Source organism: Thamnophis sirtalis, unplaced genomic scaffold (assembly GCF_051295495.1).
Source record: "Thamnophis sirtalis isolate CommonGarterSnake01/CBP01778 unplaced genomic scaffold, rThaSir2_p1.2 scaffold_13, whole genome shotgun sequence".
NCBI lineage: Eukaryota > Metazoa > Chordata > Lepidosauria > Squamata > Natricidae > Thamnophis > Thamnophis sirtalis.
The window spans coordinates 11,112,935-11,257,113 of record NW_028261393.1 but is presented as its reverse complement, the minus strand read 5'-3'; the positions used below and the strand labels follow the sequence as shown (position 1 = coordinate 11,257,113).

General features: G+C 43.7%; 4 protein-coding genes across 4 annotated transcripts; 1 reads left to right on the top strand and 3 right to left on the bottom strand.

Annotated features, from left to right (window-relative positions):
* The first annotated feature begins 1,386 nt into the window (after positions 1 to 1,386).
* LOC106541036 (IgGFc-binding protein) lies at positions 1,387 to 59,871 on the top strand. The gene is made up of 21 exons (XM_087727797.1): positions 1,387 to 1,434; positions 5,365 to 5,418; positions 8,124 to 9,350; positions 11,153 to 11,496; positions 16,181 to 16,751; positions 18,842 to 19,443; positions 20,698 to 21,265; positions 23,612 to 24,210; positions 25,483 to 26,062; positions 27,355 to 27,545; positions 29,574 to 29,715; positions 31,811 to 32,139; positions 33,232 to 33,805; positions 37,558 to 38,153; positions 40,069 to 40,624; positions 45,035 to 45,627; positions 50,006 to 50,576; positions 52,653 to 52,852; positions 53,806 to 54,183; positions 56,001 to 56,287; positions 59,607 to 59,871. The coding sequence occupies exons 2-21, from the start codon at positions 5,367 to 5,369 to the stop codon at positions 59,614 to 59,616; spliced, it is 8,970 nt and encodes a 2,989-aa protein (XP_087583923.1). The 5' UTR covers positions 1,387 to 1,434; positions 5,365 to 5,366; the 3' UTR covers positions 59,617 to 59,871.
* A 3,673-nt stretch (positions 59,872 to 63,544) lies between these two features.
* LOC106556624 (IgGFc-binding protein) lies at positions 63,545 to 90,473 on the bottom strand. The gene is made up of 11 exons (XM_087728025.1): positions 90,404 to 90,473; positions 87,986 to 88,051; positions 84,938 to 86,209; positions 80,490 to 81,088; positions 78,173 to 78,737; positions 75,011 to 75,603; positions 73,236 to 73,806; positions 70,180 to 70,379; positions 67,116 to 67,496; positions 65,804 to 66,090; positions 63,545 to 64,123 (listed from the first exon to the last, which is right to left on the bottom strand). The coding sequence occupies exons 2-11, from the start codon at positions 88,026 to 88,028 to the stop codon at positions 64,117 to 64,119; spliced, it is 4,518 nt and encodes a 1,505-aa protein (XP_087584151.1). The 5' UTR covers positions 88,029 to 88,051; positions 90,404 to 90,473; the 3' UTR covers positions 63,545 to 64,116.
* Positions 90,474 to 94,198: 3,725 nt separating this feature from the next.
* LOC148043062 (IgGFc-binding protein-like) lies at positions 94,199 to 134,105 on the bottom strand. Its single transcript, XM_087728024.1, has 18 exons — positions 134,102 to 134,105; positions 131,535 to 131,588; positions 127,374 to 128,576; positions 125,361 to 126,563; positions 124,469 to 124,668; positions 123,315 to 123,453; positions 121,531 to 122,733; positions 120,645 to 120,844; positions 119,491 to 119,629; positions 113,174 to 114,376; positions 110,615 to 111,216; positions 109,092 to 109,656; positions 108,042 to 108,637; positions 106,895 to 107,465; positions 105,627 to 105,826; positions 104,646 to 105,026; positions 103,407 to 103,652; positions 94,199 to 94,333 (listed from the first exon to the last, which is right to left on the bottom strand). The coding sequence occupies exons 1-18, from the start codon at positions 134,103 to 134,105 to the stop codon at positions 94,199 to 94,201; spliced, it is 8,844 nt and encodes a 2,947-aa protein (XP_087584150.1).
* Positions 114,847 to 119,171, bottom strand: LOC148043063 (IgGFc-binding protein-like). The gene is made up of 5 exons (XM_087727919.1): positions 119,156 to 119,171; positions 117,716 to 118,918; positions 116,309 to 116,508; positions 115,211 to 115,349; positions 114,847 to 114,896 (listed from the first exon to the last, which is right to left on the bottom strand). Exons 1-5 carry the CDS (start codon positions 119,169 to 119,171, stop codon positions 114,847 to 114,849), a joined length of 1,608 nt encoding a protein of 535 aa, XP_087584045.1.
* Positions 134,106 to 144,179: the final 10,074 nt, after the last annotated feature.

The window sequence follows — 144,179 nt, the reverse complement described above, 5'->3', positions numbered from 1 at the left end:
CCCTGATGCAGCCCTCAATGAAATTGAGTTTGACACCCCTGTGGTAATCCCTTGCATCGGAGTGCAATTGGGGCGACTAAATGGAGTTGAGCATTTACTAGCTGGAGGCCCTTCCTGATGCCTATGCAGAGTCACAGCGGGTATTTCTTCATCCAGAGAAACACCCGCTGCTTTCTAGGATTGAGCTCAGAGCCTCCTGATTGTGAGGTGAGAGCGCCACCTCTAGGCCATCAGAACATAGCAATGTGTTTCCAAAAGTGTAAGACTCCACTTCCTTCAGAAAAACTTTCTTCCAAGTCAGTGTGCTTGAAGCTGCTTCAAATAAATTGCAGGTTGTCATGCAAACTGCAACTCAAATTACGAAAACTGCAAATAGACGCTGTGTTTGGAATCCAGCTGCAATGTGAAGGAATTGCATTTAGATTTTTTTTTAAAAAAAAGACAAATAAAATAAATATGTTCCAGAATGCTAATTGAATAAGTCATATGATGTGGATTTTTGAAATTTTAAAATTTAAAGATTAAGGCAATCCAAAAAGAGTTTTGAATGGAAATTTACACACCAGGTAAGAAATAATATTATCTGTCCATTTTGGATGTTTTTCAGAGGTGGTATTCAGCAGGTTCTGATCAGTTCTGCAGAACCGGTAGTGGAAATTTTGAGTAGTTCGGAGAACCGGTAAATACCACCTCTGACTGGCCAAACCCCATCTATTCTCTTCCTCCCGAGTACCAGTTGATTGGGAGGCAATGGGGATTTTACAATATCCTTCTGCTGCCACGTCCACTGAGACACGCCAACCGAACCATGCCCACTGAGCCATACCATGCCCCCCACACCATGCCATGCCCACTGTGCCACGCCCACAGAACTGGTGAATAATTTTGAATCCCATCACCGTTGTTTATGTAAACTCCAGCCCTATAACTTCTTATGTGGGACTGTACTTCCTTGATCTCAGAGTTACATCAATGAAAAACATCCATCCAATTATACTATGAAAGACCTCCGCAGGGAAATTTTCCAAAAAGGTTAACTTTCTGTAAACATATCAGAGAACGCAATTTATGAAAGAGCATGGGAAATTCCACCAAATAAGGTGATGTAGGCTGGAGATTTTTTTTTAAAAAAGAGAGAGGATGCTCAAATTCCTTTAATTCTACTGAGTGGGGTGGGGGACTATAGAAAACGTAGCTTGCATCCCAACCTCAATACTTGGGCTACACCTTGATGAGGTGAATTAAATACCATTTTAAACAATCCAAACCCTTTTGTGTTACGGAGAGCTTGTATTGACCCAAAAACCACTGGTAGCCTCCCTCCAGAAACAATAATGACTCAACTGGTCACTCCCATATTTGATTGAGTTTTAGATTCCCACCTATATATTAAGCCTGCAAAGGTGGCACTGGGATAGAGGCTCTCATCCACAGGTAAGTGGGGTACTCTAACGTTTTGCGAAATAAATATGGGAAGGTGGAGTCCTTGTAGGTATTGCCTAAATAGCAATAGCGCTCGGACTTATATGCCGCTTCGCAGTGCTTTACAGCCCCCTCTAAGCAGTTTATAGAGTCAGCCTATTGCCCCCAACAATTTGGGTCCTCGTTTTACCGACTTCGGAAGGATGGAATTTCCTGACGGTTAGAAAAAAATTAATCCGTGGGATTGCTTGCCTTCAGAAGTTGTGGGGGCTTCAACACTTTTAAGAAAAGACTGGCTTGTCTGGAATGGTATAGGGCAGGGCTGGCTAACCTTTTTGTTAATGCAGTGTGACCTCCCCCCCCATGCTCCACCACCCCCGCATGACCCCCTGTGCTCCCTTGCCCATTTTTGGCTTCCAGGTTGGTGCAGGAGTCCTTCCAGGGCCAAAATGGGGCACAGGGGGCCACGCAAGGCCCCCAAAATGCAATGCCAGTGCCCCCAGCGTATGCACCCCAGAGACCCAAAGTTATGCGTGGTGGAGTGGACTGGGGTGACCGCTGGAGTTCCTGCAGAGGATTCTGCATGCCACCTGTGGCACACGTGCAATAGGTTCGCCAGCATAGCAATAGCAATAGCACTTAGACTTATATACCGCTTCATAGGGTTTACAGAGTCAGCCTCTTGCCCCCAACAATCTGGGTCCTCATTTTACCCACCTCGGAAGGATGGAAGGCTGAGTCAACCTTGAGCCGGTGAGATTTGATCTGCCGAACTGCAACTAACAGTCAGCTGAAGTAGCCTGCAGTACTGCACTCTAACCACTGCGCCACCTCGGCTCTTCATGGGGATAGGGTCTCCTGCTCGAGCAGGGGGTTGGACTAGAAGACCTCCAAGGTCCCTTCCAACTCTGTCATCCTGTTATCTCCTGAAGATTATGTAATACAGGCTCTTCTTCTGGGAGCACCTCTTCCAAAATTCCCCTAATGGATGGGATTTCTATCCCATGATAGATTGCAGGTGCCAAGCTGTGGAAAACTCTGTAGCAGATAAATTCCCTGGAAATCTGACAATAATCTGAGATATTTTTTTTTCCCCAAAAGAATGTGCACATTGTGAAAGATTTTCTATCTCTCTGTTCATGCAGCCTAGGACTGTGTTGGCTTTTTTATTTTTTAAATTTGTTGAACATGACTAGATAACAGGTATAAGTATAAACATGGGCACGAAGAAGGAATGAGTGCAAGTAAATGAGGACGGTAGGACAGGGACGGTAGGCGCAATGATGTGCTTATGTACGCCTCCTTTTACTGACCTCTTAGGAATGGGGTGAGGTCCACACTAGACAGTTTAAGGTTGAAGCTGTGGGGGTTAGATAATGTAACAATGGAGTCAGGTAGAGAATTCCAGGTGTTGACTAAAGTCATGTTGGCATTTTTGGTAACTGCAGCACACTGTGTGCTCATATTTAAGTGATTGTCTGCTACAACTCCAATATCCCTCTCACAATTATTGCTAATATCATAATTGCTTATACTGTCACTTTAAAAATGACCATTTGAGAGACATGTTTCTGGGATCTCTAAGGGCTTCATCCAAAGATTTCTGGCACCAGGTGTAAATCTAGGTCCCTAAATAGATATAATCCCTTCAAATGTTAACATGCGCTTTAATCAATTACAGCTTGAGCAATTTGCCTCTGAATAAAATAGTGAATTTGAATAAAAAGAGGAAACATCCTTCAAAAAAAAATAAAAAAGATAATTGAAAGCTCTTATCATGGCAGGCATTTTTTTTAAAAAGCATTTTGAGTTGTGCATGGAGGAAAATGGTTTTGATTGATTTTGGAGCAGCTCCATGAACCAATGAATTGAAGAAAATGTTGCCACCCTAATAGAAAGAAGAAATATTTTTTTAAATTAGCCACAGCTGGTGTGAAACAATAATGAGCATTTTGAAGCCGTTCCACTCATGTTAAAATGGGTTGCTTCATTTAATCAATCTTTTCATCAAAATAAATGAGAAAAAACAAAGATCCTCTTCCCCCCTGTAAACCCCCATCTCACCCTAAAAAAAACAAACACCATATCAAGCGATTCAGAGCAGCAGAAAAAGAATTGGAGATTTAAGATCCAAACCAAATCTGGTTTTTGCTAACTCTAATCAGAAATACATCCCATTGAATTGAATGGGATTTATTTGCAAGAAAATATGTTTGTTAAAGCTGCAAAAATCAACCAGCAATGTAGTGTGTGCCTGTGTGTTTGTGTGTGTGTTTGTGTGTGTGTTTGTGTGTGTGTTTGTGTGTGTGTGTGTTTGTGTGTGTGTGTAAAATTGAAATTTGAAATTTAATAAATTTGTATGCCGCCCAATCCCGTAGGACTCTGGGCGCCTTACAGAGACATGATAAAAACTTAAAAATTAGGAATAAAAAGATACAGTTTTTAAAAATAACACACCATCCATTCTGTCTAGATGGGGCTGGACATTGTTCAGCAGCCCCAGGCCTGCCGGAACAGCCAGGTTTTGGTAGCTTTTCGGAAGGCTGAGAGAGTGGAAAGGGTCCGAATCTCTACGAGATCGTTATAAAGCCCTTCATGGTATTGGACCTGGGTACTTGAGAGACCGCCTGCTGCCAATTACCTCCAATAGACCGATCAGATCCCACAGATTAGGCCTCCTCCGAATTCCATCCGCCGGCCAATGCCGACTGGCGACTACCCGGAGGAGAGCCTTCTCTGTGGCTGCTCCGACCCTCTGGAACGAACTCCCCGTGGAGATTCGAACCCTCACCACCCTCCAGGCCTTCCGCAAAGCCCTTAAAACCTGGCTATTCTGGCAGGCCTGGGGCTAAAGAGCTTCTGCCCCCCTCCTCGAATGGTATGGTTGTTGTGTGTTTTAAATTGTGTACTGTTATGTTCGTCTTTTTATCCCCTGTCTGTACCCCTTTCCCTGACTGAATTTGAGCCGCCCTGAGTCCCCTTCGGGGAAAAGGGCGGCATATAAATGAAATAAATCCAATCCAATCCAATCCACAAGGAACGATCCTTGTGTGTGTGTGTGTGTGTGCGTATGTGTGAAGGAGAGAGAGAGAAAAAACAATTTTTCAAATCGCTTCTTGAATACCATATCGATTTTACATTGCTTTGTATCCCTGTTTCTTACGGCTTCTAAATTTATCGTGCCTTTTTACAATTTCAGGATTTCAGACTAGCAGGCACGGAGAGGTGGGCCGTTCCTGTTTATGGGCATTGCAGTACAAATGGCTTTCTTTTTTCTTTCTTTCTGAGGTTTAGATTTGTTTGCTTTTGTTTAAATCCCCCTTTTATTATTTTTATAAATAGCACAAGGAGCCGAACATGCCAAATACTTTCTGCCGCCTGGGTGACTCGGGGCTAGTCATTCTCTTTCAGCCCAAGCCACCTCATAGGATTGTTGTTCTGGGGGAAAATAGGAGGAGGGAGGGAAAAGTATTAGGTATGTTCGACACATTTGGGTATTTTAAAATATATAAAGGTGGGATAAGAATAAAGTAAGTAAAGTAAAGGTTCCCCTCTCATATATGTGCTAGCTGTTCTGAACTCTAGGGGGCAGTGCTTATCTCTGTTTCAAAGCCAAAGAGCCAGCGCTGTCCGAAGACGTCTCCGTGGTCATGTGGCCGGCATGACTAAACACCGAAGGCGCACGGAATGCTGTTACCTTCCCACCAAAGGTGGTTCCTATTTTTCTACTTGTATTTTTACGTGCTTTCAAATTGATAGGTTGGCAGAAGCTGGGACAAGCTCACTCCGTTACGCAGCACTAGGGATTTGAACTGCCGAACTGCCGACCTTCCTGATCGACAAGCTCAGCGTCTTAGCCACTGAGCTGCCGTGTCCCTTGAATGTTTATCCTCACCCATTTCCTTGTCCTTAATTATCATTTTCCATTCTCTTTTTTCATAGCCATGGGGAGATGGAGGCTGTTGCCACTAGCCATAGGACTGGCCATGCTCACAGGTGAGCAGGAAATAATCTCAAAACAAAAGTCTACACACACACACACACACACACACACACACACACACACACACACACACACACACACCTGGATTCATGAATCAGCTGAATAAATTGCAAATTGAATTTAGATAAAACTCCAGGGCAGATTCACATCACAGAGTCAGGAAAGAAAAGAGCTCTGGGATTTGAGTTGCAGTAAGTGCATAAGTCTGTCAGACATTAAACTATCCTGGTTGATATGCTTTGAAGATATATGAACTCTCAGAAACCAGAAATTCTGTGAAAGACTTTAATCTATAGATAAATTATTATGCATTGAAAACAGCGAACAGGTGAACCTTCTCCTCGGCATGTTTGCTAAATATTTTAAGGAGATAATTAGTTTTAATTGTTCCAATTGTGGAATGCTCATAATTATGTCAAGTTGGAGAAATAAAGAGTGCGGTCAACCAGTCAACGCTGCTTTGTGCAAAAAAAATTAGAATTAAAGCACCCGAAACAGATGGCTGTTTGGCCTCGGCACAAATGCATCTGGTAGAGAGAAGCCCATCAAATCCTCTTAGTAATTAATTCCTCTGTACAACCACTCAGGAATTTTACTTCAGACATTCTACAGAAATCTGTCTTTCAGGAGCTTAGACATATTATTCCGTATCCAATTTCCTGAGCTGATAGAAAACACACCTTAAACGGCTTCCTCTGTCATGTTTCATGTGAAAAGATCACCGTCGAACAGAAATGATTACCGGCACTCCTTCCCCGGAATTACTTAGTTAAGTGAGATTTACAAATGGATATGTGTCCTTTTTGCACACCAAATCCTCCAGGCTGCTCATCCCAAACGTGTCAGTTATAAGAAAAGGCTAAAAGATGAGGCATGACAACATTTACGAAATGTGTAAGCTTCCCAGAGTCGGTGACATATCAATTTATTATTATTATTATTAATATTATTATTATTATTAACCCATGAGTTAAGGCGGAGGTGATATTCAGCCAGTTCTGACAGGTTCTGGAGAAGTGGTAGCGGAAATTTTGAGTACTTCAGAGAGCCGGCAAACAGGCTGGCCATGCCCCGACTGCCTCTCAGCTGATCTTCTTTTGTTGCCCTGAACAGGAGAAGGGAGCTGGAAAGCAGGTTAATGTGGTGGGGGAGGAAATGGGGATTTTGCAATATCCTTCCTCTGCCATGCCCACAAAGCCGCACCACACCCACAAAGCCACTCCCACAGAACCAGTAGTAAAAAAAAAATTGAATCCCACCACTGAGTTAAGAACCAGTTAAAACAGCAGTCTGAGGACTATTTATGCCGTTTTGAAACTACTGGCCATGTAACATCTTGAAAACACCAATCTTAAGCCAGGAATGTCAAAACTGTTTTGACTGAGGATGTCAAATAGCACACCTGGAACTGCATTTCAGAACAGTATACACGTCTTGACTGATGAAATGGATGAAAACAGGTCAAAATCTCGCTTGATTAAATTTGAGTTAAATGCAATTGCTGTAATTGTTCCTCGTGTATTTAATATTTTCTCCTTTCTTTCATATCAATATTACAAATCTGTGACAGCTTTGGGAGTAATGGGGCTAATTTATACCCCAGATACTGAGAGGTTTACAGTAGGCCAGTTGGCATCCAACCTTGGCAAATTTAAGATTTGTGGATTTTGATTCCCAGAATTCCCCAGCCAGCATAGAATTCTGGGAGTTGAAGTCCGCATGTTGGTTGAGGAATTCTGGGAGTTGAAGTCTCCATGCTGGCTGAGGAATTCTGGGAGTTGAAGCCCAAATGCTAGTTGGGGAATTCTGGGAGTTGAAGCCCACATGTTGGCTGAGGAATTCTGGGAGTTGAAGCCCAAATGCTGGTTGGGGAATTCTGGGAGTTGAAGCCCTCATGTTGGCTGAGGAATTCTGGGAGTTGAAGCCCTCATGTTGGCTGAGGAATTCTGGGAGTTGAAGTCCCCATGCTGGCTGAGGAATTCTGGGAGTTGAAGTCCCCATGCTGGCTGAGGAATTCTGGGAGTTGAAGTCCCCATGCTGGCTGAGGAATTCTGGGAGTTGAAGCCCAAATGCTAGTTGGGGAATTCTGGGAGTTGAAGCCCACATGTTGGCTGAGGAATTCTGGGAGTTGAAGTCCCCATGCTGGCTGAGGAATTCTGGGAGTTGAAGTCCCCATGCTGGCTGAGGAATTCTGGGAGTTGAAGCCCAAATGCTAGTTGGGGAATTCTGGGAGTTGAAGCCCACATGTTGGCTGAGGAATTCTGGGAGTTGAAGCCCAAATGCTAGTTGGGGAATTCTGGGAGTTGAAGTCCACAAGTCTTAAAGTTGCCAAAATTGGACACCTCTATGCTAGGCCATTTTGTCATTCTCTAGGATTTTGTAAAATCTGCATTCAGAGACTAAACTCAACCGGATTACTGAATTAACTCATGTTGGAGGTTTGCATGATACCTTGAACCATCGACAAACTAAATGGGATGGGTTCACAAAGTCTGCTCCTCCCTGAAGCAACAATGGTTAACGTTAAGCAAACTTAGCTCTTGTATAGAAGGAGGAACTAGATTTTCACCTGATACGGTTAAGCATGTTGTATGAGCCCATTCAATGAAAGGACATTTCAGGTTATGCAAACCTTCACATGTGCTGCACTGTTTTCCTTCCTGGCTCTCATTTTTCTTGTATTTCCTCTTCCTTGTAGGTCTCCATGCTGTAGCACCTATCGGCCAGGAGTTCATCACTAGTTTCATGCAAAATTACCAGTCAAACTATCCAGGGACTGAATTGCAGCTTATCATCTCGGGCGACGTCCCCCTCACTACAGTCAATGTCTTGGTCTATAAATCCACCTTCCAGAAAAAGTTCTCTCTTTCCCCAGGACACACGGTGATAGTGAAGATCCCTTCTTTTGTCAAGATGGTTGGTACCATAAAATCCTGCCACACCGTCTTGGTGCTGGCCAGTCAAAATATCTCTGTGGTGGCCTTGAGCTCAAAGAGAACTTCATTTGACACCACAGTTGTCTATCCTATCCAGAGTCTAGGAATGGCGTATTATGTTCTCACACCTTTGGGAGACCTCTCCAAAACGTACAAAGAGTTCTCTGTCATTGCATGGCATAAGAGCACTGGCGTAGAGATCCACCTCAAGGGATCGGTGAGATTCCAAAGCCGCATTTATCCTGCAGGCAGCAAGCTGCACCTTACCCTTCGACCCTACGAAGCCATCCAGCTTCAGAGCCACCACGATCTCTCTGGCACACTTGTCAGAGCAACACACCCGGTAGCAGTGTTGAGTGGGCACAGCTGTGCCCAAATGAACACCGAATGTAGCCATGTGGTAGAGCAGTTGCTACCGGTGGAAAGCTGGGGCCGTTCCTTCTTTATCCTTCCTCTTTCCTTCCAAAGTCAGTACAATATTGTGTATGTAACCACCTCCCAAATGACCACAGTCACCTCTGTCTCTGGTAGCACCCATAAAAGTTATGACCTCGAGCCTGGACAGCTGCTTCAGCTGAAAGTCACACAATCGAGCCCCATCCACATCACAGCCAACGTTGGCATCCAGGTCTTCTTTTTCTGCCCTGGCGGTACCCATTCAGGTCACACATTTCTCCCCTTCTTTCTGACCATCCCTGATGTTCTCAGCTACTGCACATCCTACTCTTTTGAGACCCAGGTGAGCTTTGAGAATTATGCTCTCATCATTGCTAAGACAGCAGCTGCTGGTGGGCTCACCCTGGATGGGGACGCCTTGGGAGGTGTCTCTTGGAAAGAGATTGCGGGAACTGAATATTCATGGAGTGAGTACAGACTTGGGAAGGAAGAATGTATCCATTCCCTAGAACATCCGGACAGCCCCTTTAGCCTGCTAAATGTGGGCGTTGGTGACAAGAGGAGCTACGGAGCAATAGGAATCTGCCAAAAGGGTGAGTACGGGGAACTCTATAGATCTGGATGTTTGATGGTGTTACAGATATCATCGCAGGATGGACAATAGTGATGATGGTGATGATGATGAAATTTATTTGCCACCCATCTCGCCATGGCGCTACTCTAGGTGGCTCATGACCATTTTTAAAAAAATTATATATAGATATAGATATAGATATAGATAGATAGATAGATAGATAGATAGATAGATAGAGATAGAGATAGAGATAGAGATAGAGATAGAGATAGAGATAGAGATAGAGATAGAGATAGAGATAGAGATAGAGATAGAGATAGAGATAGAGATAGAGAGAGAGAGAGAGAGAGAGAGAGAGAGAGAGAGTGTTACAACCCCCGGTATGCCCAATTATGGGAGGAAGTTCACTACTTCCATTCTCTGTCCATCGGCTCGTCAGAAGAGACCATCCAGACAGAAACCCAATATTTTTACTGTTGCCTTTGTTACATTTTGTGTTGTATTTGTGCTGTATTTGTGTTGTATTTATTTATCAGCATAAATACAACAATATATACATATACATACATACATACACACACACACACACACACACACACACACACACACACACACACACACACACACACACACACACACACATATATATATATATATATATATATATATATATATATATATATATATATATATTGGCTATGTGTTTGTATGTGTGTCTGTGTGTGTGTGTTTCTGTGTGTGTGTGTGTGTGTGTCTGTGTCTGTGTCTGTGTCTGTGTCTGTGTGTTCCAGTATAAGTCTGGAATGCCTGGAGCAATTTCAACCAAACTTGGTACACAAATTACTTACTCTCTGCAGAAAAATACTGTGGGAGTAAGACAGTCCTAACACCCCTCGGGGTGTGTGTTCTGTTAAGATACAGCCTGTTGTGCCTTAAAATGGCTTCTACCGTACTGCCATAAAATTGCTTCTACTGAACAGTGCAGTGGGGTTGCCATGATAACAGCTTCACAGTACACCACAAGGGGGCTCCATCTGCTAAGGGGGAAAACATTAGAAATTACGTTTGGTGTGGGATTATTTTTGAGGACAAATGTGTAGATTAGGATAAATAAATACCCGTGCAACTCTGGGTTATCAACTAGTAGAACAATAACATGACCAAGGGAGGAAAAAAAGAAAAATAAAACAAAAAAATCAATATGATTAGTAAAAAATAAGGATGGACGAGTGGGAAGCTGAGAAAGGAGGAGGCAGATGGTGTCTGCTATCAATCTAGGAACCACCTTTGGAGTTGATCTCCTCTATTTGATTCCCTGGCCAACCTATAGAGCTCAGTCTTTAGCTCTGATGGGATGACAAGAGGTTGAGGGTGGATCTTATCCTGGAGGGCATGGTGTTCCAAAGGGTGGGTGCTGCAGTAGAGAAGGCTCTTTTGGATCCCGACAATTGGACTTCTTTGACCAACAGGATCCACACTAGACCCTTTCTGCCATCCCAAATTCAAAAAATGTTACTACCCATTCTATAAGCGTGGCTTGGTAGATGTGGCAGGGGAAAGACACTGTGAAATCTACATTCCCTCCTGATCAGCTGGGACTCGGGAGGCAGAGAATAGATGGGGCGGGGCCAGCCAGAGATGATATTTACTGGTTCTTCGAACTACTCAAAACGTCCGCTACCGGTTCTCCAGAACTGGTCAGAACCTGCTGAATACCACCTCTGGTCCCAAGTAGAATGGGATAGACTTAGCAGGCCAATGCAGTTCATCAGGTAGCCTGGATCTATGCCATTAAGTAACATGCTGCCTTTTGTTACCCAGAAGCTCAGCCTGTTCCCATGAGTACTCCCATACAGTGCCGGAAGAAGGAGACTTACAAAATGCAAAATGGCCAGAAGGTGTGTGTGCCTCAATCTTCTGCCATTTGCTTGGCTCAGGGTGACCCCCATTACTGGACATTTGACAGGCGGAAATATGACTTCATGGGCACCTGCACATACACTATTGCCAAGACCTGCGGACCAGACACAACTCTCCCGGCCTTCCATATCACCATCAAAAATGAGAATCGGGGCATGAAACATGTGTCCTACGTTGGATTGGTGACAGTCCAGGTCTATGGATACGACATAGCGGTAGCCAGGAAGGAACATGGATTTGTGCGGGTAAGAACGACATTTCTTCCTCTTCATTGGACATGCAAGTGTCCAGATCATACTGTAAGGCCTTCTGTGTTATCCATCTCTATCTATCTATCTATCTATCTATCTATCTATCTATCTATCTATCTATCTATCTATCTATCTATCTATCTATCTATCTATCTATCTATCTATCTTCTATCATCTATCATCTATCATCTATCATCTATCATCTATCATCTATCATCTATCATCTATCATCTATCATCTATCATCTATCATCTATCATCTATCATCTATCATCTATCATCTATCATCTATCATCTATCATCTATCATCTATCATCTATCAATCATCTATCAATGGCTCTGTGTATTTGTGTGTGTGTTCCAGCATAACTCTGGAATGCCTGGAGCAATTTCAACCAAACTTGGTACACAAATTACTTACCCTCTGCAAAAAAATACTGTGGGAGTAAGACACTCCTAACACCCTTTGGTGTGTGTGTGTGAGAGAGAGTGTCCTGTCACAGAGGTGGCACACAAAGCCCAGCTCAGCTCCAATGCGCATGTGCGCATGGCTTCTGTCAGCCAGCTGATTTTCAGATCTCTGCTATGCATAGAGCCGAGGTGGCGCAGTGGTTAGGGTGCAGTATTGCAGGCCACTTCAGCTGACTGTTATCTGCAGTTCAGCGGTTCTAATCTCACCGGCTCAAGGTTGACTCAGCCTTCCATCCTTCCGAGGTGGGTAAAATGAGGACCCAGACTGTGGGTGCAATATGCTGACTCTGTAAACCGTTTAGAGAGGGCTGAAAGCCCTATGAAGCAGTATATAAGTCTAACTGCTATTGCTATTGCTATTGCTATTGCATGCTCCCAGGAGGCTGCAGGGAGGCGTACTAGGCCCAAAATTGGATGCGGGGGCTGGGTGTCCTATGTACATGCATGGGGGGGGTAGTGGTGGTGGTGTCACGCGACACTATAGATATAATTTATTCCTTTTCCTGTCTAATACAGGATAAGGATAAATAAATACCCAGGCAACGTCAGGTTATCAGCTTGTCAAGGAATAAATATCATTGTAATGTCTTTGAATATGAGTAGGTTAGATTAGGTTGGTAGTTATGTTGTTGGTTTGAGCTCCGAGCTTGGCGATTTGGTTGCAAACGTTTCGTCCCCATTTGAGGAGACCTGTTCAGTGCCCTTTGGATTCTGTTTGTCTGGGGGAGCTCTGGCCTTTAAGTACCTTTAAGTACCGAGGTGGCGCAGTGGGTAGAGTGCAGTACTGCAGGCCACTTCAGCTGACTGCTATCTGCAGTTCAGCGGTTCAAATCTCACCGGCTCAGGGTTGACTCAGCCTTCTATCCTTCCGAGGTGGGTGAAATGAGGACCCAGACTGTGGGGGTGATATGCTGACTCTGTAAACCGCTTAGAGAGGGCTGAAAGCCCTATGAAGCGGTATATAAGTCTAACTGCTATTGCTATTCTGATTCCTGGTCTGATTTCAGGTTGTGTGATTTGCTGGCTGTAGTTGCTGAGTCATAGTCCTTGGTTTTGAGGGCCATCTGTGTGATGTAAATTAGTGCTGATGTTGTCCAGATGTCCTCTGATGATGTCCTGGTCATCAGGATTGCAGCGTGGCTGTTCATTGGTTTTTAAACAACTTTGGCCACAATCCCGAAGGCAGCATTTAAAAACAAATGGACTTACAACACAACAGTTCATTTAGCGATTGTGCAAAGCGACAACAGCGCTGAAAAAAAAATACGACTTAGGACCTAAAACTGTTGTAGCATCTCCATGGTCACATGATCAAAATTCAAATGCTTGGCAACTGATTCCTATTTATGACTTTATAAATTTATAAAAACTGTGTGATCCCCTTTTGTGTCATTCTGACAAGCAAAGTCAATGGGGAAGCCAGATTCACTTAACAACTAACTATGTTAGTAACGTAACAACTGCAGTGATTCACTTAACAACTGTGGCAAAAAAGGTCGTAAAATGGGGCGAAATTGACTTCTGTCTCACTTAACAATTGAAATGTTGAGCTCAATTGTGGTCACAAGATGAATTCTACCTGTATTTCTACTACATTTAACTTTGAATATTCAACCTTTTTCCAAGAGACTTCAGTTCATACCAAAGTCAAGTCTAATTTTTCAAGGAAGTAGCTAGTTGTTTCCCAAGACTCCACCCTTTTTTGATTTTGGCACCTACAGCAAGATTTTTTTTTCTCTTGAGCAAATGTTTTAGAGCCTAAAATAAAGTTGATTATAATACAATATCATATATAATGTAGGCACATGATTCCATTCTCTCCCAAACATGGGGACTGGGTTGAGCATGTAAATACTGTACATAATATCTCAAATGTTACTGACTCTTGGTCAATAGATTCCGCCCAATATAATGTATGTGGATTTACAGAGGGCTGTGACGTATAAGATGGGTTGACCAAGTAAAAGATTAGGAGGTGATAAGCCTGGGAAAGCCAAGGGAAATCATCAGAACCATTAAAAAGCGAAAGTTAGAATATTTGGACATGTGATGCGACACCCAGAAAAATAGGGCATCCTTCACTTAATCCCCCAGGGAAAGATTGAAGGCAAATGAGGTCCAGGCAGAAGAAGAACATCATGGCTTCAAAACCTAAGGGACCGTTTTGGACAAAACCCGGCAGCACTTTTTTGTGCTGCTGTTGATAAAAATTGGATCGCCAACATGATCGCCAACATCCGATGACAGATATGGCACAAGAATAGCAATAGCAATAGCAATAGCAGTTAGACATATACTGCTTCATAGGGCTTTCAGCCCTCTCTAAGCGGTTTACAGAGTCAGCATATCGCCCCCACAGTCTGGGTCCTCCTTTCACCCACCTCGGAAGGATGGAAGGCTGAGTCAACCTTGAGCCGGTGAGATGAGAACCGCTGAACTGCAGATAACAGTCAGCTGAAGTGGCCTGCAGTACTGCACCCTAACCACTGCGTCACCTCGAAGAATATAAGAAGAAGAATATAATGTGATTATTCAATTTGCAATAGAGTAGAGTAGAGTAGAGTAGAGTAGAGTAGAGTAGAGTAGAGTAGAGTAGAGTAGAGTAGAGTAGAGTAGAGTAGAGTAGAGTAGAGTAGAGTAGGTTAAGGTAGCGTAGCGTAGCATAGCATAGTGTAGCACTGGAAGGGATCTTGGAGGTCTTCTAGTCCAGCCCCCTGAGTAGGAGGAGCTATACCAATTCAGATAAGTGACTGTATCTTCTTAAAAAAAAACAACCCAGTGATGGAGCATTCATGATTTCTGAAGGCAAGTTATTCCACTGGTTAATTGTCCTCACTGTTAGGAAGTTTCTCCTTAATTCCAGGTTGCTTCCTCTCTTTGATTAATTTCCAACCATTGTTTCTTGTCCAGCCCTCTGCCCTCTGCTTTGGAGAATAATTTGACATCCTCTTCTTTATGGCATTCAAATATTGGGATACTGCTGTTATGTCACCCCTAATTCTTCTTTTCTTTAGACTAGCCAAACCCAATGTCTTTCGTATTATAATAGTGATAGGGATGAAATCTCACAAGTAGAGCATAGGATTCCTTACCAAAGAGCCCAAGTGGAATTCTGAGAATTTCTAATTAGAAGAAGCACTTATGTTTGAAACTATGGTTGGTCACAGAAGGACAGCTAATATGATACAGCATTAAAGAGCTCGATTTTCCCCCTCTAATTTCTTTTCTGTATGAAATTCTGCCGGGAGAGATGAAATGACATGACTGAAAGCATCGCTTTTTCCAAAAGTACCTGCATGTAGAAAATTAACTGCTCTAAATGAAGTCTAGATTAGAACATTCATCCCTGAGGTGTTTTCTGTGGGTAAGAATTGGAGCCTTTAAAAAAGAAAAATCTGGTGAGATCAAAATTGCACTTTTTCTCATCTGCATTCTGGGGTGGCAAAGGGCTGTGTGAATTGAACATGCTTTCTTTCTGAGCATTCGGGCATGGTTCTAGTCCTGTCTTTAGTATGAGAGCTGGGTAGATGACTTTATTATTTCACTAGGAGAATGTGAGTTCTAATCCTGCCTTAGGCATGAAAGCTTTCAGCCTAACTCACCTCACAGGGTTATTGTGGGGAAAATAGGAGGAATATCAGATGTGTTTGCCACTTTGAGTTATTTATGAAAATAATAAAGTCAGGGAAGGAAGGAAGGAAGGAAGGAAGGAAGGAAGGAAGGAGGGAGGGAGGGAGGGAAGGGAAAAGGAAGGAAGGAAGAAAGGAAGGAGGGAGGAGAAAGAAAGGAAGGGAAAGGAAGGGAGGGAGGGTGGAAGGAAGGGAAGAAAGGAAGGAGGGGAAAAGAATGAATGAATGAAGGGATGAAGGAAGGAAGGAGGGGGAAGGAAGGATGGGAAAAGAAGAAAGGAAGGAGGGAAAAGGAAGGAAGGAGGGGGAAGGAAGGAGGGGGAAGGAAGGAAGGGAAAGGAAGGAAGGAAGGAAGGAAGGAAGGAAAAGGAAAGTAGGGAAGATGGAAGGAAGGAAAGAAGGAAGGAAGGAAAGAAGGAAGGAAGGAATTTCTTATGCATATTGCATAGGTGAATGGTTTTCTAAGTGTGGATGTTCTTCCTTTCAACAATGGTTCATCCTTTGAGTTGCATCCATACCGGAATGTATCCATATTCAAAGTATGTTTATGATGTCTCCTTAACACATTTATTCCACCAGGTCAACAACCAGCGCTTCCGGCTGCCCGTCACCCTGATCAAAGGTAAATTGTGGCTCTTCCAAAGCGGGACCTTTGCCACCATTGAAACGGACTTTGCGCTGAGGGTCTCCTACGACTGGAACAGCAACTTTGCAGTGAACATCTCCAGCAGTTTCTTTGAGAACGTCTGTGGTCTGTGCGGGGACTATAATGGAAAACCTGAGGATGACTTCAGGACCTCCACTGGATCCTTGGCTCCGGGCCCTGTGGCATTTGGACAGAGTTGGAAAGTGGAGGATGGAGACCCCTTGTGCTGGAGTGACTGCCATGGAGAATGCAAGAAGGCCCCTGAAAAAAACCTCATTCCGTACAGAGGTGAAACCTTTTGTGGCTGGATCAGTAAAAAAGGCGGCCCATTCAGCAGGTGCCATTCTTTGGTTGAGCCCGACATCTTTGTGGAAAATTGTGCCTACGACCTCTTTGTCTATGAAGGTCATAGAGAGGCGTTGTGCCAAGCGCTGAAGAGCTATGTGGATGCCTGCCAGCAAGAAGGTGGAGTGGTGTTAGATTGGAGGAGCCTCGTTGGATGCCGTGAGTAGAAATTCCTTGCTTATGGTAGCTTTCCTCTAGATCTGGGTTGGACAACTAGGGGAACTTGACAACCTATGGACTTCAACTCCCAGAGCATGGCTGGCTCAGGAATACTGGGAGCTGAAGTTCACCGCTCATAAAGTAGCCATATTGCTGAATCTCCCTCTAGATCAGGGGGTGTCAAACTCGATTTCATTGAGGGATGCATCAGGGTTGTATTTCACCTCAGGGGGTGGGGTGTGTGTGGCCAGAGGGGGCATGGCTAGCTTGACATCACTCATGTCAGGGGCACCTGTGGTGGTCGAGTGCTCTGCCAGTTAAAATGAGCCCCATTTTCGGCTGTGACGGCCTCCTGCAACCCTCTGCCAGCGAAAACGGAGGTCGAGCGCACTGCACATTACCCTTCCAAGCTCTGTTTTTTTCTGGCAGAGGCACCACGGGCTGGTCCTTCACTGTTTCTAGGGTGGCCCCATGGACCTGATCTAAGGACCATGTAGGCCGAATCCGGCCCGTGGGCCTTGAGTTTGACACCCCTGCTCTAAATCATGGATTGATGCAGGCATGAAATGCTCTAATCTTCGCTACGGGTTCAGAATCAGGAGCACTCACGTGCGGCACTTTTGTGCATGCGTAAAGCCTTCTGCACATGTGCAGAGCATCTGTGATGATGTCTGGGCATGTGGGTGGAGCCTCCCAGCGCCGCCGCTACCGGTTCACTCAAACTAGGGTGAACCGGCAGAATACCACCTCTGGATTGATGGGGATTGTAGTTGTAGTATAAGGTCTGGGGCGGAGTCAAGAAAAGAATCAGCCTAGAATCATGACGTTCCCACAAGCGGTGCATGTCCAAACCCTCATAAATCCCACTAACTCTTATTTAGCACCAATTTAGCACTGACCCGTTAGTTGACTAGATTCCTGAGTATAGATACGAGCAATAAATCAGCTTAACTGGAATTTGTCACTTGGTCCTGATTCTTTATGCCATGTCTACAATAACCTGACAGGAGCCCTGGTTGAGAAAAACAGACCTGAAACTTTGTCTTACGCTGAGATAAATATAATAATAAAATATATTCACAATGACTTAACACGCCCAGCCTTTCTCGCTCTTGTGGGACGGCTTACTGCAGGCCAACTTCAATTAATTTCTCCCTATACTAGCTCATCCATTTCCATATCTTTTTGAAAAGGCTACCCAAATTCACCGGAGGCAAATTTATCAGTAGGTATGAGAAATGAGGAATAATGGAACATTCATGGTCAATGACTCCCATCCCTTTGAGGCTTAGGGGGAGGGGGAAAGAGAGAGATTGCCCTTTTGCCTGATTTTTATCTTTTGAACTCAGCACTCATCCATCACTGCCACGCTGAGAACACCAGCAGTTATCTAGCGTAGCATGTGAATTCTTTAATGTCTGCCACACTTCTTTTTAAACTTACCCTTTGGTTTTGCAGTAAAGCTCATGGGAAACGAGAGTCAGGGAAATTATTACCCTGCTAAGAAGATTTGATCTGGGGAATGGGCAGACTCCCCATAAGTTAGTTTATGAAAGCACACAAGGGGCACTCTTAAAATTCGAGGTCTGCTTACAGCTCAGAAAAGTTATGTCCTAGAGTTTTGATCCCCAACCTTTCCAGCTTTGTGGACCAGAGAGAGAAGCAACGGTTAAGAGTGTGAGTAGTGTGTGTGCATGTGCTCATCCGGTGCTCGCACAAGCGCATGTTCACCGCCACTTCCGTTGCCCGGGTCCAAACGAGCCACTGCTTGGCATTGGAACATAGTCTTGGAGTTGGGGACTCCTCTCCTAGAGAATCTAGTTCAGTGTTTCCCAACCCTGGCAACTTGAAGATGTCTGGATTTCAACTCCCAGAATTCCCCAGCCAGCATTATTATTATTATTTTGGTCTTCACAAGCACCCATTCCAGAAGGGATATCCAAATGAGAAGACATTTTCCTCTTTAAATAAAGTAATCAAGTTAACGATTCCTGCTTTATCTTCCTTGCTATGGAAATAACTATTTGCACTGAGTCATCTTTATAAACGGTCACCGTTTTTACCATTTCCCCTCTCCTTCTTTTCTATAGCTTTACCCTGCCCCGAGAACAGCGTCTATAACATCTGTGGATCGGTCTGTCCCGCCACTTGCAGCAACGAAGCTCTTCCACCCCACTGTTCTTCTTCACAATGTGTCGAGTCTTGCCAGTGTAAGGAGGGTTTCGTGATGGATGCTGGGAAGTGCATCCCGCGAGCTGCCTGTGGCTGCCTCTTCGAGGGCCGCCTCTTGGCTCCCAATGAGGAGTTCTGGGGAGACAACACATGCACAAAACGCTGCACCTGCGACCCACAGAACAAGGAGGTGAAATGCCGGGACACCAAGTGCAGCCAGGAAGAGCAATGTCAGGTGAAGAATGGCATCCAGAACTGCTATGCTATCAGCTATGGGACCTGTTCTGTCATCGGCCACTCCCACTATCACGGCTTCGATGGTCACACTGTTAACTTCCAGGGCACCTGTCTCTACAGATTTGCTGGGCTGAGTCAGAAGAAGCCAGGGTTGGTTGCTTTCCAGATTTTGGTCCAGAATTCTCATCAGGGGGGCTGGTCTGGGACCCCTAAAAGGGTGGTCAAGATTGAAATCTACAACCTGGAGATCACTGTCAGCTGGGCGTATCTGGGCAGAATTACGGTGAGTTGAATCTAATGGAGATAGCTAGCTAGCTAGTTAGATGATTGATAGATAGATAGATAGATAGATAGATAGATAGATAGATAGATAGATAGATAGATAGATAGATAGATAGATAGATAGATAGATAGATAGATAGATAGATAATGATAGATAGATGATAGATAGATAGATAGATAGATAGATAGATAGATAGATAGATAGATAGATAGATAGATAGATAGATAGATAGATAGATGATAGATAATGATAGATAGATGAATAGATAGATAGATAGATAGATAGATAGATAGATAGATAGATAGATAGATAATGATAGATAGATGATAGATAGATAGATAGATGATAGATAATGATAGATAGATAGATAGATAGATAGATAGATAGATAGATAGATAATGATAGATAGATGATAGATAGATAGATAGATAGATAGATAGATAGATAGATAGATAGATAGATAGATAGATGATAGATAATGATAGATAGATAGATAGATAGATAGATAGATAGATAGATAGATAGATAGATAGATAGATAGATAGATAGACAGACAGACAGACAGACAGACAGACAGACAGACAGACAGACAGACAGAGTGTGTTTATTAAATTGGACAGTGGAAAAAATTATAAATTAGGAAAAATATAAAAGGAGAAATGAGAAAGGGCAGAAAAGAAAGATAAACGGAAAAAGGAAAAAAGAAATAGATAAAGATATAGGAAATAAGTAGGTAAGGTAAAGGTTCCCTTCCTACATATGTGCTAGTCGTTCCCGACTCTAGGGGGCAGTGCTGATCTCCATTTTAAAGCCGAAGAGCCAGCATTGTGCGAAGACGTCTCCGTGGTCATGTGGCTGGCATGACTAAATTCCGAAGGGGCACGGAACGCTGTTACCATCCCACCAAAGGTGGTCCCTATTTTTCTACTTGCATTTTTATGTGCTTTCGAACTGCTAGGTTGGCAGAAACTGGGACAAGTAACAGGAGCTCACTCCGTTATACAGTGCTAGGGATTCGAACCACCAAACTGTTGACTTTAGTCACTGAGCCACCATGTCCCTATAAGTACATACATAGACTACTCAAATTTTTTAAAAAGGAAGGGTTTCATTTAAAGATAAAACAAAATTAGGCACTTATTTTCTAAGTACCTGACAGAAAAAAAAAACTTTATCTATTTCAACAGAAGTGATTGACTTAGAGCCAAATTTCTGCCAGGTGGTTCTTCATTGTTGCTTCTCCTATGCTTCCAGGTCAATGGCCAGCTCACCAACCTGCCTTACAAGATGGGCCCAGATCAAATTATCGTCTACCAAAAGGGTTGGGACACTGTGATCCAAACAGATTTTGGCCTTGTGGTCACTTTCAACTGGCAGAGTCATCTCACGGTCACTGTGCCAACCACTTACCAAGGTGCCTTGAGCGGGCTCTGTGGCAACTTCAACGGAGATAAACAAGACGACATGGCATTGATTAGTGGTGGGCAAGTCACCAAACTGGCAGCTTTTGGGCAACTCTGGAAGGTGGCCGAGTTCCCTGGCTGTGGAGAAGTCAACCCAAAAGTATGTCCGAACTTGCAGAACATGGCCCAGAAGCAACGAAGCATTGGCACCGAATGTGGAATCCTGGTGGACAAGAATGGCCCGTTTAGGGAATGCCACAGGAAAATCAACCCAGAGGTGTTTTTCCTCGAGTGTGTGTCTGACTACTGCACATCCAACAGCCAAACATCTGCACTGGGCTACATCATCGCTGCTTATGCATCTGTCTGCCAAGTTGTGGGAATGACCATTTACACTTGGAGGATCCACATAGTCTGGAGTAAGTAAGATTGGGCACTATCCAGTGGTGGGATTCAGCCAGTTCGCACCTATTCGGGAGAACCGGTTGGTAACTTTCTAAGCAGTTCAGAGAACTGGTTGTTGGAAGAAATCTCCTTTTGGTTTTTTCCACCTTACAGGGCTAATCCTGTAAGGATTACATTCTGATGTTGTTTCTAGCCTGATCTAGAGCCGAAGTGGCACAGTGGTTAGAGTGCTGTACTGCAGGCCACTCCAGCTGACTGTTATCTGCAGTTCGGCGGTTCAAATCTCACCGGCTCAGGGTTGACTCAGCCTTCCATCCTTCCGAGGTGGGTAAAATGAGGACCCAGATTGTTGGGGGCAATATGCTGACTCTGTAAACCGCTTAGAGAGGGCTGAAAGCCGTATGAAGCGGTATATAAGTCTAACTGTTATTGCTATTGCTATCTTTATTGCCCTGCTTACAGAAACTGCCTCTCCAGTTAACCTTTATTACCATTGTAACAACTAAGCCCATCGACCTGAGTGACATCGACTTGGCCATGCCCACATGATCACATGACCACAGTGCCCCACCTACCCAGCTGGTCATTAGGACAGAGAACTGATTGGTAAACTATTTGAATCCCACCACTGGCACTATCTAACAAAACGAAACTCAATGGTGAAACAAACAAGGGTCTACGTTTAGGCAAGGAAAACAAAATGCACAGGTACACTATATGCCAGTGATGGCTAACCTTTTTGTTGTTGGGTGCCAAAAATGTGAGGGCACGTGCATGAAAGTGCATGCACGTGCCAACACCCATAATGCGAAGTACACCCCCACATGTGCATACATGCACAACAGGGGTGGGTTCCTGCCAGTTCTAACCTCTTCTATAGAAGAGGTTCCACAAATCTACAGTGCCGTTTAGAACCGGTTCCAGCTCCCTCCCCCCGCCTGTCGGCACATCATCAAGATGAAAAGCGAGAGGAGTAATTCTGGGAGTTGAAGTCCACAAGTCTTAAAGCTGTCAAGTTTGCACACCCCTGGGGATTTTTTTCTAAAGGGTTAGAGGTACAACAGTCTTGTAGCTTGACAGCTTTAAGACTTGCACACTTCAATGCCAGAGTTTCTGAACCAACATTCTGGTTGCTAAGCAAGAGAGTTGTTAAGTGAGTTTCATCACATTTTACAAGTTGGCCACTCCCACCTGGTCACATGGCTGACAAGCCACTCCCACCCAGTCACATGGCCGGCAAGCCACTCCCACAAAGCAGGCCACACCTACAGAAGAGGTTCTAAAAAATTTTGAAAGCCACCACTGATGCACAACCCTACCCCGCTCTCCCCCACAAGCGTGCCGCTCTACTCACCTCCAAGGTAAGCTTGGTATTTCCTCTGGGGAGTTGGGGGAGGCCATTTTCGCCCTCCCCAGGCTCCAGGAAAGCCTGGGGAGGGTGAAAAATATGCCCAACAGCCCATTGGGCCCATTTTTTTGCCCTCCCCAGGCTCCAGAGGCTTTCCTGAAGCCTGGGGAGGGCACAAACGGCCTCCCCCAGCCCTCCAGAAGGCCAAAAAACAGCTGGCCAGCACACGCATTGGAGCTGACAACTCATGTGCCGGCAGATATGGCTCCTCATGTCACCTGTGGCATGTGTGCCATAGATTCTTCATCATGGGTATATGTGGTACCTTGCTCAATAGTAGTAACTGTGAAAGGGATCTTGGAGTCCTAGAGGACAACCACTTAAATATGAGCCAGCCGTGTGCAGCAGCTGCCAAAAAAGCCAACACAGTTCTAGGCTACATAAACAGAGGGATAGAATCAAGAACACATGAAATGTTAATACCACTTTATAATGCCTTGGTAAGGCCACACTTGGAATACTCCATCCAGTTTTGGTTGCCACGATGTAGAAAAGATGTGGAGACTCTAGAAAGAGTGCAGAGAAGAGCAACCAAGATGATCAGGAGTTGAAGAATGGTTTCAGGAACTGGGTATGTCTAGTTTATAGGGATCTTGGAGTCCTAGTGGATAACCATTTCAATATGAGCCAGCCGTGTGCAGCAGCTGCCAAAAAAGCCAATACAGTTCTAGGCTGCATAAACAGAGGGATAGAATCAAGATTACGTGAAGTGTCAATACCACTTTATAATGCCTTGGTAAGGCCACACTTGGAATATTGCATCCAGTTTTGGTCACCACCATGTAGAAAAGATGTAGAGACTCTAGAAAGAGTGCAGAGAAGAGCAACAAAGATGATTAGGGGACTGAAGCCTAAAACATATGAAGAACAGTTGCTGGAACTGGGTTTGTCTAAGCACTGGAACCAAACTTATAAAAGATGGTCAATATATTTTCTCATTTTCCCATTTCAGAACTTTCATGTCCACCAAACAGCCATTATGAACTCTGTTCCAGAAGCTGTCAACAGACGTGCGATAGTCTCTATTCATCTCTGCCCTGCGCCACCTACTGCACAGAAGGGTGTGTCTGTGATGAAGGCTTTGTGCTCAGTGGTGACCGTTGTGTCCCTCTGCATCAGTGTGGTTGCACCTATCAGGACCAGTATTATATGAGTGGACAGACCTTCTACCCAACCAGTAACTGCGATATGAAGTGTACGTGCCAAGGTGGTGGAGCTGTCACCTGCCACAAAATCACCTGCGGGCCCAATGAAGAATGCAAAGTGGTGGGCGGAGTCCAAAAATGCCACCCAATGAGTTCAGCCACTTGCTCGGCTTCCGGAGATCCTCATTATCTCACTTTTGACGGAGTCCCCTTTGATTTCCAAGGCACCTGCTCTTACATCCTAGCTAAGACTACCGTTGAAAACACAAGTGGTCTGACTCCCTTTACCATCACGGCAATAAATGAGCCTTGGGGGAATGGAAAAGTCTCCGTAATTAAACAAGTATCTGTGGAGGTCTACGGATTCAAACTGACTCTGATCCATAAGAAAGAAGGACAAATCCAGGTCAGTGTTTTCTCTAGAATTATCTTCTAATCTATGTCTATAAAACATTGTCCTCTTAATCTGGGGGAAAAAACCCTTTACAACTGCAACCATAGATCTTCTGCAAACTCTCTAATTTATTTTCACAACGATGCTGCAGAATGCATTGATCAAAAAGATAGCAACTGGGGAAAGCTGAAAATGATCTAGTAAGCGTTTGGGTTTTAGAAGGAAACCTTCTAAAACCACCGAATGGTTTTGAAGGGAGGAAAATAGAAAAGGAAGGAGAATTTGAACCTGAAACATGAGGGATCTTCTCTATCTATAGACCATAAATGATGGATGGAGAGGTCCTTTGGCCACATTTTGACCAGATTTTGACTTCTTCGTCTCTTCTATCTGTTTCTAACCCAGGAAATCAAAAGTGTAATTTACTTGGATTAAGAGGGAAAAGGAGGGGGATTGAGGATTACCAAACTCAGTATTTCTCTAATTAAATAAGGAATATGTTGAATCTGCCTTGTCTTGTTAACTCGTCTAACTGGATTTGAGGATCTGTTTTGAAACAGTTTTCCAAATGTGTGGAATAGAGCACAGATAAGCTATGGAGACCTTTTGTTGAAAAGGTCAATGTGTATTGACTCCCACGTGCCAAGAATGATGGTAAGAACTGGAAATATTAATGTTCTGCCATTAGAGAAGAAAAATCCTTCGAGGTCTGTGTTGTGGCCCAGCAGGAGCCATTGGAGCTGCCAACAGACTCCGACAGCGAGGGGCCCTCTGAGTCAGCTCTGGAGGATGTGGAGAACCCTGGACAGGGTTCTGACTCTGAGCAGGGCGCAGAGAGGCTGGTTGGCCACCAGGAGGCACCTGAGCCTTGGACCAGTGGGGAGGAGACAAGGGAGAGTGAGCCAGAGGCCAGTAGTGAGTTGTTCCTGAATGCATGCCATCGAAGAGCTACTAGGCGTCAGGAACAATTACGCAATTACAGGAGGTAATTGCACTCAGCTGGTGGTCATTAGGCTCCTCTCCAGACTATATAAAGCTACTTGTGCACACTCCCCTCTTTGCAGAAGTCAACGCAGGCTTGAATGTCGGAGGACAATACTGTGAGCTTGGCAGGCTGGATTGCTGCCAAGCCTTATCTGTGTTTATTGCTGCCCGAGCTTGTCTGTTAATTAAATGCAGTAACTTATCTCTGGCTCGGAGTGTGCTTTAGGTGTGAAACAAGGGGGGGGTCAGAACAGATCTGTATGACTGTTGTATCAATTCCCTGTTTACTTCCTCTTCCAGTTGAATGGGGTATTACGGTCCCTCCCCATGGAACTTTCTGAAGGACATCTCAAAGCCTATCAACATGGCACTAAGATCCTAATAAAAACCAGCTTTGGCCTTGTGGTGAGCTATGACCTGATTTACGATGTGAGAATTACTGTCCCGAGCAGCTATCGGGAGCGGATGCAAGGTCTGTGTGGGAATTACAATGGGAAGAAGGACGATGAGTTCCTACTTCCCAGTGGGAAGAAAGTTACAGACGTGGCTGTGTTTGGGGCTTCCTGGAAGATTTCGGTCCTTGGGGCAGAAGGACCTTGTTCAGATGGATGCTCGGGGAGCAACTGCCCGACCTGTGATGAAGAAAAGAAGAAGGTCTTCCAACAGCGCAACTACTGTGGGATCCTCACTGCCTCGGATGGCCCCTTAAAGGGTTGCCACAGTCAGGTGGACCCCAGTGTGTTTTTCAATGACTGCATCTATGATTTGTGCCAAAGCAATGGAGACAGCCAGACCTTATGCCAAAGCATTCAGAGCTACGTGTCAGCTTGTCAAGAAGCCAAGGTCCTTATCCAGCCATGGAGAAGTCCATCTTTCTGCCGTGAGTAATGTTGATTTCCAGTTCTCAGAATCTTAGAATAAAAGGACTGGAAAGGACTTTGGGGGTCCTTTAGTCCAGAAGACTTCGGGGGTCTTCTAATCCTGTCAAACTCAAGGCCAGGGGGCCAGATGCAGGCCATGGGGTACTTAGATCTGGACCATGGGGCCACCCTGGAAACAATGAATGAACAGAGCCGAGGTGGCGCAGTGGTTAGGGTGCAGTACTGCAGGCCACTTCAGCTGACTGTTATCTGCAGTTCAGCGATTCTAATCTCACCGGCTCAAGGTTGACTCAGCCTTCCATCCTTCCGAGGTGGGTAAAATGAAGCCAGACTGTGGGGGCGATATGCTGACTCTGTAAACCGCTTAGAGAGGGCTGAAAGCCCTATGAAGCGGTATATAGGTCTAACTGCTATTGCTATTGCTATTGCAATAGCAATGAATGGCTGTGATGGTTCTGCCAGTGAAAACGTGGGGGGACACGCATGTCCTCCCACCCCCAGTTTTGGGCCTGGAACCAGTTTTGAGCCCAAAATGCAATGCGAGCATCCCCCCCACGCATGTGCCCTGCCCCTACACATGCACCCCACTCCCCGTGCATGCACGGCAGAGACCCAAAGACCAGTTGGCAGACAGGAGGCACAAACGCATGTGCAGTGGAGGTGGGCTGGGGTGATGGCTGGCGTGCTCGCAGAGAAGGCTCTGTGTGCCACCTGTGGCACGTATGCCACAGGTTCACCATCACGGGGCTAAGACATCAAAGAACCCTACATAAGCCTACATAAAAAGGAACAACAATTTTCTCCATTCAAACAGAAAGCATTGTTTTTCAGCCGCAGTTGCTCAGCACATGCCCCCTCCAAAAGTTATGGTCCAAAGGCAGAAATTTGCTATGAAGCATTAAATGCGAATCATTTTCTGTTAGAATATTCATAACTGGGAGAGACATGGTAACAAGGTCAGGCAATGAATAGGCATAGCAACTAAGTCAGCCAATGGGAGCTTAAACAGAACTGAGTCTGTGCTGAGAATCAAAACTGAAACAAGGCTGATCTCTGTCTTCTCTGAAATGAAACTGTTCTCTCCTGCTTGTGTTCTGCTTGTAACTTCTACCATGTTGAAAGAACCTACTATTGGTATTGTACATTTATCCATCTGTTATTATCTATATAACAAAATTAATGAATCCAGCTGAATCAGTTATCTGTGTGTGCTTTCTGCATTTGATTTTTCTGCAACAAACTCTGACATTTTCTCCCATGTCTCTCCTCTCCATCTCTTTCATTCTTTCAGCTTTGAGCTGCCCTCCCCACAGCCACTATGAAGAATGTGCTGATTTTTGTACTGCTGATTGTTCTGGGCTCCGAATATGTCCTGAAACCTGTGCCGAGGGGTGCCAGTGTGATCTTGGGTACTTCTTTGACGGGCTCGGCTGCGTCTCAATGGAAGGCTGTGGATGCTTTGGAAATGGAAGTTATTATAGGGTAAGGCTCCAGTCTTCACTGGAGTTGGATCTTTGCTCTACCCAGCCTCCTGTTAATGGAGATTCTCAGTCCTCCAGGTCATGGTTGTCCCAAAGTTACTTTTTCAAAAGGCAACTGGGCTTTGTTTTTCCCTGAAAACGTTTTCCTTCTCATCCAATAAGCGTCTTCAGTTCTGACTTCACTTCGGTCAGAACCCAAGAAGCTTCTTGGGAGGAGTAGGAGGAGCCAACGTCGCGATGTCAAAACGTGCGGTCTCGATACTCTGAGACCGCCGTTGATACTTTTGGACCAAATCAATTTTGGTCCACCCACCCAGCCTCATTTCTGACCATCCCAGTGCAGTTGTTGGTCAAGATTTGCTCCGGGGGCTCCTTCGTTCTTCTCTTCTGTAAGTAATCCTCAACATACGATCATAATTGAGCCCAGAATTACAGTCATTAAAGCAGATGGTCACGCGACCATGAACAATTTTGTGACCTGTTTTGCAGCAATCTTTAAGGGAATCACCGTGATCTTTAAGCAAATGCATCAGTCAAAACATGCATCCTTTGAGTGAAAAAACAGTTTCCCACAAAAAATGTCATAAATCATGTTCACATGATTGTGGGAGGCTGAACACAGCCATAAATTCTCACTGGTTGTGATCACGTGAGCCTGAAACCTTTGGAACTTGGGATCCAGGTTGTAAGTAGCTCTGGGGATGTCCATGGTAGGTTCAAATAGTCGCTAAGTGGCTGCTCGTAAGTCAAGGATTACCTTTAATAAGCTAACTAAGCCAATCGTGGGCAAAACATTTTCTTCCTTACGTCCCAAAAAAAGAATATAGGTCTGCTCGAAAAATAAATAAGAAAGAAAAAGGTTGGGGTGGGGTGGAATGAAGAATAAAGAAAACAGCAAAAGGATTTAGAGAGAGTACATATCCTGGAGCTGGGGTGTCAAACTTATTGCACGCGTACCAGAAGTGGCACACAGAGCCATCCCTCCGTGCATGCGAGCCGTTGCCCGTTGCTCTTCCAGGTTCTGGCGTGCCAGCCAGCTGGTCTTTACCATGTCAGGAAGATGACCTTCATCTGATGAAGGTCTGCATTCATGCGCTTGGAACATGATCTTCTGCTTTCTGGCGCATGAAGGCTCACCAACTACCTGGTCTTTGCATGCACATGCACACAGGAAACTGGAAGAGCAGCCACCCGGTGAGCATCCACCCACCGGGAAGATGATCTTCTGGTTTCCAGCACGTGAAGACCAAGTGGTCGGTGAGCATGTGCACTGGGAAGTGCCAGAAACTGGAAAGATCATCTTCCCAGCATGTGCATGGACACCAGGAGGCTGCTCTTCCAGTTTCCGGCATGCACGCACGCACTTCCGTTTCAGCCTTTGGTGCCGGAAAAGTTTGCCAACACTGTCTTAGAGATGAAACTACTTAAATTGTTATACAGATCGTCTTTGCTTAGCAACCAGCACTGGGACCAACAACTCAGTTGTTAAGTGAAGCAACTTAGCTGATCTTACTCCAGCTTTTCCTTTGCTTCACAGACCCGCCAAGGTCATAAATGCAAGGATTGGTTGCAAAATGATCACCGTCATCATCACTGTATGTGGTTGTTGCTGAAACGAAAACTATCAACGTAGCAAAAGGGCGGTAGGAAGTTTAAAAGCTTGGATGATTATACGGAGAGCTGTGAAGGATTCCTAAAGAACAATAGAGGAGGTATCAGATGGATCTCTTTGAGAACATCTTACACCGGAGAGCTGCTCCTGAGAAGGCCAGCTCTTAACTTGCTATTATCATAGCATAGGAGGCTTTCTTATTTTGAATGAGACACACAGAATTTCTATATCGCTGAGCCCAGATTCTTGGTTTCCCCCCCCCTCCTATTGGAACAATAAGAATTTTCAATATCATAGACAGAATGGAGAGCTTAGGAACTGTGCTACACAATCGCCTTCTGTTCCTTGATGGGAGCTTAAAAATACTCATTGGAGGCTAAGCGTGCTGAATGCTTCTTTTGTTCCATGCCTTCTCAGCCCAACGAGGAGGTCCTGCTGAACGAATGCCAGCAAATCTGCCGGTGTCTCCCTGGGCAGGGACTCCTTTGCAAATCTTACCACTGTTCTTCTGATGAAGACTGTCGAGTCCAAGATGGCATCATGAGCTGCATTAATAAAGGTAACGGAGTCAAGAGCTACGTTTTAGCACATGCTAACTCCCTAAATCCCAAATCACTGAAATACAGTGTATCTTGCATCGAGCTATATGCTTAGCAGGATGACCTGTATCCCACAACCTGCCAAAACAACATTTCATGGTTAACTGACTTAGCAGCCCTGCTCTCAACCAGATAACAGTAAGGAGAATGGGAAGGGAAGGCATTGGATTGTAAGAGAGGTTTTGGAAAGAACTCATGCTGCCCAGAAGCATGAGATGGACCCAAACTCCAAGGTCATCCATCAGTTTGGAACCTCCGAGTCAGACAGGCTGCTCCTAAAACTCATTTGCAGCTCATTGATGGACAATGGACAATGGGAGGCCCAGGGGGAAAAGGGAAAGTTTCACTATGCTGTTTCGCGCGCGAAATCATCAGAGCTGGCATTTCCACTTCTGTACCCATATGCAGAGGTGGGCTTCAAAAATTGCAGCAATGGGTTTGCTGCTCTGTGATTGGGTGGGCGTGACCATGGCTGGGAGGTGGGGGCATTTTCACTCTCCCCAGGCTCCAGAGGCTTTCCTTGAGCCACTGGGAGGATGAAAACTGCTCCCCCGGGCTATGGAGACTCTCTGGAGGCCAGAGAGAGGCCTATTTCTGGACTTCTGGAACCTATTCTGGCAGGCCCATTTTCCCCCCTCCCTGAGCCTCTTCGCAGGTCCTGCATGTACTTGGCATGATGAACGGGCCACATGGAGACTCCTGGGAGAGGTGGGAGGGGAGGGCCAGGGTGGGAGTGGCCAGCCAGGGGTGGAATTTGGGGGTTTGCCAAATTGGGCAGAATCCTAGCTAGAGGATCACTCGAACCCATGCAAACCCCCAGCATATGGCTTTTCAGTAAAGTTATGGGTTCTACCATAAAACCGCAAACGACAAAATCGCGGTCGACGAAAGCGCGTATGTGACGTCATCACAGCACGACGAAAAAGATCGAAAAAGATCGAAAAATGTAAAAATAAAGCTAAAACCTTCCCCTAACCCCCCCAAACCTAACCCTAAACCTAACCCTAAACCTAACCCTTAACCTAACCCTAAACCTAACCCTTAACGTAACGAAAAACCTAACGCTAACCCTTAACCTAACGCTAAACATAACGCTAACGCTCTAACCCTAACCCTAACCCTTAACCTAACCCTAACCCTAACCCTTAACCTAACCCTTACCTTTATGTGAATGGGCTTGCTGTAATTTAATTTTTATTTCAATTTTTCGATCTTTTTCGTCGCGTTGTGATGACGTCACATACGCGATTCCGTCGACCGCGCTTTTGTGGAACGCGCTTTTGACGGGTCACGAAGTTATGCCCTTGGGAAAAAAATATCCCAGGAGTGTCTTTTGCTGTTTAGCACAGTGGGATGGATGACCCAAAGGTTAGTTTCCAAGAACACCCTGACCTACCACCATCATCCCAGATTACCCAACACTATTTATCCTATCCTATCCTAGAAAACTCAGTGAAAATATTTCCCGAAGGATGTATTTAAGATACAGCTGACTCCGACTCCGACTTTCTATACAATGAGATTGCTGCATAGAGTGGAATTCATACAGTACCGGTAGTCCTCGACTTAACAACTATTTAACAATGGTTCAAAGTTACAGTGGCACTGAGAAAAGTGACTTACAACTCATCCTCAAAGTTATGACCATCACACAAAGTTATGCAAACATCTGATTGCAATTCTGGCACTTGCCAACCAGCTTATAAGTGTGAACAACTGCCATAGGAAACTTTTTTCAGTGCCATTGTAACATTGAATGGTTGTAAATTGAGGGCTCCCTCTACCCTGTTTCTCTGAAAATAAGACCTCCCTGGATAATAAGCCCAATCGGGCGTTTGAGTGCATGAGCTAAAATAAGACATCCTCGAAAATATTGCAACACAGCAGCAGCCATGAAGTGACCACGCTCACCCCCTCCTCCATCTCAACAATAATAAGACCTCCCCCAAAATAAGGCCAAGTGCTTATTTCTGGGGTCAAAAGAAAATAAGACACTGCTTTATTTTGGGGGGAAACACGGTACTATGTTTGATTTTACATCTTTCCTTCTATCAGATCCATGCAAAACCTTACAGTGTCAGGTCAAAGAAACATGTGAGATAAAGAATGGCAAAGCCTTCTGTGTCCCGACTTACAATGAGACCTGCTATGGCTGGGGAGAACCCCATTATCACACCTTCGATGGGTTGGAGGTGAACTTTCAAGGGACTTGCACTTACACGTTGGTCAAATATTGTGGCAATGATACCAGACTGGTTCCATTTGCGGTGGATCATAAGAATGAAAACCGGGGGAGGCAGGATGTTTCTTTCGTGCGGCTGATCAATATCTATGTGTACGGATACAACATCACTATCGGCAGGAGGCATTCAGGCAAAATCTCGGTGAGTTCGGGTTTTTTTCCTGCGCATAAGCAGAACAATTTCCATTGGACTGCGCATGCACACGCAGCGGGCATCCAGCACATGTGCATGAGCAAACCGGCAGTAACGCTGGCTGAAACCCAAACCTGCTTTCACATTGTTTTCTTGGCAGTGATAAAGAAGTAGCTTGCTAGCTTCTCTTGGGATGTTCTTTCCATCAAGCTCGTATAGTCCTGGAATTTTAGTGTAGTCTCACATCCTGATACGGCCCACGTCCAGCCCTGCTTAGCTTCTTCTTCTTCTTCTTCTTTTTTTTGAGATCAGCTAAGCTTGACCAGGTTCTGGCACCTGATATGCGAAGCCCATCCAAAAATGTGACTTGATCATCACATTCTGAATGCAAAGCAGGCCAGTGTAAGGTGACCTACATTCCCTCTGATGAATTCATGCGGCAGAGGCAACATAATTCACGGAAGCAAAAAAAAGGCAGGCAGCACCAAACTCTTTGCTTAAATGAGGCCTTTGTGGGGGTCCTGAAACTTCTCCACGATGGACTCCAGAGCCAGAAGAGGTTTTGGATAAACTAAATTGCATTCTAACCAGTGGTGGGATTCAAATTTTTTTACTACCGGTTCTGTGAGCGTGGCCTGGTGGGCGTGGCAAAATCCCCATTCCCTCCCCACCCCACTAACTGCTTTCCAGTTCCATTTTCCTGTTCAGGCTAACCAAAGAAGATCAGCTGGGAGGCAGCAGGGGCGTGGCCAGCCTATTTGCCAGTTCTCCAAACTACTCAAAATTTCCACTACCGGTTCTCCAGAACTGGTCAGAACTGGCTGAATACCACCTCTGCTTTGAGAGCTGTATGCAACAAAATTTCATTTTAATATATGCCAATTAGTGTACATTAAAAGTGACAATAAAGTTATTATTCTGTTCTGTTCTACTCTACTGTCTATTCTATTCTATTCTATTCTATTCTATTCAATTCACACTATTCTTATTCTATTCTATTCCATTCCATTCTATTCTATTCTATTCACTCCTCTTCTTTTCTCTTCTCTCCTACATCTGTGTCCATACATTATGTATGTATATTTGTGTTTGAAAACACAGCTTAACGGGGTCATCACCAACCTGCCTGTGACCCTGGAAGATGGGAAAATCCACCTTTTCCGAAGTGGCGTGAAGGCCATCCTGCAAACCGACTTTGGACTGGAGGTATCCTTCGACGGGGCGTACATCTTTTCCGTCATCCTCTCCAGCAGCTACTACGATTCCGTCTGTGGCCTTTGTGGGAATTTCAACCAAAACCCCAAGGACGACATGATGACAGCTGCAGGGGTCAAGGCGAATTCTGAGGTGGAGTGGGCCGCAAGTTGGAAAGTGAAGGACCGCGATCCATTCTGCTGGGATGAATGCAAGGGCCGATGTCCCACCTGTGAGGAGAGCAATCAGGAACTCTTTGGAAGTGAAAAATTCTGCGGGCTCCTCACCAAATTGGACAAGGGCCCCTTCCAGAAATGCCACCCCAAGTTAAACCCGGACAACTTTTTCGACAGCTGCATTTATGACGTCTGTCTCAGCGGAGGTGCCAAGGGCATCCTGTGCAAAGCTCTAGAGGCTTATGCAACTCAGTGCCTCAACGAGGGTGTGAGCATTACAGACTGGAGAACACAAAGCGGTTGTGGTGAGTACGGGTCTTGGGGTGGCATGAGAGAAAATCAAGCCCTTGTTCATTCATTCATACGTTAACTGAAATTTCTTAGTCCCATATTTATTTTGAATGTAGTCAATCCATCTTCTCCATTCCAGCTTGTATTTCTCATCTGAATGGTCCTTGAGGTATGCTGATATTTTAGCCATCTCTGCTAAGTTTGTTACTTTTAACGTCCATTCTTGAATGGTAGGCAATTCTTCCTTCTTCCAGTACTGCGCCACCAACAATCTCCTTAAATGTAGACTGGAGACATTGCAGTTACAAATAGAAACCCAGGTAAGACAAAGGTACCCAATTTTGGAGGCATCCTTAGTGCTGCGGAGATGTACTTCAAACAGTGGAGAGGACCTAATAAAGAAGTGATTTTACCACCACCAACACTGGAAAGCATGGGCTTATTTATTGGATGGGGAGCACATCACTTTGCTGCCAATTAATTGGTGACACACTTCTCCCAAAGGTGGTTTTTTTCCTTTTTTTCTTTTAAAGTTTTTATTAGATAACATTCCAAATATTGGACATAGTGTGACATTTCCGGCATAAATATTTTCATATAGTTTTTTTGGATCTTACAACAATTGCAGTTTATATCCATTACATAGATATGTGTAGTCAGTCCAATTACCTGCCCATTAGTCCCTTCTTTTATATAATTACTAACAATATAAATACATATCCCATTCCTACCTATCACACAATCTTAATAGCATATTTTCCAATTCTTAAGTTGTCTGTTTTTCTGTCCCAGCCTTTCCCCACATCATTTCTAACCATTGGTGCCATTTGTCCCAGTTTTCGTGATATTCCGTCTAACCCTTGTGTTTGAGCTCTGGTGTCAGTCTGCGCACAACAGTATCTTATTTATTATTTCTTGTTCCAAGGGAGTCTCTTTATTTTTCTATTTTTATGCAAAAACCAATCTTGCTGCCTTTAAAATATACAGCATTAAACATAGTCCACCTTTGCCATATTTTTCTTTTGTGATCCCTAATAAAAAATAGTTCTAGCCTCAACTCCATCCTTTGATTTAGCATCTCTTCTTTTTTTGGTGCCAACCCCCCCCCCCCAGATTTCGGACGCTTCCATCACATATGGTAAAGGGTTCCTAGTGCAACATTACATGTACAACATTATGGAGATAAGTTTTTTATTAATTTTAGCTAATCTTGTAGTGTGATGTGCTCCCAAAGGTGCTTTTTCAAGCGGCAACTGGATTTTCTGGATTTTCATTGAAGATGTTTTGCTTCTCATCCAAGAAGCTTCTTCAGAGCTGAAGAAGCTTCTTGGTTGAGAAGCAAAACATCTTCAATGGAAAAAAAACCCAGAAAGTCCAGTTGCCTCCAGTTGCCAAGACAACCATAACCTGGATGACTGAGAATCTCCATAGACATTTGCTGACACACTTGTGCAAGTATGGCACCATAAAGACAGTGTCAGCGTTCCCAGTATCATGTAGAATTAAATCAGAGTCCAAGGCAAAACGATCCTTAAAGTTCCAATTTAATAAAGCAGACATCCTAGCACATCTGTGTTAATCCCAATTCTGGAAATGACATCAGAATTCCACCCAGTTAAAAGTTCATGATCTTGTCCCCACACCCACAATCCATCACATGGTCCAATCTTCTTCTTCCATGCTGGCGTCCACACCCAGCTGCTTCCGGTCAGGTGTAAAAGTGCGGAGACAAAAGATGACCTTGGCTTCTAGAAAAGAATGAAAACAATACATTCCACAATCCTACTCCTGTCTATTCCCCCCTCCCATCAACTATACTAATGAAACAGCGTAATGAAATAAGAGAAAGTGTGGCAGGCCAAAATTCTAAAAGGAATATAATTACAGGCCTGACAGACAGGGCATCCCAAATTTACACACCAAGGCTAATTGTGAAACTCTTGTCAGCCCATTCTTTAGAAAGCAAGAGAAGTAACAGATTAACGGAAGGGGTCTTGCAAGTCATCTAGTCCAACTCCCTGCCCAAGCAGGAGACCCTACATCTGCCTTTACCTAGGATTGAGCTCACAACCTCCTGATAGTGAGGCAAGAACTAGAGTCTTTCTGGGTTTTTTGGTTTTTTTTAAAAAAACAAAAGTTACCGAAGAGAACAGAATAAAGTCATAGAATTCTCAGCAATTGGCAAGATTCTGTCTAGAATCCAGTTTATCATCCAACTAGTTAAGGAGATGCTTTCTTTAGTCAGATCTCTGGGGAAACAGGTAGGCTGGTTGTTCTCTGAACTGGTATAGATGAAATGTCCAGTTGGCCTTGATGCTATATTAATATGTGAGATAATATGTAATATAAGAAGCCGTTTCTTCTAACGCTTAAGGCATCTGGCTAGAAACCAGGCTTTGTGAGTTCTAGTCTCATCACAGGCTTGAAAGATGACTTTGGGCCAATCACCAGGAGTCTGTGAGTTCTAGTCCTGCCTTAGGCATACAAGTGGTTGGGTGAGTTTGGACCAGTCACCAGGAGTCTGTGAGTTCTAATCCTGCCTTAGGCATACAAGCAGTTGGGTGAGTTTGGACCAATCACCAGGAGTCTGTGAGTTCTAGTCCTGCCTTAGGCATGCAAGCAGTTGGGTGAGTTTGGACCAGTCACCAGGAGTCTGTGAGTTCTAGTCTTGCCTTAGGCATGCAAGCAGTTGGGTGAGTTTGGATCAGTCACCAGGAGTCTGTGAGTTCTAGTCCTGCCTTAGGCATGCAAGCAGTTGGGTGAGTTTGGACCAGTCACCAGGACTCTGTGAGTTCTAGTCCAGCCTTAGGCATGCAAGTGGTTGGGTGAGTTTGGACCAATCACCAGTGTTGCAGAAAATGAGACAAGACCAGCTCTTTGTCAAAGGGAAAGGTTTATTGCGCAACGTTCAGCAGCAAGCAAAATCTGAACCCCGAAGGGCAGTTGTTTACAGTCTTTTATACTCTTAGCCAACATATCAATCATCCCAAAGTACCTGGCCTTCCTGTGTCACGTAGACCCCCTTCCTGTGTCATGTAGGTCTTGCACACAATCTCCCAAAACAGAGACAGGACATTCATTACTCAATTACCTCCCCACAGGGGGTATTGGTACCAATATCCTGTTTCATTTGTTTTAGTTAGGTGAAGCAAACAGAACAACTAATCTTAAGGGTAATTAATCCTTTGTCCCGTTCCACATGGTCAAGAAACTTTAATACCCAAATAATCTGTCTCGTTGTCAAATTCTCTTTTATTCCCCCCTTTGAAACTCTTCCGTCTTTTCAGGAGGAGTTTCACCTGGAATCTGTGAGTTCTAGTCCTGCCTTAGGCGTAAAAGCTGATGGGATGACTTTGTCTCACTTTCCCTTAGCCCAACTTACAGGGTTGTTGTGGGGAAAATAGGAGGAGGGGGTATTAAATGTTCCCCACCTTGAGATACTTATGAAAATAAATGATTAAAATGTATAAAAATAATAAAGGCAGTTTAAAAAAGGAAAGAGGAAAGGAGAGGAGTGGAGTGGAATAGAGAGGAGTGGAGAGGAGAGGAATGGAGAGGAAAGGAAAGAAAAGCAAAGGAGAGAAAAGGAAAGGAGAGGAGAAGAGAGGAAAGGAAAGGAAAGGAAAGGAAAGGTAAACACATGATCTGGTTGATAGAGTTTACTGCTGTTGGATAGGTCTGCCTTGCTGTACAACTCCCACTGGTGGCATTGGCCTTCTGTCTGTCCAACTTACTGAGAAGTCCTTCCTCTGCTCCTTCTTTCCAGCTTTGACCTGTCCTGAGAACAGCCACTACGAGGCCTGTGGAAGCGCCTGCCCAAACACTTGCTCGGAGCCATTGGCTTCCGCATCTTGCAAGATGCCCTGTGTGGAAACCTGCCAATGCAACGAAGGCTACGTGCTCAGTGTCGATCGATGTGTCCACGTGGGGAGTTGCGGCTGTACCTACGATGGTGCCTACTACAAACCGGAGCAGGAATTCTGGGGGGATGAGAACTGCACCTCTCGCTGCAGGTGTGACCCCAAGATGGGCATGGTCGTGTGTGAGCCAGGCAGCTGCAAGGCTAGCGAAATATGCGGAATAGACGACGGCATCCGACAGTGCAACCCTATCAGCGTTGCCACCTGCACAGTCATGGGGAATCATCACTACACCACTTTTGATGGGCAGAAATATGACTTTACTGGCACTTGCCTCTACCAGCTGGTTGGCTTCTGTGCCAAGGATCCTTCTCTCACGCCCTTCGCCATCAAGATCCAGAACAGCCAAGGAAGGAAGATCTTGCCATTCTCTTCCGTTCTGACCTTGGAAGTCTATGATATGATCATTACCATCAGCCAGGATCATCCTGATACGATCCAGGTAAGAGCAATGGTGAAATTCATTTTTTTACTACTGGTTCTGTGGGCGTGGCAGGAGAAGGATACTGCAAAATCTCCATTCCCTCCCCACTCCTGGGAGAAGGATATTGCAAAATCTCCATTCCCTCCCCACTCCAGGGGAAGGATACTGCAAAATCTCAAATCCCTCTCCACTCCAAGGGAAGGATACTCCAAAATCTCCATTCCCTTCCCACTCCAGGGGAAGGATATTGCAAAATCTCCATTCTCACCCCACTCCTGGGAGAAGGATACTGCAAAATCTCCATTCCCTCCCCACTCCTGGGAGAAGGATACTGCAAAATCTCCATTCCCTTCCCACTCCAGGGGAAGGATACTGCAAAATCTCCATTCCCTCCCCACTCCAGGGGAAGGATACTGCAAAATCTCAAATCCCTCTCCACTCCAAGGGAAGGATACTGCAAAATCTCCATTCCCTTCCCACTCCAGGGGAAGGATATTGCAAAATCTCCATTCTCACCCCATTCCTGGGAGAAGGATACTGCAAAATCTCTATTCCCACCCCACTCTGGGGCCAGCCAGAGGTGGTATTTCCCAGTTCTCCAAACTACTCAAAATTTCCGCTATCGGTTCTCCAGAACCTATCAGAACCTGCTGAATTTCACCCCTGGGTAAGAGGCTAGGCTAATACAGGTTGTCCTCAACTTACAAACATTTGTTTAATGACCATTCAAAGTTACAACATCACTGAAAAAAGTTACCATGTGTATGACCCTTATAACAACATCCTGACAGTGATAAAATTCAAGCCCTTGGCAACGAGATCATCTTTACAACAGTTGCAGCATTCCAGGGTCACTGAGCCGTGGTAGCAGAGTGGTTAGAATGCAGCATTGCAGGCAAATTCTGCCCACTGCCTGGAGTTCGATCCTGACTGGCTCAAGGTTGACTCAATCTTCCATCCTTCTGAGGTCCACAGATTGTTGGGGGCAATAGGCTGACTCTGTAAATCACTTAGAGAGGACTGTAAAGCACTATGAAGCGGTATATAAGTCTAAATGATATTGCTGTGCCCTTCTTCTTCTTCTTCCTCCTCCTCCTCCTCCTCCTCTCCCTCTTTTGCCTCCTGTTTATCTTATAAACAGTTCTTGTGGTGCAGTGGTGAAAATGCAGCATTGCAGGCAAACTCTGCCCACTGCCAAGAGTTCGATCCTGACTGGCTCAAGGTTGACTCAGCTTTCCATCCTTCCGAGGTCTCCAGATTGTCAGGGGCAATATGCTGACTCTTTACATCACTTAGAGAGGGCTGTAAAGCACTGTGAAGCAGTATATAAATCTAAGTAGTATTGCTATATGATCACCATTTGCGACCTTCTCACCTGGCTTCTGACAAGCAATGGGGGAAGCCCTGTTCGCTTAATGACCACAGGATTCACTTAACAATTATACTTATTCATTTAGCAACCCTGCAAAAAGTTGTAAAATTGGGCATCACTTAACTATTGTCTTGCTTAATAATATAAATTCTGGTCTCCATTGTAGCTGTAAGTCAAGGATTATCTGTAATACTATTAGCTTGTCCTAAAGCAGCATTGGAGTGAGTGTTTAATGGCACATATTATCCTGTATAACAGTGGTTCTCAACCTGTGGGTCCGGATCCCTTTGGGGATCGAACAACCCTTTCACAGGGGTCGCCTAAGACCATTGGAAAACACATATTTTTTAAAAAATTACAGAAAACATAAAATGATTTTATGGTTGGCGGTCACCACAACATGAGGAACTGTATTAAAGGGTCACGGCATTAGGAAGGTTGAGACGCACTTCTGTATAAGGATGTCATGGACTGGAGCATCTCAAATATGGTCTCTGTTGTTTCCTCCTGGGTGATGGGCTTTGTTTTCCATTTTGACAATGTTCTCTCCTCTTCCTGTAGGTTGATGGAGTATTAGTGGACTTGCCCTTCTACTATGAAGACAAGATCCAGGCTTACCTTAGTGGAAATCATCTCCTTATCAAGACACAGTTCGACCTTTCCTTGATCTTCAGTTGGAATAGACTAGTCCACATCACGGTTCCTGGCAGCTATCTCAATGTGCTTTGTGGTCTCTGTGGTCAAAAACCTGGTAGGGAGTTGACCATGAAGAATGGAGCACCAGCAGCCGATTTTATCCAGTTTGCCAACAGCTGGAAAGAAGGAGAGAGCCCTGGTTGTGTGAATGGGTGTACCAGCAACTGTCCAGGCTGTAGTGAAAATGAGAAACAGATCTACAAGACGGATGACTACTGTGGGGTCCTCTCCAGAAAAGATGGACCATTCAGGCATTGTCACATAGCTATCAACCCAGCACCTTACCTTGATTCTTGTGTCTTGGATGCCTGTTTCTACAAGGGCCACCAGAGCATCTTGTGCAGTGCCATTGCAGCCTACGTAACGGTGTGCCAAGCACTGGGCATCCAGATAGACCAATGGCGGGAGGCCTCCTTTTGCAGTAAGTATTAGAGCTGTATTTTTCAGGAATGGTGCAGTGGCCTAGAGGTAGAGTTCTCGCCTTACAATTGGGAGGCTGTGAGTTCATTCCTAGGTAGGGGCAGATGTTTCTCTCTCCGGGCACAGTGTATCTGATGAACAAAACTCTGCATTGACGACAGGAAGGGCATCTGGCCAGTAAACACTCTACTAGCTCCATTCAGTTGCCCAGACCCCACATAATCTGCAAGGGATTATGGGGACATTAAAGGAAGAAGATGGTGATTAGAGCAGTGTTTTTTCAATCTTGGCAGCTTTAAGACCTATAGATTAAGTACATAGGTCTTAAGTTGGCCAAGGTTAAGAAATATTGTAAAAGAAAGATGTTTGCAAGGGAAGGTCGAAGAAAGAAGCTAACAAATAATCCTTCTTCTCTATGGAGATGCTCGGTCATCCAGGTGATGGTTGTCCCAAAGGTGCTTTTTCCAGAGGAAACTGGCCTTTCTGGTTTTTCTCTGAAGACATTTCGCTTCTCATCCAAGAAGCTTCTTCAGCTCTGACTTCCCGCCATCCAGTCAGTGCTGAAGAAGCTTCTTGGATGAGAAGCAAAACATCTTCAGAGAATGGCCAGAAAGTCCAGTTGCCTCTTGAAAAAAGCACTTTTGGAACAAACAACCCTTCTCCAAACCAAACTAGATCTGATATGTTTAAAGTGTAATGTGTGTGTGTGTGTGTGTGTGTGTGTGTGTGTTGCATTTGTGCAACAAGGCAACATAAAAGAATGGCTTTCTGCCTGGATGACTCCTAGAGTGATCCGATAGACAGAAAAGGGAAGCAGTATACTCCTTCCCATATTTGGGCACATCAGGGGTTGTGACACAATACATACATACATACATGCATGCATGCATGCATGCATGCGTATGTGCGTATGTGCGTATGTGCGTATGTGCGTATGTGCGTATGTGCGTATGTGCGTATGTGCGTATGTGCGTATGTGCGTATGTGCGTATGTATGTAGGTAGGTAGGTAGGTAGGTAGGTAGGTAGGTAGGAAGGAAGATAGAGATAGAGATAGAGATAGAGATAGAGATAGAGATAGAGATAGAGATAGAGATAGAGATAGAGATAGAGATAGAGATAGAGATAGAGAGAGTATGCATGTATGTGTGTGTGATATATATATATATATATTTTACTGTTGCCTTTTTGTTACATTTGTTATATTTGTGCTGATAAATAAATAAAGGGAGACTAGTATAGATCTATTTCAAGCTATTTAGCTCTCATCAGCTAGCCATACCCTTACTGGGAATCGAGCCTGTGCTGTATTGCCTCTTAGGCAGATGTGTTAACCACTGAGCTACAGAGCTCGACTCCTTATCAGCCAAGCCAGGGTGAAAGGTATATATTAAAGTCACAACCCCTGGTATGCCCAAATATGGGAGGAAGATCACTACTTCCATTCTCTGTCCTTCGGCTCGTCACAAGAGACCATCCAGACAGAAACCCAATTTTTATATATATATATATTTTATATATATTCAGCCAGAGAGGGAATTTACCATTCGGTGTAAGATGAGTTTATCCTTTCCTCCAATGCTCTGATACTTGTGAAGAAATTTACCTCTTTGAAGGTGTTATTTGAGAGGGAGAGAACATTATTTATTTAACCATTTTTGGCCGGCTTTTCACGGAAAGTAATCCCAAAGCAACGTGCAACGAATCAACCCAGCAAATCCTTCGGTTTAATGTTCTTTCTATTGCAAAGAAGTGAAGTATAAATATACATATAACATTAGCTGTATTTGGGGACGCCTGGCAAGATCTTTTTTCCCCCTGATCATAAATAAGGAAGTAATGATGATCGCCACTATCATCACAGCCATAATGCAGACAATTGCACTGTCTTCTGGCTGATAAGAAAGAAATTGTAGGACTGTCTAGATCAGGGGTGTCAAACTCAAGCCCCCCAGGCTGGATTCAGCTCATGGGGTACTTAGATCTGGCCCAAGGGGCCACCCTGGAAACAGCGAAGGACCCGCCCGCTGTGCCTCTACCAGTGAAAACGGAGTTTTCACACTCCATTTTCACTGGCAGAGGGTTGCAGGAGGCTGTCACAACCCATTTTGCCTGGCAGAGTGCTCGGGTTGCCACAGGCATGCCCAACATGAGTGATGTCAAGCTGGCCACACCCACCTTTGCCACACATACCCAGCCCCCGAGGTCAAACACAGCCCTGATGCGACCCTCAATGAAATCAAGTTTGACATCCCTCATCCAAATCTTCGAAGGAACATGTTCCTTTGATGGAGGTGGGGACATGCATGGGAAGGGGTCAGAATCTTCCAGAGCTGAGCCATGCATAAAAGGGGAGGAGCTTCAAATCTCAAGAGTATGCTTGCATCTTGCAGCTCTTGAGTCATAGGATCATAAAATTATAGGGCTGGAGAGGATCTTGGAGGTCTTCTAGTCCAACCTCCTGCCAAAAACCAATAACCAGGAGGTTATTAGGAATGCCACTAGCATTTAGCACTAGCATTTAGACTTATTTACCATTTCACAGTGCTTTGCAAGCTCTCTCTCAGTGGTTTATAGAGTCAGCATATTGCCCCCAAACAACCTGGCTCCTCATTTTACTCCCATCGGAAGGATAGAAGGCTGAGTTGACCTTGAGCCTGGTGAGATTTGAACTGCCAAACTGCTAGCAGTTGGCAGCCAGCAGAAGTATCCTGCAGTTCTGCACTTTAACCAATGCACCACCATGGCTCAGCACCCAGTTCCTCCCTACCCCCAGAAACTTCTTAGGGAGGTGCAAGCAAAGCATAAACCAAAACAGCTTTGCAAAGCAACATGGCCTTCTCACTTCTAAATACAGGTATGGTGAGTGTAGTCTTACCCACCATCAAGTAGTCAAAGTGCCCGCTGCAGTTCTGCGGTTTTCAGACAGCTGCCAACTTGAGGGAGAAGCGGTGGCTCAACTTTAACCCTGCTTAATTTAACCGGAGTGTGAGATGCTTTGCACATGGTCTGGCAAAAATCCCACAAACTGTCAGGCTCAGGAGTCCTTCCTGCAAAGTCAACACGGCTCCTCTTATATGAAGGGAGATTCTGATTTGGTTTCTGTTGCTATTTATAAGCTGATTTCATACGCTGCGCCAAACTGTGATGGAGGTGGCACACTTTGGGCTTCCTGCCTTATGTGAGTCCCTATACGGTTTGTGGATCGTGAATTGTGGCTTCATTTAGCACTGCATTGTTGGAGCTGGGAATGAAGGTTTGGGAGGTACATTAGCAATCAACTGGTCCACACTCCCCAATGCAGAATCCACTATTCTAGCATTTCAAGAGAAGATCTTCTGACCTCAAAAGGGAGGCTGACACCTCCATCAAAATAGTTTGTTCCATAGGTGAGGACAGTGGTGGGATTCAATTGGTGTAACAACCGGTTCGCTGAGCGCATGTTTCATGCAATCATGCTCGCTTTGCTCACCCGTGCAGTGCATTTGAAAACAGGTCTAAAATGTACCTTCTACTGCAACTTCTACTGAGTAAAACAGCTGAGGCACAGCAATCCAGTCTGCTGCGCTTCTCAGCTGGGCTTCAAATAAAGAAATATAGGGCACACTAGCGCAGCAGTGAGTGGGCGGGGCCAACTGATCACCAGAAATTCCGGTTTGAGCGAACTGGTCCGAACTGGCTGAATCCCACCCCTGGGTTAGGAGTTCTTAGTGTTAGGGAATGCTTCCTCATGTTTTACTGGAATTGAAGCTTCTTCAGCTCTGACAAGATAATGAGGAATGGAAGGATAAACTCAGAGGTAGAACCGCCACATGGGCGGCAAGCCACTCCCATCCGGTCACATGGGTGGTAAGCCACTCCCACAAAGGAGGCCACACCCACAGAGTAGGTTCGAACAATTTTTGAAACCCACCACTGGATAAACTTCCAAGTGTTTCAATGACCCCCCTAAAAGGATGCAAATGACCAGCTGTCTGCAAGGAATATAAATCCTTCCATTCCCCACCATCTGGTCAGAACTGAAGAAGCTTCTTCGATGAGAAGTGAAATGTCTTTCAAAGGAAAAAAGTCCAGTTGCCTCCTGAAAAAGCACTTTTGAGTTAGCAAATCATAGTTAAACAAATCATATGTGAAGAGCCGAGGTGGTTGAAGAGCCGAGGTGGCGCAGTGGTTAGAGTGCTGTACTGCAGGCCACTTCAGCTGACTGTTATCTGCAGTTCAGCGGTTCTAATCTCACCGGCTCAAGGTTGACTCAGCCTTCCATCCTTCCGAGGTGGGTGAAATGAGGACCCAGACTGTGGGGGCGATATGCTGACTCTGTAAACCGCTTAGAGAGGACTGAAAGCCCTATGAAGCGGTATATAAGTCTAACTGCTATTGCTATTGCTTTAACATTCAATTGTTTTTTTCAGGTCTTTCCTGCCCCCATAATTCTCACTACGAGCACTGTGGAGATGGCTGCCCTGTGACCTGCCATGGCTTCTCAGCCCCCGATGGATGTCAGACCTCCTGCAAAGAAGGCTGCTATTGCAATGCTGGGTTTGTCCTGAGTGGAGATGAGTGCGTCCCTATAGGAGAATGTGGTTGTCTGTACCAGGGCAGGTATTATAAAAGGGGTGATGAATTTTACCCCAGTGCTTCTTGCCAAGACAAATGTCGTTGTAGAGAAAACGGGGCCGTGGAATGTCGGAAGGTCTTCTGTGGGCCTCAGCAGCAATGCAAGATTGAGAACGGGAAGCAAGCTTGTCACCCTCGTGGCTGGGGCAAATGCAGCGTGACCAGTGGGAGCCACTACCTCACTTTGGATGGAGAGGCCTTCAACTTCCTGGGGTCTTGTTCTTACACTTTGGTCGAAGTCTGTGGCAGGGATGCTGAACTGGTCCATTTCTCCGTGGTGGTGGAGAACGAGAGCAACCGGAAAGGCAAAGCTGTGCCAAAGGCAGTTGTCATCACTCTTCGAGGTTATGCCATCAGACTTGAGAGAGGAATGACTTGGCAAGTTCAGGTAGGTCTGGTGTCCTACCCAGCAGTGTATTTCCTCCTGCTTATACCTGTTGTGGCTCGCCAGCGGCCAGCAGAGCTGGCAACAGATTCAGACAGGGAGGAGGTTGAGGTGGGAGGGGGAACATGGGCCAGTCCTGGAGTCTGGGGAAGGCTCTGACGAGGGCTCTGTGTTGGAGGCAGAGAAGGGGCCAGAGCCATATTAGCCAGTTATCAGCTGCCTTCAGAGTCAGGCATCAGTGAGGCAGACAAACATCTGGAGCCTGTTCCCGATGTGCGCATGCACAGAGTTGTCAGATGAATGGAACAGCTAAAGAACAGGAGCTGACTTGGGAGTAAGGCCACAGGTGGATGATGAATGGCCCCTCCCAGAGGAAATAAAAGAGGAGCGAAAGGGGAGTGGAGTTTGCAGGAGACAATTTGTTCACTTAATTTGTTCGTGACTCTCCGAGACTCCTTGCCAAGTTTTGCAGATATCAACCTTGGCAGCTCTCCAGGCCAGATAAGGTCTGTGACTGTAAATCCTCCCTTGAAAGACTTCGCTGGATGTGAATGAGCAGAATTCACAGTCAATTAATAAAAGGGGTTTTTGTCAGAACAAGGAGTTTGCTTCATGTTCTGGGGAAGCCTCGGTCAGAACAGTACCAAACACTTTCGGTATTTTTCTACCACATTTCCTATTTCTTTAAACAAACTAGCCCTCGTGGTGCAGTGGTTAGAATGCAGTTGCCAGCATTCCGAGTAATACACCCATTGAAAGCAGAACTGTAAGGCGGGAAGATTCCTCTAAGAATGATGTTTATTGTATACATCATGTCAGCACTGCCAGTGAAAGCCAACTCTGAAAGTTCCTGCGGTTTTCACTTAATTAAAAGATTAATCCTTCCCCCTTCCCCAGTGCCAGTGGTGGGTTTCAAAAATTGTTCGAACCTACTCTGTGGGTGTGGCCTCCTTTGTGGGAGTGGCTTGCTGCCGTTGTGACTGGATGGGAGTGGCTTGCCCCCCATGTGTCCGGATATGAAGATGCCGATGACACTTGTCAGAACCACCTTAAATTACCTCACACACAGCTCTGGCATGCATAAGAATATGATGTAAACTTGTTTTTTAAAAGGCATCTTTGGTTTGCGTTAAAACAACTTCAACACACGCAATGTTCTGATTGCACCACAAACGCAGTAGTCATCCTTACCTTTCACAGAGGCACTGAGTTTTATAAATGTGAGCATGATAGTGTAGAATAATCATATCCAAGGACCAGTGGTGGGTTTCAAAAATTTTTGGAACCTCTTCTGTAGGTGTGGCCTGCTTTCCGGGTCCACTGGTGGAACCTCTTCTAACCGGTTCGGTAGATTTGACGAACCGGTTCTACCGAATACGTGTGAACTGGTAGGAACCCACCTCTGCCCAGTGCCATCAGTCATGCTGTCCAATGAATATGGCTGGCAGTCTCCTCTCCTCCTTCACCAGCCACCTGTTATAATGACATATTTCTTATTTTGACTGCAAGCTGGGCTATCTACTCTACCCCCCCACTTCTATCTCAGGCTTTATGGCAACTGTAAGGCAGGACAAGATGGCTTCAGCCAGGTTCACTTCAGAGTTGACAGCAACATTGCAGGCCAACTCTGCCCATAGCCAGCAGTTCAATCCTCACCGGCTCAAGGTTGAGTCAGCCTTCCATCCTTCCGAGGTCAGTAAAATGTGGACCCAGATTGTTGGGGGCAAGAGTCTGACTCTGTAAACCACTTAGAGAGGGCTGTCAAGCGGTATATAAGTCTTAAGTGCTATTGCTATTGCTACCCTGTTTCCCTGAAAATAAGACCACCTGGAATAATAAGCCCAATTGGGCTTTTGAGTGCGTGCACTAAAATAAGCCATTTCCCCAAAATAAGCCCTCCCCGAAAATATTGCAATGCAGCAGCAGCCATGAGGTGACCACGCTCTCTGCCTCCTGCACCTCAAAAATAATAAGACCTCCCCGAAAATAAGGCCAAATGTTTATTTCGGGAGTCAAAAGGAAATAAGATCCTGTCTTATTTTCGGGAAAACATGTTATTGCTAAACTTTGAGGATGCTGTTGCACAGGTCCAGCAGGCCTAATCTCTTACACTTAGATGATGCTTAGCTTCTTTCCCTGGTGTAAAGAATTAGTAATGATTCCATGAAGTTTGAGTGAGAAACCTGGTAAGAAATATTCACTGCCGAGAAAGTGAGGCCCTCTCAAATTTGGAACCCTCTCCTAACTTCTGAAGATGTATTTATCCAGCATCGATAGCACCCACCTTGTGGTTCTAGCAATTGCAATTTCCCACAGTCCCACATAGTGATACCGGCACTAGGAGAGAATTCCCGTGCTATTTATCATCAATGGACCGCTGATTTTAGCTGCTCACGTAGCCCATTCATCAGATTTCCAGACTCGCAGATTGTTAGAGTCTGTCTCCCTCTAGTGTCGGTTTCTTTTTTCGACCTACTTGCTGTTTCACGGAGCTAGGATGTGCTTCTTGGAATCAGAGATTTCAAGGTCATTTCCATGCTGGAGATTTATAGCATCTTCTAAAGTCATCCAACCTTAGTTGTGTGCCCAAATAACAGTAATGCAGACAGGCTCTATATCACGTCCGTGATGGCTGAGTGAGAGCCTGCAAATGAGTAGTGCAGAAACAGGCTTAAATTGTATGAAGGAGTGTAAACCAGAGCTGAGTACAAATGCCCTTTCTAAATTCCGAGAAGCATCTCGAGGACAGCAATAGAAGGGAGACAGAGTCTTTAAATTCCTCCAGGGTGAGATTTCCCCCTTCGGGAAGAAAATTGCATTGCTAGTTTAAAAAAAAACAAAAAACTTCAACTCCCATCATGTCTTTCTTTGAAATTTAAACGTAGTCGGGATGCCGGAGAGAGGACTGTAAAGTGAATGGCTAAAGATTCACACATATGCCAGGGTTATCTCATAGCAAATTAAATGCAGGAATAGCATCCTTTGCCCACCACAGTTTCAGTAAAATGCTCTTCTTCTTTGGGGGGAAAAAATCTAAAATCAATTCTCCTTACTTGAACAAAATTAGAACTTTTTTGCGGGGGGGAATCAGGATATTTTTCTGTGGTTGACACTAATGAAAACATTATTTACTCTTTGGACATAATTCAGTTGTGTTTTTGTTCCCCCTGGGAACATGTGAAGGTGGGTTGTTTCTATCTATTCAAGAGAGCCAGTTTGGTGGTGTGGTTAAGGTGTCGGCCTAGAAATTGGGAGACAGTGAGTTCTAGTCCCGACTTAGGCATGAAACCTGGCTGGGTGACTTTAGGCCAGTCTCTCTGTCCCAATCCGATCCATTCCACAGGATTGTTATGGTGGAAACATAGGAGGAAGGTGTCAGGCCTGCAGCCTATATTTTCTTTTGGGTCTTTGGCCTGCCATATTTTCTATTATTCTGCTACGCATTTTCTATTGTGGGAAAATTGGAGGGGGGATTATAAGGAGTTGCATACTATGTAGCCACAACAACATTCTTTCTAGAAAGCCAAGGTCATCCTTTGTCTTTGCACCTCTGCACCTGACCGGATCTGGATGGGTGGAACTGCCAGCATGGCAGTGGGAGATTGGACCGTGTGATGGACTTGTGGGTGTGAGATCTTGAACTTTCAACTGGGTGGGGAAAACCAGGAAGCTTTAATAAATTGGAACTTTGAGCAATACTTTGCCTTGGACTCTGATTTACTTTTGGATGCTATTTGGAACCCTGGCAGGAGGTGTATTATGTATGTTCACCACTTTGAGTTACTTATGAAAGTCACAAAAGTGGAAGAAAGAAAATCTAATAAATGCTACCTGCGTTTTCCCGAAAATAAGACCTTGTCTTATATATTTTTTTCTGCCACCAAAAAAGGCACCAGGTCTTTTTTTTCTCAGGGCAGAGATGTTGTCCATTGACTAACCTCACTTGTGCAGGTCACCCCTGGCCTCCTTTTCACTGTCAGTGGCCTTCAGAAACTTCTTCTGCAGCTGGCAAGGCTGGCAAGGCTTTCCTGAGGACCTCTGCAGTCAATTACAGAGATCTGGATCAATTCGGACCTCTGTTATCAGCTGCAGAAGAAATGGGCTGGCAAGGCAGGTATTGGGGTGTGCAAGGCCTTGCTGCAACTGCCTGAAGGTAAGTAGTAGGGCAGGTCCACCCCCATCGCCCCCAGCTTAATTTTTACCCATGCACCCTGGAGTGGGTCTTAATTAGGGCTTATTTTAGGGGTAGGGCTTATATTGGGCACACATATTAAAATCAAGCTAGGACTTACTTTCAAGGTAGGTTGTATTTTTGGGGGAAACACAGTAAATCTTCCTGTCAATTAAATCTCACATGGATTTTTCTCTTCTTTTTGCATAGGTGAATGAAGAAGCCTACACCCTGCCACTGGTGATGAAGAGAGGATCCATTTTAATCCAACAGGAGGGGAAGAACGTTGTGATCCAGACCGACTTTGGTTTGAAAGTTCTCTACGATTCTTCCCAATTCATCCTTCTGACCATCCCTAGCATGTACCAAGGACAGGTATGTGGCTTGTGCGGCAACTTCAACGGGGAGAGGCGAGACGAATTCCAACTGCCTGACGGAACCAGCACCACCAATGTGACCATGTTTGGAGCCTCCTGGAAAGTGTCAGCGGGAAGCCTCGGTTGCTCAGATGGCTGCAGGCAGAACTGTCCCTCCTGCAATGCTGCTCAGATCAGTCCGTATCAGGCGGAGAGTTCTTGTGGGCTGATCAAGTCCTCCTCAGGCCCTTTTGAAGCCTGCCATCTCCTGGTGAAGCCTGAAGAGTATTTTAATCTCTGCCTGTATGAAATGTGCGCTGCTCACGGAGCCAAAGAAGCTCTTTGCCAAAGCCTGCAGGCCTACGCAGCTGTGTGCCAAGCAGCTGGTGCCACTATCAAGAGCTGGAGGACAGCCGTTCTTTGCCGTGAGTTGAGAAATGGATCTGCTTCTGCTATGCTCAACCACTGATCCAGAGCTGTTTAGGATCCTTTTACTCCTTTGCTTATGTCTCTCATTCCCCCATTTATCCTGAATATCTCTAAAACAGGGGTGTCAAACTCAAGGCCCGGGGGCTGGATCACGCCTGTGGGGTATTTAGATCTGGCCCACAGGGCTGCCCTGGAAACAGCAGAGGACTGCCCCATGGTACTTCTGCCAGCAAAAAAAAAAGGGCTCCTGGGCTCCGTTTTCAGCTGCCATGGTCTCCTGCAACCTTCTGCCAGTGGAAACGGAGCTCAGGAGAGCAATGCAGGGCCCTCCCAAGCTCCATTTTTACTGGCACAGGGTTGCAGGAGGCCATCCCAGCTGAAACAGAGATCAGGAGCCCAGTTTTGCTGGAAGAGAGCTTGGGCCACCACGACATGAGTGATGTCGAGCTGGCCACACCCATCCTGGTGAAGCCCATCCCGGCCCCCAGAGGCCAAACGCAACCCTGATGTGGCCCTCAATTAAATGGAGTTTTATACCCCTGCTCTAGAAGTTAGAGTGTTGCTCTCAACAGTGCTCTCAACAGCAACCCACCTCTGATTTAAATAAATCTTGTGCCAAATGCCAAACTCTGGGCAGCTCACAACCACATCTACGTACAATAAAAAAAATATCATGAAATCCAAAATATTAAAGCGAAAAGATTTGGCACCCTAGCTAAAGTTTCCCATGCAGCCTACAGGAGGTTCGTCTCACAAAACTCACCTTACCCCAGGTCTTGAGTGCTTTTCGAAAGGTTAAAAGAGTTTAACCTTACAATTATTTGATGACATATAAGTGTAGAAATCGGTGAACTCCTTTTTCTTATTTGTGGCTTTTCTTGTCTTCCCTGCCAGATTTATCTTATCTGTGATATGACCAGCTCAGCCAATGGCAGTCTAATTTATCTTTGCTTTTCACCTTTCTCTGATAGCGTAAAGATAGCTTAGCTAACCACCATTTTAATATGCCAAAGATCCTCCTTATCATCTCTTCATTTAGCACGCGGGAGGTAAATCTTTTTCTACTGAGGATCATATTTTCTGTGATCCATTGGCATCTCATGGTAGATGGAGATGTAGGAAGCCTGTGGTGTCATAGTCAGTAGCAACAGCATTTAGACTCATGTACCACTTTACAGTGCTCTACAGCCCTCTCTACGCCATTTTACAGAGTAGTATATTTTCCCCAACAATCTGGGTCCTCATTTTACCCACCTCGGAAGGACGGAAGGCTGAGTCCACCTTGAGCCTAGTGAGATTTGAACTGCCAAATTGGAGGCAGCCGGCAAGCGGCAGAAGTAGCCTGCAGTACTGCACTCTAACCACTGCACCAGGGAGGCGCCACCAAGCTCAACTTCTGGTGATTATATGGACAACAAGTATATCATTTTCTTCCAAGACATTCCAATATGGGCATCCTATGTTGAAGTTATTATTGACATCCTCTTCTTTGTTCTAAGAGCTGATTACATGAAAAGGAGAAAAGCGTCTCTTACTAAAGATAGAACCTGATATCCTGTGGAGAGTTTTGAAATTAGGCTTAGGATCTGATTAAGTTAGTCATTTTGGCCATGTAGATCATGACAATGCAGATGTTCATCCCCTATTAAGAAGGAGCCGAGGTGGCACAGTGGTTAAATGCAGCACTGCAGGCTACTTCAGCTGACTGCAGTTCAGCACTTCGGCTGTTCAAATCTCACCGGCTCAGGGTTGACTCAGCCTTCCATCCTTCCGAGCTGGGTAAAATGAGGACCCGGATTGTTGGGGGCAATATGCTGATTCTGTAAACCACTTAGAGAGGGCTGAAAGCCCTATGAAGCGGTATATAAGTCTAACTGCTATTGCTATTGCTATTGCTATTGCTATTGCTATTGCTATTGCTATTGCTATTGCTATTGCTATTGCTATTGCTATTGCTATTGCTATTGCTATTGCTATTACACCTGCAATTAAGCCATCTCTTTTCTCAAAGCATGACAATCATGGACACGTTACATTGAGGTTCTCTCACTCTGCTTTCCTTCTTTCCTCAGCCTTTACTTGCCCACAGAACAGCCACTATGAGCTTTGTACCAGATCCTGTGATTTTACTTGTGCTGGTCTATCTTCTCCTGTCCAATGTACCGAAAAATGCTTTGAAGGCTGCCAGTGCAATGATGGCTACGTTTCTGATGGGGAAAAGTGCATATCCCTGGACCACTGTGGCTGTGTACATGACGGACGCTACATGAAGGTTGGTGCCAGAACCAGTGGTGGGTTTCAAATCCTCATCCTCATCCAACACACGTGCACACATCTTAGCACCTCTGCAAATGCTCCGTGATGCTGCAGCTGTTCCGCAGAGCATCACGCAGGTGCTATATGTGCCATGCACATGTGCGGCAGCGCAGAAGCTTTGAAACACAGGTAAAGAGCTCAGGCGGACGGGCCCTCCAGAGCACTATACCAGAACGGTATCTGGTGCTCCAGGCTGGCTCCGGTACACCCATACCGGGGCGTACCGCCTGTAACCTACCACCGGCCAGAACTGAGCTGTTTCATGAATGTGCAGAGCTGAAGTGGTGCCAAGAAAAGAGGGCCTAGAAGCTCTTCTGGTCTGATGCACACATATATACCAGGGGTACAGTGGTGGGTTTCAATTTTTTTTAGAACCTCTTCTGTAGGTGTGGTCTGCTTTGTGGGAGTGGCTTGCCAGCCATGTGACCGGGTGGGAGTGGCTTGCTAGCCATGTGACTGGGTGGGAGTGGCTTGGCAGTCATGTGACTGGGTGGGCATGGCCAACTTGTAAAATATGGGGAAACTCACTTAACAACGCTCTTGCTTAGCAACCAAAATGTTGGCTCAGGAACTTTGGCATTTGAAGCACGCAAGTCTTAAAGCTGTAAAGTTACAAGACCTTTGCATCTCTAACCTTTTAGGAAAAAAAAACCCCAGGGGTGTTCAAACTTGACAGCTTTAAGACTTGTGGACTTCAACTCCCAGAATTCCTCCTCTCGCTCTTCATCTTGATGATGTCTGGACGGGCAGGGGGAGGGAGCTGGAATCGGTTCTGAACGGCAGAGGGTAGAAGATTAAAATGCCAGCTCTTTCGATGTAAAGTGAAATCTCTGAGGTTTTAAACAAATCATTTCCAGGACATTGATATTTATGAATTATTTTTTTGTTTGGCCCCACCTTCTGCCATAGGCTGAAGAAAGCATTCTCTCCAGAGGTTGTTCGGAAAAATGCACCTGCCATGCGCCAGGCCAGCTCGCCTGCAATAAAACCAGCTGCCCTCAAGGGGAGGTTTGCGCCCTTCAAAATGGCCGACATGGGTGCTTCAAGCAGGAAGCGGAATGCCACCTCAGCTTGGAAGGAAAACTGACCACCTTTGATGGTGTCTCTGGGACAATACTTTATGACGGTGCCTATGTGATGGCCTCTCTCTGTGACGAAGCAGTCCAAATATGGTTTCGGCTGGTGGTGGATTTCAGGCGCTGCAATAGTAAAATGAGCTCAGTCTCTACCATTTACGTCTTCTTCCGAGAGGCTCTTCTCGCTGTCAATCAAGACAAGGAAGTTTGGGTAAGAGAGGTTGAGTTGGCGATTCTTGGTGCTGTAACCAAAGGCAACTTGTGGGGGAGGCAAACACCTTAATACAGTGTTTCTCAACCATGGCAGCTTTAAGATAGGTGGACTTCAATTCCCAGAATTCCCCAGCCAGCTGAAGTCCACCTACCTTAAAGCTGCCACAGTTGAGAAACAATGCACAACTGAATTTGAATTTCATCCCGATGTGTACACGCTAGCTTACTACAGGTAGTGCTCAACTTACAACCACTTGTTTAGTGGCCATTCAACTACTCAATCTCTGTCCATAAATTTGATGGAAAATTCTGGAAGGTCTGATTGTGCCCAGTTCTAGTTTGCCCCTCCCCCCTTTTATTTTATTTTTTTGAGGGGAGGAATTTTGAAGCCATGCTTTGTTTAAAAACTGAATTGTGTTTATTTTAGGATTCACACATCATGTTTGCGTTGTTTTCTTTCACAAAACAGCATTCATGATAATCAGAGGGATTCTGAAGGGGACAGAAAGGGAATCTGTGGGATCGTAAGCATCCCTTCCCTGAGTTAAACCTTCCTTTAAAATTTCCACTAAATATTGACAGAAATGGTGTAAAGACCAAGTGTGAATTTAGTGTGTTAGTTAACAGGTATTAACAAAGGAAAATGAATTAAATCTTCTTTATTTTCATGTTGAAATTCATACAGGGAAGCCATTTTTCATTTCATACAAGTTTTTGCCGCTTTCGTATGCGCTTTCTTGCTTGTAGTTGTTAAGAGCAGTTGTTTAGGAAGCCACAGGGTTATTAAATGAATCTGGCCTGCCCCTTTGACTTTGCTTACTGGGAGGTCACAAAAAACACATGGCCCTAGGATAGCAATAGCAATAGCAATAGCAATAGCAGTAGACTTATATACCGCTTCATAGGCCTTTCAGGCCTCTCTAAGCGGTTTACAGAGAGTCAGCATATTGCCCCCAACAATCTGGGTCCTCATTTTACCCACCTCGGAAGGATGGAAGGCTGAGTCAACCCTGAGCCGGTGAGATTTGAACCGCTGACCTGCTGATCTAGCAGTAGCCTGCAGTGCTGCATTTAACCACTGCGCCACCTTGGCTCTTCAATCCTAAATATGACTTTAATTACCGGAAGGTCACAATTGCCAGGAGTGTGAATTTTAAATCATGCGACTACGGGGATGCCGCAATGGTTGTAAGTGTGAAAAACCACCCATAATTCACTTTTTGGGGGGGCTGTTGTAACTTTGAACTGTCACTAAAAAAAGGTTGGAAGTCAAGAACTAACTGCATGAAATTGGTGTCCTGGCGGACAATGCAGATTGGTGTTTTCTTCAGCCAGTTGTGTGTGTGTATATGTATTTGTGATGGAATCACACTGGAGATTTTAAGAAGAAATTAGACAACCATTTGTCTGGAGTGGCATAGGGTCTCCTGCCTGAGCAGCGGGTTGGACTAGAACAGTGTTTTTCAACCTTGGCAACTTGAAGATGTCCGGACTTCAACTCCCAGAATTCCCCAGCCAGCGAATGCTGGCTGGGGAATTCTGGGAGTTGAAGTCCAGACATCTTCAAGTTGCCAAGGTTGAAAAACACTGGACTAGAAGACCTCCAAGGTACCTTCTATTCTGTGATTTATTTTTGTTTGTCTTTCTTTCCACTCTTATCTCTTACCTCTAAAACAAACGCAAGGGCAATTCTGGCTAATTTTGCTATCACCCGCTCTGATTCGACCGTTTCCCCCCAGTTTTGCACCCTGACCCTCATTTGAAGACGTAGCATTTCAATAAACTTAACATCTCCCACGATGACTCTCTGTGCAGGTGAATGGACAACAGGTGCAACTTCCAGCTTCCCCTTTGAAAACGGTGTCTGTGAGCATAGTTGAAGATGTGGTCACAATTAGACATGGGGCAGCTCTTCAGATTCTCTTTGACCTCAAAGGAAAAGTGACTGTGAAGGTCAAGGACAGCCTGGCAGGCAAGCTGTGCGGCTCCTGCAGAAACTTCAATGGTGACCTTTCTGACGACCTCACGCTGCCCAATGGTCAAGTTGTAGGAGACATTTCGCAGGTGATTGATGCATGGAAGGCCAGAGACTTCTCCTACTGGTAAGCTAAGGCTTTAGTCCTTCATTCTCTGATTTAGGAGCACACAGCTGGAGTGTTGTCGTTTTTTCTTGTCCAGAATTGTGTTCCCATTGGGACAATCTGTTAAGAATGTGGATTAACGGATAGAACGAAAAACAGAGGGTGGAGTGGGCAAAGTGAAATATGAATAGAGGGAACAATTTCTCTCTCTTTGGGCCAATCTTTTTTCTTTCTCTCTTTTTCCTGCTCTCCCCATTCAGTAGCTGTCAGATTCTTCCTGCAAAAAGCCAGGAGCCAGAGATAAGAAATAGAGATAGGAGATAGAAATAGGAATAGATAGGAGATAGGGGTGGGTTGCTGCCGGCCTTACTTCTGGTTCGCTGTACGTGCTTTTTTGCACACACGCTCTCAAGTGCCCCACGCATGCAATGTACAAGTGTGCAGTTGCTGAAAAATTGTTCTGTGCATGCGCAGAACATTAAAGACGGAGTAAAAACCATGCCGGCAATGGCATGGGTAACCAGGGAACCGGTACAGGGGCATGGCCAGCCTGCCGTCCCTACTGGTTCAGTAACCCAGTCACAATTTCCACTACTGGTTTACCCAAGCTGGTGCGAACCGGTAGGAACCCACCTGTGGGTAGGGATTGGGATAGGGGCAGGGGCGGGGCAGGGATAGGGGTAAACCAAGATAGTTTAAATATATTAGATAGATGAGAGAGGGTGGGGCATAGAGAAATAGTTGGTAGAGAGATAGGAGTTGATAGAGATGAGAGATAGAGATAATAAAGAAATGATATAGAGAGAAATAATAGAGATGATAGAGATAGCAATGGAGATAGATAGAGAAGATTGATAGAGAGATAGATATGGAGACAGATGAGAGATAGAGATTATAAAGAAATGATAGAGAGAAATAATAGAGATGATAGAGATAGCAATAGCAATAGCAGTTAGACTTATATACCGCTTCATAGGGCTTTCAGCCCTCTCTAAGCGGTTTACAGAGTCAGCATATTGCCCCCAACAATCCGGGTCCTCATTTTACCCACCTCGGAAGGATGGAAGGCTGAGTCAACCCTGAGCCGGTGAGATTTGAACAGCCGAACTGCTGAACTGCAGTCAGCTGAAGTAGCCTGCAGTGCTGCATTTAACCACTGCGCCACCTTGGCTCTTATATGATATAATATAGAGAGAAATAATAGAGATGATAGAGATAGCAATGGAGATAGATAGAGAGGATTGATAGAGAGATAGAGATGGAGACAGATGAGAGATAGAGATCATAAAGAAATGATATAAAGAGAAATAATGGAGATGATAGAGATAGCAATGGAGATAGATAGAGAGGATTGATAGAGAGATAGAGATGGAGACAGATGAGAGATAGAGATCATAAAGAAATGATATAAAGAGAAATAATGGAGATGATAGAGATAGCAATGGAGATAGATAGAGAGGATTGATAGAGAGATAGAGATGGAGACAGATGAGAGCTAGAGATCATAAAGAAATGATATAGAGAGAAATAATGGAGATGATAGAGATAGCAATGGAGATAGATAGAGAAGATTGATAGAGAGATAGAGATGGAGACAGATGAGAGATAGAGATTATAAAGAAATGATATAGAGAGAAATAATGGAATTGATAGAGATAGCAATGGAGATAGCTAGAGAGGCTTGATAGAGAGATAGAGATGGAGGCAGAGATGATAGAGATTTATTTGCAAAGGCTTTTGAAACTTAGCTGAAAGAGAGGCAGTTCCCCTATCCAATTTACTTGTCCTTGCAGCAGTAGACCAATCTTTTCAATTAGAAATAGCCCGAAGGCAACTTGTCACCCCAGAAATCCATGAAGAGCCTACAACAATGCTAAAAATGTAAAGCAATGAGTCTTAATTGTAATGAGCTCTCCAATAACCCAGGACCATATGTAATACGGTATAGGAAATGAGATAACCGCCGATTCAAATGCATTAAAGTGTACGTTTCTGAGCCCAGAGCAAATGATGTTTAAATAAGCTTGAAAGTGCCTTAAATTCAAAGGGTCGATCTGCATATAGGAGGCATGGAATGTCTCTCTATTGGTGGCATTGAAGCAGCCGTCCATAGTCAAATCAATAAGGTTCGATATAATACTCAATGAGTCTTAAGTCTAGCAATCTCCATATTTTTCAAAACCTCCATTAAATGCCGTCCCACACTTGATCTTGATCTGGTTTCCTGATTTTTCCATACTGTTGCTCTTAGATCTACTCCCCCCCAAAAAAATCTCGTGGGTGCTGTCCTTTTAAAATTTAGGATGTAGGGTGCGAAGAAAGTGGATTTCCAGTGTCTTTTCTCTTGTTTTAAGAACATTGTGGCCTTTTTATTCAGGTTGGCTTTGGGTTTGCAAACCGTTTTGGCTGCTTAGCTGATTTAACCAATATTAACCCTCTCAAACAGGGGTGTCAAACTCATGTCGTCACGGCGGCATCACGTAACGTATCAGGACTTTTACCCCCTTTGCTAAAACCGGGGGTGGGCATGGCCAGCATGTGATGAATCCAGCCCGCGAGTTTGACAGCTTTGCTCTTGAACATCACTTATAGCCAGGGGTGGACTTCAATAATTTTAGCAAGGGGTTCTCTGCTCAGTTGCTGGGTGGGCATGGCCATGGTGGGTGTGGCCTAGTTGGTCTCCTTGAGCTTTTCTCAAGCCTCCGGGAGTGCGAAAATGGCCTCTCCAGGCTCCGGAGGCTTCCGGAGGCTGGAAACAGGCCCATTTCTCACCCTCCCTGAGCTTCCGTCCAGAGGTGAGTTCCTACTGATTCAAACCAGTTTGGCCAAGTAGGTAATAACTCAGCCGGCCATTCCCCCGAACCAGTTCTATCAGCAGCGCCATAGGTGGCACCATCTTGTTTTATGCTTCCAAATTTTCTACAATCCCAATGGCGAAATAACCGTGAAGGTCACCAGCAACCTTGTGGGAACTTTAACAATGACGCTTCGGATGACTTAAAGCTGCCTAACGATGTGCACATCAAGTGTGCCCATGCATGAAGTGCATCCCTGGGCAAACTGACATTAACAGAAGCTGGGACCCACACCTGGAGTGGGCCCTGCATTTACCTGCATCCAAAACAGGCCACATGGGGACTCCTGGGAGGGGGGAGGGGGTGGGTGGGTCCAGCCAAGAGTGAGATTTGGAAATTCTCCAAACTGCATAGAATCATAGCTAGAGGTTCTCCAGAACCCCTGCGAACCCTCTACCCTCAGTCCACCCCTACTTATAGCAAGAAAGCAACTTTGGCTATGAAGTCTATAATAATCAAACCTATTTTTTCTTTCTTTTTTCTAGCAAGCAATAATTGAAAAGGTCGATTCATTCCCTCAACTTCCATGAGTGACCATGGCTCACTGCTGCGCCCTTAAAGATGCTTTATCTGCAATGCCCCGAGAAAGCTTTGTAAAAACCCCAACATATCTGTCCACAGATATAGTATCCTGGGGCTGAAATCATGTAAGACTGCTGATTATGATTTTTTTTTTAATTAAGGCACAATAAAGAGATAAATTGTGCTTTCTAGTTTATTAGGTCTAAAAATTGAAATAAAGTATTTCCTCTGGACGCCACACAGATCAATAATGAATAGCTGATAGCAAAGGAGTCATTAAAAGAATTAAGAATTGCTGCTTTGGAAAGAACTGATGAAATAAAATTTAAGCTGCGTAAGTGGTTCAATTTTTGGAACATTTTTGTTGCTGAAGCTTGTACATATGCTTTGTTTTGATTTTTGTGTTCTCTACTCCCACATAAACCTGAATGACAACTTTTGGGAAGAAATCAATATGGCTGCTAACATACTATAATCTCACCTTCGCAATTCATGACTTTTAAAGGTTACATAGGAATGGTGGTTTGGAACTGAAAGCTTTTCCTCATAGTAACTGCTCAGATTTTTTGCAAACTATAATCATTGGATCAAGCACACTAATTGTTTTATTTCCATTTGTATGACATGGGGTGGGTCAGGATTTTTGTTACCCCACCATTCTTGAGAGTCCAGAGGAGACAAGATACTTGCTGGATGTTGTTCTTTATATTCTGTTATTGGTCTGCTGAAATTTGAGCTCCAATCACTTTTGGTGTTCCTTACAGACTTGCTCTGTTCCTGTTGTGTTTAAACTGCTTTATGAAGGATTGGGAAGTGTAAATTGCCCTAATCCACAGATGAATATCTGATAAACATTGGGTGTGCCATTTGACACTTCCTACTGCCTATAAATACATACCTTGAAGCAACAGATTAACAGAGTTGGAAGGGACCTTGCAGGTCATCTAATCCAACCCCCTACCCAAGCAGGAAACCCTAAATCTGCCTCTACCTAGGATCAAACTCACAACCTCCTAATTGTGAGGTGAGAGCTCCACCAATAGGCCATTGCAGCTGACACAAAAAGATATGTTTTAAAGCCATTCACCTAGATGTTGAGAAGAGAAGACTTCGAAAAGATTGAGCTGATGACATTGGTGCTTTCCAAGATGTGGTGTGTGTGTGTGAGTGTGTGTGTGTGAGTGAGTGAAGTGGGTTGCTCCCTCTTTGGCCTGGATTGGGTGAATAGGTAGTGGCAGCAGCAGGAGGCTTCGACCACCTGCCCGGATGCTTCCGGATGCAAGCGAGTGAACCGGTAGTAAAAAAAAAAAATGGAAACCAACCACTCGTGTGTTTGTGTGTGAGAGAGAGGCGGGGAGAGAGGAGAGAGAGGGGGGGGAAATGGCAAAAGAGAAACAGACAGAGAGACAGAGACAGAGAGGAGAAGATTGAATACTGGTGAATAGAGGCATTGGGTCTGATTCTGGCTTTTATTCACCCTACTGTAGAAATGCCATTAAGTGGTAAAAAGATGCCTAGCCTTCCGTTCACCCTCCTCACGGACCATAAGCCCCTTCTCAGCATCCTCGCGAGGGATCACACCTCCCCCATTCTCTCACCCTGCATGTCCCGCTGGTCTGAATTCCTCGCTGGCACTACCAGCCAGGTAAGCATATGGGCCATGTAGATGCCTTGAACCGGTGTCCGCTGCCCACTCCGCTTTCCGACCCTGCCCCCTCCATGGCCTCCGGCGTCTTCCTCGTAGATGACCTGGAGCTGCCACTCTCCGCTTCTGACATCGCCCAGGCCACCTCCACCGATCCCACCTGCAATGCGCTCTACATGGGGCAGCCCTTGAAGAGCATTTGGAGACTTCAGCTCATCCAGAATGCAGCCTCGCGAGCAATTGTGGGTGCACCTCGGTACACCCACATTACACCTATCCTCCGCGAGCTGCACTGGCTACCAATTGGTCTCCGGATACGCTTCAAGTTGCTAATCGTCACTTATAAAGCCCTACATGGTATTGGACCTGGGTACTTGAGAGACTGCCTGCTGCCAATTACCTCCCAAAGACCCATTAGATCGCACAGGGTTGGCCTCCTCCGGGTTCCATCTACTAGCCAATGTCATCTGGCTACTACCCGGGGGAGGGCCTTCTCTGTGGCAGCGCTGGCCCTTTGGAACAAACTCCCCGCAGAGATTCGGAACCTCACCTCTCTCCAGGCCTTCCGTAAAGCCGTTAAAACCTGGCTGTGTCGGCAGGCCTGGGGTTGATGAGTTCCCTTCCCCTCTCGATTGTGTGTCTGTTGGTTATTTTAAAGGTTTGTATTTGTAGTTCTTATATTTCCCTTCCCCTCTTGGGTTTGTGAGCCGCCCTGAGTCCCGTTGGGAATAGGGCGGCATATAAATAAAACGAAACCTGAAACCTTCGTCGCCATTTTTTAGATACGAGGAGGCGCTGAGGTAAAATAACTGAACTTTATTAACAGGTGCAACTCAACAGTCAGTTCAGAACACACGCGCTGGACAGCGCTGCCTGACAGCTATTTATACGAATAGCTGTCAGGCGGCCGGCCAATGGGAGAACTGCAATTCTCCCGCCGGCAGCCAGCCATGCCAGGACCAATCGGCTTTCTGCAAGGCGTGGCTTGGCTGCCAGCTGCGTCGGGAGGATGCAACACCATCCACAATGTTCTCTGCTCAAAACCACATAACTCTGGTAGTAAAGTTGGTAGCAAGAGTCCTTGGTCACAGTATCAGGATGAGTCAATAAGTGGCAGTGGAATAGAGTAATAGACACTTTCTGAGTAGCGGGGAGGAGGTAAATATTGTTCTGTCATGCTCCGTTGAGGTTCCTTCCTAGTAAGGGACATCTGAAGAGGCCTAGTGGCAAGGGAAGGATTGCAGCTTGTCTTCCCTTGGAACAGGAAGCATTCTATAGGAAAGAATGAGGATTTAATGCTACAAAACAATGACCAACTCCCACCCAGTCTGATCTAACTAAGAATGTTGTGCTGATGAAAAAACAACCTGTTCTGATCTAGGCTTCCCCAGCAGCACAAAGTCAAGTCCTCGTCCTGATAAACCTCTTTTATTTAATTTGCAGTGAATTCCTCTCCAGCAAAGTCCCAGCCCATAGTCTTTCAAGATAGTTCACAATTACTGACCTTTATCATGCTTGGAGAGTGGCCAGGCTGATATCTTTCAGATGCCGCAATACTTGGCAAGAATGCAGGAATGGACTAATTGTCTCCTGCAAACACCCCTCCCCTTTCGCTCCTCTTTTATTCCCTCTGGGAGGGGCCATTCACTGTCCACCTGTGGCCTTACTCCCAATTCGACCCCTGTTCTTTAGCTATTCGTCTGGCCACTCTGAGTGTGTGCACACTGGGAACAGGCTCCAGCTGTTCATCTGCCTCACTCATGTCTGACTCTGAAGGCAGCTGATAACTGTCAGATGGCCCTGGTCCCCTCTCTGCCTCCGACACAGAGCTCTCATCAGAGCCTTCCCCAGACTCCAGGACTGGCCCAGGTTCCTCCCCAACCTTCTCACTGTCCGAATCTGCTGGTGGCCCACAACAAAAACCTAGGTTTGCATCAAGCACCAGGCTAAGGGTTAATCATGAACACTACCCCTATAATACAAGAAAGAAGAGGATTCTGGGGAATGTTGTATTTGTGTTTGTGTTTTCTCCCCCCATGTTTAGAAAAATTAAGCTAGTGTCCAATGAAATCACATTATGGATGGATGCATATTCCTCAGCAGTGGAGATGGAGATGGGCATATAGTGATCCAGTTGTTCATTTTCAACCATCGGTGTTACTCCCATCCCAGGAACAGCGTAATCCCCTCTTCTCCTTTAAATATTTGTGTGTGTGTGTGTGTGTGTGTGTGTGTGTGTGTGTGTGTGTGTAGATACTTCAGACAAATATGCTCAGAAGTACTTAAGGAAATGGGGTTGATCAATATCTGAATGATATCAAAGGATTTATAGCGTGTGTATTAATTTATAACGCTTGCTTGCTGAAAGCAATAGTTTTGCACATTTTGGGTTCTGAATATGCCAGTGGGGTGCCAGATGCGGAGTTCCCACTGACATTCCCAAAGCAATTGGCCCTGTTGAAGATAAAGCATATGATAAAAGGTTCTTACACTAGACAGACAGATGCTTATGGGACGCCTACAAGCCATTAAGATGATCGCAATCTGCTTATTATATGCTACCGTTTCATTTGGGGATTCTATTCTTGACTACCAGATTTAATAATTGATTGCATATTAATGTATCAAGCAGCAAATGTATTCTCCTGGGTATCCCCTGCTACCCACTCCACCACCTTTTGTTTGAAAAAGACTTAAGGAGGAAAAATCCAGCTCAGAGTCTGATGATTCAGATATCATATCTCTGTCATTCAGATTGTACCCATGACGAAGCAACTGTAATTTGGAGAATCACCTACCATTCAAAGCAGCATCTGCTCTCTTGGGAATTAATAACTGTGGGAAGAAGCAGAAGACAAAGTTATGGCAAAGTGGTTAGAATGCAGAATTGCAGGCTGATTCTGCCCATAGCCAGGAGTTCAATTCAGACCGGCTTGAGATTGACTCAGCCTTCCATCCTTCTGAGATCGGTAAAATGAGGACCCAGATTGCTGCTGATTCTGTAAACTGCTTAGAGAGTGCTTTAAAGCACTATGAAGCGGTACATAAGTCTAAGTGCTAGTGCTAGTGAAGAGAAGGACCAGAGGAGATATGATAGTAGTGTTCCAATATTTGAGGGGCTGCCACAGAGAGGAAGGGGGTCAACCTCTTTTTCAAAGCCCCTAAAAGCCAGAGAAGGAATAATGGATGGAAACTGACCAAGGAGAGATTCAACCTAGAAATAAGGAGAAGTTTTCTGATAGTGAGAACAATCGACCAATGGAACAGAAGTTGCCTTCAGAAGTTGTGGGAGCTTCATCACTGGAAGCTTTCAAGAGGAGACTGGACTGCCATCTGTCAGAAATGGTATAGGGTCTCCTGTTTGGGCAGGGAGGGGGGTTGGACTAGATGGCCTACAATTTCCCTTCCAACTCTGTTATTCTGTTCGGTTTTGTTCTGCTGTTGCTATGTAGCGCTAACTTCAAGTTCTTGAAAGCCTCATTTCACCGGTTCACTATGAAGGTTCAATCTGAGCCTATGCATTGCATATTTCGTATTTTGGAAGACTAAGTACAGGAATAGAAATTCTTCACGGCTATTTAGTCATTGCAGGAAGTGATCGATAACAGTGGCTTCCCATGAGACTAAACTACAAGTAGTTCTTGACTTATGACCGGCTGCTTAGGGACTATTCAAAGCAACGACAGAGCTTCCCAGGACTACTTACTGTACAGTGGTGAGATTCAAATAATTTAACAACCGGTTCTCTGCCCTAATGACCAGCAGGGTAGGTGGGGCTCGGTGGTCATGTGACTGGGTGGGCATGGCCAACTCAATATCACTCAGGTTGATGGGTGCTTCACCTTAGCTGTTACAATGGTTAACCAGAGAGGCAGTTTCTATAAGCAGGGCAATAAAGATTAGGCTAGAAACAACACCAGAAAGTTTCCTTCCTGCCTTCCTTACAGGATTAGCCCTGTAAAGTTGGGAAAAAAACAAAAGGAGATTTCTTCCAACAACCGGTTCTCCAAACTGCTTAGAAAGTTACCAACCGGTTCTCCCGAATAGGTGCGAACCAGCTGAATCCCACCACTGTTACTGCACAACCTGGATTTGAGATTCTGACAGCTGAGGGCATCTCCCCTGCAGTCACATGGTCATATTTTGGCACTCAGCAACTGGCCTATGAGGAAGATTCCAGGCTCAGAGTTTTGATTTGGTTGGGTCCGTTAGTCGGAACCTTGACATATGGCCATTAGCAATGTCCCACAGTCATGTGATGGCAATTTGACATTCCTTCCCATTTCTAGCAAAAAAAAATGCCCATTGCGGACAATAGAAGTGCTTAATGATGGTGGGATTTGCTTTACACGCACTGCTAAAAGATTATAATGTCAGACACAGTCTCATGGTGACCCAATTAGCAACTGGCATAACTCATGACCGTAATTGAGGCACAATTACGGTTATAAGTTGAAGGCCACCCTGATGATATAGTTTCTAAAGCTGTCACAAGCTGCAAATAGCCTTGCTTACCATTCTAAGAAATCCCTGGCCTTCCAGGCATCGACAACTTCAGTGATGTTGCCCGCCATCTGATCGTTAGGCAGCTTTAAGTCATCCGAAGCGTCATCGTTAAAGTTCCCACAAGGGGCGCATAACTTCCCTGCCAGGTTGCTGGTGACCTTCACGGTTATTTCGCCATTGGGATTGTAGAGAATTTGGAGCTGGGAGTTTTGATTGATGACGATGCTGTCCTGAGCTTCGGCGATCGAGATGGTGGAAGAGACGTTATGGGGCAGCTGGAACAAGAGTCCATTGACCTGAAAGGAAAGCCATGGAGATATCTGGAACGTGAGGATTCTTGGGCTCCAGACTCTGTGGTTGTGGGCTTATCATGGACTTAAGTACAGGTGGTCCTTGACTTATGGCCACAATTGGGAGCAGAATTCGGTGGCAAAGCAAGGTGGTGGTTGGGTGTTGCACCCAATTTTGCTGTCTTTTTTCGCAATGGTTTTTCAGCAAATCACTGAAGTTCTTAAGTGAATCATGAATGCAGGAGTAGGATTCAGCTGGTTCGCACAGGTTTGGGTGAACCGAATGTTAATTTTATATCTGGTTCATCAAACCGGTAGTTGCAAGGACTGGCTGCTCCCACCCACCCTACCCTACCCCTCCTAGGAATCTCCACGCAGCCCGTTAATCATGCCAGGTAAGTGCAGGGCCCACGTGGAAGCTCTGGGAGGGCGAAAAATGGGCCCACCAGAAGTTCTGGAAGTCCAAAAACAGGTCTGTTTCCGGTCTCCAGAGGGCCTCTGGAGCCCGGAGGAGGCCATTTTTACCCTCCTGGAGGCTCAGGGAAGCCTCTGGAGCCAGGGTATGGTGAAAAGAGCCAAAGTGGCACAGTGATTAGAGTGCAATACTGCAGGCCACTGCAGCTGACTGCTATCTGCAGTTCGGCAGTTCAAATCTCACCGGCTCAAGGTTGACTCAGCCTTCCATCCTTCCGAGGTGGGTGAAATGAGGACCCAGACTGTGGGGGCGATATGCTGACTCTGTAAACCGCTTAGAGAGGGCTGAAAGCCTTATGAAGCGGTATATAAGTCTAACTGCTATTGCTATTGCCAACCCCCCCCCCACCATGGTGCAGGAGGCTGAGATGGCCACGCCCACCATGGCCATGCCAACCCAGCAACCGGGCAGAGAACCGGTTGCTGACATTTTTCAATCCCACCCCTGCATGAAGGCATTAAGCCAATCTACCTTCCCGCGTTGACTTTGCTCATTGAGAACCAGCCGGGAAAGATGCAAATGGCAGTCCCATGACCCCTGTTGGGCTACCGCTTACCCAAGTCTCCTTGAGGCTAGTCACCGTGATGAAGGCTTCCCGGAAGAAGACACGGATGGTGGTAGCCACAGGCACCATCTGATCGTTGCAATCATTGATATCCACCACCAGTTTAAACCAGGAGGGCGAGTCCTCGTCGCAGTAGGATGCCAGCTTGTAAGCACCACCGGCCATAAGCTTCCCTTGGGCTCCGTCAAAGGAGCTGAACCACATGTCCTGGCTGAGAGTGCAGCGGGCTTCCTGTCTTGAGCAGCTGTAGCCTTTGGCTGTCAGCATACAGGTCTCTCCCACAGCACAGCGGTTCTTGACACGGACGAGCCGGTTAAATGGGTTGCAAGTCCTCTTCTCGGAGCAGTCATTGGAGAGGATGGTCTCCCTTGCCTGGAGAGCAATTATACACACAGACACACACACACACAGACCCTCTGGTGAAAAATTACTTTATCTCTACCAAGGAAATCATGCATGCAGCAGAATAAACAAAGCCAAACAAATGGCAATATTATAAAGAAACACACTTCTTTACAAAATGGGGCTAATTTAACTCCAAATGCTTATACATTCTGGAGCAAGGCCATTTTTTTTTTGCTGCCCAGAATGGATGCCAAACTGGATATGCATCAGCTGCTCCAATTCATCAGATCAAAACCAGGAAAGAGAATCAGTATATTGCTCTGAATGGTGGTTCCTGATTTCATCAGTGAAACCACCGAATAAAAGCCATGGGATTACTTCAATCTCTAGTTACTCCACTAAAACACAGGGGACACAACACAACTGAAAATGTTACGTCCACTAGCAGTTTCTAACAGGTGAACAATACTTGCGGAATAAGCATTGGAATGATATTAAGTCCAACTAAATAAAACCCAAGTTATCAGTCCTTGATTTACAACCACAATTGAGGCCAAAATTTCCCCTGCTAAGGAAGAACGTTAAGTCAATTTTTGCAATAGCAACAGCACTTAGACTTATATACTGCTTTACAGTGCTTCACAGCCCTCTCTAAGCGGTTTACAGAGTCAGCCTCTTGCCCCCAACAATCTAGGTCCTCCCTTTACCCCCTTGGAAGGGTGGAAGGCTGAGTCAACCTGGAGCCTGGTGAGATTCGAACTGCCAAACTGCAGGCAGCCAGTGATCAGCAGAAGTAGCCTGCAGCACTGTACTCTAACCATTGCACCACAGCAGCTCATTTTGCTTCATTTTACAACCTTTCTTGCCACCGTTGTTAACCGAACCACTGCAGTGATTAGCTTAGTAATTATTGAATGAATCTGCCCCTTGACTTTGCTTGTCTGAAGGCCACAAAAGGTGTTGCCATGACCTCATAAATACATGCCAGTTGCCAAGGCTCTGAATTTTGATCGTATGACCATGGGGATGCTATAACAGTGCAAATATGAAAAACGGTTATTTTTCAGTGCTGTAACTTCAATGATGATCACTAAATAAATGGTAGTAAGTCAAGGACTCATTCCGTAAACATTAACATTAAATTACTACGATGACCCTCTTACATGTTATAAAACCTAACTTAAGCCTTTCTCGTCTGAAAAAGGGTTTATTATCCCTGATCTTGAAAGCAGGGTGAGTAACACAATTGATAATCTTTGCTAACCAGTAGCTGCTGCTACACCTACTTTAAATGCCATTAGCTAGGATGAGAAAATTGTCTAATTTAGCATCACATATTCATACAATTCTTGCAGATCAGTGCAGAATTTGAAACAGCTGCTGTGCAATTAGGGCAGAGCACGGTAACTGATAAATGAATAGGTTTATACATGAAAAAAAACCCTTTTCTAAAACATCACGTGGCTGTTAGAAGGACTGAGAAAAAAAATTAAAAAGAAGAAACTTTGACTGAACCTAAGTAATCTAAAATCAATTCAAGCTGTGGGAATTTTTGGGGTGGGGGAAGAAAAGACCATTTGAGTATCTTGGAAAATATTTGTCAGGCTTGCCTCCATCAATAACCAAGAAAGAAAACTCTCAATTCCATTGTTCGTGGAATTAAAATATTTTTAATGGTTTTGAAAAGATAGCAGCGAAAGAAAAGCAAGATCTGAGCCCAAAAGGCGCGAACAAGTACATATCAAATGATTACCCAGCCCCTCCCTCCAACGACCCCACCCCAGTGTTCAATCTACAACTCCCTTAGGTGTCATGTGGATTGCATCTCCAAAAGGCATCATCATGTTGGTATGCAGGACAGTTAGCCTTGATCAGGTCCAAATATTGGCCACCAGCATGCACAGAAGATGGTGAGAAGAAAACTCCCTTTTTCATATCACCTCCTGTCCTATTTATTCCCATCCCAAATACCATGCCCCCACCCTCCCCGTTTCTATGGCAGCCGATAGCAAGTAAGCGAAGCAGAGGCTGACATCCGGCCCTCCTTCAGAAAAGGACATCATCCCTAGGGAAACAGGAAACAAAACAAAACAAAACAACAATAACAACTAACAGCATGTATTAAAATTAAGGCTTATCAGGATATTTGGTGCAGAACTTCTGTAAATGTTTGGGAGCCCTGACATGGGATTTGTCCACCCATTCAGCCTGGGAAGGGGGAAAATGTTTCCAGGACACCAAATATTGGATGCGTCCCCTATGTTTCCTGGAATCTAAGATTTCTTTAACCTCAAAATGTTGCTCTCCTTCAATAAGCTGCGCTGGCTGGGGGATTCTGGGAGTTGAAGTCCACAGGACTTAAAGTCGCCAAGATTGAGAAACACTGCTCTAGAGCCTTGGGTGGGCGAAAACACCCCCTCTGCCATGGCGCAGGCCACGGCCACACATGGCCACGCCCACCCAGGCAGAGAACCAGCTGCTAAAACTGTTCAATCCCACCCCTGCTTTGAACGCTCATTAAGCGAGCACTATCTGTAATTGCACAAATATTTCCAGAGAGCTAAAAGCAACATGTTTACAATTTCTGAACCATGGGCAGTGACCAATAACTTCAGAGCAATTTTTCCCAGGCTCTGTCACCAAAATAAATAAATAAAAATAAAGCTCCCTGGTTGAGTCACGTAGAACTTATTTCATGAACCACACCTACTTTGATGTAACGCCCTTCATAAGCGCATCCGCACTTATCCATAGACACACATTCCTCCCCATCAAAGGCGTAGCCATCGTCGCACTGGCAACCTTCAAAACATTCTCCTGTGCAGTGGGTTGGAGCAGATAAAGCAGCACATGTGAAGTCGCAGGATCGAGTACACAACTCATAATGACTGTGAGCTGGGCAGGGAAGAGCTGAAAAGAGCGAGATGGAAGAAACCATAATCATTTAGATGGCACTAAAACTTCAGTGTTGTTCTCATTCATCCAGGTCATGGTTGTCCCAAAGGTCCTTTTATTCTAAAGTGGACTTTCTGAGTCTTCTCCAAGACATTGTGCTTCTCAACCAAGAACTTCAAAGGAACTGAAGTTGGGTTACACCTAGAATGCTATAACCAAGTTTGGTCACCGTACTACAAAAAAGACGTTGGGACTTTGGAAAAAATTCAGAGAAGAGGAACTAAAATGATCAAAGGCCTGGAGACTAAAGAGGAACTGCAGGATTTGGGTTTGGCTAGTCTAAAGAAAAGAAGAATTAGGGTGACATGATAACAGTATTCCAATATTTGACTGGGTGCCATAAAGGGTTCCACCACAAAACCACGGTCGACTAAAGCGCGCTCGACGAAACCGCGTACCTGACGTCATCACAGTGCGACGAAAAAAGCACGCTGTGAGCACTAAAGTTAAAATTAACCCCTAAACCTAAACCTAACCCCCCAAAACCTAACCCTAAACCTAACCCTAAACCTAACCCTTAACCTAACCCTAAACCTAACCCTAAACCTAACCCTAAACCTAACCCTAAACCTAACCCTAAACCTAACCCTTAACCTAACCCTAAACCTAACCCTAAACCTAACCCTTAACCTAACGCTAAACCTAACGCTAACCCTTAACCTAACCCTTAACCTAACCCTAAACCTAACCCTTAACCTAACGCTAAACCTAACGCTAACCCTTAACCTAACCCTTAACCTAACCCTAACCCTAACCCTAACCCTAACCCTAACCCTAAACCTAAACCTAAACCTAAACCTAAACCTAAACCTAACCCTTACCTTAACGTGAATCGGCTTGCTTTCAAAGCGCTTTTTAAAGCGCCCTTTTTTCTCCGCGGTCGCTGTTGTCGCGCTGCTGATGACGTCAGCGACGTGCTTTAATTGGGCACACTTTAGTGGACCGCGGTTTTGTCGTGCCAGGGCCATAAAGTACAAGGGGTCAAATTATTCTCCAAGCACCAGAGAGCAGGACAAGGAACAATGGTTGGAAACTAACCAAAGAGAGAAGCAACCTGGAATTAAGGAGAAACTTCCTAATAGTGAGGACAATTAGCCAGTGGGAAAGATTGCCTTCAGAAATCATGGGTGCTCCATCACTGGAGTTTTTTTAAGAAGACAGTCGCTTACCTGAAATACTTTGGTCTCCTGCTTGAACAAGGGGCTGTATTACAAGACCTCCAAGGTCCCTTCCAGCTCTATTCCTATTCCTATTCCTATTCCTATTCCTATTCCTATTCCTATTCCTATTCCTATTCCTATTCCTATTCCTATTCCTATTCCTATTCCTACTCCTACTCCTACTCCTACTCCTACTCCTACTCCTACTCCTACTCCTATTCCTATTCCTATTCTATTTCTTGGATGAAAAGCAAAATGTCTTAAAGAAAAATCAGAAAGCCCAGAAAGGTGGGTTTATTTTAATCACTTTTGAGAAAACTCCAATATTGGCATCACATACCACTACACGTAACTGTAGATCTGAGATATTTTCTGTAAAGAAGATAAAGCCTATTGTATCTGATTCTTCACTTGGAGCTCAAGGCAGGTTGTATCTCTACTGATACTTGAAGTGACATGGCAAAGTTGATTGCTTAGTTTTTACTTGCAGACCTTTGATTTACTATCTAAGTAGCTTCTTCGTTGTTACTTAGGGGACTAATGAATAATTATAGTATGGTATGCTGGTTTAACTGCTGCGGACAGGGAGGCACTACAGAGAGTGATCAACTCGGCACGAGAAACCATTGGTTGCCTTCTAACACCACTGGATGACATTGCCAGGTCTCGCAGCTTTAGCAGAGAAATACTCAAAGGTGATTCACACCCTGGTCAGTGTCTCTTCGCACTTCTGCCATTAGGCAGAAGACATCAAAGCATAGCCAGCCAAAAACATAAGGTTTAAAAATAGTTTCTATCCTTGGGCTGTCAGACTCTTAAACACAACCACAATCATTCCATGCACATGCAGAAATGTATGACCAGTTTTTCTTTCTTTTCTCCCTCCTAATGACTTGCATAGGGATTATTCTTTATACTATTTATGTTGCTTGTATTTTTTTGTCATTTTGGATTGCACCAGGGAGGCTAAAGCCAATTTCGTTGTATACATGATGTACAATGAGAATAAAGGCTGTACTATACCAATGAAACATCTGCAGGTGAAAACCAAGCTCAGAGGATTCCCATAGTCCAATTCACCCTCCAAGCCCTGAGCTACCAATATTTTCAAACACCTCATTGTACCTGTTTCGCAGTGGTGGGTTTCAAAAAATTTTCGAACCTACTCTGTGGGTGTGGCCTCCTTTGTGGGAGTGGCTTGCTGGCCATATGTTGTCTCTCTCTCTCTCTCTCTCTCTCTCTCTTCCTTTTGTCTCTCTGTCCCTTTTTCCTTTTTTTCTTTCATCTCTCTCTCACTTTTTCTTTCTTTTTTTATTTCTTCCTTTCTTCCTTCCTTTCTCTTTCTCTCTCTGTGTGAGTCTGTGTGTGTGTGTTTGTGTGTCAGTGGTGGGTTTCAAAAAATTTTGGAAGCTCTTCTGTAGGTGTGGCCTGCTTTCCGGGTCCACTGGTGGAACCTCTTCTAACCGGTTCGGTAGGTTTGACGAACCGGTTCTACCGAATAGATGCGAACTGGTAGGAACCCACCTCTGCTGTGTCGCACAGATCTAAGATGCAATGGTTTTGGTGTCTCTTTAACATAAGCTTGCATAAAGACATTGCCTTGGAAATACAACAGCCCAAAAGAAGTGGCCGTTAACCATCTCAAACTTACAACAGAAGGAGGGTCTTCTCCAAGGTCCAACATTGGCTCCAGCTAGCTGGCAAGCAACCGTGTAGGCCTGAAGACTTTGACACAAGGTATCTGCTGCACCATTGGCCAAACACATGTCATGGAGGCAAAATCGGAAGTAGTCAAAGGGGCTAACCAATCGGTGGCAGTCTTTAAAGGGACCAGTCTTGGATCGGATCATTCCACAAGAACTTTCCGTTTCGTAGGGTGCAGTCTGGATAGCGCTGCAGGTAGGGCAGTTCTCCCCACAGCCATCAGAGCATTGATCGCTGTCCCCAGCAACTCTCCAGGAAGCACCCAACTCATCCATGCTTTCAGCTATATTTCCGTTAGACAGCATAAAATCATCACTCTGGTCACCATTGAAGTTGCCACCCAAGCCACACAGGTGCTCATGATACGTGCTAGAAACTGAGAGGTGGACATGTGAGGAAGCATCATAGAGGACTTGGAGAATAAAAGGTGACTGGACAATGATGTTGTTTCCTTCTTGTGTGATCCAAAGTTTTCCATCAACGGTGCTCACTGGCAATGTATAATACTCTCCATTCACCTGTATAAAGACATAGGATATAGTTTAGACGAGAGGTGTTCAACCGTGGCAACTTTAAGTTCTATGGATGTCAACTCCCAGAATTCCCCAGCTATCATGGCTAGCCAGGGAATTCTGGGAGTAGAAGTCCACAAGTCTTAAAGTAACCAAGGTTTGATATTTCTGGTTTAGATGAAGGATGTGTCAGGCCTGGAAGCCATCTTTTGCATTGTTCCTTCAGGCCTGCTGCATTTATTACTGTGGGAAACTGTGGGGGGGATTATATGGAGTGGGGTAGATATAGTCACAATAACATTCCTTTCTCAGAGAGCCAAGGACATCTTGCCCTGCACCAGGGGTGGGTTCCTGCCAGTTCTAACCTCTTCTATAGAAGAGGTTCCACAAATCTAGAGTGCCGTTTAGAACCGGTTCCAGCTCCCTCCCTCCGCCCGTCCACACATCAACAAGATGAAGAGCGAGAGGAGGAATTCTGGGAGTTGAAGTCCACAAGTCTTAAAGCTGTCAAGTTTGAACACCCCTGGTTTTTTTTTTCTAAAGGGTTAGGGGTGCAAGGGTCTTGTAACTTGACAGCTTTAAGACTTGCACACTTCAATGCCAGAGTTTCTGAGCCAACATTTTGGTTGCTAAGCAAGAGCATTGTTAAGTGAGTTTCGCCACATTTTACAATTTGGTCACACCCACCCAGTCAGATGGCTGGCAAGCCACTCCCACCCGGCCACATGGTCGCAAGCCACTCCCACCCAGTCACATGGCCAGCAAGCCACTCCCACAAAGCAGGCCACACCTACAGAAGAGGTTCTAAAAAGTTTTGAAACCCACCACTGCCCTGCACCTGCAGTGGCATGAATGGGAGGCATCTCTAGTTGGGACGGTGCTTGATTGGACCATGTGATGGACATGTGGGTGCTGGGCAGGGACTTGAACTTTTGTTTGGGTGGGAAAAACCTGGAAACTTTCAAATTTGGATGTTCCCAGATGTGCCAATATGACGTCTCTAATAAAATGGAACTTTGAGGAATCTCAAGCCTCGGAGTCTTCTTTTGTTAGGGATCTCACTTGGAACCCTGACACTGGATTTAACTTCTAGTCACACATGCTTAGTTGCAGGCATAAACAAAAATCCTGGCCACATATGTGAAATATTTACATTTGTGGGCAATATCAGCATCTGTTGTTCACTCACGCTAACATATTAGGCACTTACCATGGCCTTCCACTTTATTCCCCTTTCGAGGAGAATGGAATATCCTTGCACTGAGATTATAACTTTTCTTGTAGATGTGCGCCACTGTTCAAGTTTTTCATTCTCCACCAACACTGAGAATTGCACTAATTTGGGATCCTTGCTGCACACTTTGGCTAGGACGTAAGTGCAAGAGCCATGGAAATCAAAAGTTCGCCCATCGAAGGAAATGTGATGAGGGTCACCGGTAGCTGTGGTCATTCCATATCCCAGAGGATAGCAACCTTGGATCCCGTTTTCCAACCTGCACACCTCATAAGCACCGCAAGGTAATGGGTGGCATTCAATTGCTCCATTGTCCGTACAGTGACACTTCTCCTCGCAAGAGGTGGTAGGGTAGAACTCCTCTCCCTTCTTGTAGTATCTGCCCTCGTGCGTACAGCCACACTCCTCTAGGGGAATGCATTGATCTCCACTCAGAATGAATCCAGGGTCACAGAAACATCCTTCTACGCAGGGAGCTTCACAGGTTTTTGGAGCCGAGGGACTCTGACAAGTGGCAGGGCAGCCATTTCCACAGGGTTCATAGTGGGAATTGTGCGGGCAGGGAAGGCCTGCAAAAGAAAGAATGGGGAAGAAAAACACTAGATCTTCCTTCTAACAGGGGTAGAACTCACTCTTCCTTCTAACAAGACTAGAAGTCATGGTCTCCCAGTGCAGGGGTCTCCAACCTTGGCAACTTTTAAGACTTGTGGACTTCAACTTCCAGCAAGCTGGCTGAAGAACTCTGGAAATTGAAGTCCAGAAGTCTTAAAAGTTGCCAAGGTTGGAGATCCCTGTCCCAGTGGTTAGGCCACCAGAGTAGAAACCGGGAGGCTGTGAATTCTAGTCCTGCCTTGGGCATGAAAGCCAGCTGAGCTAGTCACTCCCACTCAGCTTAATCCACCTCACAGGGTTTTGTTGTGGGGGAAAACACAAGGAGAAAGGTGTTTTGGATAAGTTCACCACCTTGGGTTATTTGTAAAAATAATAAAGGCAGGATATAGATGAATAACTAAATGTTCCTTTGTGAGGGAACAATCACCAGAGAAGAGGGGTGGGCCAGAGGGGTATCTGCAGTGGCATCACATGTAACATGATGTCACCTATGGCAGTGATGGGAACTTTTCAGCACCGAGTGCCGAAAAGAGAGCATGCACGCTTGCCGGAGCAACAACCCGGAAGAGGAGCTATCCAGTGGGCATGAGCATGCTAGAAAATGAACTTCCAGTTTCTGGCATGCACATGAGCATACATGCTAGTCTTCTAGTTACTGGTGCGCATGTGTGCATGACAAGCAGCTGGCTGGTGCTCATGCTCACACTGGAAAATGGAAGACCACCTCTTCCAGTTTCCGGCACTTCTGCAGGCATGAAGGGCAGCTGATCATTGCTTGCGCAGGTGCATCAGAAACCCAGAAGAGGAACAAGCGATGCTGCATGTGCCAGGCGACATGGCTCCATGTACCACTTTGGGCACACATGCCATAGGTTCACCATCACAGTCCTATGGTGTAATTTGCATAAATTACACCCTTGTGAGTCTATCAAATGGCAACATATTTTTTTTTCTGTGCCATCAAAATTGGCTCACCACCAAGCTTGAAAGTCTATGCAAATCTGTTGTAGCCGAGCAGGAGCCATTGGAGCTGCCGATGGACTCCAATAGTGAGGATCACTATGAGTCTGCTATGGAAGATGTGGAGGACCCTGGGCAGGGTTCAGACAGAGCAGGCTGATTGGCCACCAGGAGGCGCCTGAGGCATGGAGCAGTGGGGAAGATCAAAGGGAGTTTGTCCCTGATGCCAGGCAACGGAGGGTGGAGAAACGGAGGCAGCAATTACGGAGACAGACTCATAAGAGATAATCAAGCCCAGGTGGTTGTGGTTTGGCCCCTCCCAAGAGAGTATATAAGAAGAGACTTTGGGAGGAGTCCTTTTGCAGGACAAAACCATTAGTGTTAATCTGGAGAACTCCTTGTCTGGTCTGCCTCGTGTTCCTGTGTTCCAGGCTGGGGGGTGAAATTATACGCCCCTCAGAAAGGGCTTGCAATTTGGGAGTCCTCCTGGACCCACAGCTGACCTTAGAACCCCATCTGTCGGCTGTGACCAGGGGGGCCTTTGCCCAGGTTCACCTGGTGCACCAATTGCGACCCTACCTGGACCGGGAGGCCCTCCGAATAGACACTCACACCCTCGTGACCTCAAGACTGGACTACTGTAATGCACTCTACATGGGGCTGCCCTTGAAGAGTATTTGGAGACTTCAGCTTGTCCAGAATGCCGCCGCGTGAGCGATCATTGGTGCACCTCGGTACACCCATGTTACACCTATCCTCCGCGAGCTGCACTGGCTGCCTATTGGTCTCCGGACATGCTTCAAGGTACTAGTCATTACTTTTAAAGCCCTACATGGTATCGGACCTGGGTACTTGAGAGACCGCCTCCTGCCAATTACCTCCCAAAGACCTATTAGATCCCACAGACTAGGTCTCCTCCAAATTCCATCTGCTGGCCAGTGTCGACTGGCAACCCCTCGGGGGAGGGCCTTCTCTGTGGCTGCTTCGGCCCTCTGGAACAATCTCCCCATTGAGATCTGGACCCTTACCACCCTTCCGGCTTTCCACAAAGCAATTAAGACCTGGCTGTTCTGGCAGGCCTGGGGCTGTTGAGTTTTTCAGCCCCATCCAAGGTTGTTGTATTTTTAAATTGTTTGTCTTTTTATTTTTATTTTGTCTCCCCTTTCCCCTCTGATTGTTAGCCGCCCTGAGTCTCTCGGGAATAGGGCGGCATACAAACTGAATAAACTGAACTGAACTGAACTGTGCCTGTTGGAGTCTGGGTTGCTGCCAATGTCTTGCCAATAAGTTGTGTCTGGACTTTCAGCCAACAGGATTATAATTGCTGTGAATAAAGAGTGGCAAACAGCTAAGCCTGTCTCTGCCTTCATTACTGGACGGAGTGGGGCCAGAACACAAACAAAGTAATATTTGCTGAAATTATATTTTCAGGGAAGGTCCACTAATACGTGGTTGACTCCTAGGAGGATTCTCTACCTTGGGAACAGAATAATCATAGAAAGGCCAGAAGAGTTGTTCTTGTGAAAGTGTGAGACTGTGGCTAAAATACCTGAACACAACACTTACTGCAGAAAGTTGCTGATCTCCACGGCTTAACATGGACGTTCAGAGCTTGGCAGGCTGCCCCGTAGGCACTGATGGCAGCACACAGGGTTTCATGATGGCCCTTGTACACACAGGTATCAAAGACACAATCGTCAAAGTAGGACGTTGGATCAATCCTTTTATGGCATTGGCTGAACGCTCCATACTTTTTTATCAGGATGCCACAGAATTGGTCTCCCTTGTAGATTTGCTTCTGCTCATCATTGCAGACTGGACAGTTAGTCGTACATCCCGTGGAGCACCCCGGGACCTCCTTCACCTTCCAGCTGTTTGCAAATTGGATTTCATCCTCTGCTTGTGTTCCATCTTTCATGAGAAGGTCGTCACCTGGATCTTGATTGGCATTGCCACAAAGGCCACAGAGTGCGTTGGCATAGGTTTTTGGAACAATGACCCTGGCATAGCTGTACCAGTCAAAGCTGACACGCAGATCAAAGTCTGTCTTGATGAAGCCATGGACTCCACTGGGGTAGGCCTTCAATTTGTTTTCATAGGAGAAGGGAAGGTCCATCAAGACTCCATTAACCTGGGATACAGGGAAGACCAAGGATCTCTTTCAGTGAATTTTCAATTATTTTGCCAGTAATAGCAATATAGCAATAGCAGTGGACTTATATACCGCTTCATAGGCCTTTCAGCCCTCTCTAAGCGGTTTACAGAGAGTCCGCCTATGGCCCCCAACAATCTGGGTCCTCATTTTACCCACCTCGGAAGGATGGAAGGCTGAGTCAACCCTGAGCCGGTGAGATTTGAACCGCTGACCTGCTGATCTAGCAGTAGCCTGCAGTGCTGCATTTAACCACTGCGCCACCTTGGCTCTGCTATTGTATTGTATTGTACTCACGGTAAAGTTAGGTAACCTTTTTTTTTTAAGTTAAACTTTATAAAATAACTTGACGTTTGGGAGGTACTATACGGGGTGGTGGAGGTAGGGAGCTGCTTATGTTAAGATGATGTGTGATGATGCCACAACTGAACGTTTCCTACCTCCTTTATTAGAAACAGTTCCCAGCTAGTCTGTATAGGGAATTTTCAGAAGCAAAATAAGGAACTCTTTCTTTCTTTCTTTCTTTCTTTCTTTCTTTCTTTCTTTCTTTCTTTCTTTATTTATTTATTTATTTATTTATTTATTTATTTATTTATTTATTTATTTATTTATTAGACTTATATACCACTTCATAGGGCTTTCAGCCCTCTCTAAGCGGTTTACAATTTTTTTAGCAAATTGAGTCAGCAACTTGCCCCCACAGTCCGGGTGCTCATTTCACCCACCTCGGAAGGATGGAAGCCTGAGTCGACCTTGAGCCGGTGAGATTTGAACCGCTGAACTGCAGATCACAGTCAGCTAAAGTGGCCTGCAGTACTGCACCCTAACCACTGCGCCACCTCGGCTCTTTGGGATTTTTTTTTTAAAAAATGTCACTGCAATTTACATTTTGGCTGATGTGGCCATTGGAGAGATGTAGCGCCACATAGCAAAGATGAAATATTATAGCGGTGTGCAACGAAGGAAGAAGTGAAAAGCAGTGAAGAGCAAGTTCAAGGAGATTAGGATGAATTAAAGAACTGGTAGTAATAAATGTAGGAAAAAGATTTGAAAAGAAGAAAATATCTGCCAAGGGAGGGAGGGAAGGAAGAGGAGAGAATGAAAAGAGGGACAGAGGGAAGGAGGAGGAGAGAATAAAAAGAGGGAGGGAGGGAAGGAGGAGGAGAGAAGGAAAAGAGGGAAGGAAAGGTGGGAGGGAGGGTGGAAGGAAAGAAGGGAGGTAGGGAGGAAAGAAGGAAAAGAGTAAGGGAAAAAGAATGGGAAAGAGGGAGAGAACGAGAGAAGGAAAAGAGGTAGGGAGGGATGGTGGAAGGAAAGAAGTGAGGGAGGAGAGAAGGAAAAGAGGGAGGGAAAAGGAAGGAAGAGGAAGGGAGGGAGGGAGGAGAGATGGAAAAGAGGAAGGGAAAAAGAAAGGGAAAGAGGGAGAGAACAAGAGAAGGAAAAGAGGTAGGGAAGGATGGTGGAAGGAAAGAAGTGAGGGAGGAGAGAAGGAAAAGAGGGAGGGAAAAGGAAGGAAAAGGAAGGGAGGGAGGGAGGAAGGAAGGAGGGGAGAGGAGGGCAAAGGAGGGAAGGCTTTATTTTAAACATTAACTAACCTCTATCCTGGTGCAGCAATCAAGTTGCAGTCTCAGACATTCATAGCTGACTCATTCAACACTCTGCCCCTAACGAGCCACGCCCTTCCCTTTCTTTCAGCTTCTCCATCCATCCTTTAGTAATTTTTTTTTTTACCTGAATTTTGTGTGGATGCTCCTGGCTCAGGCTGAGGGTCATATTGTAGACTTCCAAAGTCACCACTTTGGTGAAGGACACGGCCTTGTTGCCCCGATTGTTGTTTTCTACCCTGACTGAAAACGGGGTGAGGCGGCTGTCCTCGGAGCAGACCCCGGCCATCTCATAAATGCAGCTACCCTGGAAGTCGTACTTCCGCCCGTCAAAGGTGGTGTAGTGAGGGTCTCCAGTTCCAATGCAGGTGGAGTAACCCGACCCTTTGCAGTGGTGCTCGCCATTGACCGTGGTACATTCTTGATTGGCCTGACAACTGGCTGTCCAGCATTTTATCGGCCCCTGACTGGGGTCACACTTGCAGCGGGAAAGGCACTTCTCGTCTTCCCAGAACTCTTCTCCCGGTTCATAATGGAGGCCTTTGTAGAGGCAGCCACAGCTGTCCATAGGGACACACTTGCTGTCATGGAGGACGTAGCCGCTGTTACACTGGCAATTTGGTATGCAATTCAGGGTGCAGACAGAGGAGGCGGACGGCTCAGAGCAGGTATCTGGGCAAGCATTCGCACAGGCTTCATAGTGGCTGTTCTCAGGACAGTTGGGAGCTGTTGGGAGAGTATGAAATATTGGATTGTGATTAATAAACCACACATTTAAATCACAAATTGCCCCAGATGCCGAGAAGCTCTGCAAATGTTGTTTTCAAAGAGGGGGAGGACAAGCATAAGGTTCTACATTTAGGCAAGAAAAATGAAATGCACAGGTACAGTATAAGTCAGTGTTTCCCAACCTTGGCAATCTGAAGATGTCCGGACTTCAACTCCCAGAATTCCCCAGCCAGCGAATGCTGGCTGGGGAATTCTGGGAGTTGAAGTCCGGACATCTTCAGATTGCCAAGGTTGGGAAACACTGGTATAGGTGGTACCTTCCTCAATAGTAGTAACTGTGAGAGGGATCTTGGAGTCCTAGTGGACAACCATTTAAATATGAGCCAGCCATGTGCAGCAGCTGCCAAAAAAGCCAACACAGTTCTAGGCTGCATAAACAGAGGGATAGAATCAAGATCACGTGAAGTGTTGATACCACTTTATAATGCCTTGGTAAGGCCACACTTGGAATACTGAATTCAGTTTTGGTCGCCACGATGTAGAAAAGATGTGGAGACTCTAGAAAGAGTGCAGAGAAGAGCAACAAAGATGATTAGGGGACTGGAGGCTAAAACATATGAAGAACAATTGCAGGAACTGGGTATATCTAGTTTAATGAAAAGAAGGACCAGGGGAGACATGATAGCAGTGTTCCAATATCTCAGGGGTTACTACAAAGAAGAGGGAGTCAAACTATTCTCCAAAGCACCTGAAGGTAAAACAAAAAGCAACAGATGGCAACTAATCAAGGAGAGAAGCAACTTAGAACTGAGAAGAAATTTCCTGACAATTAATCAGTGGAACAGCTTGCCTCCAGAAGTTGTGAATGCTCCAACACTGGAAGTCTTTAAGAAGATGTTTGATAGCCATTTGTCTGAAACGGTAGAGGGTTTCCTGCCTAGGCAGGGATTGGACTAGAAGGCCTCCAAGGTCCCTTCCAACTCTGCTATTGTATTGTACTGTATTGTAAGCCTAAGAGAGACATCAGAACAGAAGGAAATTGGTCCACATCCTTAAAAGCATCTTTAGGAATATGACCTACAGTTCAGCTGCCAAGCTCTCCCTGGGAGGTGTGGGGGTGTGAAATATAGTAGTCCTTGACTTATGATCACAAGTGAGCCAAAAATTTCCCTTGCTAAGCAATACAGTGAGTTAAGTGAGTTTTGCCCGTTTTACTATCTTTCTTGCCACACTTGTAAAGGGAACCACTGCAGTTGGTGAGCGAATCATTTGGCCATTAAGCAAAGGTGGTTCCCCCCATTGACTTTGCTTGTTGGAAGTCAGCTGGGAAGGTTACACATGAGGATCACATGAAATAACGCAACTGTCACAAATACATGCCAATTGTCAAGTGTCCAAATTTTGATCACATGGCCATGAGGATGCTGCAAGGGGTCGTAAGTGTGAAAAATAGTTATATGTCATTTGGTTCAGTGCTGTTGTAACTTTGAACAAGAGCAAACAAAGCAGAGAGCAATAGCGCTTAGAATTATATGCCGCTTCACAGTGCTTTCCAGCCCTGTCTAAGCAGTTTTACAGAGTCAGCCTATTGCCCCCACAATCTGGGTCCTCATTTTACTGACCTCGAAGGATGACCCACAGTGGGACAGAGGTTAGAGTGCAGTACTGCAGGGTATGAGTGCTGCCTGCCGGCTGCCTGGAATTTGGCAGTTCGAATCCCACCAGGCTCAAGGTTGACTCAGCCTCCCATCCTTCCGAGGTGGGTAAAATGAGGAGCCAGATTGTTGGGGGCCATAGGCTGACTCTGCAAACCGCTTAGGGAGGGCTGTAAAGCATTGTGAAGCAGTATATACTGTATTTTTCAGACTTTCGTTCGTTCTGCACTTGAGCGTTCTGCAGGGATCTGAGAGAGGAAAACACAACCCAGCCATACATTCCACTGTTGATTAATTCAGAAGATTCACCGCTCCAAGCACTTAGATCTTAGGATAAATTAATGTATGTTAATGGGTGTCATTTTCCCATTACCTCCCCTTTCTATCCCATTGAAACCCATCTTTGAGACGGCTTTGAATATCATGAATGCAGCACTACTGCAAAAGGGGATATCTCCATTTTGGACTTTGAAATATGTTGATCTAATGAAGTTTGCATGAAAAATATTTCTTGTTTCAACTCTCCCCTAGAAATCCCCCCATGCACCCCCACCCCCCACTGTTTGTATTAGTGTGGGCCTTCAGAGAGAGATGTTGGGAGTGAAAAATTACATCCAAATTGTCATGTGTGAAATCAGCTTTGGGATTCCACAGCAATATTTTCTGGGGGAGGTTGGATAGATTAAATCAATTGTTTTCCCCTAAGTTATCTTCTTCTTTTTTCAACAATGGCCAACTTCTTAAAAGCCTTCAGATACAGTACAAAGTTAATAGACCCATTCCTGGTATATAGTTAATATTACAATGTTTCCCCGTAAATAGGACAGAGTCTTATTTTCATTTTATCGAGCCGAGGTGACACAGTGGTTAAATGCAGCACTGCAGGCTACTTCAGCTGACTGCAGTTCTGCAGTTCAGCTGTTCAAATCTCACCGGCTCAGGGTTGACTCAGCCTTCCATCCTTCCGAGGTGGGTAAAATGACCCGGATTGTTTGGGGCAATATGCTGACTCTGTAAACTGCTTAGAGAGGGCTGAAAGCCCTATGAAGCAGTATATAAGTCTAACTGCTATTGCTATTGCTATTCCCCCCCCCCCGAGAAATAAGCACTTGGCCTTATTTTCGGGATGGTTTTATTATTTTTGAGGTGCAGGAGGCAGTGAGCATGGTCACATCATGACTGCTGCTGTATTGCAATATTTTTTTGGGGAAGGACTTATTTTAGCACCCATGTGAAGTTTCCAAAAGGGGACCTAATTAATTTACGAGCCTCGAGACAAAGTTCAAAAGAAATCCAGTCATTTATTAGGAGCAATATTTTGGCATGTTCTTCTGCCGAGCCGAATCTGATTTCCAGTTAATGGTGCCTGAACTTTACCCCTGTGGCTCCCCTCCCCTCAGTATTTTAGTGCGCGCTGAAAAGCCTGATTGGGCTTATTATCCGGGGAGGTCTTATTTTCAGGGAAACAGGGTATTACATTGCATAATATTGCATCACGCTGATGCAACATATGTCAGGTTGATTAAAAAGCCTTTCACATATAGGATAAATAACAAGAATATACTCCAATATATCTGAAAGGCGTCAGGTTAGGCAAAGGTCAATTAAAGGAAGAAAGAAATATAATCTTAAAACACTATATTGAATCTGATTACTGAATTAATTCATTCCCCATCTCTGCAGAATGCTTTAAATCATGGACCCACCAAATGGGTGGGATTCATGTAATAAAGATTCTAAGCCACAAAAAAAAACCCACACCAAATTGTGTATTAATCAAGCTTACCATGTTATCCAAATGCATCTTTTGTTCACCTGGCTGTGAACACATATTGGGCAAACACAGCAGTGGTGGGGTCCGGATCCCATTCCAACTGGTACGGTTGGAACGGGCCTGGCGTTGCCCACATGGTCGTGCATGGTATGCATAAGCACATAAGCATGGTGCGCGCATGTGTGGTATCTGCCAGCAATGCCTCTGCAAGCCTCCGCGATGCTCCAGCAGAAGCGCCGAAGGCTTTAAAGGACAGGTAAGGAGCTCGGGCAGGTGGGTGGACCCTCCAGAGCACTGTACCGGAATAGTACCCAGTGCTCCGGGCAGGCTCCAGTATGCCTATACTGGGGCGTACCGCCTGCAACCCACCACTGAAACACAGTCAAGGTTATAAAGAAAGAATCAATTCCCTCTTACCACTTGTGCAAACAGCAGGAGAACCGCAAGCCTTTCCATTTGCAATCCCGACACTCAACAGCCCAAAGGGGGAGCTGGGATGTTCTATTCTGTGGATGGTATTTGTGGTTTGGCCTAAGTTGTGAGCAGCCCAAGAGTAATCGGTGCCAGAAACTATGTGCCATTGCAGACTATGCAACGGCCTGCTGTCCACAGTGATCCCGGAGGTTTCTGAAGATTTGGCAATGATCAGGGCATAGTTCTCAAACTGGTCACTACTATAGGTGTTATAGGCCAGGCAGTAGCTGGAGATATCAGGTATTGCCATGAAGAACGGATCGTATTTAAGATTCCCAAAGGTGCCACCGTCACTGAAAAACATAACTTGGATGGCAGAACTAGCTGAGATGGACATGGCTGTTGTGCCTTGAATGCCATAAAATACTACCCGGGCAGCTGGCACAATCCTAGCAGTCTTGATTTGTCCATTTTGGACATCAACCCGAGTGCTTTGGGAAGCAGAAACATACACAATGTCATACTCTGTATTAAAAGCTAAAGAGGGAACAATGAACTTTGTGCCCCAGCTTGTCACGGGCAAAAGCTGTTCAAGGACGTGGTCACACTGAATTTGCCTGGAGACACATGTATGTCCACTATAGACAGCCACTGGTTTCTGGGAGACTATTTTAGTACCAGAGAGGTCCACCTGGCCTTGGAACTGAGCAGCCTGATAAGGTTGAAGGGACATGGTCAACTTGCTTCCTCGTAAGTAGGACCTCCCTCGGAAAGTCACAGGACCTTTCAGGTAGATATCAATTGAGGTGGTTTCTTCCCAGCTTATAATGGCAAATTCTCGGTAGCGATCGGTACCCACATTTGGAGTCACGACATAGTATTCGGTACCCAAGCTTTCCATGGGATAGACAATAGTGGTGCCGGTGGACTGTGGTTTGTAGGACAGGGAAACAATGGAGATATCATTGTCAGCCCGGATGGTGAGTGTATTGTCAAAAATGTTGCTTCCAACCATCTCAGCCTCTGGTGGGATTTTCACTGAGAGTGTTTCTCCAGCGTTCACGTTGACCGTTACCCTCAGCGCAGGTTGTTTCATGGAGATAGTAACAGATGTGGACTGAACGGAACCTGTGACGAGAAGCTTAAAATCTCCCTGGAACCTTCGTGGGTAACCATTTTGCATGAATGCAGTCAGAAACTCTTTTCCTAATGGGCTTGAGGAAACGGGGATGGAGAGGACATTTAACATGATCCAGAAAGACCAACTCAAAATTCCTAAGTAGGGAACAGGAAAATTTAGATATTATAGCATTTTAAAATAATCTCAAAATATACCTGGTGGTATGTGAGAAAGACCTTGGTCAGAGAGCTGCTGCCTAGGGAACAGTCAGATAAGAGAAAGCCCACAGTTAATAGTGAATGGGGAAAGAGGCTCTGTAGAGACCCTCTCTAGTTTTTTGGATAGGAAAGGAGGGGCGAGAACAATTGGATTTTCACACTTGCAAGATTGACGTCAGCCTCACAGGACGAACCAGACAGGAATTTTGACAGCAATAGCACTTAGACTTATATACCACTTCATAGTGCATTACAGCCCTCTCTAAGCGGTTTACAGAGTCAGCCTATTGCCCCCCCTCCCCCCAACAATCTGGATCCTCATTTTACCCATCTTGGAAGGATGGAAGGCTGAGTCAACCTTGAGCCTGGTGAGATTTGAACTGCCAAACTGCTGGCAGCAGGCAGTCAGCAGAAGTAGCCTGCAGCACTGAATCTAACCCAGTGGTGAAATTCAAATTTTTTTTACTACCGGTTCTGTGGGCGTGGTTTGGTGGGTGTGGTGTGGCTTGGTGGCAGGGAAGGATACTGCAAAATCCCCATTCCCACCCTACTCCAGGGGAAGGTTACTGCAAAATAAGGTTACTGCAGAGCCGAGGTGGCGCAGTGGTTAGGGTGCAGCACTGCAGGCCACTTCAGCTGACTGTTATCTGCAGTTCAGCGTTTCTAATCTCACCGGCTCAAGGTTGACTCAGCCTTCCATCCTTCCGAGGTGGGTAAAATGAGGACCCGGATTGTTGTTGGGGGCAATATGCTGACTCTGTATACCGCTTAGAGAGGGCTGAAAGCCCTATGAAGCGGTATATAAGTCTAACTGCTATTGAAAATCTCTATTCCTAACCCATTCTGGGGCCAGCCAGAGTGACATTTGCCGGTTCTCTGAACTACTCAAAATTTACACTACCAGTTCTCCAAGCTACTCAAAATTTCTACTACCAGTTCTCTAGAACCTGTCAGAACCTAGTGGATTTCACCCTTGCTCTAACCACTGTGCTACCATGGCTCAAGAGCTACTTCTACTTAATTGTAGTATTATGTTGACAAATCTTGCAAGACTAGAAGTACAATTTCCTCCCCCATCCCATCTCCTTTATTGCCCAAGAAACCAGGGAGAATCTCTTTTGAGCTTTTTACTCTGGCCACTATTCAGTTATGAGCTACACTGTCTGTTATCTGACAATTCCCCAGGCAATGTCTCTTGGCTCAGTCTCCCAAGGTTTTCCCCACATACCATTACAATAACGGTGATGAAATACAATGACTAAACAAGACCATCTTTCAAATAGCCTGTGCATTATGAGCCAAAGGAGTCTGTGATTTATGTACAGCGTCTCTGTCCATTATTTCTCTTAATCTATTAGTCCTCTTGCCCTTGTTTATGTTTGATCCTCTTGTCTATCACTTCTCTTTTCTACTAAGATTGTATCATTTTATTCAAAGCTTGGACAGGGGCTACTTCCCCACACAATCTCCTTCTCTCGATTGAAGGCAACATGTTGAAAAGTTCCAAAGATTTCTTGATTTGTGCAATATTTATCTGGCCAGAAAGTTATAAAGCTACGGCCAGGAATCTTGTGTCTTCTGCCAAACGTAGAAGAATATCTTACATTCACATCAGCACAGAATGTGATGACTTGCCTCTTGTGCAATTACATTCCCACTTGTTCCATTTACGAAAGAGAACAAAGGGCACCAGGGATGGCATGGAGTACTCACCAAAAAACATACCCAACTTGTTCCAGAGGTTGATTATCTCCATGATTGAACGCCTATCAACCGAAGCTGCAAAATAAGTTATTAAAATCAGTCCTTGTCCTACATTCAGTGGGAAATTTTGTCTTTCCAACTTCTGGCTGTTGAAAGACATTCTGTGTTTTTATTTGTGTGTCTATACGTGCCTTCAAGTTCGTCTTAGCTTCTGGCAACTTCCTGGACAAGTCCTTACATTTTCTTGACAAGTTTTCAGAAGTGGTTTGCCGTGGTCTGATTCCTAGGCCTCAGAGAGAATAACTGGTCCAAGCTCACCCACCTGGCTTTGTGCCCAAGGCAGGACTAGAACTCACATCTCCCAGTTTCTAATCCGATGCTTTAACCACTACACCAGGGGTCTGTAACCTTAAACACTCAAGGAGCCACAAAGGTCCTAATGGGAAGCCCCCTGTTCAATTCTGGAGGGCGTGTTCCCCCACTATAGAGTCTCCTCCTACCGCAGCATCCTTTTTCCTCTACTTGTCCTAACCAAAAGCCCTATCAATTGTGGAGCTGACTGGTGACAGGAAGCCACAGCAGTGGAATGAAAGAGCCACATGCGGCTCCAGAGCCACAGGTAGCTCCCTACACTACACCAAACTGACTCTCCATGTTTTTATAGCACATTAACTTCAAATGTGTTTGCGAACAGAGGGGCTCAATTCAGTAGTAATCTCCATGATTCAGTAAAAGCTATTCTTCACTCACATACAGCTCAATCTAAATAAGACCAACAAAAGTTTCCCATATGGATAAGATAAATGCTACCGAAGCTCCCTGCAATCTGAGAAACATTTTACTTATTTTTGAGTGTTTACTGGAGAGCTACAAAACTCACATCATACATAATCTCTTTTTGGGGGGACGGACTAATAAATAGAATAGTTTTGGGCTATTAGAGATGGTTCATCTCTCTCAAATCATTCATCAGAAACAAGAGGAACAGTGCTAACGATAGTTTAATAGCTTCTGTAAATATCTTGTGTATGTATTTTAATATAAATATAGAATAAAGAACCAGTTTGGCCTGGTGGCTAAGGCACCATGATGGAAACTGGGAGACTGGACGTTCTAATCCGGCCTTAGGCGTGAAAGCTGACTCCTGGGCCAATCGCCAGGAGACTGTGAGTTCTCTTCCTGCTTTAGGCATTAAAAGCTGGCTGGGTGACCTTAGTCGACTCCAGTCCCTCTCTCACTCTCAGGGTTGTTGTTGGGAAAATAGGAGAAGGAAGCAGTATTACGTATGTTTGCTGGCTTGAGTTGTTAAAGGCAGGATATTAGTAAAATATTAAAGGCAGGAGTTAAATAAGACAAACATCCTGTTCTAAATTGTTTTTGAGTACTTTTTAAACTGTAATTGTTGTGATGAGCAAATAAAGAAATAGTAAAAGGAACAGGCTGTTTATTTTACCCAGGGGTGGGGGCGGGGGTGGGTTCCTGCTGCCATTACTACCAATTCAGTACCCAAAATATTTTTGCCTGCACGCATAGGAACCCACCTCTGGTGGTGGTGGGGGAAATCAGGGGTCAGAAGACCACAGTCAGCAGCAATGCCTGAATAAGGAGAGGGGTCAGAAAAGTTTAGATGGTGACCACAACGGAGTGATTGAAGCCTAGTTTATTTATTCAGGTTGTTGCAGGGGTGGGTTTCAACCGGTTCGCGGCAGTCCCTGCGAACCGGTTGGTCGGCGAACCCGGAAGTAAGTAGCTTCCGGGAACGGCAAAGGGCCCAGACGTCCGCCCACGTTGCTTACCCGGTTTTGACGAGTTCTGCACTTCCACACATGCGCAGGACGTATTCAGTGCCTGCGCGATCCTCCAGGAGCAGCTGGAGCATCACACATATGCTAGTACGCATGCGTGCGCTGCACGCGTGCATGAGGACACCACCAGCCCCATTCCAACCGAACTGGTTGGAACGGGGCGAGAAACCCACCCCTGGGTTGTTGCATAGGTTGGGCAGTCAATAAATTTAAATAAATAAGAAATAAATACATTTTAAAGGGGGCTAGCCACCATCTTGCCTTTCCTCCCCCTCCCTTCCTCCTCTCCCCTCCTCCCCTCCCCACTCCCTCCACCCGCCCCTGCACAGCAGATGCTTCTGCCAGGGAGATTTTCAGTATATTGAAATTAGAGTCCCACAGCTGTTTTTTAAAAAAAATGAGACCATTTTCATCCATAATTGAAGAGCTAAAATAGGAAAGAAGGAAATTGTGTGATCTCAAATGCCTTTCGGCTCGTAATTAAGATTCTGCCAAAAGAAATTTTTCCCCCTGTTACTCAGAATCCTGTACTTTGCAAAAGCGTAAGTAAAAGCGAGAAGGGAAAAAAGAAAGAAAAAGAAAGAAAGAAATTTAACCAGCAAATCTTTCCCAATCATCCTACCTTGAAATTAGGGAGACAGGCACTTGTTGGATTTCTGCCTCTTCATACAACTGTTACCCTCTTTCTTGTGCCAGTGAGCAAAAACAGCAGCCCAGAATTAGAAAATGCACATCTCGAATTTTAATGTTGTATTATTAAAGAACAGGACGGGTTATATCAGTTCAGTTCAGTTCAGCTTATTATATTTGTATGCTGCCCTTTTCCCCCGAAGGGGACTCAGGGCGGCTCACAACTCGAACCGGGGAAGGGGGACACAGAGAAATTTTTTTAAAAAAACAAGCATAACAATGTATAATTTAAAACTCACAACAGTCATACCAATTCGAGACGGGGGCAACAGCTCTTTAGCCCCAGGCCTGTCGGAACAGCCAGGTTTTAAGGGCTTTGCGGAAGGCCTGGAGGATGGTGAGGGTTCGAATCTCCACGGGGAGTTGGTTCCAGAGGGTCGGAGCAGCCACAGAGAAGGCTCTCCTCCGGGTAGTCGCCAGTCGACACTGGCCGGCGGATGGAATTCGGAGGAGGCCTAATCTGTGGGATCTAATCGGTCTAGTGGAGGTGATTGGCAGCAGGCGGTCTCTCAAGTACCCAGGTCCAATACCATGAAGGGCTTTATAAGTGACATACCTTGCAAGTATGACTCCCTACTAGTTTTGCCTTGCAACTGACCATCCCATATCTCACAAGGGACAAAAGCTACCCCATCTACCAAACTAGCCATCAACGCCCTAATTAACAACCAAAAACTCCACACAACCAGGAGCCATATAAATACAATGCAAAGAACAGCCCAGTGTGCATATTCTGGAGAAAGAGAACTTTCCTGATGATGGACTCCAGCAAAGGCTTGAAATTTTGGACCTGGACAACTGAGAACTACACCGCCTACATTCTGACCTAAGCTTAGTACACAAAATTGTCTGACACAACGTCCTTCCAGTCAATGACTACTTCAGCTGCAACCACAATAATACACGGGCAAACAATAGATACAAACTCAAGGTAAACTGCTCCAAACTTGAGTGTAGAAAATACGACTTCAGCAACAGAGTGGTCAACACCTGGAATGTGTTACCTGACTCTGTTGTTGCATCCTCAAACCCCCCCAAAACATTAACCTTAAACTACCTACCATGGACCTCGCTCCATTCCTAAGAGGTCTGTAAAAGGAGGCATACATAAGCGCACCAGCGTGCCTATCATCCCTGTCCTACTGTTCCCATTTATTTGTACTCATTTCTTATGTAAATACTTAAACCTGCTTATACTTACATGTTTACATGTTAGATTCATACATACTTGTTTTCTCATACATGCTTGACAAAGTGTAAAAGCTTGGAAGAATAAACCTTTGGTCCTGGTAACTAATTCAATATGGATCTTGCAACGTTTTCCTGGGAGCTGTATGTTTGCCTTCATTCACAAAAACTGTACGTTCTGAAATTCGTGAGCATGATTTAGTAAAAGACAACACAAATTTCCTTACCTTCTGTTCCATGGACTTATGTGACTAGAACACGATGGTCCCAATGTAATTCTGAGCTTCCTCCTTTCGTTTCTCTTGATTTAAGAATTAACAGCTATTCCCAGAATGCTCTCTGGGGAAGATTTAAATAAGATTCGGACATAAATATATCAACCAACCCTTGAGAGTCAATATTCCTAGGCTGTGGATATGATTCTGATTGTGAAATGATTGACCAGCAGGACACCAATAGAGACTAATAGGAAAATATGCTTCAAATTGGCCTTTCACTTACTCAGAATTTACAACCCACCATGAAGAGAGTGATGCAACTGAAGAGAGGTTGTGTATGAAGTGTCAGAGACCGAATCTGGCAAGTGCAGTGCAATGACCACGCTGCCAACAATTTTTCAGAAAATTGCATTTGTAAAGCTAAGAGTTGCATCTTAACTTCATTCCAGCAGAACAAAGTTGCCTGTGGGGTGTATGCCAAGCTCAACAAAGCGCAATCTAGCCAATTGTGTGCATCTGCGTAAAAGAAGATTCGAGATTTCCATGGACTATGTCTAGTTGTGGTCATTCTTTAGGCCAGCATTGGTCACTACTGCTAACCAACATTTGTTTATCATTGTTTATAAGGGGGAAACAGGGTGGAAGAAACAGTGCCTAATGAGTTACTGGTGACAAAATAATGCTGAGAAGAATTGTGAAAGTAAGAGAGAGATATGAGCAAAAAGGAATAATATAACGAAGAAGGAACAAAAGGGATTCTTACCACCGAATTACCTAGGTCAGTGTTTCCCAACCTTGGCAACTTGAAGATGTCCGGACTTCAACTCCCAGAATTCCCCAGCCAGCGAATGCTGGCTGGGGAATTCTGGGAGTTGAAGTCCGGATATCTTCAAGTTGCCAAGGTTGGGAAACACTGACCTAGAATGATGGGGAGATGATGACCCATGGTCTACATGTACTCTCTAAGATCCCATTTTGGAATTACCAAATCTCTATTATGTCCACTTGTTTGATTGATTTCTGTCCCATCTTCCCTTGAGGATCGTATATAGCTGCATAGATATAGCACTCTCTCCTTCAATTTTTTTTCTTCCCCAAAGCCATTGATTTTTCACAGAAAAGTGTCATATCTAATGATTGAAACTTTATTGGGGTGATGGCATTCTCGGAGGGAAGAGTTCTTTATGATTTGGATATCTTTTTAAAAAATGGGGAGGGGGAACATGGTTTAGTCACCAGTGTCCTGTTCAAATTGGCATTGATTAATTTTATTTATTTATTTATTTTAATTTGTCAACAAGTGCAAGGAAACATGTAGGAAAAACACATGAAAAAATGGCACAAATAAATGAATAAAAATAAGCAAAACATAGCTATAAACACATAAAAAGAGTCCATATAAATGGGACAGTAGGACAGGGACGGTAGCAGTGGTGGGATTCAAATAATTTAACAACCAGTTCTCTGCCCTAATGATTTCTTCCAACAATCAGTTCACCAAACTGCTCAGAAAGTTAACAACCGGTTCTCCTGAAGTGGTGCGAACTGGCTGAATCCCACCACTGGATGGTAGGCACGCTGGTGCGCTTATGCATACCCCCTTAGGGACCTCTTAAGAAATGCATAATGTCCACGGTAGACAGCTTAAGGTAAAAGGTATGGGGGTTAGAGGAACTAACAACAGATTGAGTAGGGTGTTCCACACATTTACTATTCTATTGCTGAAATTGTTTTTCATGCAATCAAGATTAATGCTTGAGTAATTAATGCCCAAGTATAATAATAACACCACCCCCAAAATAAGGCCAAGTACTTATTTTGGGAGGGGGAGGGTCAAAGGAAAATAGACCCTGTCTTATTTTTGGGACAACACGGCAGTAGAAAGCATATTTGCATATAATGTGGTGATTTTCAAACTGGTTGAGCCATTTGCCCCTTTTCCTGGTCTTGTATAATGTCCTCACCTCCAAACTACACCCCACTCCCAGACTTGGTTGTTTTACACATGTTGTCTCAGTAGTGGCTGAGTCCACGACTGGATCCCTGACTCAGATGCAATATCTGGTTCCAAGGCCTTTCACCTACATCCCTAGTTTATGGCTTAACATCACCGGTTTATATAATAAATCACAAGTTAGGACCCTGGGTGAATCGAGCTATAAATTCTCCATTAATCCAGCAGGATTCATTCTGCTAAATTGCTGACGCTTGCAAGAGAGCTTCACAAAAGCCCCTGAGCTTAGAGCTGAATTAGAGGAAGTAAATGAGTAAAAGGTCTTCAGAAGAAGGGTAAAAGCAGCAGAGGTGCTTTTCTATGACTTTCAACACAGAATCTTGTCCTCTGGGGCGATCAGCCACAGAATATTCAAGTCAAAAGTCAAGTACTCGGCCTCGTCAATCATGCCGTTAACTTTTGTCTCTGCACTCCCTGTGACTTTGATTCCTGGGATCCCACCCTTGCAAAGAATTGAAATAAACAAGAAGTACTTTACCAGAACTATGCAGTCTCCTGAAGTTCACCAGCTGACATACCAAATGGAAGATAACAAGTCCAGGAAACACAATTTCTGACTTGGTTTCCCCCCCCCCCAACAACAGTTCTTAAGTGTCACACATTGTTTGAACCCAGCTGTTGGGAATTGTGCAAGAAACCATGGCTGAATCTTTTTTGAAAAAAAATATTTTTTTTATTGAACAGTTTCCCCCCCATTTTTTAACCCAGTTATCACCTTTGCAACATTTCCACATTGGTATACCTCCATAATACCATTTTTATCCATAGATGTGTACATATACTTCTTTCGTACTTATTAATCTAATAATGTACTAATTTATCTACAATACATCTTATATCCATACATATATACATATACTTCTTTTATACATATTAATCTACTAATGTATTAATTTATATACAATACTTATATCTATATACGTGTGCATATATTTCTTTTAAACATATTAATCTATTAGTGTTCTATTAGTGCACTATTTTATATTCAATACATCTTACATTTTTTATCTTATTTATTTATGCAGCTTTGTAATTATTTTCTGATTTTTTAATCTTTCTTCCTTTAATGCTTTCTTATTCTTTATATCTGTCCTCTAGCCATTTATTATTCCATACCAAGTAATAATCAGATTCTACTTTATCTTTTATTTCTTTTGTGAGTCTGTCCATCTCAGCACACTCTAACACATTTTTGTATCACATTTTCCTCTGATGGTATATTTTTATTCTTCCAATTGTGTGTGTATATAATTCTCGCTGCAGTTATGACATGGAATATTGAATATTGAAATTTTTTTCCTCATAGTTCCCTGTAATTATCCCTAATAAAAATAGTTGTAGCTTTAATCCTATTGGTTGTTCAACCAATAGAATCTTTTTTAAAAAAATGATACAATTCTTCTTTCCAGGTCAGTTTTGGTCACCTAAGAATTTAAAGTGGGACAGAGTTGATAAAGCTGGCCGTTTCCCATTCTGACCTTCTGATCTGATCTGCCAATGTTTCTGCTGATGGCTTTTCCCAAAGCTTTATCTACTCTGAGAAGGAAGCAGACTTATTTGGGAAACTGCCTGAAGCATCAGGCACAAATATTAACTTGTCTCTCTACATCATGAATTGTGTAGGCATAAAACTGAACCCTTGCAGCAGCAAATGATTTCTCCAAGAGCCTGGAGATCTCTAATGCCATCTCTAATGCAAGATGAGACAAAATGGTCATATAATACGGAGGCCTCCAACCTTGGCAAATTTAAGGCTTGTGGACTTAAACTTCCACAACTCCCCAGCCAGCCCTGGGAATTCTAAGAGCCAAGGTGGCGCAGTGGTTAAATGCAGCACTGCAGGCTACTTCAGCTACTTCAGCAGTTCAGCTGTTCAAATCCCACCAGGCTCAAGGTTGACTCAGCCTTCCATCCTTCTGAGGTGGGTAAAATGAGGGCCTGGATTGTTGTTGGGGGCAATATGCTGACTCTGTAAACTGCTTAGAGAGGGCTGAAAGCCCTATGAAGTGGTATACAAGTCTAACTACTGCTAATTCTGGGAGTTGAAATCCACAAGTCTTCAAGTGGCCATGTTTGGAAACCCCTGATATAATGGACAATACAATACACTGTATTGGTAGCGGTTAATTTCTGACATTCTATGACATTACATCTAAATATAAAGTTTGTCTCCAGTTGTATTCCAGAAGGTATGGCCAGTGTTCACACAAAACCCATGCTTTACTTAATTGTGGTTTATGAAAGAAACTGCTATCAGTCTGGCACCAAAAACATGCTCAACTATAAAGGAAAGCACATGATGACTTAAAACGTGATATGAGCTTACCTAGGGACTCATGAATAAATAAACAGAAGAGGAACTGAAGAAACATTTTCCTCCACCCCCAGTAGAAGAATCATCATCAATCATTCGGGTCTGATTCTGGGCCACACAATGGATCAGTGCTCTCCATTCCTTCTGCCTCGCTCTGCCTCCTTCCGATCCTCCATGGTCATCCCAGGGTCATCCTTTATAGGGTCCAGCCAATGGGTACTAGGGCAGCCCCTTCTCCTTTTTCCTCTGATCACTCCGAATGGAAACAGACGCTGAGGTTTCTTCCAGCTCAGCCTACTCACATTTTAAGAGCTCCTCCACATTGGCCATGAAGATCAGGATCTCCATGCCTACAAAACCAAACCAAAATATGAATGTGTAATGTTTAATGAGCATCAGCGCATATGAAGACACTGACACTTTTGAAGTCTGCTATGGAAGCCAGTTCCGGCCCCCTTGATGTTTTCAATCTGAATTTCCATCAGACCAAGCCAGAGGTGGGTTCCTAACAGTTCAGACTGGTTCGACTGAGTAGGTAGTAACTTGGCCGGCCACACCCCCTGAACTGGCTCTATCAGTGGTGCTTTTTGCTTCTGTGCATGCGCAGAAGCAATTTATTTACTGGCGTACATAGTGCGGCCCTGATCGAAATGGCAGTAACAGAAGCTGGAACCCACCCCTGGACCAAACCTATCTAGCCAAGAAAAACATACTATGGAAATGATAACCCAAAACTGATAGAGACAGCCAGGTTTCCTAACATGATGTAAACAGGATGAGGTTCTAGGATTGGGATGGCGAACCTATGGCACACAAGGCTATTTGTCAGGACACACGAGGCATTGCCCTGTCAGCTGGCCAGTGCGTATGCCTCTGCAACCACCCCCAGAGGCCCTCCGGAGGCTTCAAGAGCTTCTCTGAAGCCTCCGGAGCGCAAAAAAACAGCCTTACGGGCAAACCGGAAGTTCGGGGACGGACTTCCAGTTTGCTTGCAGGACTGGTTTAAGCCCTCTGGAGCCTTCAGGGAAGCCTCCTGATGGTCTCTGAAGGCTCTGGAGGACTAAAAACAGTCCTATGAGCAAACTGGAAGTGACTTCTGGTTTGCTCGTTGGGTCGTTTTTCGTCCTCCAGAGTCTTCAGGAAAGCCTCCGGAAGGCCCCTGAAGGCTCCGGAGGCCTTAAACTGGCCCTATGAGCAAACTGGAAGTCTGTTGCCCATAGAGCCAGTTTTTTTGCACTCCAGAGGCTTCAGGGAAGCTCCTGAAGCCTCTGGAGGGCTTCTGGGAGTGGGGGGGGGGCTGTTTTCACCCTCACCAGGCTCCTATACAGCCTCTGGAGCCTGGGGAGGGCGAAAAAAGCATGCAAAAAATGGGGGGTCACGCCTGTCATGCACACATGCATGCTGGGGGTGTCTCACATTGTATTATGGGTGAGGCACGCCCATGCACAACCCCCCTGCGGTGCCCCCCACTTATGGCACACGAGCCAAAAAAGGTTCGCCATCGCTGTTCTACGATCTCAAATACGCATACATACTGGGTACTGTACTAACATTTCTTAATACTAGGATTAAATATCACACAAAGCTATGATTTATTAACTCTTGTGTTTTTCATAAATTGCAATGGCTGCAATCATAGGGCACACTAAACCAAAATTATGAAAATCATAATGTATGAATATAATTATTCTGTAAACTGCCCATTACACCTTTTGCCTGCCCATTACTTTGTGGAAGGGGACAATATTTAAAAGTTGATAAAAAGGCAGAATGGTTTAGTTGGTGTGTGGTGTGCTTTGAAAAATCTAGTTCTCAGACATTTCCCACCATAGAACCGTCTAGTTTTATTGGGACTACAGCTCCCATGATCCATGGACACTGGATCCACTGAATAGGGATTCTGGAGGCTGTAGTCCTAATCTATTTGACATCCTGTTGGGGAAGGTAAATGGGAATTTGTCCCAAAGAAAGACAGAGCTAATAGATAATAGAAATGAAACTTAAGAGAAAAAAGGAATTAGTAAAATGATAATTACAGACTTTCCTCCCCAAAAATGCATTCATTAGGGAGAAATCTCCGGTTCTCCAACTGTTGCTAACTAGTAGTAGCTCCAGCTCAAATGACCAGAAACTGAAGACAAAAGCTGAAAAATTTAGTTCTGAATTTCCATCTCCATTTTAGATGAAGGATGATTTTTTCCCCCTCCTGAACTAAGTAGCAGCCTTAACATGCATTTTTCCTACACGGTGGGGAAACTCAACAAGTTAGCTGGAGCCCTGTTGCTCTACGGTGAACAATGTGGTTTGGAGCACCCCAAGATACACTCAAAGATGGTCTCTTACCTGCAGTTTTCACAGTATTAATCCTGGAGAAAGAAAGAAAGAAAGAAAGAAGGAAAGAAAGAAAGAAAGAAAGAAAGAAAGAAAGAAAGAAAGAAAGAAAGAAAGAAAGAAAGAGTTGTCCACTCTGTTTTTGACGTTCCTTTTTACAGGAATTCTGTCAACGCCTATTTCTAATTTATAGAGAAGTTCCAGTGGTCTCAAGGGATTGGTTTCTTGGCAGAACAAAGGGAAGAACTAAATGGCCTATATTAGGAAGCCAACAGAAGATATGTGTGCTCTTGGCTCGTCAATAAATGCAAGAGATTGAGTTAATTGTATCCTGGAATTGATACAACCATGTGGATGGAGAGTTTCAGCTAAGATAGAATATAGATACTGTATATTTATCTCTCCCAGGTGTTCTAAACAACTTTTAAGTATATGGGCAACTTTTTGCAAAGTTTGTGCCTTTGTGTTGTCATATCAACATGGGATTAAGGTATCATCTCAGAAGGCGATGCTCTCCTTTCCTCTTTTTCTATTTGTAGGGTTAGGGTTAAACTAGAAATATTAAATGTTTCACTAGCATGAAAACAATCATTTTATTCAGACACATGGTGTGTTGTGAGATAACAGAATAACCTCCAATAGACCTATTAGATCCCACAGACTAGGCCTCCTCCGAATTCCATCTACCGGCCAATGCCGATTGGCTACCACCCGGAGGAGGGCCTTCTCTGTGGCTGCTCTGGCCCTCTGGAACGAGCTCCCCGTGGAGATTCGGACCCTCACCACCCTTCAGGCTTTCCGCAAAGCCCTTAAAACCTGGCTGTTCCGACAGGCCTGGGGCTGACGAGTTCCCGTCCCCGCTCGAATTGTGTGCTTGTTGATTGTTTTTAAATTGTTGTAGTTGTTGTCCGTTGTTTTTTCCCCCCTCCTATTTGTATCCCCCCCCCGTTACTTTGGTTTGTGAGCCGCCCTGAGTCCCTCTGGGAATAGGGCGGCATAGAAATGCAATAAATCAAATCAAATCAAATCAAATCAAATAACAAAGTTGGAAGAGACCTTGGAGCAGTGGTGGGATTCAAATAATTTAACAACTGGTTCTCTGCCCTAATGATTTCTTCCAGCACCCAGTTCACCAAGCTGCTCAAAAGGTTAACAACCGGTTATCCCGAAGTGATGCAAACTGACTGAATCCCATCTCCCTTGGAGGTCTTCTAGTCCAAACCCCTGCTCAAGCAGGAGACTGTCCAGTCTCTTAAAAGCCTCCTGTGATGGAGCACCCACAACTTCCGAAGGCAAGTCATCCCAATGATTAATTGTTCTCACTTTTAGGAAATTTTTCCTTAGTTCCGGGTTGTAGATAAATGTTGCTAATGCTACAAGAGATGAGGCCCATCTTATCTTTTATCATGTCAAAAAACCCACCCCTGCTTTTTGCAAAGAGTAGACCCCCTATTCATATTAAAGTGAAAAGTAGCCCATAGGGGTGGAAAACAATTGGGTCACTCTGTCTATAAGCGGTGCTAAACAAGACACAAGTAACTTATTAAAGAACCACATGTTGAACAACTGCTATGCAGAAGAAGACACAAATTGGTTTCCCATCTTGTTTTGAATCATACCCTTTCCTCTTGCTGTTATCAAAATCACTCCCTCCCTCAAACAGGCATTCTCCCCTTCTGGATTTCAAACTTCCTCTATTGCTGAGTTGTGATGTTCCTCATCACTCTCTGCACCTCGAGGAGTCATCAGAAAACTGTGCTGCCATTAAATTCTTTGCTCCGGCTGCCAGAAGATCATATTCTATCAACCATTTTTCTGTTGCATCAGCCAATTTTGCAAGCTATTTTTCCGGGAAAAGGAAAGCTAGCCTTTGTGTATTACTCACAATTCCCATGCAGCTGTCTGATAACAAAGTAGTTAATGGACAAAACTTCACTTAGATGCATAGCCCAGTAGGGAGGCTTCCATAGATAATAATTAAAGGATGAGCCCATAGGGAATTGGTGCTGTTCAGGCCAGGAGTTCCAAGGGTGAAACTCTAAAACACACATAAGGGTGGGGGGGGGACCTCAGTAGGACTGTCCTGAGTTGTTTGTCACAGTTTGGCATGGTTATCTCTGCATGTGGACCAGAGGTGGGTTCCTACCAGTTCGCACCAGTTCGGTAGAACCGGTTCATCAAATTTTTGAAACTCACCACTGACACACACACACACACACACACACACACACACACACACACACACACACACACACACAGACTCACACAGAGAGAGAAAGAGAAAGAAAGGAAGAAAGAAAGAAAGAAAGAAAAAGTGAGAGAGAGATGAAAGAAAAAAAAGAAAAAGGGACAGAGAGACAAAAGGAAGGAGAAAGAGAGAGAGAGAGAGGGAGAGAGAGAGAGAGAGAGAAAGAAAGAAAGAAAGAAAGAAAGAAAGAAAGAAAGAAAGAAAGAAAACACATGGCTGGCAAGCCACTCCCACCAGGTCACATGGCCAGCAAGCCACTCCCACAAAGGAGGCCACACCCACAGAGTAGGTTCAAAAAAATTTTGAAACCCACCACTGATGTGGACTTTGAAGAAAGTGATCTTACAAACTCTCCAGAAGCCTGGAGCATAGTAATTGTCTTTTATTAAATCATCCAAAAGGTGTCACTCTTCTCATAATTGAATGTGGGAAGGAAGAAAAGAAGGATAGTGATTTGGTCTTTTGCATCTGGGGAGAGGGCAGGAGGAGAGAGAATGAAAGTTCATAGGTAACGTATTCCATCCCCATCGCAAATGGGAGTGAAGAGAAGAGAAACTGGAACCAGTGGTTGGAACTGGTTGCTGCCTAATTTAGGTAATATACCCATTTGTGTCTCTTAGAGGCCAGGGATGGAGTCAAGGAGAATAAGGGCCAGTTAAGGGATGGAGAAAACGCAAGGTGATTTTGATGGAATTAAGCAAAGTGTTCTGGAAATAGACAAAGAAAGCTAAACGAGGAATCTCCAACCGAGTGAATGAATTAAAAGTGAATAAATTTTTTGAGAACAAACCAAAGTGAGATGATGCTGGGGGAATATTTTAGAGATATGTATGGGAAACGCAATATAAAACTGCCCAATATCTCTTACTTCAAACTAGGACTCCTAGCAGTGCCTTATTCCACCCAAGGGTCCTTCTGTAATAATTTTTATGTTGAATTTTCAGTTCTTTTATTAAAAATTGCATTGTTGATCTTTTTTTTTTATGCTCATAGAATTTATTGTTGCAAAATGGAGTATTATTATATACTCCAGTTAAATGTGGCACAGAGTTCTTATCCTGGTGAATTAATTCATACAGTGTGACTTTGGTCAAAGTATAAGAAATAGTAGACCACCCAGGACCTGATGGGTCATATTTTCAGAGAGATTTCCTTATCAGATTCCTCAGTAACTTCAACAATGACAGAACTTCTAATGTACTGTCTTGACTAGAAAAGTTGAAGATAAATTCATAGATGAATCTGCCTTGAAAATAGTCCCCATTGAACTTTATAGTAGAGTCATATATCAGCACAGGAAATGTTTTATGACATTTACATTATGACATAAAGTGTTTTATGACTTTTTAGGTCATTAATTGTTTTATAAAACTTGCAAAATTTCAATTTCATGGCAGTCATGTCTCCAGGGTCAACATATTATCTAGGTTAGATTATTTGAGGTATTTTGGTTCAAAAATTATTGCCCTACGATGCACCACTTTGCCCACTTAAAGGTTACAAACAAACTTTTAGAGGTTTTTTTTTACTAGTATATAGATTATGAATGATCTCCCGCTCAGCTGATTTGCAAAAATATAGGATTTTATAATTTGTAATAATTTTGTGGTCAGTGTGAGCAACCAAATATCAAAGCATTTCCCTGTGTATGAGCAATCTTTATTGTTTTTTAAAAAAATGGAAAGCAGCATTGATTTACCTAATCCAACTTTATTACATTTTGAAATGGAAACAATATCTTAGTTGTTTCTCCTTCACATTTGCATCAGTTAAATCTCTGAATGAATTAGTGCACAGTGTTACTGTAATATTTCGTGAGTAATGTGTGCTGCACAAGCAAGCGGTTTTAAATATTAAACAAAAGGAAAGTTGCCATTTTAGGTCGAAACTTTGAGTGGGAGGAACATAGGAGAGGAGAAAGCTTATGAGGGATATGCAGTCAGCCCTGCAATTGCCTAAACTACTTTATCTATCTAGTGTGGTGAGTAATGCTTCCCCACCAATCTTTGCTGGATGTAGAATTGAGTATAACTTAGTTCGACTTCACTATGTCCGTAGGCTAAGCTTAAAAATGCAGTTGGGTAGTTTTGACAGAGATATGCAGGAATTGTTAACCTAGGCAAAAGGAGATGAAGTCCTGAGCAGGAAGATTACATTCTAAAGTATCTCAGGCAGACATCTCTCTAATTCCCTGGAGTATAAGGACGATGTAGAACAGAGTCAGATTTGTAAGATTCTACTACTATAGCCAGTCTCAATAATAGTGGTTTCAGCATTCTTGTTATTTCCTGGTCTGATCTACCTAGTGGGGCTAACAATAATTCCTCCAAAATACAGAAATTAATCAAAGTTGTCTGTTCCATTGAAAGTCTTATTCGTGGGTTTGGAGATTCCGAAATGTCACTTTTGAAGGATGTTTCTGGGATGCCCTTCAAAGAGAAGCTGAAACTTTGGGATATCAAGAATGCAGTTTTTCCTAAACAAGTATTTGACCATATCCTACACAAAATGTTGGGCTTTCTTTGTGCTTTGCTGTAGTCTGTTACATCAGATCGCAAGCACAGATGGAACAATCTAGAAGCAATTTTCAAGAAAATCTTCCGCCTCCCAGGACTTGAGTACTTCATCAAAATTATTTGTTCTCTCTCCACTGGCCAGCTTCAAGTCATCCAAATGGTCCTTGTTGAAGTTTCCACAGGCGGCACACAGCTTCCCTCTGAGGCTCTCCTTGGCTGCCATTGTCACCATCCCATCAGGATGGAGATAAACTTCCACTTCAGAATCATGGTCAATAACAATTTTATCTTGAATTTTCCTCATGGACACAGGGCTGTTCTCATATGGCAGCTTTATATTCTGACCGTTTACCTGGAAAACATGATTGAGGTAGGAAAACAGTTAGCAACCTGAAAACATCCCCGCATCCATTTTCAAATGTTTGTTTTCTTCCTTTGAATCTACTCAAATAGTCCTCAGCTTAATTTCAAAATCTTTTGAAAGAGATCGGATGTCCTGCATAGAAAGAAAAAAAGATATTTGGGACAGACAGAATAGGTGTCTCCCCATATGCACAGAATTGCTGAAACATCTGCATTCTTTTTTCATCAGGCGTCAACTCATTTGTTTATAGCTGTCGTTGGCCATTATTGTCTACTTTTGGAAACCAAACAATAGAAATTTGGTTAGTAATTGAAAGGGGTTTTGTTGAGGTGGTAAAAAATAAAACTTTGTTTTTGTGTTTTACTGATTAGATTGATTTGTCATTGTAGAAATGGCTAATTTCTAATATTATGGAAACATAAATAGGTGAGGTTTGATGCCTTATTCTACTGCAACAGAGAGAGTCGGAAGTCAACTTTTTTTCTCTCTCTCCACTCCTCATTTCTTCTTCCCCTTCTCCTCCCCACAGTGTCCTACTATTTGTTTTGTGTCTTTGTATTTTATTCTATAGTAAAATGTTTTTTTAAATAATTGAAAGGAGTTTCCCAGAGAATCCTACAACTGCGCCTTTGCTGAAATATCAAAGAGTGTTCCTGAACATGGCAGTGGCAAAATTTTCTGTATAACAGAGGAGTGTCCATTAATTCAACCAGAATCTAGCTTGACTCAAAGGAGAGTATCTTTTATTCAGTTACTACTACCAAATTTAAAAGGGAACATTATTGTTTAAATATGTAAAGATGATTAAGGGTAGAGTATGAATTGTCCCATCTGCATTCTTCAGCCAGAATTTATGATGGATTCTTCTAGGGGTGGGGTGGGGTGGAGGTGGGGGTGGAAGGTGGAGAGACTTTGAAGAATGTATGTTGAAGGCTACTAAGTGTTCCATAACTTCTTGATTTGCTCTTGATTTTCACTTACCCAAAACCTTTCTTGGTTTATAATATGAATGAAGCCACCTCGAAAGTAAAAGAAGACAGATTTTCCAACCACAATCTCCTTCATATACACCTTTCCAATGCTCACTAACAGCCTGAACCATGAGGCAGAGTTCTGGTCACAAAGAGAAGCTATTTCGTAGACTCCACAGCTGGAATATCTCCCTGAGGCACCATCGAAAGAAGTGAACCGCGCTTGGGCAGTGAGTTGGCATTGAGCTTCCAGCATCACGCAGCCATGCACGCCTTCCCGAAGGGCACAGGTCTCTCCAAGCTGGCAGCTGCTTTCTTTGCACTGGAGGTGGCCTGCTGACTGGCAGGTGCATTTTTTTGTGCAGCCTTTCGAGTATATGTGCTCACCGATCTGTTGAACAAAGTCCCAGAGTCAGTTACAATAAGGAAAGCATTCCCTCCCTCCCTCCATTCTTCCAATTTTTAAATTACTGTAACTATAGATATAAATTCAGATTGCCAGTCCCATAACCAGGGGCATCAACAGAGGGGTCGAAGAAGATAGAAGGACTTTGAAAAATAATAAAATAAAATATAATAAATAATAAAATAAATACCACATAAAATATATGGTGTTCATGGGCTTACACAACCATAAGTGGGACATTTGTTAAGTGAGTTTTGCTCCATTTTATGACATTTCTTATCACGGTTGTTAAGTGAATCACTGCAGTTGTTAAGTTAGTAACCCGGTTGTTAAGTGAATCTGGCTTGCCCATTGACTTGGCTTGTCAAAAGGTTGCAAAAAGTGATCGTGTGACCTCAGGACACTGCAACCGTCATAAATATGAACCAGTTGCCAAACATCTGAATCTTGATCACATGACCATGGGGAATGGTCACTAAATGAACTGTTGTAAGTCTGTAGTCTGTCAGGAATCACTCCTAGTCTCCATCCCATGAGAAATAGCCTCTTTCTGCTCCCAGCCACGTCAAGGGAGAGAGAAATTACCTTGAGGTAGGCTCCGCGATAAGTGCAGCCACATTGCTTCATGGTTACACACTGAGATCCATCAAAGACATAGTCCTCATCACACTGACAGCCTTCAAAGCAGTTCTCTGAACACTGACTTGGACTAGACAAGGCGGCACAGGTGGAATCACAAGTTCTGGTACATGGCTCATAGTGGCTGTGGGCCGGACAGGTGAGAGCTGTGGAAAGCAGAAGAAGCAAATAGATTAAAATGGCTAGGGAATTCCCGGAAGTGAAGTCCACATCTCCTAAAATTGCCCAAGTGACAAACACTGCACTAATGAAGTGCTAAGGACTAGCAATCACATCTTCCAGGGGAGGAAAATACAATCTAGAGAGGCATCTTGTCTCCCTGGAGCCAAAAATCAAAATGTGGCTGAGAACCTAACCAAAACAATTAGGCCCACAAACTACTAATCTTCCCTCCTCCTTCATGTTGCGACGAACGACACAACAAAGAACCTGAGTAAAATATTGAGAGATTATAAGCAAGTAGGCAATAAAGTTAAGGATTCTTGGAACAAGTATCCATGTTTTTTCAAAAATAAGACCCAGTCTTAATTTCTTTTGGGCTCCAAAATAAGAACCAAGGCAGGTCTGGGGCTCTTGATTAGTATCCAGCCCCACTCTAAGCAGTATGCATGATGTGTAATTTTAAAAATTGTATTTTTATTTTTATTTTTATATATGTCCCTTTGTCTTGTCTGTAAGGCGCCCAGAGTCCCTAGGGAGTGGGCGGCATACAAATGTCAATAAACCTAAACCTGAACCTAAACTAGGTCTTATTTTGGGGAAATGACTTGTTCCTTTGTCCATGTACTTGAAGAGTACATGGGAGGCCCACTTCTTCTGCTTCGGCATGGCAGGGCAGGAGGTCTTGCGGCCAGGACACCACAAGCAACCAGATGAAATGGGCAGCTGGGCAGTTGTGCAGATGCTTAAGAAGGCCTTGTTTTGGGGATAGGGCTTATATTGTGCACACAAGCAAAAACCATGGTAGGGCTTATTTTTGGGATAGGTGTTATTTTTGGGGAAACACAGTAATTGCTGAAACAACTCTGGAATCTCTTTGAATCAGGATGCATCCATGGTTGGTTAAGCACTAGAGGATGTTAGGATTTAAATGGTTGTGAACTGGATAGACTCAGCCATGAATAAGAATAGTAAGGCAAGGCACAGGAAGATAGACGAAGATATTTGAGGCAGAGAGCTGGCTATTTATGGAAAGTAACTTTCTACAAACTTACGGCAGAAGGAAGAGCTTCTCCAGGCTCTAATGTTGGCACCAGATGCCTGGCAAGCAGCTACATAGGCTTGAAGACTTCGACAAAGGGACTCTTGAACCTCATTGGTTGTGCAGGCCTCATTCAAACAGTGCTCAAAATATTCTGCAGGGTCCACCAGTGAATGGCAGCCTATGAATGGACCTGTCTTGGATGGGATCATTCCACAGAAGTTCCCAGCTTCATATTTTGTTTTCTGGGTTTTGTTGCAGACAGGACATCTGTCCCCACAGCCATCAGAACAAATTACACCATTCACTGGGATCTTCCAAGAAGCCACAAATTCTTCCACATTTTCAGTGAATTTTCCATTAGGTAGCATGAAGTCATCCTTTGGATCCCCATTGAAGTTTCCAGCTAGGCCACACATATGATCTACGTAAGTACTGGGAACAGAAACCTGAATATATGAAGAAGTATCAAATAGGACTGTGAGGCCAAAGGTTGTAGAGATAATGATGGTGTTCCCTTCTTGGGTGATCCAGAATTTCCCATCAGCTGCATTCATTGGCAGGGTATACAACTGTCCATCCACCTGTACCAAGAAAGAATAAAAATTGGGGATAAGTTCTGATTTTACATGCATAGAATTTAATGCATGTTTCACATTGCTTCATAGCAGTAATTAATAGTTTTTTTTTCCTCTTCACAACCCTGGGAAAAGAATAAAATGCAGGTTCAATTATGATCTTGCCGTCTGCATTAGCAAAATCATCAGAGATAGAAAGCATGCATTTAACTCCCAAATCTCTCCCCCCCCCCGACCATTTTTAAAAATCTTCTGAGATTAAGACCAAAATGTCACTACTGAATGTGAAACTGAGTTTTTCTGCTTGATTGTGGTGCATTAAGCCCCTAATAAATTTCATGCACCTGTTTTATTAAAATAAAAAAAACAGGCAGAGATTTCTGTTTCCAGTCATTTGGGAGCCATCCCTGCAATATTTCCATGTTCTCTGCAGTTATACAAAGACCAAATAAAAAGTGTGTGTGGGGGGGGTAGCCCCTATTCTTCAAACAGTTTGCTGGCTCTAGGATTCAAAGCCATTCCCCAAATATGATAACAAAAACCCATAAAATAAACTTCCTAGTGATAAGCTTTTTCACATACCATGGCCTGCCACTTTAGTCCCCTCTGAAGGGTGATTGTGGAACCATGAATGAAGAGCTTCAGATTCTGGATTAGAATTAAAGGACCATCACCAAGCTTCTCATTCTCTACCCACACAGTGAAGTTCTGGAGCTGAGGATTGTGCTGGCAGACTTGAGCTAAGGTGTAAGTACAGGAGCCGTAGAGTTCAAAATGCCTTCCATCAAAGGAAATTAAATGAGGGTCACCCAATACAATGGCCTTTCCATAGCCTAAGGGATGGCAGCCTTGAACGCCTTTTACAATCTTGCAAACCTCATATTCTCCACAAGAGAACTTTTGACATTCTATGGTTGCGTTATCCTTGCAGATGCACTTTTTCTGGCAGGAAATGGTGGGATAAAACTCTTCTCCTAGTTTGTAGTATCGGCCTTGGTCAAAACAGCCACAGTTTGCATTTGAAACACACTGATCCCCACTGCGGATAGATCCAGAGTCACAAAAACATCCTTCCAGGCATGGAACATCACATTTCTGCAGTGAGATGAGGCTCTTGCATGTGGATGGACAACCATTGCCACAGAGCTCATAGTGCTTGTTAGGTGGGCAAGACATACCTAAAGAACAGAATAAAGAGAATGTTGCTTATCAAATTATCACAAAGAAGAGGGCGTTAACACCATAAGGCAAGATAAGAAAAAATGGATGGAAACTACTTCAACACATCTGGGGGGGGGGGCAAGTTGAGGAATGCTACCGTGAAATAAATGGAGCTCTTCATCAAATGACTCTCCCATTTTTATTACTGGATTTAGGCTCTCTTTCATCTTTTATGCCAGCTATTCTGTTTCCCCGAAAATAAGACATCTCCGAAAATATTGCAACATAGCAGCAGTCATGAGGTGACCATGACCATACTCACTGCCTCCTGCACCTCAAAAATAATAAGACCTCCCCAAAAATAAGGCAAAGTGCTTATTTCAAGGGGGGGGGGGGAGTCAAAAGAAAACAAGACCTTGTCTTATTTTGGAGAAAACACGGTAAACTTTGAATGCAGGAGAGAAGACTTACTGCAGAAGGATGGTGATCTCCACTCCTCAACTTGGATCCCTTGAGCTTGACATGCTGTCACGTAGGAGCTGATGGCAATACAGAGGGCCACATGGTGACCTTGATATGCGCAGGTATCATAGACACAATCATCAAGGTAAGACTGAGGATCAATGGCATCATGGCATTGCCTGAAAGGCCCACTCTTTCTTGTAAGAATCCCACAGTAGGATGGACCTTGGTAGGTTTGTTTATCAGCATCACTGCACACTGGGCAATTTTTGGTGCATCCAGAAGAGCAGCCAGGAATATCTTCCACCTTCCAGCTGTTTGCAAATTGAATTTCATCCTCTGCTTGGGTTCCATCTTTCATGAGAAAGTCATCATTTTGATCTTCATTGGCATTACCACAAAGGCCACAGAGTGCATTGGCATAAGAGTCGGGAACGATGACCCTGGCATAGCTGTACCAGTCAAAGCTGACACGCAGATCAAAGTCTGTCTTGATGAAGCCGTGAACTCCACTCTGGTAGATGCTCAGTTTATTTTCATAGGAGAAGGGCAGTTCCACAAAGATGCCATTGACCTGAATTAAAATAAAGAAAAAAATAGTCAAGGCATTAACAATTATTTCAAACTAAAGAGTAGATTTGGTCTTATTAGCTTTTAGACTCATCATCTCCCCTATTCCACTCCATGGGCTGTTTGACAAATAAGCAAAGTAAGAAATCTATCGCTATATAATAACAATAAATTTAGACATAGAAAAAAACCCAAATGGAAAATTGCAGATGTAATTTAAATTTGGCCCTAGAAGATGAAACAATATAACAAATAAAATAAGTTGTAAAAATTACACAAAACAATTAAAACACTAGCTTGATAACTAGAATAATTTCTAGTTCTTGTGAAATTCTCTATGCCGAAGAACAAATTCTGTATACATTTCTAAATACTATAGATCATAAATAGATATTTTTATGATATCAAATAAGTGACTGACATCCTCCCCATTAAACCAATATCCATTTGGGAACTGGATGAAAAACAATAGGGAGGTCTTGCCTTTAATATCTTCACTAAGAAATAAGAAACAAAGTACACTATATATATCTAGTATCACTTCCCTAAACCAGAAGCCAGCAATCTTTTTAGACTGAGTTTTTGGGGTTGTTCCATGAAAGCATATGCAATTTTGCTTTTCTCATGAAAATTATTTTGTGAGACTAATAAGACTTGAAAAGGATTTCGTGGGATTCCACCTTGCAGAAGATTATTTTGCTATTTCAGCATTTATATTGGGGGCATTAAATTAAGCATGATAACCTTTTGGCCTGTGCAAGTCCCATATATCTGACCCCTTAAAACTGCAACTATAATCCCATCCTGGTTTGAATCGTAGCTAAACCTCCATACAAGAACTAAGAAACATTGAGAACTTTACACCTATGAAGCTCTTATGCCTGAGAATCTGAAACTTGCAATGACTCTTTTTTTGTTTATTAATAGGACATTTGAACACCCCCTTGCATTAGTTTACATACCTGGATCTTTTCGGGAAACTCTTGGCTCATACTGATGGTAAAGTTGTAGATTTCCAGGGTCACCACTTTGGTGTAGGACACTGCCTTGTTGCCTCGGTGGTTATTCTCCACGGTGACCAAAAATGGGGTCAGAGAAGGATCCTGGGAGCAGAGCCCGGCCATTTGGTAAATGCAGGTTCCCATGAAATCGTATTTCTTCCCATCAAAGGTTGTATAGTGAGGGTCTCCGGTTCCTATGCAGGTCTTGTAACTGACAGCATGGCATCCCCGGACACCATTGACCACGCTGCATTTTGTCTTGCCCTTGCAAGAAGACTTTTGGCATATAGTCGTGCCTAATTTGGCATCACACTTGCAATAACTCTGGCAGTCTTCATCTCCCCAGAAATCTTCCCCTGCCTTATAGGTCACGCCTTGGTAAATGCAATTGCAGTTGTCTATCGGAATGCACTTCCCACCTCTGCGGACAAAGCCATCGTCACACTGGCAGATTTGCGCACAGGTGTTGTTACAGATGCTGGGAGCAGAACGGTCAGAGCAGGTGGCTGGACAGGCATTTCCACAGGCTTCATAGTGGCTGTTCTCAGGGCAGAATATTGGGACTATTTAACAAAACCATGGTTAAAACAAGATTAGTGACTATTAACATGCACTTATTACTGAGAAAACACCCTACGTGTCTAATTCAAAACAACAAAAAGATTCACATTGGTTCTGGATAATCAAAAGAGTAGCAGGCTTTCCTTGTGGGATTTTGAAAGAGAAGGCAAAAGAAAGTCATTTTAAAGCTTTGGGAAGAGAGGAAAGCATCTTTATGCAGGAAACTCTGCATTGTGGGAGGAGAGTTGTGTTAGTTTATGAGAGGAAAAAAAATCAGAAGGAACCTATTTTATTAAAAGGCAGAAGCCTTTGTGAGCTGCACACCCTTCATCAGATGCAAAGAGCCACAAAAGCTAACACCTTTTAATAAAATTGGTTGGTTAGATAAGATGCTACTGGACTGCACTTGTTCAGCTTAATTACTGAAAAATGATGAATAAGCAGTGGAAAAGTAATACAGGAATGGGTGGAAGGAAGAAAAATACTTCTACACTCAATGTTTCTTAACCTTGGCAGTTTGAAGATGTGTGGACTTCAACTCCCAGAATTCCCCAGCAAGCCAAGTCCACACATCTTCAAACCGCCAAAGTTGAGAAACATTGTCTTACCCACATAGCAAGAGGAGAAAAAGTTAGTACTTTCCATTTACTCCCCCATCTCTTATTTGCCAGTTAACAAAACATTATTTACAGAGTACAGGGAACCATGGAAGAAAAAAACAAGCCTATCCTGTAATATTTCTTTTTTCTATTCCTAAAGTTTTAGACGTATTACTTCACACTTTATGTTTGGGTGGATTGGTAGGGAAATAATGAAACCATGGATCATTTGGACTTTGGCTTACGACTTTGTTTCTACCGTTAGATTCTGTTATATTCAAGGATTTGGTTTTTTATTTTATTTCTGTTTTGGAAGCAACTCAGTGATTAGAGCAGCATTTAAGTCAAAATAAACAAATATTCAAATACAAGAGAAATGTAAATCGATTTCACATTTAATCTTGCTTATAAACATTTGATTTATTGTCAGTTTATTTTTCAATGAAAAATCCGGATTTGCAGTCCGAGCAAGTCAAAATTTACTCCCATGGACATTTCATGAGATTTAATCATGGAAAGAGGATCCATACCATACAGGCCAAAGAAATCTTGCCCACAATGAATGAATTTGTAAGCAAAATGGGATGACCATATTATCTGCAATCTTCATTGATGTTGATGCTGTTTGGTTTCGGGCTCTGCTGTTTTACAAGGATCTCGCTTGCTTTATATTTCGTGCTGCATCATCTTCCCTTCTGGATCTCAGATTTGCATCACTCTTTCCTCTCCCCCCTCTGAGCTTCACTTACTTGCATCTCAGTGCTTTTGCTCAGACGAAATTTCCACTTGCTCCCTTAGCCAAGGTTACCCACAACAAAACATGCCCTGGATGACAAAGAATGCAATCCTGCTATTTTCAAAGTACACACTGCATGTTATATTTAATGGATACACCTTTACATCTTGTAATCTGTCATGCCAAGTTTCTCAGCAAATGGCAATACAAAGATGAACGGATAAAGGAGATGGAGGGAGGGGGAGAAAGTGAAAGAGAGAGAGTGAGAGAGAGTGTTTACTGCTGTGGGTAATTCTTTTGTTCCTTTTTTCCATAGAGTGAAAATTAAGGAGATTTTAATATGTAAGGATATGAAGTGATTGTAGTCACCATGCTTATTGTCTTTGCATTCTCCTCCTGGTTAGCTGCAAATAGAATCTAGATCAACTCGGCTTGATTTCCGAATAGAGAAGTCAGTGGAAAATATAATGGATTGAAGGTGGCCCCAGTTCCATATGAGCAATCTGAGTATCCAATAAAGCTTTAAACATTGAAACGTATATTCTAATAAGAACCAGCATTAAAAGACAGAAATCATTATCATTATAATCACCACCACAACCATCAATATATGAGGATGCTTACCTGAATAACAAAGAGCAGCACTGCCGTAGCCATCAGATTTACCACCTCCGAAGACAAAAAGTCCAAATGGAGTGTTCTCGTGTTCCACTGACAGGGCACGATCTGTTATCTCCACATCTTCTTCAGCCCATGAATATTTGGTGCCTGGGATCTGGGTCCACCGGATCGTCCTGCCTTCCATTGTGATCCTACCAGATTCTGAGGATTTGGCTATAATCATGGCATGATTAGTAAAGTTTTTCATTCCATAAATGCGGTATGAATTGCAATAGCATGTAATGGCAGGGATGTTCATGAGGAAAGGGTCATAGTAATTGACTCCTCTTTTGGCACCAGTGAAAAAAAACAAAACTTGGATTCTAGCATCAGCAGTGATAAAAAGTGGTTGAGAGGCCGGGATCTCAAGTTGAACCACTTCTCCAGCCACCAGAGTACGAGATTCGTTCTTGGAGCTGGATTGATATTTGAGTAAAGTGTTCTCTGCAGAAACAATATACGCAATATCAAATTTTGTCTGGAAAGGAGCAGGAGGGACGATGAAGGTGGTTCCCCAGCTCTGAACTGGCAGAAGCTGCTCAACAACATGATCACAGGCTGTGAACTTGGAAACACAGGTATGTCCACTCAAGACAGCCACAGGTTTGGTCGATTCAATCCTGGTGCCTGATAAATCTTCTGTGCTTTGCAGCTGAATTGCTTCAAAGGCCTTGAGGTCAGTCATCAAGATGGACCCAGGACCATAAACCTTGCTTTTGTATGCCACAGTGCCTTTCAGGCGGATGGTCACTGTTGTGAGAACCTCATGGGCTATGATAGTGAATTCTTTTGTGCCATTTCCTGTGGGGGTGACCACATAATATAACTGTCCCAGCTGCTGGATGGGATAGGTGATTGTTCCCTCACTTGTAGAAGGCAAGTAGTTGTAGGAGATGACAGAAATGTCTTGGTCAGCTTCGATCAGCACCGCCTTATTAAATTTGTCACTCCCCTCCATTGCTAAGGACTGTGGTAATGGAATGGAAACGACTTCTCCGTCATTGATGGTTTTGTGTAGTATTGTATTGCTTGATGACACTTTAATATTTGTCACAAAATTATATCCAGAGATGTACAGCTCAAGCTTTTGAGTAGCTTGCCCAGACTTGTGATTTTGCATGAAGGCAGTAACAAAACTCTTCCCCCGGGAACTTAAATGACAAGTTCCTGAAAAAAAAAGAAGGACTCTTAGGAGAGGATAGATCTTGTCATACATTAAATTAGAATACTTCCCAATCTTTAGAGCCGAGGTGGCACAGTGGTTAAATGGAGCACTGCAGGCTACTTCAGCTGACTGCAGTTCTGCAGTTCGGCTGTTCAAATCTCACCGGCTCAAGGTTGACTCAGCCTTCCATCCTTCCGAGATGGGTAAAATGAGGACCCGGATTGTTGTTGGGGGCAATATGCTGACTCTGTAAACCGCTTAGAGTGGGCTGAAAGCCCTATGAAGTGGTATAAAAGTCTAACTGCTATAACTGCTATTTACTCTTGTTTCTGGTTGTCAGAAAGTCAAGAATGAAGCCAGGTACATAAGAGCCATTGGCAACTTCAGATATCTAACCTCTAGGTGAAAATGTTAAAGTTTTATCACACCATCACCCGCTTCTCATCCTTCTACATTTAAAAAAATATATCAATCACATCGACTTTAGTGACAGTGCAACACCTCCCTCTATGCCCATGTGACCTTCAGACAGGACAAAATGTCACACTATGGCCCCTGAGCATCTTTTACTGATTGGTATCATTGGTTTAAGACAATATGCACATTTCACCTTTTCCCCTTGCTTTGGATTGTCTTCCCTGTGGATAAATATCCTGTGAATCGTATTTTGAGATAACTCTGAACCATTAAGAACACCTTTCAGCCACAGTTCTAAAACAGCTGACTGAGGAATTCTGGGAGTTGAAGTCCACACTGTCTTGGGCTATAGTCCTGAAGCTACAATTATCTTTCCCCCAGGATACTTAGCCAGTGAACATAAAGGAATGAATACTTACCTTTAACACAGGTCAGGACTTCTTCTTGAAGGCGGCAGGTTTCATCAGCGGCACAAGAGTGGGCCTCACATAGGAGCCCTTTACCGGGGACGCAAGTACATTTTTCCTGGCAGGTATTCAGCAGAAAAGTCTCATGAGGCTGGTAGGAAGAAACAGAGATTTTCAGAATTACAGTATAGACATATATTGACTTTGGGATGTAAATTTTATTTAATTATATTATTTATTTGAATTTATTGAATGGCATGGTGGCCTAGAGGTGGAGTTCTTGCCTCATAGTCAGGAGGCTCTGAGTTCAATTCTAGGTGGCAGCAGATATTCCTCTCTTATTTTTGTATTATTATTTTCTTTGAGTTTATTTATGACCTTAGATTGCAAAGATCCCCAATAGAATGTTAGTCAGATTATCATATTTCCCAATGGATTCATTTAGACATTGTCAATTTAGAAGTAATATCCATGGAAATAATCACCAGTAGTATAGCAGGAAAAAGAATGCTTTAGATACTTATTCAGTGTTTGATGGAAATATTTGTGGTTTGAAGCCATTTTGCACAATTTAAAACCTCAACTGTATAACACAATACTGAAAGAATAAAGTGAAAGGAAGTTCACCAGTAAGAACTTTTTAAAATAATGATCATGAAAAATAATATGTTTCTATATACATGGACATATATCTCTGGTACTGGATGAAGGTAGCCTGCATGTAGTCCTCGCCTTAAAACCATTTGCTTAGTGATTATTCAAACATACAACAGCATTAGAAAAAAAGGGACTCCTGAACTGTTTTCAAACTTATGACTTTTGCAGCATATTTATAATTGCGGCATCCCCATGGTCACATGATCAAAATTTGTGCCCTTAGCAACTGGTATAAAAGAAGCATTCTCCCTTGATTATCATTTGTAACCTTCCCAGCTGGCATCTGACAAAGAAAGTCAATGGGGGAAACCAGATTTTCCTAGTGATACCATGCTTTACTTAACCAATGTGGCCAAAGAGGTTACAAAATAGGCACAAATCCCATAACAACTGTTATCACTTAGCAGCAGAAATTGTGTTTGTAAGGTGAAGACTATCTATATATTTGCTAACCTTATAGTCGTGTCCATCTTGGGAACAGCCACAAGTTTCCACAGAAACACAGGAAAGGCCATCAAAGAAGAAGCTGGCATCGCACTGGCATCCTTTTGCACAGGTTTCCGGGCATGGATCAGGGTTATTGATCTTGGCACAACTAGTGGGGCACAGGTTAGCACAGACCCTGTAGTGGCTATTGACTGGGCAGCTTGGAACTACATTGGAAAAAATAAATATTGATACGGTGGTTCACTAACAAAAGGGCGAATGACAAAATCGCGCCCGACTAAACCACGGTGATAAAACCGCGTGTTCTAAAGCGCTCCAACGAATGAGCGCTGAATCGCACCAACAACAGCGCGGAGACAGAAGCGCGCTGTAAAACTAAACCTAAAACTAAAACTAAACCTAATCCCTAACGCTAAACGTAACGCTAAACGTAACGCTAAACCTAACCCTTAACCTAACCCTAAACCTAAAGCTAACCCTAAAGCTAACCATTAACCTAAACCTAACCCTTAACCTAACCCTAAACCTAACCCTAAACCTAATCCTAAACCTAACCCTAAAGCTAACCCTAAACCTAACCCTTACCTTAAGTTAAATCGGCTTTCTGTCTCCGCGCTATTGTAAAGCGCCCTTCTGTCTCCGCATTGTTCTCTCTGCACTGTTGTCGCCGCAGTGATGACATCGTGGTTTTAGCGACGCGGTTTAGTCGGGCGCGGTTTTGACGTTCGCCCTTTTGTCGGGTCATGGATACGGTACATATTAGTTAACATTTCTTGGGTGTTACTCAAGGCAGAGGAAAATGGAATGAAGTGGACATAGCTACCAATTAATTGTACTGTTCAGATTTCCACAGGATTCCCTTTAAGGATCTGAGACATATTTTATATTTTTATTACGAAGGGTTTTTTTGCACTGAGATTTCAATATCAGTTTTCAATGTCAGCAGACATGAGCTTTGTCCCGCCTTAGAAGCAGCTCTGGACCTATGAACTGAGCTGGCTTTGAAAGCTGAGTTGATTTATGGTTGGAAACAACCTCACACTTTCCAATCAGTCATTCCAGTTATCAGCAAGAAACCCCACATAGTGTTATGTACTTCATATGAATGGCAACAGGAGAGCCTTTAGTGATTTATCTCATGCACTTTTTTAGTAAACTGAAAGTTAAAGAATTTTCACTACTTCAGGATCTGGGGGAAATGTGATCAGAGTATTCATGTGAAGCAATGGTCCCTGCATTCTCACAATAGCCAAAGGGAAGGGGTGGAATGGGTGAGAGGGATCTTTGAGAAGAGAAACTTGCAGGCGGAATTATAGATCCCACAGTGATCCCTGATAAAGATGAACAACCTGTGTTTTCCATTCAAATCTAATAACAACGTAAATAGCTTCATTAATTTATGAGGATACGTACCTGAAGAACAAAGAGCAGCAGTACCGTAGCCATTATCTTTAACACCTCCAAAGACAAAAAGTCCAAATGGAGAGTTCTCGTGTTCCACTAACAGGGCACGATCTGTTATTTCCACATCTTCTTCCGCCCATGAATATTTGGTGCCTGGGATCTGTGTCCACAGGATCGTTCTGCCTTCCATTGTGATCTGACCAGATTCTGACGTTTTGGCTATAATAATGGCGTAATTTGTAAAGTCCTTCATTCCATAAATGTGATACGAGTTGCAATAGCATGTTATGGCAGGGATGTTCATGAGGAAAGAGTTATAGTAATTGACTCCTCTTTTGGCACCAGTGAAAAAAAACAAAACTTGGATTCTAGCATCAGCAGAGATAAAAAGTGGTTGAGAGGTCAGGATCTCAAGTTGAACCACTTCTCCAGCCACCAGAGTACGAGATTCTTTCCTGGAGCTGGATTGATATTTGAGTAAAGTGTTCTCTGCAGAAACAATATAGGCAATATCAAATTTTGTCTGGAAAGAAAGAGGAGGGACGATGAAGGTGGTTCCCCAGCTCTGAACTGGCAGGAGCTGCTCAACAACATGATCACAGTATGTGAACTTGGAAACACAGGTATGTCCACTCAAGACAGCCACAGGTTTGGTCGATTCAATCCTGGTGCCTGATAAATCTTCTGTGCTTTGCAGCTGAATTGCTCCAAAGGCCTCGAGATCAGTCATCAAGATGGACCCAGGACCATAAACCTTACTTTTGTATGTCACAGTGCCTTTCATGTGGATGGTCACTTTTGTGAGAACCTCATGGGCTATGATAGCGAATTCTTTTGTGCCATTTCCTGTGGGGGTGACCACATAATATAACTGTCCCAGTTGGTGGATGGGATAGGTGATTGTTCCCTCACTTGTAGAAGGCAAGTAGTTGTAGGAGATGACAGAAATGTCTTGGTCAGCTTCGATCAGCACCGCCTTATTAAATTTGTCACTCCCCTCCATTGCTAAGGACTGTGGTAATGGAATGGAAACGACTTCTCCGTCATTGATGGTTTTTTGTAGTATTGTATTGCTTGTTGACACCTTAATATTTGTCACAAAAGTATATCCAGAGATGTACAGCTCAAGCTTTTGAGTAGATTGCAAAGAGTTGTAATTTTGCATGAAAGCAGTAAGAAAACTCTTCCCCCGGGAACTTAAATGACAACTTCCTGAAAAAAAAGAAGGACTCTTAGGAGAGGATAGATCTCATCATACATTAAATTGGAATACTTCTTCATCTTTATTCTTGTTTCTGGTTGTCAGAAAATCATAAGAGCCATTGGCATCTTCAGATATTTAACCCCTAAGTGAAAATATTACCGTTTTATCACTCCATCACCTGCTTCTCCCCCTTCTACATTTAAAAAAATATATCAATCACATCGACTTTGGTGACAGTACAACACCTCCCTCTATGCCCATGTCGCCTTCAGAAAGGACAAAATGTTACACTATGGCCCCTGAGCATCTTTTACTGATTGGTATCATTGGTTTAAGACAATATGCACATTTCACCTTTTCCCCTTTGTTTGGTTTGTCTTCCCTGTGGATAAATATCCTGAGAATCGTATTTTGAGATAACTCTGAACCATTAAGAACCCCTTTCAGCCACCGTTCTGAAACAGCTGACTGAGGAATTCTGGGAGTTGAAGTCCACACTGTCTTGGGCTATAGTCCTCAAGCTACAATTATCTTTCCCCAAGGATACTTAGCCAGTGAACATAAAGGAATGAATACTTACCCTTAACACAGGTCAGGACTCCTTCTTGAAGGCGGCAGGTTTCATCAGCGGCACAAGAGTGGGCCTCACATAGGAGCCCTTTACCGGGGATGCAAGTACATTTTTCCTGGCAGGTATTCAGCAGAAAAGTCTCATGGGGCTGGTAGGAAGAAACAGAGCTTTTCGGAATTACAATATAGACATATATAGACTTTGGGATATAAATTTTATTTAATTATATTATTTATGTGAATTTATTGAATGGCATGGTGGCCTAGAGGTGGAGTTCTTGCCTCACAGTCAGGAGGCTCTGAGTTCAATTCTAGGTAGCAGCAGATATTCCTCCCTTATTTTCTTATTATTATTTTCTTTGAGTTCTTTTAGCTTTTAAAAAGGGGACATTTTTGCAAAATGTCATAAGAGAAAAAAAATGTCTCTGGATTTCTAATTTCCGTATAAATTCATGAAGATGCTGTCAATTTAGAAGAAATATTCAGGGAAATAATCACCAGTAGGTACGTATATGAAGAAAATAATACTTTAGATACTTCTTCAGAATTTGACATAACCATTTCTGGTTTTAAGCTACTCGGAATGCTTTAAAACCACAGCCACATAACATAATACTGAAAATACTTCTTTTTCTGAAAGAAGAAACTGAACTTGCGAACAAACTGATTTTTTTTAGTTCATCACTAAGAAAAATCAGAATATTGATCATGAAAAACCATAGGTTTTCATATACATGCACATATATCTCTTGTGCTGGATAAATATAGCCTGCATGTAGTCCTCGATTTAAAACCATTTGCTTAGTGATTATTCAAACATACAACAGCATTAGAAAAAAAGGGACTCCTGAGCTGTTTTCAAACTTATGACTGGTGCAGAATATTCATAATTGCGGCATCCCCATGGTCACATGATCAAAATTTGTGCCCTTAGCAACTGGCATAAAAGAAGCATTCTCCCTTGATTATCATTTGTAACCTTCCCAGCTGGCAGCTGACAAGCAAAGTGAATGGGAGAAGCCAGATTTTCCTAGTGATGCCATGCTTCACTTAACCAATGTGGCCAAAGAGGTTGCAAAATAGTCACAACTCCCATAACAACTGTCCTCACTTAACAGCAGAAATTGTGTTTGTAAGGTGAAGACTATCTATATATTTGCTAACCTCATAGTCGTGTCCATCTTGGGAACAGCCACAGGTTTCCACAGAAACACAGGAAAGGCCATCAAAGAAGAAACCGGCATCGCACTGGCATCCTTTTGCACAGGTGTCCGGGCATGGATCAGGGTTATTGATCTTGGCACAACTAGTGGGGCACAGGTTGGCACAGACCCGGTAGTGGCTATTGACTGGGCAGCTTGGAACTACATTGGAAAAAATAAATATTGATACGGTACATATTAGTTGACATTTCTTGGGTGTTACTCAAGGCAGAGGAAAATGGAATGAAGTGGACGTAGCTACCCATTGATTGTACTGTTCAGATTTCCACAGGATTCCCTTTAAGGATCTGAGACACATTTTATATTTTTATTACAAAGGGTTTTTTTACACTGAGATTTCAATATCCGTTTTCAATGTCAGCAGACATGAGCTTTGTCCCACCTTAGAAGCAGCTCTGGACCTATGAACTGAGCTGGCTTTGAAAGCTGAGTTGATTTATGGTTGGAAACACCTTCCACACTTTCCAATCAGTCATTCCAGTTCTCAGCAAGAAACCCCACATAGTGTAATGTACTTCATATGAATGGCAAGAGGAGAGTCTTTAGTGATTTATCTCATGCATTTTTTTAGTAGACTGAAAGTTAAAGAATTTTCATTACTTCAGGATCTGGGGGAAATGAGATTAGAGTATTCATGTGAAGCAATGGTCCCTGCCTTCTCACAATAGCCAGAAGGGGTGGAATGGGTGAGAGGGATCTTTGAGAAGAGAAACTTGCAGGCAGAATTATAGATCCCACAGTGATCCCTGATAAAGATGAACAACCTGTGTGTCCATTCAAATCTATTAACAACATAAACAGCTTCATCAATTTATGAGGATACTTACCTGAAGAACAAAGAGCAGCAGTACCATAGCCATTATCTTTAACAACTCCAAAGACAAAAAGTCCAAATGGAGCGTTCGCATGTTCCACTGACAGGGCACGATCTGTTATCTCCACGTCTTTTTCAGCCCATGAATATTTGGAGTCTGGGATCTGTGTCCAACTTATCATTCTGCCTTCCATTGTGATCCTACCAGATTCTGAGGATTTGGCTATAATCATGGCATGATTTGTGAAGTTTTTGATTCCATAAATGTGGTACGAATTGCAATAGCATGTTATGGCAGGGATGTTCATGAGGAAAGGGTCATAGGAATCATCTCCTCTTTTGGCACCAGTAAAAAAAAACACGACTTGGATTCTAGCATCAGCAGAGATAAAAAGTGGTTGAGAGGCGGGGATCTCAAGTTGAACCACTTCTCCAGCCACCAGAGTACGAGATTCTTTCCTGGAGCTGGATTGATATTTGAGTAAAGTGTTCTCTGCAGAAACAATATAGGCAATATCAAATTTTGTCTGGAAAGAAAGAGGAGGGACGATGAAGGTGGTTCCCCAGCTCTGAACTGGCAGGAGCTGCTCAACAACATGATCACAGTATGTGAACTTGGAAACACAGGTATGTCCACTCAAGACAGCCACAGGTTTAGTCGATTCGATCCTGGTGCCTGATAAATCTTCTGTGCTTTGCAGCTGAATTGCTTCAAAGGCCTCGAGGTCAGTCATCAAGATGGACCCAGGACCATAAACCTTGCTTTTGTATGTCACAGTGCCTTTCAGGTGGATGGTCACTTTTGTGAGAACCGCATGGGCTATGATAGCAAATTCTTTTGTGCCATTTCTTATAGGGGTGACCACATAATATAACTGTCCCAGCTGCTGGATGGGATAGGTGATTGTTCCCTCACTTGTAAAAGGCAAGTAGTTGTAGGAGATGACAGAAATGTCTTGGTCAGCTTCGATCAGCACCGCCTTATTAAATTTGTCACTCCCCACCATTGCTAAGGACTGTGGTAATGGAATGGAAATGACTTCTCCTTCATTGATGGTTTTGTGCAGTATTGTATTGCTTGTCAACACTGCAATATTTGTCACAAAATTATATCCAGAGATGTACAGCTCAAGCTTTTGAGTAGGTTGTCCAGACTTGTGATTTTGCATGAAGGCAGTAACAAAACTCTTCCCCCGGGAACTTAAATGACATGTTCCTGAAAAAAAAGAAGGACTCTTAGGAGAGGATAGATCTCGTCATTCATTAAATTAGAATACTTCCCCATCTTTATTCTTGTTTCTGGTTGTCAGAAAGTCAAGAATAAAGCCAGGTACATAAGAACCATTGGCAACTTCAGATATCTAACCCCTAGGTGAAAATGGTACCGTTTTATCACTCCAACACCCGCTTCTCCCCTTCTACATTTAAATATATATATCAATCACATCAACTTTGGTGACAGTGCAACACCTCCCTCTATGCCCATGTCACCTTCCGACAGGACAAAATGTCACACTATGGCATCTTTTACTGATTGGTATCATTGGTTTAAGCCAATATGCACATTTCACCTTTTCCCCTTGGTTTGGATTGTCTTCCCTGTGGATAAATATCCTGAGATTCGTATTTTAAGATAACTCTGAACCATTAAGAACACCTTTCAGCCACCGTTCTGAAATAGCTGACTGAGGAATTCTGGGAGTTGAAGTCCACACTGTCTTGGGCTATATTCCTCAAGCTACAATTATCTTTCCCCAAGTATACTTAGCCAGTGAACATAAAGGAATGAATACTAACCCTTAACACAAGTCAGGACTCCTTCTTGAAGGCGGCAGGTTTCATCAGCGGCACAAGAGTGGGCCTCACATAGGAGCCCTTTACCGGGGACGCAAGTACATTTTTCCTGGCAGGTATTCAGCAGAACAGTCTCATGGGGCTGGTAGGAAGAAACAGAGATTTTCAGAATTACAATATAGACATATATTGACTTTGGGATATAAACTTTATTTAATTATATTATTTATTTGAATTTATTGAATGGCATGGTGGCCTAGAGGTGGAGTTCTTTCCTCATAGTCAGGAGGTTCTGAGATCAATTCTAGGTGGCAGCAGATATTCCTCCCTTATTTTCTTATTATTATTTTCTTTGAGTTCTTTTAGCTTTTAAAAAGGTGACGTTTTTACAAAATGTCATAACAGAAAAAAAATGTGTCTGATTTTCTAATTTCCCAATAAATTCCTTTAGATGCTGTCAATTTAGAAGAAATATTCAGGGAAATAATCACCAGTAGGTACGTATATCAAGAAAATAATACTTTAGATACTTCTTCAGAATTTGACATAACCATTTCTGGTTTTAAGCTACTCGGAATACTTTAAAACCTCAGCCACATAACATAATACTGAAAATACTTCTTTTTGTGAAATAACAAACTGAACTTGTGAACAGACTGTTTTTTTTAGTTCATCACTAAGAAAAATCAGAAAATTGAGCATGAAAAACCATAGGTTTCCACATACATGCACATATATCTCTTGTGTTGGATGAATGTAGCCTGCATGTAGTCCTCGACTTAAAACCATTTGCTTAGTGATTATTCAAATATACAACAGCATTAGAAAAAAAAGGGACTCCCAACCTGTTTTCAAACTTATGACTGTTGCAGCATATTCATAATTGCGGCATCCCCATGGTCACATCATCAAAATTTGTGCCCTTAGCAACTGGTATAAAAGAAGCATTCTCCCTTGATTATCATTTGTAACGTTCCCAGCTGGCAGCTGACAAAGAAAGTCAATGGGGGAAGCCAAATTTTCCTAGTGATGCCATGCTTCACTTAACCAATGTGGCCAAACAGGTTGCAAAATAGGCACAAGTCCCATAACAACTGTCATCACTTAGCAGCAGAAATTGTGTTTGTAAGGTGAAGACTATCTATATATTTGCTAACCTCATAGTCGTATCCATCTTGGGAACAGCCACAGGTTTCCACAGAAACACAGGAAAGGCCATCAAAGAAGAAACCAGCATCGCACTGGCATCCTTTTGCACAGGTGTCCGGGCATGGATCAGGGTTATTGATCTTGGCACAACTAGTGGGGCACAGGTTGGCACAGACCCGGTAGTGGCTATTGACTGGGCAGCTTGGAACTACATTGGAAAATATAAATATTGATACGGTACATATTACTTGACATTTCTTGAGTGTTACTGAAGGCAGAGGAAAATGGAATGAAGTGGACATAGCTACCCATTGATTGTACTGCTCAGATTTCCACAGGATTCCCTCTAAGGATCTGAGACACATTTTATATTTTTTATTACAAAGGGTTTTCTTGCACTGGATTTCAATATTAGTTTTCAATGTCAGCAGACATGAGCTTTGTCCCACCTACGAGCAGCTCTGGACCTATGAGCTGAGCTGGCTTTGAAAGCTGAGTTGATTTACGGTTGGAAACACCCTCACACTTTCCAATCAGTCATTCCAGTTCTCAACAAGAAACCCCACATAGTGTAATGTACTTCATATGAATGGCAACAGGAGAGCCTTTAGTGATTTATCTTAGGCAGTATTTTAGTATACTGAAAGTTAAAAAAAATTCATTACTTCAGGATCTGGGGGGAATGGCATCAGAGTATTCATGTGAAGCAATGGTCCCTGAATTCTCACAATATCCAGAGGGAAGGGGTGGAATGGGTGAGAGGGATCTTTGAGAAAAGAAACTTGCACGCAGAATTATATATCCCAAAGTGATCCCTGATAAAGATGAACCACCTGTGTGTTCATTTAATTCTAATAAAAACGTAAATAGCTTCATCAGGGGTGTTATGAGGATAGTTACCTGAAGAACAAAGAGCAGCAGTACCGTAGCCATTATCTTTAACAACTCCAAAGACAAAAAGTCCAAATGGAGCATTCGCGTGTTCCACTGACAGGGCACGATCTGTTATCTCCACATCTTCTTCAGCCCATGAATATTTGGTGCCTGGGATCTGTGTCCACCGGATTGTCCTGCCTTCCATTGTGATCCTACCAGATTCTGAGGATTTGGCTATAATCACGGCATGATTTGTGAAGTTTTTCATTCCATAAAAGCGGTATGAATTGCAATAGCATGTTATGGCAGGAATGTTCATGAGGAAAGGGTCATAGGAATGGTCTCCTCTTTTAGCACCAGTAAAAAAAAACACAACTTGGATTCTAGCATCAGCAGAGATAAAAAGTGGTTGAGAGGCCGGGATCTCAAGTTGAACCACTTCTCCAGCCACCAGAGTACGAGATTCGTTCTTGGAGCTGGAGTGATATTTGAGTAAAGTGTTCTCTGCAGAAACAATATATGCAATATCAAATTTTGTCTGGAAAGAAAGAGGAGGGACGATGAAGGTAGTTCCCCAGCTCTGAACTGGCAGGAGCTGCTCAACAACATGATCACAGTATGTGAACTTGGAAACACAGGTATGTCCACTCAAGACAGCCACAGGTTTGGTCGATTCAATCCTGGTGCCTGATAAATCTTCTGTGCTTTGCAGTTGAATTGCTCCAAAGGCCTCGAGATCAGTCATCAAGATGGACCCAGGACCATAAACCTTACTTTTGTATGTCACAGTGCCTTTTAGGTGGATGGTCACTTTTGTGAGAACCTCATGGGCTATGATAGCGAATTCTTTTGTGCCACTTCCTGTGGGGGTGACCACATAATATAACTGTCCCAGCTGGTGGATGGGATAGGTGATTGTTCCCTCACTTGTAAAAGGCAAGTAATTGTAGGAGATGACAGAAATGTCTTGGTCAGCTTCGATCAGCACCGCCTTATTAAATTTGTCACTCCCCACCATTGCTAAGGACTGTGGTAATGGAATGGAAATGACTTCTCCTTCATTGATGGTTTTGTGTAGTATTGTAGTGCTTGTTGACACTGTAATATTTGTCACAAAATTATATCCAGAGATGTACAGCTCAAGCTTTTGAGTAGGTTCCCCAGACTTGTGATTTTGCATGAAGGCAGTAACGAAACTCTTGCCCCGGGAACTTAAATGACAACTTCCTGAAAAGAAAGAAGGACTCTTAGGAGAGGATAGATCTCATCATACATTAAATTAGAATACTTCCCCATCTTTATTCTTGTTTCTGGTTGTCAGAAAGTCAAGAATAAAGCCAGGTACATAAGAACCATTGGCAACTTCAGATATCTAACCCCTAGGTGAAAATATTACCATTTTATCACTCCATCACCCGCTGCTCCCCCTTCTACATTTAAAAAAAATATATAAATCACATCAACTTTAGTGACTGTGTAACACCTCCCTCTATGCCCATGTGGCCTTCAGACAGGACAAAATGTCACACTATGGCCCCTGAGCATCTTTTACTGATTGGTATCATTGGTTTAAGCCAATATGCACATTTCAACTTTTCCCTTTTGTTTGGATAGTTTTCCTTGTGGCTTTGAAAGCTGAGTTGATTTATGATTGGAAACCCCTCACACTTTCCAATCAGTCATTCCTGTTCTCAGCAAGAAACCCCACATAGTGTAATGCACTTCATATGAATGGCAACAGGAGAGTCTTTAGTGATTTATCTCATGCACATTTTTAGTAAACTGAAAGTTAAAGAATTTTCATTACTTCAGGATCTGGGGGGAATGGGATCAGAGTATTCATGTGAAGCAATTGTCCTGCATTCTCACAATAGCCAGAGGGAAGGGGTGGAATGGGTGAGAGAGATCTTTGAGAAGAGAAACTTGCAGGCGGAATTATAGACCCCAAAGTGATCCCTGATAAAGATGAACAACCTCTGTGTCCATTCAATTCTAATAACAACGTAAATAGCTTCATCAATTTATGAGGATACTTACCTGAAGAACAAAGAGCAGCAGTGCCGTAGCCATCAGATTTACCACCTCCAAAGAGAAAAAGTCCAAATGGAGTGTTCTCGTGTTCCACTGACAGGGCACGATCTGTTATATCCACATCTTCTTCAGCCCATGAATATTTGGTCCCTGGGATCTGTGTCCACCGGATCGTCCTGCCTTCCATTGTGATCCTACCAGATTCTGAGGATTTGGCTATAATCATGGCATGATTAGTAAAGTTTTTCATTCCATAAATGCGGTATGAATTGCAATAGCATGTTATGGCAGGGATGTTCATGAGGAAAGGGTCATAGTAATTGTCTCCTGTTTTAGCACCAGTAAAAAAAAACACGACTTGGATTCTAGCCTCAGCAGAGATAAAAAGTGGTTGAGAGGCCGGGATCTCAAGTTGAACCACTTCTCCAGCCACCAGAGTACGAGATTCTTTCCTGGAGCTGGATTGATATTTTAGTAAAGTGTTCTCTGCAGAAACAATATACGCAATATCAAATTTTGTCTGGAAAGAAAGAGGAGGCACGATGAAGGTGGTTCCCCAGCTCTGAACTGGCAGAAGCTGCTCAACAACATGATCACAGGCTGTGAACTTGGAAACACAGGTATGTCCACTCAAGACAGCCACAGATTTGGTTGATTCAATCCTGGTGCCTGATAAATCTTCTGTGCTTTGCAGCTGAATTGCTTCAAAGGCCTTGAGGTCAGTCATCAAGATGGATCCAGGACCATAAACCTTGCTTTTGTATCTCACAGTGCCTTTCAGGTGGATGGTCACTTTTGTGAGATCCTCATGGGCTATGATAGCGAATTCTTTTGTGCCATTTCTTATGGGGGTGACCACATAATATAACTGTCCCAGCTGCTGGATGGGATAGGTAATTGTTCCCTCACTTGTAGAAGGCAAGTAGTTGTAGGAGATGACAGAAATGTCTTGGTCAGCTTCGATCAGCACCGCCTTATTAAATTTGTCACTCCCCACCATTGTTAAGGTCTGTGGTAATTGAATGGAAATGACTTCTCCTTCATTGATGGTTTTGTGCAATATTGTATTGCTTGTTGACACCTTAATATTTGTCACAAAATTATATCCAGAGATGTACAGCTCAAGCTTTTGAGTAGGTTGCCCAGACTTGTGATTTTGCATGAAGGCAGTAACAAAACTCTTCCCCCGGGAACTTAAATGACAAGTTCCTGAAAAAAAGAAGGACTCGTAGGAGTGGATAGATCCCACTTTTTTATTAAATTAGGTTACTTTCCTCTTTGGATTTGACTCTGTTAAACTTACCATTTCTATGTGGCCACCTCAGATGACCGACTGATCCTAACAACTTGAGGATGATAGATAAAGACTGATCATAAAGATTGGGCTTAAATAAAACTTAATGATAATTCCCACATGAGCATAGCCTATTTTGGGAAACTGGTATAATAAAACGGTTTGCTTTTGCAGAACAATTTATCAAGACTTTCGCTCATCCACTGCTCTAAAGCATCCTGGTGGTTCTTTAAAGGAGCAAGTATTATTTTAAAAAAATACATTTTTGGTCTGAATGGACTGCATGGTTGGACAGCAGTTTTTTTGAGTTCGCACAAGGAAGAAGGAAACTTCAGATCGCTCTTCACAATGCTGTGCTTTCTAAATGAATCAACAAATTTAAACCTGGATTATTATTATTATTTTTTTAATGAAATTCTGGATAGAAAATGAGGGCCACTCAATATAAAATTTGTAATCCATTCTGTGTGTGTGTGCGTGTGTGCGCATGCGCGCATGCGTATGTATCTATGTATGGGATGCAGTGGTTCAGTGGCTAATACGCTGAGCTTGTCAATCAGAACAGTCAACAGTTTGGCAGTTTGAATCCCGAGTGCTGCGTAACAGAGTGAGCTCCCATTACTTGTCCCAGCTTCTGCAACCTAGCAGTTCGAAAGCACATAAAAATGGAAGTAGAAAAATAGGAACCACCTTGAGGGGAAGGTAACAGAGTTCTGTGCACCTTCAGCATTTAGTCATGCAGGCCACATGACCACGGAGACATCTTTTGACAGTGCTTTGAAACAGAGATGAGCACCGCCCCCTAGAGTCAGGAACAACTCGAACATATGTTCGAAGGGAACCTTTACCTTTTCATGTATGTATGTATGTATGTATGTATGTATGTATGTATGTATGTATGTATGTATGTAACTAAAAGCCTTAACTAAAAGCATTTTATTTAGGAAACTAGGACTGTCCAAATTATTTGCTACATTGTAAAAAAAGTACTTTTGTATTATTGCTATTCCCAAACTTCAACTAAAAAGTAAGCTGTTGAAACTTGGAAAAGCTCTGAAATGTATATTTACCTAATATACCTATTCTGACATTTTTCCTTGCAAATGTTTTTTTTTAAACTTTTATTCAAAATATATTTCTTTTAAAAAATCCTTATGTTTACATGTTACTGGATGTCTAATTTTTCATGATGTAACTGGACAGACGACTTTTCATAATTCAATCAACTTTTACTTTGAAGTATCTTTCTTGTGCAAACCGTAAAAACAAATGTAAATCTATGTTCCAGGTTCTCTCTTTAATAATAATAATAATAATAATAATAATAATAATAATAATAATCATAAATTATGAATTAAATGGTCTTCCTGTCTCGGTATTTAATTGAGGTCCATCACACCGAGGCAGGAACCCAGAGCCAACATTTGGCCATCAAAAAGAACCACAGCCAATATTTATTCAATAGATAAGAAGGGGTTGTAATTTTTCCTGATCAAGTACATTTAAATGCTTGAGGACTTATGGCAAACCTGTCAAAAAATTGAAAAATGTCGAACTTGACACTGCAGTGTCAAAATGCCTCCCTCAAACAACAGAGACAATTTCCCACCCCACCCCGACCCCCATCTAGGCTATCCTACTGGGAGGCAGGGCCAAGGCTGGGCCTGAAGTAGAGATCTGGGCCTCAACTTCAATTCTAGTGTCTATGGAGATTCTCAATTATCCAGGTCATGGTTGTCCCAAATGTGTGTTCCAAAGGCAACTGGATTTAATTTTTTTCCTTGAAAACATTTCACTTCTCATCCAAGAAGCTTCTTCCGTTCTGACTGAAGGTTGCGGAATAGAAAGATTTATGGTGTTTGTAGTTATCTGGATGTTACATTTTCAAGGAGAAAAAAAAAAACCCAAGAAAGTTGGCTTTTTAAAAGCACCTTTGGCTCTAGTACCCCTCAAAAAAGGCTGCCTTAGGGAACAGCGCAATTTTCCATGCTGCTTAGGGCTCCCCAGGAGCTTACCTGAGGGGAAAGGTGAGCACATTGTTTACCTTTAGGTGGTGTTTTCTCTCTTTGGAGAGGCCTCTGCGGCCTAACAGAACCTGCTCCAGGACTCACCAGGCCTTCATTCTCAAAGTGGCTTTGGCGAAGGCTCTGCAGCCTTCAAAACCACACAAAAGTACACCCCGTTCAGAGACTCTCCATTCACCCTCCATTCTCACTTCCACAGCCTCTAAAACCCCTGCGACAAAGGGGCATGCTTGGGGGTTGCGAACTGCCATGTCACCCAAAATGTCACAATGTGTCCCTTTTGACTCATGTGGGAAGCCCCCCCTCCTAGAAGAATGAAATATTTTGGGAAATATTAAAAAGAGGCAGAATATTTCATTTCCCTAAATGAGAAATAGAGAAACATGCACTTAAAAGTGCTGGCTTCCTTCTTTTTTTCCCCATCTTGTTTAACAAACACAATGAATCGTAGATCCTGCCTTCCTTGGGGTTTTAATCCTGTCTTGAATGGATTACCAAATCTGCATTTTTAAAAAGGTGGCCTCCTCAGTTTCCGGGAGGTGTGTGGGAAGACTGAGTCTCCTTTCTGGATTTTAAGAGGACGTTTCTCTATTTCTCATTTAGGGAAGTATAATATTCTGCCTTTTTTAATACTTCCCAAAATATTTCATTCTTCTAGGAGGGGGGCTTCCCCCATCAGAGGTTCACCATCACTGTGCTCGAGGGAGAGTAACTTTAAAACGATCTTGAGGAGAAATAGTTCCAAGCTCAGCATTCCCTCCATATGCAGGCAAATACAGAGACACCCCAAAATTCCTTCCATGCATTTGCAACAACAGAAATATACATCAAACAGTCCAGTTTACTCACCATCGATTTGGGCCAAACCTGCCAAAAGGAGCAGAAGTCTTCTCAGTGCCATACCTACAAAAGGAGAAGAGATTGAGGATTTTTTTTCTCCCTGCACCGACACATCCTGCACCCCCAGATCCACTGGGGAAACAAAGCCCAGCTGTCACCATGCAGAGATCATTAATGTAATTGGCATGAAATTTTAAAGGTGAAACGATAATAATTAGTTTGTGTGCATAGCAAAACTGCCTTGCAGCCTGACACTGGGACACCCATGGAAGATCAGAGAAAATCAAAGTGGTCATTAAGAAATGGCACAAATTTGATAGCAGATCAATAATCAGTCAGTGATATTTAAAGCCACCCCATATGATGACACTGGTATCAATGGGAGGGCAACACAAGGGATGCTAGAAGTTTCTGGAAGGGAAAAGGGTTACATATAGTGTGTTATTAGGCTTTATTATAACACCTTATTTATTATTATTTTATTATATTATTAGTTCATTATAACACCTTATTGAGGGTGTTAGGCAAATCAACCCAGAGATTAAAAAGCCCGCCAAAAGTTAAGGTAGCTGGTGAGGTAAATTTAACCAGCCAATCAGAAATGCCGATGTAATATATGAATTGCATACAATGCCTGTTGTGAGGAGATTTGGTGCGCTTGCTTTAAGGCATTAGTTCTGACCAGAAATAATTTTTTTGAAATGTTCCCACCCATCTTTGTGTGATTATTTGGTATAACTCACACTAGATGAATACATGACCCAACTTTGGTCAAAGCCAATAAATATATGAAAATGCCTCACTGTTGCAGCCTATAGTTAAGGGACTAGTCCTTGTGAGGCTTTTGAGAGAATCTGAATCTGAGTAAGGCTGGGTGAAGTAAGGAAAAATTGATCTCTAGACTCTACTCCTGCCTGCATTAAGCTGACAAAATGCCCCCTTTAATCTATGAGCAGATATGTGTAGGACTGGGCTTTAAGGCCAAATAAGTCATATGTAGGAAAATGTAGCAGGTGCTCTCACAAAATGGCTGCCCTGATGAGTGCATGGGCATCCTTGGCAATTGGAGTTTTGGTCAAAATGTGTTATGACATCATAGCCCTCATGGATGCTTATAGGTGGGTGTTATTGGGCCCAAAATGCTTTTTTTTAATCAAAACAAATCAGTGAACTTTTTTTTATAGAAGCTTAAATAGCTTAAATAATTAGCAAAGTTGGAAAGTAATCCCCAAACTGCATACGGTATTGAATTTTCAGATCCACACAGTATTCATTGTGGGGTTATAAAACAGCTAGTGTCTGATTCAAATTTGTGCTTCGGTTTCAGGAGATAAATCAATTCAATATGTATGTTAGGCATGCACAAAGTCCATGAAATGTTTGAACTCAGTTAAGTGCATTTGATCTGATCTTTTTCTCCCAAATATGTTTTATTTTCATTTTCATTTTCATTTCATACAGTCACATATATACTGTGCATGACCGGGGCCATATAACATTGAACAATAAACACAGCCATCCTTGTCAAAAATACTCCCCAAAATACAAACCCAATATACCACTTCAACCCTCCATACACCCTTTCTTTCACCCCCCTCCAACTTTCCTTTCTCCCCTCCAACATTCCCCTCTCCTACTTCCCCTCCCCCTCTATCACTCCTTTCTCCCAATACACTCCCTCCCTTCCATCTCACCCTCCTTCCGATCCTCTCTCCCACCCTCTCTACCCCTCTTTCTTCTTTCCCTCTGCTCCTCCCTTCGGTGTATTTCTACTATCTATCAATATATTCAGCTTCTTATTTTTACACTAGAATTAAAAAGGCAACAGTATACAAGTGCAATCATATTACTTTAAAATCTGGCACAAACTTGGAGCAAAACCTCATTTGGTAAGGTAGAGCTGTTCTTCACTGCCAATATTTGCCCCCCATAAATTCTAAATTCAAAGAGAAACTGTTCAGAACTGCAAGATGATAAGGGGAAAAACCTGAGATATCTCAAGTATCATATCTTGTTTCGTTTCTGGAAGTCACCTAAGGCTCAATGTGAAGAAGTCTTGCTTACCTTCAGCCCAGGAAATCATCCTTGGTCTGACAGAGAAAGAAGAGAAGGGAGAATTCTTCTCCCTCTATTTTTAATCAGTGGTCATTCTCCTTTTTATAGATGCAGAGTTCAAAACAAGTTATCCAATGAATTTCTGTGGAATTATCAGTCATTCCCCAAGGACTGGGGTTATTACTTGTAAAAATGAAAGGGAAAGCTTGGCCATGACAGTTTGGCCGATTTTTTTTGGCAATGAAATCATGAATTTGAATGAAATCACTTAGCAATTTCCCCCCCAACTATGTGATCAGAAATAAAAATGCTAATCTTCTGACCCATGATAGATAACCATAAGCTAATGAGATTTATATATTACCCAATGTACAATTGGTCCACAGAGTTGCTTAATGATGGCATCTGATATATTTGCTCAAATCAATATTAAAGGGAAACATGCAAAGTACTTTGCAGTTGAATGAATCTGATTTACAAGGGAGGCAAATAAAAATGACAGCAATTATTGTTTGACTCACCCATACCTTGTAAATCCCTCTTGGAATCAACAGCAGCCTTGCAGAAAACAGATAATCAGTAGAAGGTTGTAATAATCGGATGGTAGAGCTATAACAGTGAGGAGAAGCCATAAGGACTGAAGTGCCTCCAATCACGGAGATGTGAGGAATGAAATCAAGCAGAAATTAGCCTACCTCCATTGGAGAATTATGACTGAGAGTTGCTGGCTACTGATTTTTTGTTACCCATTCATGCATGAGGTAACCACAAATTGCACCATGATCTTTGACATCCTATTGATGAGTCCTGTCCTGCCTCTCTTGTTTCTGTTGCCAGCCAGTATTTATCCCCCCCAAATACATACACACACACACACACACACACACACACACACACACACACACACACAGATATAGATATAGATATAGATATAGATATAGATATAGATATAGATATAGATATAGATATAGATATAGATATAGATATAGATATAGATATAGATATAGATATAGATATAGATATATATGGAAAATCTGGTCCCAATTGTGGTCTTAAGTCAAAGACTATCTGTATGATTGCATTGGGGCTTAATGCAGTGGTGAAATTCAATTTCTTTTACTACAGGTTCTGTGGGTGTGGCTTGGTAGGCGTGGCAGGGGAAGGATATTGCAAAATCTCCATTCCCATCTCACTCTGGGGCCAGCCAGAGATGGTATTTGCCAGTTCTCCGAATTACTTCAAAATTTCCGCTGCTGGTCCTCCAGAACCTGTCAGAACCTGCTGAATTTCACACCTAGCTTAATGCATCTGTTTTCACTTTTATTTGGCTTTAAAATGTGAAAAAATGGTCACACCAAAGTTTCAGCAGCTGGTTCCTGAATATATTCCAGAACTACATGAATGGTAGCTTCAAGTTAGGGATTGTCCAGCTTTGTGTTATAGCAAGAAGAGGACATGGGCAAATGAGATTTGGGGCCTTCCCTATTGCTTTGTGCTTCATTTCTAGATAAAAACAACATTAGCTTACAACATTTTTAAAGTATTTCCATTATGTTTTCCTCCAGTTGCTGCCCTCAGGTTCGCCTTAAACAGTGGTGGGATGCTGCCCATTTAACAACCGGTTCGGTGAGCGTGTCCTTTGTGCACATGCATGCTTTGTGTGTGTGCACAGCCCTGAAAATGGAGGGTTTAGAAGCTCAGCTGCTTACCATCCAAGTCAACAATGGTAAATAAAACAGCTGGGGGGGGGAAATCAGCTGTGCTGCGCAATTGAGATGAGCTAGAAAGCAGGAAATAAAGGACAGGATAGAGCAGGCGCTGGCAGGAGGACACAGCTGATCATCAGAGCTACCGGTTCTCCTGAACCGGTCCCAACCAGTAGAATCCCATCCCTGACCTTGAATCCTGTTTGTAGTGATGTCTGAAGAAAAGCCTTGAAACACTGTAAGGCTTTGTCCTGTACATAGCTATGACCTAAATTCAGCTCTGCACAATTTTTATTTAATTGGAAATTCTTTCTTTCAATTGCTACTCTGTTGCTTGCCACCATTTTGTGTCCTTAAAGTAGTCCTATTGGTGCAGATGTTAGAATACAGTATTGCAGGCTAATTTTTCTCACTGCCAACAGTTCGATTCTCACCAGCTCAAAGTTGACTCAGCCTTCCAATGAGGACCCAGATTGTTGGGGGCAATAGATTGACTCTGTAAACCACTTAGAGAGGGCTGTAAAGCACTGTGAAGCGGTATATAAGTCTATGTGCTATTGCTATGTAATTTTAAATTCTATTGCTATTAAAGCTGCATTGTGCTGTTTTTGCACATGATGCATTTTGTACATGTGTTGTGTGTCTTTTGAACATCACTTCATTCATTTAAAGTCATCTATCTCTCTCCAATGTCTGGAGCTTGAGAATAAGGATAGGACAGAATGAGATGGGACAAATTCTGGGATGCCAATCAATGTCCATTTTGGAGAAGCCCCATCATCCATATTTTAAATCAGCTGGCTTCACAGTTCCATGTATCTGTAAGCAATTGTGAGAAGGGCCATAACCATATTACAAAGTTTTTTTTTAAAAAAAATTAAAGTTGGCCTTGCTTTGTAATTGAATATGTATGAGAAACAGTGCTAGAGACAACAGGAATAAATTGTCTCTGGGCGCACTTTTTTTTTTATAGTTGACATAGAAAACAAAACGAAACAGCTATGGTCGGCCAAAATATTTGATGAGTCTATCAGTTCATCTTTGGGGCAACAGCATAATAGATAAAATAAACAGGTAATCCTGACTGTTTTGATTTTTGAGAATTAAGATGTACTACTAACTGTATGTGCAGCAGTGACAAGAAATGTCGTAAAATGGGACCAAACTCATTTTCATCTTTCACTTAGCAACTGAAATTTGGCCTCAATTATGGTTGTAAATCAAGGACTAACTGTATTTAATGGCTGCCAATTATAAGGTGCTAATTTTTAATCTATACTTTTTCAAATCATCTACCAATAAGAAATCCTGAGCACATTTTTCCAATACATAGCTCAATCTATGTTTTTCTGCTGCAGCCTGAGATTTTATTAATATTGCATATTTGATTCTGATTGATTCCACATAAAGAAGCAATGGTCATTGTAGATATTTCTAAACTGTCAAAGAAAAGAAAATAATTTTGGGGATTGCTAGTTGTTTGGATGGAAACTTAAAATCCTTGGGGTGCTGCCCAGACAGATATATTAATGAGTTCCAAGAACAGGAAAATATTTGGAGCTTTTTTGTTTGAAAAAGAAAGTAAAACTGATGCCTAGTTCCTCAAACTTTGCAATCTCCCTTAGGGATAACAACTGTGATATTGTGAAAGCACACAATACTGTGCCTATGATTTTAGCATCTTTAAACAGAAAAATACCAGTTTTCCATTCTGTATCTGATAGTTCCCTCAAAGATCACTTGGTAGAAGCTATAAAGGTAAAGGTAACCCTGCATAAGATAGAGGTTGGAGGCTTGTGGCCTGTTGTTTTCATGACTTTAATCTAGCACTTTCCAGATGGCTTAGACCAGTGTTTTTCAACCTTTTTGTGCAAAGGCACACTTTTTTCATGAAAAAAAATCACAAGGCACACCACCATTAGAAAATGTTAATTTTTTTTAACTCTGTGCCTATATTGACTATATATAAAGTGTTTTTCCCACGGCACACCTTACACTATGTCACGGCACACTAGTGTGCCGCAGCACAGTGGTTGAAAAACACTGGCTTAGACTACAGCTCACATAATCTTCCAGCTTGTCTATTAGGGGAGTTATAGTCCAAAATATCTGGAGGGTGTCCATTTTCCCCTCTGATGAATTGGGGCATCATCCTAATCTAATTAAACATTTCCTGACACCATGGCTAAATTCATCAACAAAGCGGAATTATAGCTCTACAATGTATATCCCATTCTCTGTATCTGTGTTAAGGATATAAACCATGTATCCTCCTTTTATATATTATTTATTTAATTTACATAGCTGTCCATCTCAACCAAGTGATTCTGAACCTGCATTTCTGGTATAAATTCATATACAGAGTTGCTATGGAAATTAACAATTTATTCAAGGTGGAGAAGGTAACAGCAGACAAGGAATGCCAATCAAAACAAAATCCCCCAAAGAAAGGTTGTGCTTTTAACCAGAGTATGCCGAAGAATAATCAAAATTGAGGTCAGAGTTCCAAGACCCAGATCAGGGTTCTCAGCTGATCCAGAGGTCAAACTTTTACAAGTAGAATTCACACAAACCTCACACATGATCCAGAAATTACACAATGAGGAATCATGGCTCAGGGCTTCATCTTAAATCAGGCTGCAGCCATATGCCTTTAATCAAGGGATTTATTCCCTTGCTTGGCAAGGAGCCTTATAGAATATCTCTGTTCTGTTCTCCCTCTACCTGTCTATTAATCACCCTATAGATTTCAGTCCTCCATTAATTGAATGTTGGAAGGAAGAAAAGAAGGACAGTGATTTGGTCTTTTGTGCTAGAGGAGAGGGGAGGATGAGAGAGAATGAGATTACCGGTACATAGGTTAGAATTGGTTGCTGCCTAATTTAGGGAACATATCCATTTGTGTCTCTCAGAAGCCAGGAATGGAATCAAGGAGAACAAGGGCCAGATAAGGGATGGAGAAAATGAAAGGTGATTTTGATGGAATTAAGCAATGTGTTCTGGAAATAGACAAATAAAGCTAAACAAGGGATGTCCAACAGAGTGAATAAATTAAAAGTGATGAAACATTTTGAGAACAAACTAAAGTGAGAACACACTGGGAGAGTATTTTAGAGATATGTATCGGAACAGTAGTGACATTCCTCAAAATAGACTTAAATGCCATGTTAGTTAAGAAAAACAAAATAGACAAATCATAAATGCCATGTGGAACACTGATAAAGCTGCAGGTGTAGAACATTGGTAGGATTCAGTCAGTTCGCACCAATTCGGGATAACCGGTTGTTAACTTTCTAAGCAGTTTGGAGAACCGGTTGTTGGAAGAAATCTCCTTTTGTTTTTTCCCACCTTACAGGGCTAATCATGTAAGGAAGGCAGGAAGGAAACATTCTGGTGTTGTTTCTAGCCGAATCTTTATTGCCCTGCTTACAGAAACTGCCTCTCGGTTAACCCTTATTCCATTGTAACAACTAAGGCGAAGTGCCCAGTGACCTGATTGACATTGAGTTGGCCATGCCCACCCAGTCACATGACCCCTGAGTCACTCCTACCCAGCTGGTCATTTGGGCAGAGTACCAGTTTTTAAATTATTTGAATCCCCCCACTGGTGTAGATGATATAACTGCAGACATGTTAAAATATGGATGTGATTAAACTTCAGAATGGTTAGGCAGCTTTGGTAAACGGTACTATGGTAACCCATATTGTACATATTGTACAAACTCAATCTGCATCAATTGATCAATCAATAAGTATACAGTGTATATGTATGCACACAAACACAGATACCAGCACATAAAACTGCTCAATATCTCTTACTTCATATTAAGATTCCTAGCAGTGCCTTATTCCACCTATAGGTCTTTCTGTGATAATTTTTATATTGAATTTTTCAGTTCTTTTATTAAAAATGTTCACCATTTTTAGGGTCATAGAATTTATTGTCTTCTATTAAAATAGAAATCAAGGCCCTGGTCTCAGGTTGCTGTCGCTAAATACCAGGTCTGTGGTCCATAAAGCTCCCCTCATCCGGGACTTAATATTAGATGAGGGGGCAGACCTGGCATGTATTACTGAAACCTGGCTGGGCCATGAGGGAGGAGTCCCCTCTCAGAAATGTGCCCAGAAGCGTTTCAGGTGCTCCACCAACCACGACACCAGAAAGTGGTGGGGGAGTGGCAATTATTACCCGGGAATCATTAGTTCCTCGCAGTTATATCTGTCCGCCCCGTGCCAACTCAGTGAAGCGGTGGAAGTGATGTGCCAGTGCCTGGAAGCTGTTAGGGTCTGGATGGGAATGAACAAGCTTGCACTCAACCCTGACAAAACTGAGTGGCTATGGGTGTTGCCCCCCAAGGATAGTCCAGATACTCCATCCCTAAGCCTGGGGGGTGAAATCTTACACCCCTCAGAGAGGGCCCGCAACTTTGGTGTCCTCCTATACCCACAGCTGACATTAGAACACCATTTGTCAGCCGTGACCAGGGGAGCTTTTGCCCAGGTTCGCCTGGTGCACCAGTTGCGGCCCTACCTGGACCGGGAGGCACTTCAAATGGTGACTCATGCCCTCGTCACCTCAAGACTCGACTACTGCAACGCGCTCTCCATGGGGCTGTCCCTGAAAAGTGTTCGGAGACTACAACTGGTCCAGAATGCAGCCACACGAGCAATATTGGGTGTACTTTGATACACCCATGTTACACCCATCCTCCGCGAGCTGCACTGGCTCCCGATCGGTCTCTGAACACGCTTCAAGGTGCTGGTTATCACCTTTAAAGCCCTACATGGCGTGGGGCCTGGATACCTATGGGACCGTGTGCTGCCACACACCTCCCAGCGTCCGATAAGATTTTGCAGGATGGGCCTTCTCCGGGTGCCGTCAACTAGACAATGTCATTTGGCAGCTCCTCGGAGGAGGGCCTTCTCTGTAGTTGCTCTGGCTCTATGGAACGATCTACCCCCAGAGATCCGGACCCACCCCACTCTTGCAGCCTTCAAAAAGTCTATTAAGACCTGGCTTTTCCGGCAGGCCTGGGGCTGTTGACCTCTTGAATGAGGTCCAGCCCTACTACGGTTGAGTGTGTGTTGTGTTTTAACCTGCTTTGTCTTCTACTTTTTAAACTTTTTAGTATTTTTAAATTGTCTTTTATGTAAGCCGCCTGGAGTCCTTCGGGATTGGGCGGCATACAAATTTATTAAACTGTTGAAAAATGGAATATTATTATATACTCCGGTTAAGTGTGGCGGTGAATTATTGTCCTGATGAATTAACTCACATAGTGTGACTTTGGTCAAAGTATAAGAAATAGCTGTTGGGTCGTATTTTCAGAGATATTTCCTTATCAGATTCCTTAGTGACTTCAACAATGAAAGAACTTTGAAAAACTTCTATTTCTGGCTCCAGAATTAACATATTCTGCAGATTAGCCTTTTTGAGGTATTTTAGTTTAAAAATTGTTGCCCTATGACCGGGATGGCAAACCTATGGCAAACGTGCCACAGGTGGCATGTGGAGCCGTTTGTCAGAGCATGAAAGGCGTTGACCTGTCAGCTGACTTGAGCCTTTTTTTTTTAGGCCATTTTTCACCCTTCACAGGCTCCAGAGGCTTTATAGGAGCCTGGGGAGGGCGAAAACTGCCTCCCCCCAGAGACTCTCTGGAGGCTTCAGAGCTTCCCTGAAGCCTCCGGAGGGCAAAAAAATGGCCCCACCAGCAAACCGCAAGTTTGGGAATGGACTACTGGTTTGTTCATAGAGTCATTTTTCATCCTCCCGAAGCTTCAGGGAAGCTTCCAGAAGACCCTGAATGCTACGGAGGGCTTAAACCGGCCCTACGAGCAAACCGAAAGTCCGTTCCCGAACTTCCAGTTTGCCGGTATGGCTAGTTTTTTGCACTCCGGAGGGCCTCTGGGTGGGCGGGGGAGGCTGTTTTTGCCCTCCCCAGTCTTCTATAAAGCCTCTGGAGCCTGGGGAGGGTGAAAGAAACATGCAAAAAATGGGGAGACTGCCTGTCATGCACGCATGCACGCTGGGGGGGGGGGTGTCGAGCATTGCATTATGGGTGTGGCATGCCCACGCATGACCCCTCTTCACTCTCCCCACTTATGGCACGCGAGCCAGAAAAGGTTAGCCATTGCTGCCCTATGATGCACCATTTCACTCACTTAATGGTTACAAACAAACCTTTAGAGAGTTTTACTAGTATAAACATTATGAATGATCTCCAGCTCAACTGATTTGCAATGAGATAGGACTTTAGTGTAATCATTTTGTGGTCAGCGTGAGCGACCAAATATCAATTTCCCTGTTTATGACCAATATTTATTGTTTTAAAAAAAGTGGAAAGCAGCATTGATTTATCTAATCCAACTGTCAGGCCCGCAATTATATTCCTTTTAGAATTTTAGCCTGCCACACTTTCTCTTATTTCATTATGCTGTTTCTTTAGTATAGTTGATGGGAGGGGGGAATAGACAGGAGTGAGATTGTGGAAGGTATTGTTTTTCATTCTTTACTAGAAGTCAAGGTCATCTTTTGTCTCTGCACCAGTACACCTGACCAAAAGAAACTGGGTGTGGATGCCAGCGTGGAAGAAGAAGATTGGACCATGTGATGGATTGTAGGTGTGGGGACAAGATCATGAACTTTTAACTGGGTGGAATTCTGATGTCATTTCCAGTATTGGGATTAACACAGATGTGCCTAAAATGTCTCCTTTATTAAATTGGAACTTTAAGGATAGTTTTGCCTTGGTCTCTGATTTAATTCTACATGATACTTGGAACACTGACATTATCCCAATACTCTCTTCAAAATAAATCACCAGCACCCCTCCCTCATGGGGGGGCTGGTGAGGGTTGCTGTGTTCCCAACTGCTGAGCCACCTGGTCAGCGTAAAATATCAGTGAACAATTAGGAATAGCCTTTTGAGATAAGAAGCTGATATGAGATGTTTCTCTACAAATCTTCAAATGTGAAGAGTTTCGCTTTTAAAATTTATTGCCACTGGCAAGAAGCCCAGCCTGTGGGGGATGGAAAGAATTGGAATGAAGGAGCTTATTCTCAACGCGGAGAAAGGATGCCATGAAGATCTGATGAATGGAGGTCCAAGCCACCCTCATGCAGTCAGCTCCGATGGAGATCCCGGACCATTCCGGGCAACTATACATGAGTGCATACTACCCCTCCTTCCCCCCCCAGCCAAGGCTTGGAAAAAACCCTGGAGTGGAGATTTTGACTCCTTCCAAACGGGGGTAATTGAAATGAGCCAATGCCCTGCAACTGAGTTGAAGACAGAATCCCTAGCAAGATGGGATTTTCAACCCAGCCAGCAAGAAGGGATTTGGCCAGCATCTTTCACTTGCCAGCCACCAGAAATTGGGCTGCAGATAGTGGATGACGCACCACTAAATTGAGCTTTCTTCCCCAAATATGGATGGTTAAGATTCCAGTGGGCACCTCCTGGAACATCAACATGGGAAAGTCCTCCAAGCCAGCAGAGGGGCCCTTTGGCCAGAAATCCTCCAAGCCAGCAGAGTGGCCCTTGGCACATAAACCCCCCTAACCAGGCATCATTGGGTGAATTGCAACCTCTGAATCAGGCACCCTCGGGATGGGTCTTAATCCCAGGTCATGGATGGAAGGGATTCCAATTGGTACCTGCTTCCTCAGCAGATGGCACCATGGCAGACAACTGGGCAGTGGCCAACCGAGGAATTGACCTCCCCACCGGTTCCAGTCTCCCCTGCAATGCCCCAAAAGGTTCTTACCCAACCTTCCTACAGAGAAAGGTTCTCAACAATGGAAGAAGGGATTACCAAGGGGCAAGCTACAGAATGGATGGTGGAAAAATGTGATGAGGCGGTTCCTAAGTTTAGAGATGTAACTAGGTCCCTTTCCTCGTGGGGACCAATAAAATGCCACCTTTGCTGTCAACTTGGCCACAAAACGTCAGAGTGCTTGGCTCCAGCCACATTGCCACAAACGTGCACACCAACCACCATGGTGGAAAAGAGAAGGCCCCAGATGCCACCACAAAAGAGTCATCTGGGCAAACAACCTCTAGAAGAGGATCCCAACTTAAGGTGATGAAGAGTCCTACCAAGGGGGAGGCCTCGGAGGAGGAAAAGGGTCAACAACCTCTGGAAGAGGATCCCCAACCTAAGGTGACAAAGATTCTGACCAAGGGGGAGGCCTCGGAGGAGGAAAATGCTGAAGATGACCCAATGGTGAATGCACATATCTGCCCCTTCTTCCTCCAAGTCAACCTCCAAGTGCCTAAGACGGGGTTGGAGAGGGAAGTTGAAGCAGTTGTGAGCACAAGTTGCGCTCAATGCTTAATCAGCACGTTGATTGTCAAGCAACAAAGCATAAGCACAAGACCTCTAGCCTGTCCCATTTGGGTTCAGCAGGTAAATGGAATGCTAATTGGAGGGGCCCAACCCACGCTAGTAACTGAACTGGTGAAGTTACAAGTGGGCCGCCACTGCAAGCTTCTCAGATTCATTGTGGCGCCAGAGATGCCAGAGAAAATAATCTTGGGGCTTGCATGGCTTGACAAGTGAAAGCCTACGATAAAGTGGGAAGACGGTGGTAGGAAATTGATGATGGTGGTTGAGCTGCTACCACCAGTGGAAGAAAAGAGCCAGCCAGGGATGATTGAATTTTGGCCTGCCACACTTTCTCTTATTTCATTATGCTATTTCTTTAGTATAGTTGATGGGAGGGGGGAATAGACAGAAGTGAGATTGTGGAATGTATTGTTTTTCATTCTTTACTAGAAGCCAAGGTCATCCTTTGTCTCCGCCCCAGTACACCTGACCAGAAGAAGCTGGGTGTGGATGCTAGCGTGGAAGAAGAAGATTGGACCATGTGATGGATTGTGGCTACGGGGAG

Excerpts from the sequence above, each read along its gene's own strand:
- LOC148043062 (XM_087728024.1), bottom strand. Across the intron at positions 128,577-131,534 it reads AGGTTTGGCCCAAATCGATG|GAACTTGTCATTTAAGTTCC; the intron begins GTGAGTAAACTG and ends TCTTTTTTTCAG. Across the intron at positions 108,638-109,091 it reads GAGATCACCATCCTTCTGCA|GTATGTCTTGCCCACCTAAC; the intron begins GTAAGTCTTCTC and ends TCTGTTCTTTAG.
- LOC106556624 (XM_087728025.1), bottom strand. The coding sequence starts at position 88,028 with ATGGAGATAATCAACCTCTGGAACAAGTTGGGTATGTTTTTTG. Across the intron at positions 86,210-87,985 it reads CAAGTTGGGTATGTTTTTTG|GAATTTTGAGTTGGTCTTTC; the intron begins GTGAGTACTCCA and ends TTCCCTACTTAG. Across the intron at positions 73,807-75,010 it reads GAATAAAGTGGAAGGCCATG|GTGAATGGAGAGTATTATAC; the intron begins GTAAGTGCCTAA and ends GTCTTTATACAG.
- LOC106541036 (XM_087727797.1), top strand. The coding sequence starts at position 5,367 with ATGGGGAGATGGAGGCTGTTGCCACTAGCCATAGGACTGGCCATGCTC. Across the intron at positions 40,625-45,034 it reads GCGGGAGGCCTCCTTTTGCA|GTCTTTCCTGCCCCCATAAT; the intron begins GTAAGTATTAGA and ends TGTTTTTTTCAG. Across the intron at positions 45,628-50,005 it reads GAATGACTTGGCAAGTTCAG|GTGAATGAAGAAGCCTACAC; the intron begins GTAGGTCTGGTG and ends CTTTTTGCATAG.
- LOC148043063 (XM_087727919.1), bottom strand. Across the intron at positions 115,350-116,308 it reads AAGATGGACACGACTATAAG|CCTCATGAGACTTTTCTGCT; the intron begins GTTAGCAAATAT and ends TCTTCCTACCAG. Across the intron at positions 114,897-115,210 it reads AGTCCTGACCTGTGTTAAAG|GTCACATGGGCATAGAGGGA; the intron begins GTAAGTATTCAT and ends TCCTGTCTGAAG.